The 144,179-nt window shown below is 41.4% G+C and overlaps 4 protein-coding genes and 1 pseudogene across 13 annotated transcripts; 4 read left to right on the plus strand and 1 right to left on the minus strand.

The window, feature by feature from the left end:
* The first annotated feature begins 17,368 nt into the window (after nucleotides 1-17,368).
* Nucleotides 17,369-19,975, plus strand: adipoqb (adiponectin, C1Q and collagen domain containing, b). 2 transcript variants are annotated; one of them, XM_021611257.3, is made up of 3 exons: nucleotides 17,369-17,538; nucleotides 18,543-18,909; nucleotides 19,060-19,975. In XM_021611257.3, exons 2-3 carry the CDS (start codon nucleotides 18,585-18,587, stop codon nucleotides 19,623-19,625), a joined length of 891 nt encoding a protein of 296 aa, XP_021466932.1. In that variant the 5' UTR covers nucleotides 17,369-17,538; nucleotides 18,543-18,584; the 3' UTR covers nucleotides 19,626-19,975.
* A 1,745-nt stretch (nucleotides 19,976-21,720) lies between these two features.
* On the minus strand, nucleotides 21,721-40,287 carry LOC110529994 (WW domain-containing adapter protein with coiled-coil). 4 transcript variants are annotated; one of them, XM_021612741.3, is made up of 13 exons: nucleotides 39,978-40,287; nucleotides 39,275-39,308; nucleotides 37,180-37,366; nucleotides 34,660-34,733; nucleotides 31,039-31,154; nucleotides 29,990-30,084; nucleotides 29,347-29,604; nucleotides 28,498-28,623; nucleotides 27,620-27,771; nucleotides 27,267-27,352; nucleotides 26,903-27,083; nucleotides 23,516-23,643; nucleotides 21,721-23,401 (listed from the first exon to the last, which is right to left on the minus strand). In XM_021612741.3, exons 3-13 carry the CDS (start codon nucleotides 37,310-37,312, stop codon nucleotides 23,332-23,334), a joined length of 1,419 nt encoding a protein of 472 aa, XP_021468416.1. In that variant the 5' UTR covers nucleotides 37,313-37,366; nucleotides 39,275-39,308; nucleotides 39,978-40,287; the 3' UTR covers nucleotides 21,721-23,331. The 4 variants fall into 4 exon arrangements, with proteins under 4 accessions (XP_021468416.1, XP_090037966.1, XP_021468415.1 ...); XM_090181840.1 differs by having other exon boundaries at nucleotides 26,903-27,080; nucleotides 39,978-40,277; XM_021612740.3 differs by lacking the exon at nucleotides 39,978-40,287 and adding an exon at nucleotides 39,522-39,829 and having other exon boundaries at nucleotides 26,903-27,080.
* Nucleotides 40,288-44,604: 4,317 nt separating this feature from the next.
* Nucleotides 44,605-92,457, plus strand: LOC110529995 (MAGUK p55 subfamily member 7). The gene is made up of 16 exons (XM_021612742.3): nucleotides 44,605-47,699; nucleotides 48,377-48,454; nucleotides 52,936-53,016; nucleotides 55,639-55,773; nucleotides 62,302-62,383; nucleotides 62,731-62,816; nucleotides 64,259-64,339; nucleotides 64,707-64,903; nucleotides 65,414-65,478; nucleotides 67,967-68,011; nucleotides 71,658-71,828; nucleotides 81,509-81,589; nucleotides 84,006-84,099; nucleotides 88,693-88,801; nucleotides 89,031-89,174; nucleotides 90,826-92,457. Exons 1-16 carry the CDS (start codon nucleotides 47,595-47,597, stop codon nucleotides 91,033-91,035), a joined length of 1,764 nt encoding a protein of 587 aa, XP_021468417.3. The 5' UTR covers nucleotides 44,605-47,594; the 3' UTR covers nucleotides 91,036-92,457.
* A 5,566-nt stretch (nucleotides 92,458-98,023) lies between these two features.
* On the plus strand, nucleotides 98,024-109,178 carry LOC110530924 (homeobox protein Mohawk-like). Of its 6 annotated transcripts, none has more exons than XM_090181844.1 (6): nucleotides 98,024-98,561; nucleotides 99,942-100,101; nucleotides 100,273-100,426; nucleotides 101,421-101,735; nucleotides 107,698-107,731; nucleotides 108,079-109,178. In XM_090181844.1, the coding sequence occupies exons 1-6, from the start codon at nucleotides 98,407-98,409 to the stop codon at nucleotides 108,272-108,274; spliced, it is 1,014 nt and encodes a 337-aa protein (XP_090037970.1). In that variant the 5' UTR covers nucleotides 98,024-98,406; the 3' UTR covers nucleotides 108,275-109,178. The 6 variants fall into 6 exon arrangements, with proteins under 6 accessions (XP_090037970.1, XP_090037969.1, XP_036841431.2 ...); XM_090181843.1 differs by having other exon boundaries at nucleotides 98,172-98,567; XM_090181841.1 differs by having other exon boundaries at nucleotides 98,275-98,567; nucleotides 99,942-100,137.
* A 26,742-nt stretch (nucleotides 109,179-135,920) lies between these two features.
* On the plus strand, nucleotides 135,921-136,939 carry LOC149981678 (ubiquinol-cytochrome-c reductase complex assembly factor 3 pseudogene; annotated as a pseudogene).
* Nucleotides 136,940-144,179: the final 7,240 nt, after the last annotated feature.

The raw sequence follows: 144,179 nt of genomic DNA on the forward strand, positions 1-144,179 counted from the left end.
TGATTGTTGGGAGTAGGCTACAGGATTGGAGGATTCTAAATTGTTTGCCTTCATTAGACAACTTTGTTCCAATATTTCTGTAAATCAGTGATATTTATTCCCATAGTAATTCATTATGGATCCATAACTAAATTAACATCTGCATTTTGAAAGAGTATTTTTTTATCTTTATTTTATTAACGAAATGTGGTTATTTGTTTATTAGGCTACTGTGCTCTGGTACTCTGCGCTCTGGTACACTCAGACGAGAGTACTCTGAAATCCGTGTAGATAGTGGGCTGGACACATGACATTTTTAACAACGTTCTTTTCTGATAAAAACTAGTTCATTTCATCCGCTGTGGAGCCCAGTTTCATAATATGACCATATTTCCCAGCTGCTTGTCGTCGTTTTGAAGCAATTGTGAAAAAACAGGCCTTATTTTAGTGCATTTTTCACCCTGCCAACTCCTATTAGTTCTATTGGGCACCGTGGCACCAACTTGCCATCCGAACGTTCTATTCCCAGCCTTTTGTTCAACGTCTCAATGCCTGCTTCACTATTGTCGGTAATAAGACCTGCTCACGTTGTTTTATAGTTAAAATGTAAACAACAAAAATAATATTGAAACTCTGTGGTCTTCCGATTGTTTCCTTTGGGGAAAATATAGGCATATCTGTCTATTTCTCCAAATATCTCGCAATCTATATATTTAGATTTTTTTCAAGTCGGACGCCATTTTAATCATGAGAATCTCCTCTTTCTAATTATGCAAGCCGGGGCAGCTAGCTCGGTTGTCATCAAATGCTAGCCCCAAAATACTTTTTGCCCTTGGAACACTGAGCTCCTGTTAGAGGAATTTAGTTCCTATGTGTTCATTAACCAATTCAATTAAAACACTCCTTCCATTTATAAGAATTTGCAAGGTTCTTATTTACATAAAATAGACAGAGACCAGTGATTAACATTAACTAATAGCATTTATTCTCGAGATCTCTGGTCATAATACCATGTACATTGGTTTATATGCCTCACATTTCATCATAAATGTCCCTCCTCCTCTCAGATACAATGGCAATATAGTTCACAAGCCTTCTCACATTGTCTGCCACCTGTTAAACAATCTACTTCAAGCCCAAGGTCTCTCCCCTCCCTGGGTGGGGACAGAATGTCCTGTAAGGAACACAGTATTCCAGCCGGTCTGACGATAGCTCCATTAGTTTCTAACAAGGAACAGAAAGTCCTTGTTCTAATTCAGAACTAAAACTACACACATTATATTCAGTGTTATGATTATAATAAGATTCATACATTCATACAGTGACACGGTAGTATTCGGTTTAGTTGAAGTTCCACGTTAAATGTATACATCATTTAGTCGTTATTCATATAAATCCCATAACAGCTCCCCCCATTGTTTTTCTATGGAGAGGCATGCCGGTCTATTTCGCCAAATATCTCACTGTGTATATTTTGTTTTTTTTAACAGTTTTGCTTCCTTCCCTCTCCTTGTCCCTGCCTGAGCTCAAACCTGGGACCGTCTGCACACATCGACAAGAGCCACCCTCGAAGCATCGTTACCATCGCTCCACAAAAGAGCAAGGTCTCAGAGTGAGTGACGTCATTGATTGAAACATTATTAGCACGCACCTCGCTAACTAGCGGTTACACCTGACTTGAAAATAAAATGCAAATTAATTACTTAAAAATCATACAATGTGATTTTCTGGATTTTTGTTTTAGATTCCGTCTCTCACAGTTGAAGTGTACCTATGATAAAAATGACAGCCCTCTACATGCTTTGTAAGTAGGAAAACCTGCAAAATCGGCAGTGTATCAAATACTTGTTCTCCCCACTGTACATGCAGACACAGCATCATTCAAATAAGGGCTGAAAAATAATGTCTCAGAGATTCATACTTGAACTGCACCTTTATTTGCCAAGGAAGAGTACATAGTCAGTGAATATATTCAATGTGGGAATCTCATGTGTGGTAATAACTACAGTACATGTATATAGGACTTGCATCCTTGGCACAATAAAGTTATTATATTCTACTTTATCCATATGCAACAGTATAGCTTCCGTCCCTTTCCTTGCCCCTACCTGGGCTCAAACCAGGGACTCTCTGCACAAATCGACAGCCACCCACGAAGCACGAAGCATCGTTACCCATTGCTCCACAAAAGCCACAGCCCTTGCAGAGCAAGGGGAACAAGGGGTCTCAGAGCGAGTGACGGCACCAATTGAAATGCTATTAGCACGCACCCCGCTAGCCATTTCACACCGGTTACACTCACCCCCCTTTTGACCTCCTTTTCCACAGCAACTAGTGATCCGGGTCAATAGCATCAATGAAACAGTTTAGTTTCTGTCCCTCTCCTCACCCCTAGCTGGGTTCGAACCAGGGACCGTCTACACACATCGACGACAGCCACCCTTGAAGCATCGTTACCGATGACTCTACAAAAGCCGCGGCTTCATTAATGCCATTTAGACTAGAAGTTGATACAACAACTATGATAGCTGATGTTCATAGATAGGTTCTGAACTAATATTCATCCATATACAGATAAGCTACATACTGTAGCTAGCTACACATCCATAGGCATACAGTTATTTTTATCCTCCACTACACAACAAGCAAGTAAATAGTTAGCCATGTTACTTCAGCTGCATTGCAAGGCAAGCTTACAAATTGTACGTTCAATTAGCAGTAAATGCTTTAGCTAGCTAGATTCTTTACATCCACTGTTTCACAAGATGACAGCCTGGTTTGCTGGTTTTCTCAGGAGTCCCTAAAACATGAAACAACACAAATTACAAATTAATTCTCCCAACACTAGCTAGCTAATGTTAGCTAGTCAGATAACTTGCTAAATAGCGATTTTTGTGAATTAACTTTATGACAAAAATATATGCACAAACGTCTACATTAACACATTCTTCTCAATTGTACATTTTGTCAGCCATCTTCGCCCAGGGATGAGTGGCTCGCATCAAAATTCGTCATTGGAACCACTCGATATGATTGGTCATATAAAAACCTTGGGACCCAAATGCATAATGAGTGCTCTAACTTCCCCTTGTGGTGGTCTGGAGCAATGAAGCCGTGACGCTCGGTACCTCTAAGTCCCGCGGTGCAAGCTCGCAACTTTTAAAGGAGGAACCATTGTAGGCTACTTCATTTTTCTTGGAATGGAAACACCATCATATTAATCAACTTAATTAAGCTACGTTTCTCCAAAAAAACAAACATTTTTTTTAGCCTCTAGTACTGCCAATATTAAAAACAGTCAAATGCATTCGTGAATTCAATTGCTTTAGCCGACATGTTGCGGTTTATTCATTGTTGAATTATTCAAGGATCATTGTTTTATAACTAAAATGTTTGACTGTATTTAAAGACATGGATGACTTGAATGCTGTATGACGTCATGCACAAATGAATGAAAAATGTAATAACTTAAGTTTCTCAAAGATGCCCACTGGTGGGCTAACTAGCACTAACTACCATTCATGTCAACAATGGCTGACACCTAAATAACGTGCCATAGAATTATGCGTCACCACACAAGCTGTGCTGCAGTACGCGACAACTTTTAAAGGAAGAACCACTGAATCACTGAGGTCGGGAAAACATCAATCCATTTGGAGTAACTGTCAACCTTTACCAACATATATATTTTCCTTTTACAGGCAAATATGTTGCATTGTCCCCCCCCCCCCCCCCCCCCCCCCCACACCCACATTTTTACGCTGCTGCTAATCTCTGTTTATTATCCATGCATAGTCACTTTCCCTCTACCTACATGTACAGTTGAAGTCAGAAGTTTACATACACTTAGGTTGGAGGCATTAAAACTCATTTTTCAACCACCCCACAAATTTCGTGTTAACAAACTATAGTCTTGGCAAGTCGGTTAGGACATCTACTTTGTGCATGACACAAGTCATTTTTCCAACAATTGTTTACAGACAGATTATTTCACATATAATTCACTGTATCACAATTCCAGTGGGTCAGAAGTTTACATACACTAATTTGACTGTGCCTTTCAACAGCTTGGAAAAATCCAGAAAATAATGTCATGGCTTTAGAAGCTTCTGATTGACATCATTTGAGGCTAATTGACATCATTTGAGTCAATTGGAGGTGCACCTGTGGATGTATTTCAAGGCCTACCATCAAACTCAGTGCCTCTTTGCTTGACATCATGGGAAAATTGAAAGAAATCAGCCAAGAACTCAGAAAGAATATTGTAAACCTCCACAAGCCTTGGGAGGGGAGCAATTTCCAAATGCCTGAAGGTACCACATTCATCTGTACAAACAACACTACACAAGTATAAACACCATGGGACCACGCAGCCGTCATAACGCTCAGGAAGGAGACGCATTCTGTCTCCTAGAGATGAACATACTTTGGGGCGAAAAGTGCAAATCAATCCCAGAACAACAGCAAAGGACCTTGTGAAGATGCGGAGGAAACAGGTACAAAAGTATCTATATCCACAGTAAAACGAGTCCTATATCTTCGTAACCTGAAAGACCGCTCAGAAAGGAAGAAGCCACTGCTCCAAAGCCACCATAAAAAAGCCAGACTACGGTTTGCAACTGCCATTGGGGACAAAGATCGTACTTGAAATGTCCTCTGGTCTAATGAAACAAAAATATAACTTTTTAGCCATAATGACCATTGCTATGTTTGGAGGAAAAAGGGGGAGCCTTGCAAGCTGAAGAACACCATCCCAACCATGAAGCACCGGGGTGGCAGCACCATGTTGTGGGGGTGCTTTGCTGCAGGAGTGACTGGTGCACTTCACAAAATAGATGGCATCATGAGGTAGGAAAATTTTGTGGATATATTGAAGCAACATCTCAAGACATCAGTCAGGAAGTTAAAGCTTGGTCGCAAATGGGTCTTCCAAATGAACAATGACCCCAAGCATACTTCCAAAGTTGTGGCAAAATGACTTAAGGACAACAAAGTCAAGGTGTTGGAGTGGCCATCACAAAGCCCTGACCTCAATCCCATAGAAAAGTTGTGGGCAGAACTGAAAAGGCGTGTGCGAGCCTCTTGAACCTCTTGATACTACCCATCCCGGGTCCGGGAGCGTAATCATCAACTGACACTAATTAGCATAACGCAACGGACATAAATATTACTAGAAAATATTCCTATTCATGAAATCACAAGTGAAATTTATTGAAACACAGCTTAGCCTTTTGTTAATCACCCTGTCATCTCAGATTTTGAAAATATGCTTTACAGCCAAAGCAAGACAAGCATTTGTGTAAGTTTATCAATAGCCTAGCATAGCATTATGTCCAGGTACTTGGTCACGAAAATCAGAAAAGCAATCAAATTAAATAGTTTACCTTTGATGAGCTTCGGATGTTTTCACTCAAAAGATTCCCAGTTAGATAGCAAATGTTCCTTTTTTCCAAAAATATTATTTTTTTAGGCAAAATAGCTCCGTTTGTTCTTCACATTTGGCTGAGAAATAGACCGCAAATTGTGGTCACTACAACGGCGAAAAATATTCAAAATTACCTCCATAATATTGACAGAAACATGGCAAACGTTGTTTATAATCAATTCTTAAGGTGTTTTTCAAATATCTATTCGATAATATATCAACCGGGACTGGTAGGAGCGAGAGAAACAATGGCCGCATTTGTCCTTTACGCACAAAACACTCTGAGAGACTTCAGCTGACCACTGACGCAATGTTGACGTTCAGGCTCATTTTTCAAAATAAAAGCCTGAAACTATGTATTGTGACACTAGACACATTAGGGAAGCCATAGAAAAAGGAATCTGGTTGATATCTCATTCACTGCTCAATAGGGACGCATAAGAACGCAGAGCTTTCTAAATAAGAGTCCCTTCCTGATTGGATTTTTCTCAGGCTTTCGCCTGCAATATCAGTTCTGTTATACTCACATACAATATTTTTACAGTTTTGGAAACTTTAGAGTGTTTTCTATCCTAAGCTGTCAATTATATGCATATTCTATTATCTTGTCCTGACAAAATAGCCCGTTTACTTTGGGAACGTTATTTTTCCAAAAATGAAAATAGTGCCCCTTAGTTTCAAAAGGATATATATATGCATGACAATATCTCATGGCTCAAAGTGGAGGAGAGATTGATTTCATCACTACTTGTTTTTAGCTGTTGACAAGCTGAATGCACTTAAACTACTAGCACACTGCCACCAGAAGACATGCCACCAGAGGTCTCTTCACAATCCCCAAGTCCAGAACAGACTATGGGAGGCAACCAGGCAAGTCAGTTAAGAACACATTCTTATTTTCAATGACGGCCTGGGAACAGTGGGTTAACTGCCTGTTCAGGGGCAGAACGACAGATTTTGTAACTTGTCAGCTCGGGGGTTTGAACTCGCAACCTTCCAGTTACTAGTCCAACGCTCTAACGCTGCCGCCCCTGGAACTGTACATCAGGTAACTGATGCAAGCAGTAGAATCAGTAGAATCAGAAAAAAATAGATAAAATACACCTTATGGAACAGTGGGGACTGTGAAGAGACACACACAAGTACAGACACATGCATACGAGCGCTAGCACACACAATCTACACACTTTACACATACATTGTAATATTGTTGCATAGTGGTATCATGCATTTTGTGTTGTGGATATGTGGTGGTGTGACAGTGTTATAATGATGTACTCTTTAATATTTTGTTGTATGTGTAATATAATTGCCTTAATGTGCTTGGACCCCAAGAAGAGTAATGGAGTTCCATAATTAAATAAATACACATACTCTGGGCCGTGTTGATTTACCTGCCCAGGGTTCCCTGGCCCTGCCCTCGTGAGATAAGTACGAAATGAAATCTCACCTCAAGTGGCCTGGGGCCATAAATACGACATAATTTACGCTAACTGCCTTTACAAGTGAAGGGAACATTGATGTTTGGCCATGTCATCAAAATAGATTATCGAGAAAATTACACCGGAAAGAAATTCCTATTCAGCTGTTTTCTGAGCTGCGGAGCATCATTCCTGCTGCTCAGTTTCTATCAGGAGGGTGTTGAAGTGGATTGGAGCGGTTCAGATACAGAGGGAAATAAGGGAAAACAGGAGAAGTGAGAGCACCAGGGACAGCCGCATCCTCTCACTCTCCTACCTTGCACTTTCTCTTCTTCATCTCTCAGAGTCTAAGGGAGATCAATACTTAATTAAGTCTAGCATTGAAACAACTTTTAAGAGTACAAACTACATTTCAATTCCTTGAGTAACGTGGGCCTCATTTGCAATCGCTGCTTTGGTTTCTGCAGTTGTACGTTGCTTGATTGCCTCTTCATTTCGATATGTTACTGGTGTCTTATGCTCCTCATTCGCAAAAGTAAAGGGAGTAAAGCGACATTTAGGTGATCCATAAAAATAAAAAACTTGGGCCAGAAGTGCACTACGACGATGTGTTGCATATCAATCTTTTAATGAGATAAAAAAAAATATATGATTTGTCTCTATATCAAAGGTCCAGTGCAGTCAAAAACATTTTCCTGTGTTTTATATACACTGCTCAAAAAATAAAGGGAACACTTAAACAACACAATGTAACTCCAAGTCAATCACACTGTCCACTTAGGGGCGGTAGGGTAGCCTAGTGGTTAGAGCGTTGGACTAGTAACTGGAAGGTTGCAAGTTCAAACCCCCGAGCTGACAAAGTACAAATCTGTCATTCTGCCCCTGAACAGGCAGTTAACCCACTGTTCCTAGGCTGTCATTGAAAATAAGAATTTGTTCTTAACTGACTTGCCTAGTTGAAAAAATGAAGCAAATTCAATCCATAAGAGAAATTCCAAATATTTCCTAATAATGACAGTGAAAACATGTTTATAGAAATGTTAGCAAATGTATTAAATTAAATACACAAATGTTATTTCTGTAATTATTCACCTTTTGCGATTACAGCGTTGAGTCACCTCAAAGAGGTATGTCTGTATCAGCTTTGCACGTCTAGATTTGGGGGATTTTCTCAAGATGGGGAGCGGCAGTGAACAGCAATTTTCATGTCTTTCCACAGATTTTCAATGGGATTCAAGCCTGCGCTTTGGCTGGACCACTCAAGGACTTTCACATTCTTGTTCTGAAGCCATTCCAGCGTTGCTTTGGCTGTATGCATAGGCTCATTGTCCTGTTGGAATGTAAGTCTTCGCCCAAGTCTAAGGATGTTTGCACTCTGAAGCAGGTTCTCATCAAAGACTTGCTTGTATTTGGCTCCATTCATTGCTCCATCAACCATTACCCATCTTCCAGCCCCTGCCACTGAAATGCATCCCCATAGTATGATGCATTCATCACAGTAGGGATGGTGTTAAGACAGGTGATGAGCTGTGACTGATTTTCTCCAGACAAAGCACTTTGCATTCAGGCCAAATAGTTACATTTTTGTCTCATCAGACCACAGAATCGGTCATATGTCTTTTTGCAAATTCCAGGTGTGCTGTCATGTGCCTTTTTCTCAGGAATGGCATCCATCTGGCCACTCTCCTATAAAGCTCAGATTAGTGAAGTGCTGTAGAGACCGTTGTCCTTCTGGCACGTTCTCCTATCTCAGCCAAGGAACACTGTAGTTCTGTCAGTGGTCATTGGTCACCTCCCTGACCAAGGTCCTTTTTAACCGGTTGCTCAGCTTGGTCGGACGGCCAGTTATAGGCAGTCTTGGTAGTTCCATATTTTTTCAATTTCCTAATGATGAAGACCTATGCTCTTGGAAACTTTCAATACTCTAGCAATTGTTTTATACCCTTCCCCAGATACATGCCTCACAACAATTCTATCTCAGAGATCTACAGACAGTTTCTTGAACTTCATGGTATAGATTCTGCTCTGCTCTGTCAACTGTGGGACCTTAGATAGACAGGTGTGTTTCTTTCAAAATCATGTCCAAACAATTGAATTGGCCACAGGTGGACTCCAATCGAGTTGTAGTGACAAGGATGATCAAAGGAAGTTGGATGCACCTGAGCTCAATTTGGAGTGTCATAGCAAAAGGGTGTGAATTCTTATGTATAGTACATTTCTAAAAACATGTTTTCACTTTGTCATTATTGGGTATTGTGCATAGATGGGTGAGAAAAATATATATTTAATACATTTTCAATTCAGGCTGTAACATAACAAAATGTGGAAAAAGTGAAGGGGTGTGAACATTTTCTGAAGGCACTGTAAGTTCAGACTGTAGGCCGCAACGTCATGGCATTTTCAATTTCATTAAAACACCTCTTTTGAATGTTGTCAGCTCAGGGTTTTCTAAATGACTCACACACACTCCTGCCCAAGGCAAGAAGTGTAATTCCACCACGGTTTTACACCAGAAGTTAATGAAAACAGACATTGCTTCACCCCTTCTAATGTTATGCCAATATATATTTGCAAGTCTCAGTTAAGATATTTAATCTCTTGGGACTTCCCGGTTAACGAAGATCACCATAATAGTTCAGGTGTATTTGTGGTCATATAAGATGAGGACTTACAATCAGGGATGCAAACTGCTGATGGCACTGAAACATGCAAAAAAATCCCTGCTAGGGGGAAATGCAGGTTTTAACTAATTAAACAACAAAGAATATGATCTACATGATCAGTCTATGTGTGTAAAATAACAAGTGGTTAATGTGAACCTAACTCACAGCTAAAAAATGTAAAGAAAGCAATCCAATGTTATTTGCTGCCTAGACTTTACTGCAAATGACACTCAAGGCTTGAGAAAAAGTCAAGTTCAACACAACAAAAACAATATATTTGGGCTACACTGCACATTATTACATTGTACACTTTCTGCCTGTGGACATGTGTTCTACAATGTGCCAAGCAAAAGTGAGAAAGAGGGAAAGTGTGTGGTGTTCCATTCACCTCTATAGTGGCATCCAGCTAAAGCCAGGCCCAGCTCCAACTACACTTGATCCCTGAATCCACTTGCTTAACAAGCAACACCTCATTTTCACTTAATCCTCTCATTCTAAAAATTAACCACATACTGTAGAGGGAAACATTGCTTAACAGATAGTGGTTAGTTTGTTATCTAATGAACTAGTTAACATTTCACACAGATTGCCAGGGTCCAGTAAGCACCTAACGCGTTATAACTTGAGGAACGGCAAGGAGTCGAATACTAGTTATAGCGAATTGGTTAGGTTACTAATGTCAGCTCATCTGATGTTGTAACGTTAATGTTAGCTGTCTGACTTTATTAGCAAGCTGATTTTCACACCATAAACTCGATTATTTGATCAGATAAGTTGGCTAAAGTTGCTCAACATTTCTCTGGCTAGCTAACTGTGAATTCAATCCAGCTAGCAAGACACTTAGCAATGCTAATACTTGTTCCACCCCCCCCCCCCCCAAAAAAAAAACGTTTCTCATCGGATCTACACGAATCACGTAGGTCCCCTAATTTGGATTCAAAACGGCACATTTCGTCGAATGGTGACTAGTTTACATCCCTGTTAAAGTTCAATTTGTTTTTGTAATTGCATAGTAATGGGACAAGGGTTTTGGAACAACATTACCTATTTCTCTTGTGTAATTACACAAATCGCTCAACTCCTATGCTATGCAATTACTATAATATGTAACTAACATGTTAATACAAATCGCTGAATCAATGACACAAGGAAAGCCTACGTCTCATGTGTTGAGCTTGTCATATAGAGAGGGTCACCCCAGTTCATTGGCACTTGGGGAACCTTGGCCACAAGCCAATAAATCGCCTTATGTTTTACATAAACTATGTGGCCTCTAATGACCCCCTTGGAAATGTTATAAAAATGCCACATATTTCACCTTCGATTAATCACATTCGTCATATTGTCTGAAAGTTTTCACAGGTGACCTTTATTAGAAGAGGGCAGAACAATCTTGCAGACTCCCCGGGTCAGTAAATGTTTCTGGGTGCCTGTGTTATTTACTTGCCCATATTCACTTTCTGTACACAACCTCGCCTTAATAAATGTAATTACAGACAAACAGGTTTTATAAAAGCTTCGCTACTCTTTAATCTTGGCCTTTTGTTGATAACGTATGCAAATAGCATTTCTCAGAACTGCCCCCTATGTGGAAATGCCAAGGCCTCCATCCACCTGTTGGTCGGGACTGAGAATTTATTTATTTAGAATTTTACCCCTTTTTCTCCCCAATTTCGTGTTTGTTGTACTATCTTGTCTCACCGCTACAACTCCCGTTGTCATGCGTCCTCCGATACACAACCCAACCAAGCCGCACTGCTTCGCATCCAACCCGGAAGCCAGCCGCACCAATGCGCCGGAGGAAACTGCCATGCACCTGCCCACCTTGGTTAGCACACACTGCGCCCAACCCCCCACAGGAGTCGCTGGTGCACGATGAGACAAGGACACCCCTACCGACCAAGCCCTCCCTAACCCGGGCGACGCTAGGCCAATTGTGCATCGCCCCACGGACCTCCCGGTCGCGGCCGGTTACGACAGAGCCTGGGCGCGAACCCAGGGACTCTGATGGCACAGCTGGCCAGCGCCCTTAACCACTGCGCCACCCGGGAGGCTAGAGACTGAGAATTTAAAAGAGTGCAACAAGTGTGCAAGGGGTATTTATTTCTGCAGATTCTTTGCTATCTTTGAAGTGGCATCACATTTACAAGTGATGTGTGTATACCGTCTTTATCCACCTTATTAATTCTTCTTTGAGTAATTGTTTCATTGTAACATGATGGGAGACTTGGGTATGTCTAACTTGTCAATTTGGGATTAGAATAAAAAGGTCTCCAACAATTTACCAAAAAGTCTTATGATCTGCAAGCATTCGAGTATTCTCTACAATAAAACATTTCATTTGCTTTGGAAAAAATGACTTTGATCCTGTGCTTTATCTTTAGGAACTAGTTATTTTATTCCTTTGAACTGTAGACCTGAATAAAACTATTTATTTGGGAGTTTTCCAGGTTATGAAATCATGACTCTCACGTTAGCGGAGAGCATACCCCTGTGGTAATTTTGTGTTAGTGCAATTTTACTATGGTTAGCATATATATACTGAACAAAAATATACATGTAACATGCAACAGTTTCAAAGATTTTACTGAGTTACAGTTCACAGAAGGAATCAGTCAATTTAAATAAATAAATTAGGCACTAATATATGGAATTTCACATGACTGGGCAGGAGCACAGCCCTTGGAGGGCATAGGCCCACCCACTTGGGAGTCAGGTCCACCTACTGGGGAGCCAGGCTCAGCGAATCAGAATGAGTTTTTCTCCATAAAAATGCTTTATTACAGACAGAAATACTCCTCAGCACGCCCCTCCTCCTCTACATCAGTAAATTGCTTATTGTATTATTTAAATTCACTTACATTGCCTACTTGGGGGAAATGAAATAGGAATCAATCCCACCCATCTCTGTACCCAGGGAATTGTCAATTGGTTTTCAAACTTTCCGGTATATAAACCATGATGGTGATGTTTTAGATGAATGATTAAGATAAAACTTTGAGTGAAACTTGTTCTTCACCAATTCTTTAGCGCTCCTCAGTGAATTGTGCTGAGCTATTATTTTTAGCGAGTCAGAATTTAGAGGAAAGTAAAAGTTTTGCTTATTTCAGTTAGAAAAGGAGCAATCAACATGTTCATAGATTACTTTTCTACTGAGGCTAAGGTTGGTTTGAGAAATTAATATAAATAAATGAACGATTCAGACAGTGAGGGTGCATTTATTTGCAATTGGAGCAGCTCCTTACCCACAGAGGAGAGGTTGTGATTTGAATGGTGTATCAGAGAATATTTGCGTTGGATGAATAGCAAATATGAGAGTTCTCTGATTATAATTGTCAGATAAGGTTTATGACGGTGCCTCATAGTCTTTGTCCTGGACGGCCATCTACACTTCCCTATGTATTTATTTGGACAGTGAAGCTAAACATTTTATTTAGCTCTATAGTCAAGCATTTTGGATTTGAGATCAAGGGCTCTATTTTAACAAACCTAACCGAATGGTAGATCTAAGCACTGGCTCTATAGGTCCGGAAATATTGTTGCTATTTTCACAGCCGGAATTATAAGTGCAGTAGCTGGCAGTGCCGCGAAAGGACTGGGTTTTGATGAATAAACAAGTTGTAGGTCTGATGAAGGCTTGGCCATTCACTGGCCAATTAATGAGCTCCATGGCTTAATACTGAATGTGTTTGTCTCAAGTTGTGGTGGTTATTGACGGTCTTTGTGTTGTCATAAACTCTTATTCGGCTGGGTTAGTGCAACACCCGGATCTTTGGGACGTCCCTACCCTAAACCCTAACCATTTTAAATACAGTGCCTTGCGAAAGTATTCGGCCCCCTTGAACTTTGCGACCTTTTGCCACATTTCAGGCTTCAAACATAAAGATATAAAACTGTATTTTTTTGTGAAGAATCAACAACAAGTGGGACACAATCATGAAGTGGAACGACATTTATTGGATATTTCAAACTTTTTTAACAAATCAAAAACTGAAAAATTGGGCGTGCAAAATTATTCAGCCCCTTTACTTTCAGTGCAGCAAACTCTCTCCAGAAGTTCAGTGAGGATCTCTGAATGATCCAATGTTGACCTAAATGACTAATGATGATAAATACAATCCACCTGTGTGTAATCAAGTCTCCGTATAAATGCACCTGCACTGTGATAGTCTCAGAGGTCCATTAAAAGCGCAGAGAGCATCATGAAGAACAAGGTCCGAGATACTGTTGTGAAGAAGTTTAAAGCCGGATTTGGATACAAAAAGATTTCCCAAGCTTTAAACATCCCAAGGAGCACTGTGCAAGCGATAATATTGAAATGGAAGGAGTATCAGACCACTGCAAATCTACCAAGACCTGGCCGTCCCTCTAAATTTTCAGCTCATACAAGGAGAAGACTGATCAGAGATGCAACCAAGAGGCCCATGATCACTCTGGATGAACTGCAGATATCTACAGCTGAGGTGGGAGACTCTGTCCATAGGACAACAATCGTCAACAGTCGTATATTGCACAAATCTGGCCTTTATGGAAGAGTGGCAAGAAGAAAGCCATTTCTTAAAGATATCCATAAAAAGTGTAGTTTAAAGTTTGCCACAAGCCACCTGGGAGACACACCAAACATGTGGAAGAAGGTGCTCTGGTCAGATGAAACGAAAATTGAACTTTTTGGCAACAATGCAAAACGTTATGTTTGGCGTAAAAGCAACACAGCTGAACACACCATCCCCACTGTCAAACATGGTGGTGGCAGCATCATGGTTTGGGCCTGCTTTTCTTCAGCAGGGACAGGGAAGATGGTTAAAATTAATGGGAAGATGGATGGAGCCAAATACAGGACCATTCTGGAAGAAAACCTGATGGAGTCTGCAAAAGACCTGAGACTGGGACGGAGATTTGTCTTCCAACAAGACAATGATCCAAAACATAAAGCAAAATCTACAATGGAATGGTTCAAAAATAAACATATCCAGGTGTTAGAATGGCCAAGTCAAAGTCCAGACCTGAATCCAATCGAGAATCTGTAGAAAGAACTGAAAACTGCTGTTCACAAATGCTCTCCATCCAACCTCACTGAGCTCGAGCTGTTTTGCAAGGAGGAATGGGAAAAAATTTCAGTCTCTCGATGTGAAAAACTGATAGAGACATACCCCAAGCGACTTACAGCTGTAATTGCAGCAAAAGGTGGCGCTACAAAGTATTAACTTAAGGGGGCTGAATAATTTTGCACGCCCAATTTTTCAGTTTTTGATTTGTTAAAAAGGTTTGAAATATCCAATAAATGTCGTTCCACTTCATGATTGTGTCCCATTTGTTGTTGATTCTTCACAAAAAAATACAGTTTTATATCTTTATGTTTGAAGCCTGAAATGTGGCAAAAGTTTGCAAAGTTCAAGGGGGCCGAATACTTTCGCAAGGCACTGTATCAACTTCAAATGAGGTAAGGACGTCCCAAGGAACCCGGATACTAGGCTTCTGTCAATTGTATTGTTGCCTGTGCGAGGCAGATTATTTAAAAAATCTGCAGTTGATATGCCATTAGAGGGAGGACTGAATAGTTTGGAGGAGCCTTTGGTAATCGGACAAGGGGCGCTCTTTGAAAACGGGGACGGATAGCAGTTATGTGAATAACGAAAACGCATGAATGCAAAAAACTCAAATATTTCAAGGCACTAAGTAGACCATTTAAAACGCCTTTATTCATAGGCTACTCGGCTAATGGCCAGGGTAAAAATAAGCACCTTATGCGATACTACTAAACCAGCCTTGATTAAGGGGAGGGTAGGCTATGCTTGGTTTTTAATCAAATTAAACGGAATGGGGGGGAACCAATACATTTCTAAATATGAGATGCAATGGCATAGAAGGCACATCTGTCTTCCATGGGCACTGTGCGTCATGGCAGGATAGGCTGTGCTTCCGCTCTCAAAATCCATGCCATTACCTTGGCGCAAGTGAGCTGATGATACAGGTAAATTGCCGAACCTGCCGTTAAAGGGCTGGAAAATACCAGTGTGTCAGTTTTTACATTACGAAATTGCAAACTAACTTGCGTTTCACACCTGCGCCTCCTTAGCGCCAGCCAAAAATAGAGCCCCAAATGTTTTATAAGGCGACAGTACAGAAGGTGAAGGGTAAATAATGTAGTGTGTCATAATGTATTGTGTCATTTTGGAGTGACTTTTATTGTAAATTATGAATTTAAATGTTTCAGATAGTCCTGAATTAATCGGGAATAACGATGAGTGAGAAAGTTAGACGCATAAATATCATACCCCCCAAGAAATGCCATCCTCTAGTGTTATTTGTAATGGTGAGAGGTTAGCATGTTCTTTGTGCATCTGTAACTTTCTCACTCATTATTAACAATCCATTCATGTTTATCCGTAACCATAGTAGCATCCACATTAATGTATAAGTGTTTAGAAACATATTACATTCTTATTTACAATAGAGGGGACTCCAAAATGACACCATACGTTATTTAGCATTTATTTATATTGGGCACATCCGAAACACAACCAAAACAAACTGCAAATGCATCCAACAAGTTTGTAGAGTCACAAGCTTGATGTAGATATTGCTTGCTACTGTAGGAACATGGCAGAAAATAGTTGACTAAATGTAATACACCAAGTGAATTTGTCCAAATACTTAATTAAGGCACCTTGAAATAGAGCACCACAGTGGTGGTGTCATAATTCCCATAAAACCTAGTGGTCAAACAAGGAAATGGTTCCAATCGTTTTCCCATCATTCATTTTTCCCCATTGTGAATTTTAGAAACACTTAAAATTAGCAACTAATTAGCATTTCATTTCGGAGGGGTAAATACAAGCAAATATATTGATAAAAGTGACCCTGTCCTAGAGAGATTTACACAGTCATCAAAACGTCCCACCAGGCCTACACAAAACACAGCCCTTATTTTAAGTGTTTTTAAAATCCTCTATGGGAAAAATGAATGGTGGAAAAACAATTGCAATTATTTCCTTGTTTGACCGCTAGGTTTTATGGGCATTATGATTCATACCGTGGCACTCTATGGGGGGACTCGACTCATAGTGCATTAATTTCTAAATGTTAAAACAGATATGGGAATAACCTCAAATAAAAGGTGACATTCTGCACAAATTATAGAGCCAAATTAAAAGTTTTAGCTTCACTGTTCAAATACATTTGTAGGGGAGTGTATCTGATACGGTGGCTGTAAGGGGCAAAGTAACATTTCTCTAACTTGTATTAGTTGAGGCTTCTTCTTCCAGGTGTGAATCAGATGACTGAGTAATCAGGTCTAAGGTCCTCATCACTGTCATAAATTTGAGATTTGTATCCACATTATTATAAAGCCCTATAGACTCGGTTTACACTTACTAATACACTGATGTCACAGAGAATAAATAAACAGACATTTCAGGTTTTTCAAATAACTGGCGTTAACATGTCCAGTTGATAGCGGACAATGATACAAATGTTTTCAGATGAACATTTCCACCACAAATGTGTTAAGTGTGTCTGACAACACCATGTCTACATGACAAGGCAAACAAGTAAAGATAGCTTTGTGGATCGGTTGTCTTGGGAACGAGATGATTCACGTCAGGGAGTTTTGTGCCACACATATTTGGAACGGCAAAAAAAACATTAGCCCTCGTTGCTCAAAGGTTTCACCAGGTTAAAAAAAAAGAGATTATGCTGTTTCTGGAGAGAAATCGGTCACCTTAAGCCCCCCCCCCCCCCCCCCCCCCCCCCTCTAAGTGACACTGTGACCAGGCTGGCAGAGAGTCAGAGTGGACAGCCAGGGTTAGGGGGAGGGAAGGGGGGGGCACTCTAATCCCCACTGCCCTTTTGGATCAGCAGGCCCATAAATAAAGTAGGACAGAGATAAATATAGTGTGACAGGCAATCAGTAATAAGTTACACATGTCCCCCAAGGACACTGGCCACAGGACAACTGGACTGTGACACACTGCAGCCTCTGAGTGAGGGTGGTTTTCTTAGGGGACGCCACTGAACACTCGCCTCTCCGAGGGAGAAAAACATAGACAAGGTAAGGGACTGTAACCTCTGACCTTTGTGGCAGGTTTACAGGTATTGGCAAAGCATGTGATCAGATGATGTTATCGCGGTCAACCGTCCAGGGGAACACTGTTTACCTATTCCCTGTAAACATTTTGGATCCAAATTGATATGAACCTATTTTGTAATTGAATCCTATTTCATACAACTTTTGAGGTATTTTCTTTGAAGTTGTATTGTATCTTTGCTGGTAAGATGGCAATGATTTTGGCCGCCAAGAGCATTATTTGTCTAGCTTTTTGTTCATTCGCCTGTTAACTGCAATAGCGTCTTTCATTTAGACGTTAAGTACCTAGCACAAAACCAGTCATGGCTGTACAGCGTGTGCCTTACAATCAATAGCTGCCGGGGCGCTCTGGAATTATATGTTTCACAGCATTTAGCACATGTCCAGACCCCCCAAAAAATGTATTTCTAGGGTACATGTAGCAGGCATAAAAAAAGTATTGGGGTCTTACCATGCCTTAGAAGTATTCCATGTTGTCATAATAATGCCTGTCAAAAAATGGTCAGAGGTCAAATATGGGTCAGATTACAGTAATATTGCCAAAAAAAGATCCAGTAAAGCTTCAACACTATACATGTCCTTTGCTCAAAGCAAGCACTTTGCAGATGGACTCACCACCAAGTGACCTCAATATGTCATGCAGTTTTAACTAACTACTAAAAGGTGGAACTTGTCAGAGGTTTCTCCTTATCCAATATCCATTTGCAAACCCTCACTCTCAGGGACATTGCATGCCTTGGGCATGGGGCCTAGCCTTGACCCAAAGTGAGAGAACGCTTGCTTTATTTAACTAGGCAAGTCAGTTATGAACAAATTCTTATTTACAATGACGGTCTACACCGGCCAAACCTGGACGACGCTGGACCAATTGTGTGCCTCCCTATGGGACTCCCAATCATGGGCGGTTGTGATACAGCCTTGATAGCACTAACCTGTGTGATACTGATGTGTGTTTATTGTTCCATCAGTGTCAAAGGTTATACAGGTTGTGGGGTTATATAGAAAGTGCCATGAAGCTAATGTGGAGCCTGCTGCTGCTGGGCCTGATGCTGGCTGGGAGCTTTAGCGTGGCTCAGGAGGAAGATGGAGAAGAGGCAGAGGAACCAGCCGAGGATGCAGCTGTAGAAGATGAAGAGGCAGCTGCAGACAATGAAGAGGCGGCGGTGGAGGTGGAAGAGCCCGAGGGTCCTGGGACAGAAGCCGGCATGACTGACAACCGGCAGCCTTGTGCCATGTGGATGGGAGGAGTGCCAGGCACTCCAGGGCACAGTGGGCACCTAGGGAGAGACGGTAGAGACGGGCACGACGGCCCTCGAGGTGAGAAAGGAGATACAGGTAAGAAGACCAACTCTTCTTTGCTGTTGCTACATCATCCAAAGTTCACAGTAAATCTAATCACAGTAACCCGCATGAGGCACAGTCAAACGAACACCAGTACAGGCCTCTAAGTTCTTCCCGACTCTGGCGATGTCTTTGTGTGTACAGGTGAACCAGGTGAGAAGGGAGAGCCTGGCGAAAAGGGCGGCAACGGCGCTCCGGGACCACGCGGTTTCCCGGGCAACCCCGGTCTGAAGGGGGCACAGGGCGAGAGCGCCCTGTTGTATCATTCCTCCTTCAGCGTGGGCCTGACAGATCCCGTCCCCGCCACCAACGTGCCCATCCGTTTCAATAAATTCTTCCACAACGAGCAGCACCACTATGATGACGTGAGCGGAAAGTTCCACTGCCTCCTCCCCGGGGTCTACTTCTTCACATACCACCTCACAGTCTACACCAAAGATGCTCGGGTGAGCCTGTTCAAGAACGACAAGCCCGTCATGTTCACCTACGACCAGTACCACGAGGGCAACGTGGACCAGGCCTCGGGGGCCCTCATACTGAGGCTGCAGTCTGGGGACGAGGTTTGGCTGCAGATCTACGGAGATGAGGATTTTGGGGGGGTGTATGCTGACAACACCAACGACTCCACCTTCTCCGGGTTTCTTTTGTATCCCGACATGGGAGAGTTGGAGGAAAGGAGACGTCGCTCTGTTGGAGTTAGTAGACACTGAGGTTGTGCAGGACCTGAAGGGTGATATTTAGAGCTGGGTGGGCTGTAGTGAATTTTTCCTGACTGCTCTATATGCATACATTGCCCTCTGACTGGGGACAGGGGTAATAAGTAGCTTCTTAAATTAGTATGTTTTAAAAGAATGCACCAAATGTTTAACACTAAATGTGTTAGTTGTATGATCTATAACATTTTCAATTGTTAGGTGGATTCTAGCATTAGAGACATTTAGTATTCAATGTAATAAGTTGTGCACTAACAAAAAGCGTATTGCCTGGATGGCTTTATGGCAGTGTCACATATTTGGGCAATGTCTGTGAAATAATAAAATGTGTTATAGCAAATGTAAAATGTCATCAGATATGCTTTCTTTGTCAGATAGCCATTTCACATAGCAGTGGTTTGTAAACAAGATCAGCAAGTGAGTTTTGCTTTGCTGCTACGATAGGGGCGTGGGTAGGTTTGAGCAAATGTGTCCAAAACACTTCAGGAGTGTGGCAGGCAGGCCCCCTTTGGACATTTGCTGGCTCCCATTTAGCCAAACAGTCAGTTAGGGTGTCAGTAGTATAGCCTACTTATGGTTTGATGACTAAGGCTTTTATCTTTATCATTGGACAAAGTTACTTGTGGTGGGATGCAATCCCCTAACTGAATAAATCTGTATTCTAGTAAAAACTTGCTGAAAGAAGTTTCACTGTGCTTGTCTTTATATGCCAACATTGAGGCTTAAATAAAAACTGGAGATCAGTGCAAATTGTTGTAATGTGAGCAGTGGCTTCTAGATGTGACTCAGGGAACCGACCACCAGAGCCAATGGGTGACCTCCATGTACATTGCGTCACTTGCTCATGAACCAATTATAACTAAGCTCTTCATTCTGGAGGGTCTATATTGCTAAGACTAAATAGTAATGAAATTGTATCATGCTGCTCTTGGCCACTGAAATGGTCAGGGAACCACAAGAGACTAGTCAGGGCCACATGAGTACTGTCAATAGTACCAATAGATGTCTACTCTAGAAATTCCTCAGCACACAAGTGCCTTGTTCAGGGACTTGATACAATAAGTGTTTACATGATCGGCATGAGGGTTGCATACGTGTTGGTTTTCTAGTCAAGACACTTATTGGTTGAGAAGAAGAGAAAAAAAAGACCAAGTCAATGACAGAATGCTGGCCATAAAACCTGCCTATGAAGGACCCAATGGAAACTTAATACCTACCCATCTCCTGTTCAATGTTAAGACCCACTTATGACGAGACAGAAATGTAAATATGTATTTTATACCTCAACCTTCAAATCACGGTGCTCTAAAAATAGCTCCATACCATAAATAGTAAAAAAAAAAAATTTAAAAACACAATCGCTAGTGAAGAATGTAAATGCTAATGAAAGATACTCTGATTCATTGCTTTAGGCACCATCAAATCAATAATAAGGGCCACTATTCATGCATGTATCCAGTGGCTAAGGTCCGCTGATTGGATTCATATTTCCTGATTGAAACATAGGTTGAAGATATCTTCAACCTAGATTAAAACCACCCATCAAAATTCGGAGGAATATCACAATGCAAAACTTGATGAGATCAGACAGCATGAACAGATAGCAATCAGCAGTGAAAGAGAGGTAATGACAGGAAAGTATTCAGTAACCATTGTTGAGAAATATGCCAAATGTTAATTAAATGCCTACAAGGGAATCGAGGAGACAAATGTAAAAGACGAGCCACAGAACAGAATGATCATTGCCATTTCCAGCTGTATATTGCCATCTAGTGTCGCATGAAGGGAGCAACTGAGCATTATGTTTGAATTAGCACAACTGTACTTTTATGTTTGCAGGTTAGGTACGACCAACATTTCTGAATTCATGCAGCAATCATTAAATGACGAGCATGTTTACAACAGACAGAAAGAAGAAAGATTCTGATTTGTCATGGAGGGTTTAATGGATTGGGGATTTTTGTGTTATCTTTGGCAGGTTTTGCAGTTGGAGGCAAGATACCATTTTGTTTTGAACCACTCTGGAATAATGCATTTGCCTTCTTGCAAACATCAGTATAACGGTGATAAATAAAATGAGAATATCAAGAGATTTGTGGTAGAATAATTTATTTTATTCTGATATACTTTTAAAGAAATAATATACAAAGCTATTTTCGCCCCATCCTCACAAAAACCTCTGGTCCCCCACTATCTGATAAGTGTGTACGTCACTCCTGTTCTACAGACCAACACTTTGGCCGGTGCCTTCCCAAATTTCAGCACGCCACTGATAGATCAGAGGGGTCTTAGGAGAAGGAAGGCGAAGCTAAGTTTGTGGATGTGGAAGAGTGAGACAGCATTGTCATGTGAACGTTTCATTGTAAAATAGTTACTTTATTTAGTGAGGCCTAAAAAAAAGTTTAACTTCGGTAAAACTAAATGTTGCAAACATTAACTACGGAATCCATTTAACTACTGCTGTACTGGCTTAGCTAGTATAGTCAAGACAAAGGTGAGTCCCATGAAAAAATGATCCCATCTTGTTCACAAGGACAAAATGAATAATGTGCAATAATTTAGGTTTACATAACCACATAAAACTAAAGACCCTTTCACAATTTTGCAAGAAACTGCACATGATAAGGAATGAATTATTCTGCAGACTCAAGCTAGACAAAACAGACAAGCTTACAAAACATCAAAGTTCAGGATAAACTGGGAAAATAATCAAGTACAGATCAAATGGGGGTATAGATGGAGGTGCGCGTAGGAGGATATTCAGAGGGTGTGGAGGATGAGAACGTTGCCCTTTATTGTAGGATTCTGTTGAGGGTTTAGTGATATGGACTGGGAGGTTACCAGAAGGTTACTCCATGGGGCAGCATGTTCTGAGTCACCTGGCCCAACGTTAGAGGGGGGTCATAGTCATGTTGGGGTGGGAAGTTAGGAAGTCTACAGACTATTTCCATCCAGCAGGAAAGTGGGGTGAGAGAATGGACAGACAGACAACTTCCATCAAGCAGCTATGCATCTTTGTCAGATCACATTTAAAAAAAAGTACTCCGCTAATAATGAACCCATGATCCTGGGACTGCTAAATTCATGATTCCTAACTATATGAGTCTGGAAGGAATCAAAGTTGGCTCATTCAAGAATCTTCTTTGCACTCCTTCAAGTCTATGCTTTAGACGTGTTCATGAATCAGTTGATTCATACATCTCAAGCCAATCTGAGTTCACGCTAGAAACTTCAGTTAATGCATTATGCATAATGTATGCATTCCCAACCGAAACTGGCTATTCCAGAGGAAAAGCCAGTAATTCTCAGTTTCTCCAGTGCAACAAACAGTCCACGATTCCAAAAGGCGGCAGCTGTTTCTCAGGTAAGAAAAAGTTATGACCTGTAGGTTCCTCAGAATCGACCGGTTTGGGTGTCCATGAAATGCTCAACTAGGCTTCGTATTCTTTCAGCCTGCAATTTCATAGAAAATTTTAATCTTGGACGCCTAATAAAATCTACACTTTCAGGGGCTTCGGCAATGGTACGCTTCATTGCTTGGCCCATGATGTCTTCAACAGGCCCAGACTCTTTTCCGTATTCCTCATTTGCCCTTTGGTTCATGACGTTTCAGAAGTGTTCAGACCAGGGCACAGAGGACCTCGTTGAGGGCTTTGACTGCAGTCTTAAGCAGTTCACCGTCCTTCGTCTCCCACACAGGTTCTCAGACCATGTAAGAGTTCTGGTTCTTCAGCTTGTCCAGTTCTTTGCTCTGCTGTCTAAGGAACAGTATTCTGGGAGAAAGAAAAGGACAGTTTTAAGAAAATAAGCAATTTATCGTGTGACATATAGACACAATCACTGCACAAGACAATTATGATGTGTGTGCTCGCTTGTCCTGTTCTCACCTCTGTTCCCTCAGCGTGGCCTGGATCTCACACACTCTGACTAATGATCTGAGGTTTTTGAGTTCAGTGCAGATCTCAGACATGTAGAGACTGCCCATGTTGTGGGCATCTTCCCGTAACCGTGCTGCCTGAAAGAGAAAGGCGGAGCTGGTTGAGAGAGTGCACCAAAACACAAATGAACCTTTAGCATGGAGAGCAAATATCAGAAAGAAAAAAATAAGCTTCTTCAGAAGGAAATCCCAAATCAGAAATGTGTTTCAGTACCGGTTAGTCAGACTACCGAAAAGCCGACACTCACTATGTATAGGGTTGTAGGCCTGCCTATTGGTTCCATAACCTGCTATCAATGTGTGCAAAAGAAGTGAAAGCAAGTGAACCCTTGTTGTCTGAGTACCCGAAGGCAGGCAGCTTATCTGCTGCTTCTGACTAGCCAGCCCCAGCTTTTTTTGGTAGTTCAGCTCTTTGTAGTTGAAGTGATGGCTAAATACACTGCTCAAAAAAATAAAAGGGACCACTAAAATAACATATCCTAGATCTGAATGAAATATTCTTATTAAATACTTTTCTTTACATAGTTGAATGTGCCGACAACAAAATCACACAAAAATGATCAATGGAAATCAAATGTATCAACCCATGGAGGTCTGGATTTGGAGTCACACTCAAAATTAAAGTGGAAAACCATACTACAGGCTGATCCAACTTTGATGTAATGTCCTTAAAACAAGTCAAAATGAAGCTCAGTAGTGTGTGTGGCCTCCAAGTGCCTGTATGACCTCCCTACAACGCCTGGGCATGCTCCTGATGAGGTGGCGGATGGTCTCCTGAGGGATCTCCTCCCAGACCTGGACTAAAGCATCCGCCAACTCCTGGACAGTCTGTGGTGCAACGTGGCATTGGTGGATGGAGCGAGACATGATGTCCCAGATGTGCTCAATTGGATTCAGGTCTGGGGAACGGGCAGGCCAGTGCATAGCATCAATGCCTTCCTCTTGCAGGAACTGCTGACACACTCCCAGCCACATGAGGTCGAGCATTGTCTTGCATTAGGAGGAACCCAGGGCCAACCGCACCAGCATATGGTCTCACAAGGGGTCTGAGGATCTCATCTCGGTCCCTAATGGCAGTCAGGCTACCTCTGGCTGTGTGGCCCCCCAAAGAAATGCCACCCCACACCATGACTGACCCACCACCAAACCGGTCATGCTGGAGGATGTTGCAGGCAGCAGAACATTCTCCACGGCGTCTCCAGACTGTCACATGTGCTCAGTGTGAACCTGCTTTCATCTGTGAAGAGCACAGGGCGCCAGTGGCGAATTGGCCAATCTTGTTGTTCTCTGGCAAATGCCAAACGTCCTGCACGGTGTTGGGCTGTAAGCACAACCCCCACCTGTGGACGTCGGGCCCTCATACCACCCTCATGGAGTCTGTTTCTGACCGTTTGAGCAGACACATGCATTTTGCAGGGCTCTGGCAGTGCTCCTCCTACCTCCTTGCACAAAGGTAGTTTACATACACCTTAGCTAAATACATGTAAACTCAGTTTCACAATTCCTGACATTTAAACTCAGTAAAAATTCCCTGTTTTAGGTCAGTTAGGATCACCACTTTATTTTAAGAATGTGAAATGTCAGAATAATAGTAGAGAATGATTTACTTGAGCTTTTATTGCTTTCATCACATTCCCAGTGGGTCAGAAGTCTACATACAATCAATTAGTATTTGGTAGCATTGCCTTTAAATTGTTGAACTTGGGTCAAATGTTTTGGGTAACCTTAAACAAGCTTCCCAGAATAAGGTGGGTAAATTTTGGCCCATTCTTCCTGGCAGAGCTGGTGCAACTGAGGCAGGTTTGTGTATGCCTTCCTCCTTGCACACGCTTTTTCAGTTCTGCCCACAATTTTTCTGTGGGATTGAGGTCAGGGCTTTGTGATGGCCACTCCAATACCTTGACTTTGTCCTTAAGCCATTTTGCCACAACTTTGGAAGTATGCTTGGGGTCATTGTCCATTTGGAAGACCCATTTGTGATCAACTTCCTGACTGATGTCTTGAGATGTTACTTCAATATATCCACATAATTTTCCTACCTCATGAAGCCATCTATTTTGTGAAGTGCACCAGTCCCTCCTGCAGAAAAGCACCCTCACAACATGATGCTGCCACACTCGTGCTTCACAGTTGGGATGGTGTTCTTTGGCTTGCAAGCCTCCAAACATATGGCCAAACAGTTCTATTTTTGTTTCATCAGACCAGAGGACATTTCTCCAAAAAGTAAGATCTTTGTCCCATATGCAGTTATATTTTTTGGCAAACCGTAGTCTTTTTTTTAATGGCGGTTTTGGAGCAGTGGCTTCTTCCTTGCTGAGCGGCCTTTCAGGTTATTACTGTGGATATAGATACTTTTGTACCCGTTTCCTCCAGCATCTTCACAAGGTCCTTTGCTGTTGTTCTGGGATTGATATGCACTTTACGCACCAAAGTACATTCATCTCTAGGAGACAGAACGAGTCTCCTTCTTGAGCGGAATGACAGCTGTGTGGTCCCATGGTGTTTATACTTGTGTACAATTGTTTGTACAGATGAATGTGGTACCTTCAGGCATTTGGAAATTGCTCCCAAGGATGAACCAGACTTGTGGAAGTCTACAATTTTTCTGAGGTCTTGGCTGATTTCTTTGATTTTCCCATGATGTCAAGCAAAGAGGCACTGAGTTCAAAGGTAGCCCTTGAAATACATCCACAGGTACACCTCCAATTGACTCAAATGATGTCAATCAGAAGCTTCTAAAGCCATGACATCATTTTCTGGAATTTTCCAAGCTGTTTAAAGGCACAGTCAACTTAGTGTATGTAAACTTCTGACCGACAGGAATTGTGATAGTGAATTATGAAATAATCTGTCTGTAAACTATTGTTGGGAAAATGACTTATGTCATGCAAAGTAGACGTCCTAACCAACTTGCAAAAACTATAGTTTGTTAACAAGACATTTGTGGAGTGGTTGAAAAACTAGTTTTAATGACTCCAACTTAAGTGTATGTAAACTTCCGACTTCAACTGTAGGTACGAAATGTGATTGTATGGTAGTGCTATTTAAAACTGCCGTTACGTAATAATATATACACACACAACTCAATGACATGCATATATCCTACTAACATCAATGCATGACTACTAAATTGCTATCACAAATCTTAATTTAACAACTAACATGACCTTCTGTGTATTCCTGTTATATCCACACAGTATGGTATTATTTTCATGATGAATATTGAACCCATTAAAATCGTAGTCATACAGTTGACAGATATTAACATACAAACTACTAACTCGGTGTTCTCATATGTTGATCATCCCGTTATCGCACTTAACAGTGGAGCTCCTACCTGCTTCTCGATGTGCTCGGCGGGCCAGTTCTGGACGTGCCTGATGAGGTTCTCATCAAAGTGAGAGGCCAGCGAGGGAGTGAAGGAGCCGGGAGTGCTGGACTGGGCTGAGGCGACGTTGAGAACCGAATGGCCGCCGGTGGCGTTGCCGTTAGGTCCTGATGGCGGACTCCCCTGACTGCTGGACAAGAGAGAAAGCAGAGTCGTTATAAGGAGAGTAAAGGCTCCATCCAGAAACAACCTCCAGTCTACCACCTACACACTTGTGTTGATTGGAAAGGTTTGGATAGGTGGCTACTACAAAAGCACTTTTATGCATTCAAGCCTTCCAGATATACACAAGTGCCTCTACATTTCAAACTACCTCCGCTGTCGGAGAGTTCGGGGGTCCTCTGGATGTTTCTCTGCTGAAGCCTGTTGGGAAACTGGTCCTGGTTTCACTGGGGTAACCTACAGAGGCACAGAGGGGAGAGGGAGGGATGGAGAGAGTAAGCCATTAAAAAGGGAGTGTGTAAGATAAGGAAACAATTAAGAAAATTAAAGCAAGAAACGGGGAAGGAGAGAAGAGAGCAGAGGTGAATGGAGATAAAAGAATGGTGACGTGGGGAGAAAGAAACAGGTCACAGGGTTGAAATGAAAAAAAAAATGAAAAAAAAACAATACACCCCCAATCATAATATTATTTGACAAGTTTAGAGTTTCCGCGAAGGTGCTGACCTTTGGTTGGGAGGAGGCAGGAGGCATGCTGAGTGGGGGTTTCTGGTTATGGAGGTTGGTCTGGGGCGTGCCGTTCCTGGGTGACACATATGAGCGGGGTGAGGAGGTGTCCGACATTAGCGATATGGGTGACTGACTCGCCTGCTGGGCCGCTATTGGTTCATGTCCAGGAGGGGAATATGACAAAGGAGGAAATATTTTTAATGAAAGCAACCTTAATCTCAAATACAAAGGTTATTACTATACGGAACAAAAATATAAACCCAACATGCAACAATTTCAAAGATTTTACAGTTCATATAAGGAAATCATTTAATTTCAATAAAAGCTATGGACTTCACATGAGTGGGCAGGGGTGCCCACTCAATTTGTAGGATATTTTATTTCTGATCATGAAACATGAGACCAACACTTTACATGTTGCGTTTATATTTTTGTTCAGTATATAAATTATACATTTGCCTATAAGGACCATAATTTTAAAGGTTTTATTTTTCTTATGCATCCAAAACTTTGTGAAACTCCGTGGCTATTGTTGCTTTGAGGACTACCCTGGTTAAATACGTCAATAGCAACATTTTCTAAATTATTCAACAGAAAACCAAATCAGATGTTGCCCTGAACTGAAGGACGCCCATACACCTTCTTGAGAGATAAGTAACATTTCCAGTTACAGATTTTAACAACAACAGCTTCCTTGAAAACATTTAATAGGAAAATGCTTACAATGTATTTCTTTCTGAATAACATGTCAGAGTGCAATGTAAGCATAGCTCTATTTACCAACCACAAGACACTGAAAAATCTGTAAAACCAGTCTAACAAAAAAGAAAGGCATCAAAAAGATCACCAGAAAGGTGACATAACAGCAGCCATACCTTGGTTGGAGGATTGTTGAGCAGCTTGGGAAAGCAGAGAAGTGATGTTGAAAGCAGACGGTCCAGCAGTGAGGAGTTTATGAAGCATAGACTGCAAGGAAGCTTGGGTGACAGCAGCCGCGAGGACTGGAGGAGGGAAAAAACACACAGGACAATGAGAAAAATACAGATACGTACACACAAGCAAACAGGCAACAAACTTGTGTATGTATGCATGATTGTAACACATACACAGATGGGTCCATATCCATACACATACATTAACAAAGAGCAAGAGAGGAGAGGGGTTGTTGAGTGACAGTGAAACAGAGGTGAGCAGACATGATATAGGCTATACAAAACTGTCATTGAATGGGTGGTTTAATTTGATGATTTTATATTTACAACCCAGTTGGTAGGCAAGAATCCCTTTTCTCAGGATCACTCATCCACAACAATAGAACCCACCAACCCTTCGCCTCGATTAAGCTACTCCCTATTTGGTGAATTAAGCCGATTCAATATCTGGTCGGAGTAAGATAAACTAGAAACCAAATGGGATCAGACTGAAGATCAAATCCACGTTGGTTTTGTGGTCATATAATAACTCCAGATATCAGAAAATCCAAATGTGTTTCACATTTCAGTACAGCGGGTGGGGGGTGGGGGGCTGTAACTCCCATGTTTTACAATACTTATGCTCCATGAACATTTACATAGAAAACATGTCACTCAGATTTGCCCTTTGAGCTTAAAGTCCTATTTTGCGACTTGGGGCTCGTGCCAATTAAGCCCTTTTCAACCAGTGAGCCATTTGAACTCAGGTACGCTAAAGATCAAGCAGGAGAAATGTGGAATTGGCCAACTCACCCTCATTGATCTTGGCCATGTCCATGCTGCCGTTGTTCATCTGCAGAGTGGCTTGCAGCGCTGGGAGGAGCTGCCGCAGGAGGGCGGGGTCTTGGAGCAGGCCCGAGGCCTGGGTTTGGACAGAGGGGGACACCGGGACCGTGGAGGAGGAAGATGAAGGGGTGGGGTTAGAGCCAGATGCTTGGTTCAGGCCCGGATTGGTGGAGGAAGAGGACTGAGAAGGTGCAGATTTGGAGGACTTGTCCCCTGAAGTGCTCTCTGTGGGGCAAAAAGAACAACAAGTTAGGGCTGCGGACACTGGCTTGACACATAGGATACACCTCTATAGTTCATAGTGACTTCCTTTCCACCTCAACTTTTTTCACACATTGAAAAGGTGATCGCCATAATGCATAGTTGTCAAGTCTTTTCAGATCAGTGCAGAGGAAGGAGAGGACACAAGGAAAATAAGTCACGTCTCACTATTGACACATTGGCCATATTGTAAGACTGTAGATGATTTCATATACAAGTATAGTCATAATATCACAACAAAAAGGTACTCTTTAAATAGGCAGGCAAGTAAAAATCCAGATGTTACTGCTGCATCTGAAACCTAGACTACACCTCCCATACGCTCTACCTCTGTAGTTTTTATACTCACTTGTGGTGGCTGTGTCGACAGACTCTCGTCTGTAGTCCCGGTCTTTGGGGAAAGTGTTGGACTCCCTCTTAGATGGGTCTTTCTGCCTCTGCTCTCTGGACACAATGAAACACAAACGCAAGGTCACTGTCAGGTTTAAGTTAAATTAAGAGGAGTGTAATTGCTGGTTGAATAAAGATTGGGAATGTAATTTCATGTCCAGACTTCTGTCAGAATGCGTAATCTACCAATCTCTGTTTTGGGACATTTTAGCATGCTATATATAGTAGGGCCCAAAAACTCAGTTTTATTTGTTGCCTGTTTGGTTTTTCCCATTTAGAATTGTTCTGTTTTTTTTCTCTTCAGGTTTTCGCTCCCAAAATCACTTTAATAGAAAAACAAAATCCAAGTCCACAACAATGCTTAAACCACATCAGGACACCACTTTTGAGATCTGGAAAAACCCTTTAAATCAAGTTCGCAGAGACTTAGGTTAGCGGTGTTTCTGTAGCACACATGTGATTGCATAGTTTGCTAAACAAATTGCCACTGGATTGATTACAATAATCATGATATCATTCTGCCAGGTAGGCATAGGATACTTTGTAGTGAAAATGTAATTAAAAAGGGTTTTGAGAAAGCCTTTCCATCGTTGACCGTTGTCATTACCATCATCGCTAACAGCTAGGCATACACAAAGTAGACAGATGCACGCACAAATACAGGGGAATTCCCACGTTGCTCTACAGAAGGTTGAAAGAAAATATTAATAACTGATGCATTTTGATTCTTGCAAATTGAATACATTTAAAATTGTTGAATTCCGTTTTAATGTCTGGATTCAGAGATTCCATCTGCGTTTTCCGCATCAGGGATGTTATAGGGCCCTACAATAATTCAATCAATGAAATTAGGCTCATAAATATGTTAGAATGGGCAGTCGGACTACGGCAGCCACGCGGCTATGGATTCTGTATTGGGTTTTAGGGTAGAAACGGAAGAGTTGAGGGAAAAGAGGAGAAGAGTATGGCGCTTAGGAGTGACACTTTTTCCATGATTCAAGTCCTTACCTCTCCAGCCAGTCTTTGGGCTTCTCCCATTGAGAGACCTCAGTCCTGCAGTTGTAGTAGTACTTCTTGCCGGAGGAGCTGATGTGCTCGGACCAGTCGTCTGCAGGCTCATGAGGCTGAGGGAAGAAGGCACGACAAATAGGTTAACTAACACTCTAGGGTAGGTTTTGCAGAGTGCAAACCAAGTTTGAATCTGCATGTGGGGAAACAGCACTACTGTACTCCCTAGCACTTTTCCAATTGTTTTTATTTTGTTGATGAAACTGAGGAGAGGGGTGTCAGGCAGTGGGAATGTTTTGTTTTTTTGCAGTAAAGATCTAACGTGCATGCAATGGAATAAAATCAGTGTTCATTGTTTGCAGTAACTTTATTGTTGTTGTAATATCCCAAACGGACATGGCAGTATCACCAACTAAGGATTCTAGCTTTAAGATCAAGTAGGCCTACATTTGGGGATGTGATCAGCACTACATGTAAAATCAGGGGAAAGGCTGGTGGCTAGTGATCAGATTCACATGTAAAATCCTGTGTGGGGATCCTTGCTTAAGTATTGGGCCTAACCGATTCAAATGTAAGAAACAATGTGCTTTATCTTGAAAACACATTTAGGGAATTTGGAAAATGGTCAATACATTTTTCTTTTACAACATACAAAAAGCAATGTTAGAAGGCATCAAGTAAATACAATACAATAAATAAATACAGGATGTGAGCATAGGCCTAGACTAGACAGTGTTGAAAGACTTGAAATGCATGCGGAGCTAACCCTTCGGTTCGAGAGGCTGATATCTCGATGCAAAAGTAAATCTACCCCATTGTTTCTCTGCAGAAGTGTATGTATGTATGTATGTATGTATGTATGTATGTATGTGGTGAGCTGTGGAAAGAATCTCCTCTTGAAAGACTGATTACCATCACCATCAACATCTTGATGGAGATGAACACCAGAGAACAACCAACCAAAATCTCATCATTTGATTTGATTTTTTCATTTGATTTGACATAGACATTTGAATGTGTAGTCCAGTTTCGTGTGACAAATGACCTCAATTGTCTCTGTCATCCGGACAGAGCCAATTGGTCATTTGTCAAACGAAACTGGACTACACATTCAAATGTCTACGTCAAATCAAATTTTATTTGTGACTTTGTAAACAGGTGTAGACTAACAGTGAAATGCCTACATATGGGCCCTTCCCAACAATGCAGAGAGAGAAAAAACTAGAAAGATAACAAGGAATAAATACACAATGAGTTACGATAACTTGTCTATATCCATGGGGTACCAGTACCGAGTCGATGTGCATACTGGAAGGGGTAAAATGAATAGGCAACAGGATAGATAATAAGCAGTAGCTCAACATTTAACACCATAGTACCCTCCAAACTCGCCACTAAGCTTGAGACATTGGGTCTCGACCCAGCCCTGTGCAACTGGGTCCTGGACTTTCTGACGGGACGCCCCCAGGCGGCGAGGGTAAGAAACAGAATAGCCACCCCGCTGGGGCCCCACAAGGGTGCGTTCTCAGCACTCTCCTGTACTCCCTGTTCACCCACGACTGTGTGGCCATGCACACTTCCAACTCAATCATCAAGTTTGCAGACGACACTACAGTGGTAGGCTTGATTACCAACAACGACGAGAATGCCTACAGGGAGGAGGTGAGGGCCCTCGGAGTGTGGTGTAAGTAAAATAACCTCACAGTCAACTTCAACAAAAGGAGATGATCAAGGATTTCAGGAAACAGCAGAGGGAGCACCCCCCTATCCACATCGACGGGACAGCAGTGGAAAATGTGGAAAGTTAAGTTCCTCTGCGTACACATCACGGACAAACTGAATTGGTCCACCCACACAGACAGTGTGGTGAAGGCGGCGCAACAGCACCTCTTCAACCTCAGGAGACTGAAGGACTACCTGACATGATGACTCCTTGCTGTCCCCAGTCCACCTGGCCGTGCTGCTGCTCCAGTTTCAACTGACCTGAGCCCTAGGACCATGCCCCAGGACTACCTGACATGATGACTCCTGGCTGTCCCCAGTCCACCTGACCATGCTGCTGCTCCAGTTTCAACTGTTCTGCCTTATTATTATTCGACCATGCTGGTCATTTATGAACATTTGAACATCTTGGCCATGTTCTGTTATAATCTCCACCCGGCACAGCCAGAAGAGGACTGGCCACCCCACATAGCCTGGTACCTCTCTAGGTTTCTTCCTAGGTTTTGGCCTTTCTAGGGAGTTTTTCCTAGCCACCGTGCTTCTACACCTGCATTGCTTGCTGTTTGGGGTTTTAGGCTGGGTTTCTGTACAGCACTTTGAGATATCAGCTGATGTACGAAGGGCCATATAAATAAATTTGATTTGATTTTTGATTTGATTTGAAGAAATGTGGCTTGTCACCAAAAACACTCAAACTTTTACAGATACACAATCGAGAGCATCCTGTCGGGCTGTATCACCGCCTGGTACAGCAACTGCTCCGCCCACAACTGTAAGGCTCTCCAGAGGGTAGTAAGGTCTGCACAACACATCACCGGGGGCAAACTACCTGCCCTCCAGGACACCTACATCACCCGATGTCACAGGAAGGCCAAAAAGATCATCAAGGACAACAACCACCCGAGCCACTGCCTGTTCACCCCGCTATCATCCAGACAGCGAGTTCAGTTCAGGTGCATCAAAACTGGGACCTAGAGACTGAAAAACAGCTTCTATCTCAAGGCCAGCCGACTGTTAAACAGCCATCACTAACATTGAGTGGCTGCTGCCAAAATACAGACTCAAATCTCTAGCCACTTTAATAATTGATGTAATAAATGTATCACTAGCCACATCAAACAATGCCACTCACTGTTTACATTCCTTACATTACTCATCTCATATGTATATACTGTACTCTATACCATCTGCTGCATCTTGCCTATGCCTCATGGCCATCGCTCATCCATATGTACATATTCTTATTCATCTCTTTAGACTTGTGTGTGTATAAGGTAGCTGTTGTGAAATTGTTAGATTACTTGTTAGACATTACTGCACTGTCGGAACTAGAAGCACAAGCATTTTGCTACACTCGCATTAACATCTGCTAACCATGTGTATGTGACCAATAAAATTTGATTTGATGTCGAGTCAAAAGAGTTGTAGTACAAAAAGGGGGGTGGCCTCAATGCAGATAGCCCAGGTAGCTTTTTGGTTAAATATTTAGCAGTGTTATGGCTTGGGGGGGTAGCTGTTCAGGGTCCTGTTGGTTTCAGACTTGGTGCACTGGTATCGCTTGCCGTGCAGTAGCAGAGTACACTATGACTTGGGTGGCTGGAGTCTGACAATTTTTAGGGCCTTCCTCTGACACCGCCTGGTATAGAGGTCCTTGGTGGCAGGCTGCGTGTCCGCACTATCCTCTGTAGCGCCTTGCTGTCAGATGCCAAGCAGTTGCCATACGAAACACTGATGCAGCCAGTGAAGATGCTCTCATTAGCGCAGCTATAGAACTTGCCTATGACTTGTATATGAGTTTGTCCTGTGGCTCAGGGGCGGGCCCATGATGTATTATTATAGCCATAGCCTGGTGAATGCCTACTTTCAGAAATAATTTGTTCAAGAAGAAAGAAGTCTTACTGTGTCTGACGCCTTGCTTTGATTTGAGTGGGAGCTGTGGTTGTGCACATTCTCTTGCGGAGAGCAGCTGGTACCTATAAAATAAACAACGAGAACACTTATGAGAAATAAAACAGAATTAGCAATGATAGACATGACAAGTGAGGCTACCCATTCATTGAACAAAATATTTGTGCAGTAACATGGAATTTACAGTGGCTATCCATTTTATGAAGTACCCGGGTACAGTATGTCAAAAATGTATACTTTAGTGCACAAGAGAATACTAATATCGCCTAGGTGCATGTCAGTTTTAGCATTCTACAGCGCTTGCTCATTTGACAAGACAGTAACAAGTTAACTAGCTATAAACTAGTGCCCAGGCTACCATATACTAGCACTTGTGGAACACCAGCTACATAACTTCTTATGTTAATGTTGCATTGATGTCTGTGTATAGACTTGACCAACAGTTGTGTGTATATCTTCAGTCAGGAATTGGGCCTTAGGCTAGACTATAGTAATTTAAATATTTCCAGTGGTCAATGTCTTGTTGTACGCGAGTATCTATGCATGTTTTGAGCAGGTGACGTGTGCAGAAGAAGTCCAAGTGATTTTAATAGCCCAATCAACAGTTTATACAGTGCCTTGCGAAAGTATTCGGCCCCCTTGAACTTTGCGACCTTTTGCCACATTTCAGGCTTCAAACATAAAGATATAAAACTGTATTTTTTTGTGGACAATCAACAACAAGTGGGACACAATCATGAAGTGGAACGACATTTATTGGATATTTCAAACTTATTTAACAAATCAAAAACTGAAAAATTGGGCGTGCAAAATTATTCAGCCCCCTTAAGTTAATACTTTGTAGCGCCACCTTTTGCTGCGATTACAGCTGTAAGTCGCTTGGGGTATGTCTCTATCAGTTTTGCACATCGAGAGACTGAATTTTTTCCCCATTACTCCTTGCAAAACAGCTCGAGCTCAGTGAGGTTCGATGGAGAGCATTTGTGAACAGCAGTTTTCAGTTCTTTCCACAGATTCTCGATTGGATTCAGGTCTGGACTTTGACTTGGCCATTCTAACACCTGGATATGTTTATTTTTGAACCATTCCATTGTAGATTTTGCTTTATGTTTTGGATCATTGTCTTGTTGGAAGACAAATCTCCATCCCAGTCTCAGGTCTTTTGCAGACTCCATCAGGTTTTCTTCCAGAATGGTCCTGTATTTGGCTCCATCCATCTTCCCATCAATTTTAACCATCTTCCCTGTCCCCGCTGAAGAAAAGCAGGCCCAAACCATGATGCTGACACCACCATGTTTGACAGTGGGGATGGTGTGTTCAGGGTGGTGAGCTGTGTTGCTTTTACGGCAAACATAACGTCTTGCATTGTTGCCAAAAAGTTCAATTTTGGTTTCATCTGACCAGAGCACCTTCTTCCACATGTTTGGTGTGTCTCCCAGGTGGCTTGTGGCAAACTTTAAACGACACTTTTTATGGATATCTTTAAGAAATGGCTTTCTTCTTGCCACTCTTCCATAAAGGCCAGATTTGTGCAATATACGACTGATTGTTGGCCTATGGACAGAGTCTCCCACCTCAGCTGTAGATCTCTGCAGTTCATCCAGAGTGATCATGGGCCTCTTGGCTGCATCTCTGATCAGTCTTCTCCTTGTATGAGCTGAAAGTTTAGAGGGACGGCCAGGTCTTGGTAGATTTGCAGTGGTCTGATACTCCTTCCATTTCAATATTATCGCTTGCACAGTGCTCCTTGGGATGTTTAAAGCTTGGGAAATCTTTTTGTATCCAAATCCGGCTTTAAACTTCTTCACAACAGTATCTCGGACCTGCCTGGTGTGTTCCTTGTTCTTCATGATGCTCTCTGCGCTTTTAACGGACCTCTGAGACTATCACAGTGCAGGTGCATTTATACGGAGACTTGATTACACACAGGTGGATTGTATTTATCATCATTAGTCATTTAGGTCAACATTGGATCATTCAGAGATCCTCACTGAACTTCTGGAGAGTTTGCTGCACTGAAAGTAAAGGGTCTGAATTTTGCACGCCCAATTTTTCAGTTTTTGATTTGTTAAAAAGTTTGAAATATCCAATAAATGTCGTTCCACTTCATGATTGTGTCCCGCTTGTTGTTGATTCTTCACAAAAAAATACAGTTTTATATCTTTATGTTTGAAGCCTGAAATGTGGCAAAAGGTCGCTAAGTTCAAGGGGGCCGAATACTTTCGCAAGGCACTGTATATATTTTAAGCAGCAGAACAAGATAACAGATTATTTTTAATTTGATGTAGTATCTCGCTAGCCTAGTCCCAGATAAAGCCAACTCCAAAAGGTTGCTTGGCATAACGAAAACCACAGGAATTGGCTAAACAGCACAAACATACTTAGGACCAGGTTAAGCTCTCATCTGGCTGAACAAACGTGCAAGCTTCTCTGTGCACACAGTACTGTTGACAAGCATACAGAGAAGGGAACATCTGCATTTGTGTGTAGCTCGGTTCTCTTTGGGCTTACCACCATCTTTGCCTCGGAGTGTGTGAAATGTTTTTGTTTTGCTGTGCCCGTCGCTGTACTTATTGACCGGACTTTCATCAGAGCGCCGGAGCATTTTGTAGGGCGGTGTAGGATCTGATAACCCATCTCGCATTTTATCGTGACCGTGAAGGGTGGTAGATTGACTCTTTGGCTGGGATTTGTGAGTCTGCAATACAAATAGACTTGTGTTAGTCAACATATCAATAGAAAGCCACCTCTTCTGTTTGATAAACACCTGACATTATACTGTAGGCCTATTTCCCACTCTTGACATTGTGCTGTAATTCTCATTCCTGCCTATGTATGCACAACCTTTTTTATTCCCTAACCTTAACCCAATTATTTTTGCCTGCATTTGTCATTACGGTTCTGTAATTGTTGCACTTTTATAAAGCATCTTAAGGTGGGTTAATCCTTGTGCAGTATTCAGACTAGCAAGCTATGTAGTTGGCTAGCTAACTTTCGGTATAGGTCATTATCAATAAAACGCCACAACATGATGAAGAGCGTTCGATTTGGCTGCTGGGGGGGAAGGAGACCCCGAGCTCTGCAAAAACCCGTTGACAGCTACGGTTTTAATATCATCACCACTTGAAGAGCATAGTCAGGACTACACATTTAGCTCTGTAATAGTTATATTGCAAGTAACAATGCTTTTTTTATGGTCAGTAGCTAAACATCAATGCATAATGTATTTTCAAATTCGTGAGTGTAGCCTATCCATTTGTCACGTCGCTAGCTAAACAACCGACGTGTAATTTCGCTTGCTTCATCAGCGATTGGGATTTTGGAAAGAGTTTGACATCTGCAACTCCTCATCCTTGTAAAAAGTTGTCAGTCGGACTACTGTCATCACCACCATAGATTAAACAGTATTTGGATATCGCCATCTTGTTTATCCCCTCAAAGTTAGCTTGTTAAACTAGCCATATTGACGTGATATGTGATTTGTTAGCCAATTTGATGTGGTCCATCATGTCTGTCAGCAATTGCGATTAAACACTCTTTAAAGCAATGTTGAAAATGGGATAGCGTTATCTAACTTCGCTAGGTAACATAGCTACGTTGGTTGGAGAGAGAAAAAAGTACACTCACGTTACTAGGTCTACTTACCAAACTGTTTAGCCAACTGTACAACGTTTCTACCCGTAGCTCGCACAATAAACATTATCAGCCAACAGTAGGGCCTACATCGGCAAATGCGCCCTTCTGCTGCTTGACAGGCAAAGCGCAAAGGCTTGTCAGGTAGCTATCGTTCACATATATCAAATTAATGGTGGCCAATATGCGATATCGTGAGGCTACCCTCACGTATCTAAAAGTACATGATCAATTGATATTTGCTGATCGTTTAAAGCATGCGGTTACTTGCTGTATAACTTGGATTCGCGCTAAATGGGCGCAATCGGAAATGTGTATTTCTGACTACGCTCTTCAAAGGGTTATTACAACCAAATAGTTAATATTTATTTAACAATCTCTTGAAAACGTCATGTAGTTGTCAATGGTTTCAGCGCTCTCCACCTTGTGAGGTTTTATTGATAAAGACCTAGCTATAGTTAGCTCTTACTAACGTTAGCCAGATAACGTTACCGATCAGAAGATAATTATCCAGCTACACTAGCTAGAAAATTGGCTATTTAGTAGGTTATATACGATATGGTAATGCTACATTCGTTATCCTGCTGGGTATCAAGGCCTGCAATTTCAAGCTCTCTCGTAAAGGTAAACATGGTTAGCGTTGGCTAGCTACGTCACGGGAAAACAGTCAGCAGTTAGTTAAGTTACCTGGCTAGTTAACCATCAGTTGTTTCTAAACACATTACGTAGTTCGCTAGTGTAAATAGCTAACGTTAGATGTAGGCCAACGTATCTTCAGTAACGTAATTTTGCACAAAACTGAGCCATGGCTTGGGAGTTGCAAAGCCAGGCTGAGGCCTGCCTAGCTTACGAGTTAAGTTAGCTAACGTTAGTTAGGTTGCTATTTTAACCAGTTATAGTAGCTAACTAAGTTAGCTAGATAACATACTTGTTAACCAGGCAGCTAGCTAATTAGCCTATATTCACCATTTACCTGATAGGGTTGGGAATCCCTTCGGTCGTTGCACCTGAAATATAGGAAAATAAAGTTAGCCAAGTTATAGGGCACGCATCTAAAATGTTGATGCCGTCTCTGCTCGCGCTGCAAAATATGCTACAAGTAGCTAGCTAGCGAAAATCGAGTTAGCTGTAACTAGCTAGACATGATAGTTGGCAGCATTGTTTTAAAGGAGTGGTGGAGCCGTCAATGAGAAGTGGCAGTAAAACGTATTGTCGTTTACCCATCGCTGAGTCTCGGTTGTTTCCTTGCATGCATTACCATCAATGCCGTGTTGATGTGTGTGTGCGCGCGAGGGGGTGAACTATGGACAACAAAATAGTATTCTCGTCTTTGGTAACTTAATCTTGGCGACGTCTCTGTATTTAGTTAGCCAGCTAGGGACGCTAGCAACTAAATTTTTACAGTGGCTAGCTACGCTATGTTGAAAACGGCCTTTGGTACATTTTTTGCTCGCCTAAACTGCACAATCTCTCCAGTGCAGTGCAAGGAAACAGACGAAGCAATGCGAACTGCCCCGCCTCCAATGTCTTAGCTATTTCCGGGATACTCCCATGTCGGAAAAGAGTCGCAAATCATAATTTATAAAGGGTTTGCAACGCAGTCTTACAAATAACTTTCTCACCAAGAAAGGTGGACACAGAGGAAATACAATGGTTGAAATAACAACACAGCTCACCTAACTGCTAATGCACATGGCTAAGAAAAGGAGATGATGAGAGCAAGGTTCACAAAAGTAATTATAAAAGTGGTAGGCATATGCGCTTTCCCCTACCCCAGTAGCCTATTTCGATAGTCTAAAAAAAACTCACAGTGCCCAATGCAACATTAAATTATAAATCAATCACTATCCCCTTCCCCTAGTGTTCTTAGTTCATCCATGGGCTTTGCAAAGCAATGCCCAATCTAATCAAAGTGATAGTTTGTTGAATTTCACAGCACTAGGCTGAGACAAAAGCCTAAATAGACGGTGGCCCATCTGGGCCAGTTAGAACACTTCCCATATTTTGCAGGGATTGACCCTGATCTGGACAGCCTACCAATCAGGACCAATGCTGTTTTTATGTATCGCTGTCTGTCTAGTATGTCTGTCTGTTCATCTATATAATGGCAAGGAGACATCAGACCATGCCTTTGTTTGGCCTCTGCTTTCCAATGCCTGTTCTGGTCCACTCAGATCCAAATGAACCGACCTCGTGATATAGAACTGATGGGGAAACGTGTAGGGCGAGGGGGACATTTGCACCAAAGTTTTATTGAACCTTTACGCTTGCCTGGTAAATTTGGGTCAGAGCTGGTGACAGGTCACATGGACCAATACTGTCTGGATCAGACTGGCTCTTACTGCTTTTACTCTATGTTTGTCTCTTATTTTGTTCACGTGTGGATGTTCAAATGGACCCAACATCTCACGTTTTAGAAGGAGAAACATCCATGGAGTAATTTTCTCTCTGGTGAGTGTTACCTAATTTGTACTGTGCTGAGCTTGCTGAATTGCATATTGACACCATCACTATTTACATTATTTACTTTATTTTGATCCAATAGCTGTAGAGGATGGTTTGTAAAACAAATAAACAAACTTGTTAGGGAGGGAAAAGCCATCTGTTCTTTTTGGTCACAAACAGTGTGCAGATTCAACAGTGTGCAGATTCAACACAGTTCATCTGATTTATCAAGCACCATTTTTAGTTGTTTCCGTTCTCTTTAAAGTATTGAGTCATTTTCCACTCACACAGTACAATATTCATATTTTTATTGTCAACAAAAGTCACAAACTGACTCAGTTGCTTGCTAGTCAACTGCTTAGGAATATAAATCGCAGCCATATACTTGCTTTCACGTATCCCACAGATGCATTTGCTTGATCGGTTTCAGTGTACTTTCAATCTGTGTACATCAATCAATGATGTCACATGAAGGACAGAAAAGCTATGATTCTGTGGTGAGAGAGCATATACTTGTATAATTGGTTGGGAGAACTTACACTTCAATAACATGGCACTAGGTAGGGTGTAGAAAGAATGTGGACTATTGAAAGATTTGGTTTCAATGAGAGTCACAGATCTATAACTCACATTTCTATCTGAAATCAGTCAGGTCTTACACTGAACTACATAATAGATCTTCAAAAAAAGGACATGTCAAATCTGCTAAATTGCAAACATTTGACCTATCTTATCCACTTGGTGGCAGTAATACCATATAGCAGAACATGTTTTCGGACCATAGCGGTTTTCTTTTCTTTTTCTACTCCATTAAAGGCCCAATGCAGCCATTTTTTATCTCAATATCAAATCATTTCTGGGCACCTTACTGTGATTGGTTTCAATCAAAAAAGTTTGAATTAAAAAAGAAACAAAATAGCTTCTTAGCAAGAGCAATTTCTCAAACAATATTTTTTTTAGGACTGTCTGGGAGTGGTCTGAGTGGGGAGGGGAAACTGAAAACTAGCTGGTTTGGAGCTGTCTTTTTTGTTGGTCCATTAGCTAATTTACTGCCTGGTGATGTCATAAGTCAGGCCAAAACTCCTTCCCACCAAAACAGACTGAAGTTTCAGGCGGTCTTTTCAAACAACACTTACACCAAAAGGGCATTATCGTCAATTTCACAGTATTATTTCAACCTCATAGTGTGGAAATATATATAAAATACAGGAAATAACGTTTTTGACTGCACTGGGCCTTTAAGATTGTTGGACACTAGAATGAAATACTGAGAACAAGAAATACAGAACTGTTTCAGTGTATGCTCCAGTAATTTTAGTCTCTTATACTAGGTGAGATCATAATTCTGTTGTCCTTTGTTTAGGATGTCGTGCCAGCCACTGCAACAGTCCAAGTTGGCAAACCAGTACATATTTAATATGTTTGTGAGGCAGCCAATTGATAATTAAAAAAAGGGCCTGCCTTGATAGAGAATGAATGGATGAGTGAATACAGGCCAATCTCACAACAGTATGCAGATATATACATTCTCACATTGCAGTGCTATTTCCCAATTATGGAAAAGATCTAGAATAATTTAACAAAATTCTACCTGGAACTTGCAAATAATAAATATGTCAGAAAATACACTTACAAGATTCATAGAAGACTCTTGTAATATCTTACTTACATGGGTGGTTACCATTTAGACATAACAGAAATGTTGAATGTATTTTATATGCCTTCTAAGGTCTCACATACATGAGACATACACATTTCAAGCACTTGGATCATAGTAATAGCAAGCTCTTGCATGTATTGTATGAAAAACATACAAGTAAGCTAAGCCATCTAAGGCAGAGGCGGCTCCAGGCACAGTATGGGTCTCAACTTACTGTTGAGAGTCAGAATAGTAGAATACACAGTGTGCATGTCAAAATACTGGGCTTGGTTAAAACCCTGGATGGAAGATCAAAGGCATAGCTGTAGATAAATCAACTGTCCAGTAGGAGGTGCTGCCCAGCCTTAACCATGGAAACTCATACCTAAAAATCTAAATGTATATGCAAATAATTTATTTTTCTTCGAGATATTGTCATGTTTCTTTTTATGTGTTGATTTATAAAAAACAATGTGAAACATATAAGGAATACATTCCCAGAACATACTCAGTACATCAACTTTTCTTATAATATAGCCTTGGTGCCCTATGCGAGATTTGGTTGGGGGGCCACCCACCTTGTGACAAAACATTTTTGTGGCTGCCCTCTTGATGGTGGAGAGAAACATTTTAAGGTTAATATCCTGCAATTCCACACATTTTGCCATGGGGCGGAGAGAACATTTAGCAATATTATAACACATTTCATGCAATTATACTAATTTTCCATGGGGTAGAGATAATGTTTTGCACTTTTAAAGCAAAACCTGTTTTGATTTTTGGGGGTAGATCAGCCTTAATATTGCAGAGAGATTGTAGCTTCCATCAAAGTAATTGTCTGCATCATTTCTAATCCCCCATATACAGTAAATTTTTTGTAAATATATGTCAGATAACAACACAAAACATTGTTACCTGAAATGGCTAATTGAGTGACTGTGTCAACAGAGAGAAACAGCTGATGAACAACCAAATTTCGCTGGTGTATTCTACTATTCCTACTCTCAATAGTAAGTTGTGAGTCCCCCCACCTTCTTATAATATTCATAAATTACTCATTTAATTAATAAATTTTGTCTCAAATATGTCATATCATATCTTTGTAGGAATTGCACCACAATCATTCAGTAGTGTATGTCATATAAGGTATACCTTTACATTTAAACACGTATACAGTGTACGTACTGAAAATGGCAGATTTGGGCACTTATAAGCTCCTATGTAGTGGCTGTACAGTATACTATACATGACGTCAGAGCCCTGGCTCTGCGCTTCACAGCACTGTGTGGGTTTTGACTGACAGCTGATCTGAACTTGAGCACTGAGCGACAAGAAGTTGCCCCGATCCCTCCCGGTAATAAGGCAACTTTTGCAAATGTTTTGTTGTCTGAGTGAGGGAAATGCTGTAAATTAAGATGGCTCAATATATTTTGAAAGATAATATGCGGAGGATTATAATAAATACCGCTTGGATGTCATAAAAGAAAGCCAAACACCCATGAGTCCAAATATGCTCTTCACATTTCCAAATCATAAAACTTGTGTCATATACAGTGTCAACATTTCTGACACTATGTTTGATGTACAGTTACAAGATTACATGTCGTCATATAGGTTGTTCTGAACAGAATGAGCATATGTTTGTTTATTGTGTCGAAAATTTGCTGCAGCACACACACTTGAATGCACTCATGACTCATTTCTATGCGATCCCCAATTATGATCTGTTTCTCTGAATTGCCTTGTGAAAGCCTAACACTGTAATGTCGTATTTTGCAGAGATCTGTGGCCACTTGGAGACACCAGTTAGTCCTCTTACTCAAACCCTTGTAAAATATATATATATATGTTTTGACTACCCCTCATTTTCCAGGAATAGTCATCATGTTACTGAATGTATGCAGAGTATATTTTTCAGATTTCGTTATCAACAAATACGTCAAAGTACAGTAAATATAAAATGTACATAAATCAACAGTGTAATGTTTGGATTCAGTCTTGTCAGGTGAACTGCTGTGTACTCACCTTTGGTCTAATATTTTTTCCCATTGTCTCCAAACCGTTCCCTTTCAATTGCTACCATGGTTGCGCATATGGTTTTCATATTTCTTCAGTAAGAATATATTTAATTTAGCCCTAAACATATACAGTGCATTCGGAAAGAATTCAGACCCCTAAACTTTTGCCACATTTTGTTACATTACAGCCTTATTAAAAACTTTTTTTTACACACAATACTCTAAAATGACAAAGCCAAAACAGGTTTCTATACATTTTTGCAAACTAAAAAAAAAAAAAAAAAAATATTTACATAAGTTTTCAGAGCCTTTGCTATGAGACTCAAAATTGAGCTCAGGTGCATCCTGTTTCCATTGATCATCATTGAGATGTTTCTACAACTTGATTGGAGTCCACCTGTGGTAAATTCAATTTATTGGATATCATTTGGAAGGCCTGTCTATATAGGTTCCCACAATTGACAGTGCATGTCAGAGTGAAAACCAAGACATGAGGTCGAAGGAATTGTCCGTAGAGCTCCGAGACAGGATTGTGACGAGGCACAGATCTGGGGAAGGGTGCCAAAGAATTTCTGCAGCATTGAAGGTCTCTAAGAACACAGTGGCCTACATAATTCCTAAATGGAAGATGTTTGAAACCACCAAGACCCTTCCTAGAGCTGGCCGCCTGGCCAAACTGAGCAATCGGGGGAAAAGGACCTTGGTCAGGGAGGTGACCAAGAACCCTGTGGTCACTCTGACAGGGCTCTCTAGTTCCTCTGTGGAGATCGGAGAACCTTCCAGAAGGACAACCATCTCTGCAGCATTCCACCAATCAGGCCTTTATGGTAGAGTGGCCAGCCTGAATACCAAGATACACTTCTGGAGGAGACCTGTCACCATCCCTACAATGAAGCACGGGGGTGGCAGCAAAATGCTGTGAGGATAGCAGCAGCAGGGACTGGGACACTAGTCAGGATCGAAGGAAATATGAACGGAGCAAAGTACAGAGAGATCCTTAATGGAAAAACCTGCTCCAGAGCACACAGTACCTCAGACTGGGGTGAAGGTTCATCTTCCAACAGGACAACGACCCTAAGCACACAGCCTAGACAATACAAGTCTCTGAATGTCCTTAAGTGGCCCAGCCAGAGCCCGGACTTGAACCCGATCGAGCATCTCTGGAGAAAGCTGAAAATAGCTGTGCAGCGACGTTCCCCATCAACCTGACAGAGCTTGAGAGGATCTGCAGAGCAGAATGGGAGAAACCCCCCCAAATACAGGTGTGCCAAGCTTGTAGTGTCATACCCAGGAAGACTTGAGGCTGTGATCACTGCCAAAGGTGCTTCAACAAAGTACTGAGTAAAGGGCCTGAATACTTATGAAAATGTGATATTTCAGTTTTAAACAAATTTTGTGTTTGCTTTCTCATTATGGGGTATTAGGTGTAGATTGATTAAGGTAAAACAAACTATTACATAATTTCATAAGAAGGCTGTAACGTAACAATATGTGGAAAAAGTCAAGGGGTCTGAATACTTTCTGAATGCTCTGTAGGGCAATTCAGTGTATAGGGATAACACAAATATATACACATACACAACTGAGATATAAGGAAAAACATACCAGATCCTTATTAGATTACTTCAACAAAAAAAATCATGATTCTTTTCGATATGGGTTTCCACAGACAAGGAGTATGCTGAGTCTTTCTTTTGGACCAGGAGGTAAGTTTGAAGGTGTGTGTTTGTCTGATGGAGCGACCTGCACATTATGAGTATTCTCCCAAAAAGTCAGGCCAGATCAGTGTTTGTGAAGGAAATGGAATAAAGGAAAGGAAGACATTGAAGACTATTTGGGCATACTGAAATGTAGATGTGGGAGAGTCTGTTTGGGAATACCTTATATGGGCTCCCCTATTTGATGTTTTCACCACACCCTTGACCTTTGACACCTCTGACTCATCCCACATGACCCCTGACTTTGCCCTCTGACTGGCAATTTATGACCCTCTTGTAAATGGAGGGAGAGGAGTAGGTGGACTGCGTCTGTGTGTGTGTATCACGTCTACTCCCCTCCGGCGATCGACGTCGCCGGTATACTAACCATTGGTCCTGGATTCATCATTACCCACACCTGGCATCAATCATTACACGCACCTGCACGTCATCATGATACTCACCTGGACTCCATCACATTCCTGATTACCTCCCCTATACTGTATCTCACTCCCTTTTGGTTCTTTCCGCAGTCAGTATTGTTTCTGTGTTTATGCTTAGACGCTACTGTTACGTTGTCTCGGTTTGTTGTTTTATTAAACGTTTCCCCTGCACCTGCTTCTCGACTCGCAGCATCTCCGTTACAGAATACTGACTCACAACATAAGCAGCAGGAAAACAGAACATCTCCCAGACGGTCGACGAGCAGGGAAACCTAAGTCAACACCATGACCAGCTAGTACAACTGGGGACAGCTATGGAAGAGTTTCTTCGCAGTGTGCAACATCGCAAAGAACACACTGGGTCGACTGGTTGTAGTGTCAGCACAACAGCCCATTCAGCAACCCGCTCAGGTCGGCGACGCCTGCTTGTTCGTCCCGGATAAATATGATGGCACCCCATCTAAATGCTGGGGCTTTCTACTTCAGTGCTCCTTTACGTACAAGATGGGAGCTCCCACCACCGAGAGGTCCAAGGTTGCCACAGTTATTTCTCTGCTGACTGGGCGGGCGTTGGAATGAGTTTGACAAAGAAAGAGCGTGATGGAGTGCTGCGTCAGATGACCTGGCCTTCACAATCACCTGACCTCAACCCATTTCAGATGGTTTGGGATGAGTTGGATCACAGAGTGAAGGAAAAGCAGCCAACAAGTGCTCAGCATATGTGGGAACTCCTTCAAGGCTGTTGAAAAAGCATTCCTCATGAAGCTGGTTGAGAGAATGCCAAGAGTGTGCAAAGCTGGCATCAAGGCAAAGGGTGGCTACTTTGAATAATCTAAAATATTACATATATTTTGATTTGTTTAACTTTTTTGGTTACTGTATGATTCCATATGTGTTATTTCATAGTTTTGATGTCTTCACTATTATTCTACAATGTAAAAAATAAAAACCTTGAATGAGTTGGTGTGTCAACTTTTGATTGGTACAGTCTGTGTGTGCGTGCACATGTTTGTTAACTCCTTTCTCCTCTACTTCAGGTGTGTTTGAACTGATGTCCTTGGTGATCTCTGGGATGAAATCTATAATGGACAGAAATGAGGACTTTACATTTCTTAAAAGCATGATCATGGAAAGGAGATTCCATCTACTGGTCAAGGTGAAACTGGCTTTAACTACTGTGATGTAATGGCAATGCTACAGTTCTGTTATAGTAATGATATCTGAGAGTTTATCATGTACAATTACAGTATGTCATAGTGTGTAGCTATGGAAATGTACTGGGTAGTATTCACTAGGAACTAACCGGAAGCAAACAGTCCGAAACAGGGAGGGACTACCTGAACTTTTCAAAATCAAATTTTATTTGTCACATACACATGCAGATGTTATTGCGGGTGTAGCAAAATGTGTTTGTCTCTAATTCCAACAGTGCAGTAATATCTAACAATGCACACAACCTAAAAGTAAAATAATGGAATTAAGGATGATAAAAATTAGGATGAGCAATGTCAGAGTGGCATAGACTAGAATACAGTATATACAAATGAGATGAGTAAAGCAGTATGTAAACATGATTAAAGTGACTAGTGTGCCATTCAAGTGGCCAGTGATTTCAAGTCTATGTATATGGGGCAGCAGCCTCTAAGGTGCAGGGTTACGTAATCGGGTGGAAGCCGCCTAGTGAATGTTCCTGAGTGGCCAAATTATAGTCGCCTTGTTTCCTCAGAACGTTTGGCTGTGGTGTGCACTAATGAATACAACAGATGTACATCACCGGTGATGCACTGTAATAGTAACCCCCAGTGTCATAGCCTGACTCGTTCTCTTTCTCAGATCCATGCGAGGTTGAGGCGGTTTGGATCAAGGAATCCTGTCCCGGTCCGGGATAACGCAAAGAGTCTGGCCTGTAACGTAAGTCTTTCTCTTTGCACTCATCCTTAGGATGGATGGATGAATGGATGGCTGGATATAAATATAGATAAAGGAAGAGATATTTTGCACAAGTGTCCCTACATACAGTGCCTTGCTAAAGTATTCAGACCCCTTGGATTTCTTCACATTTTGTTGTGTTACAAAGTGTGATTTTAACATTGATTTAATTGTCAACTACACAAACTCTGCAATGTCAAATTGTATTTAAGGTTAATAACAAAGCAATTACTAAAACATAGTTGTGGCATACGTATTCAGCTCCTGGAGTCAATACATGTTAGACACCTTTTGGCATCAAATACAGTAAGTCTTCTTGGGTAGGTCACCTGGATTGTGCAATATCTGCCAAGATGTTGGGGATCATGGCTAGACAGAAATGTTCATTTCTTGCCATAGATTTTCAAGCAGATTTAGTTCAAAACTGTAATTTGGCCACTCAGGAACATTCACTGTCTTCTTGGTAAGCCATTCCAGTGTAGATTTGGCCTTGAGTTGTAGGTTATTGTCCTGCTGAATGGTAAATCCCTCTCCCAATCTCTGGTGTAAAGCAGGTTTTCCTCTAGGATTTTGCCTGTGCTTAGCTCCGTCCCGTTTCTTTTTATCCTGAAAACCTCGCCGGTATTTGCCGATGTAAAGCATACCCATACCATGATGCAGCCGCCACCATGCTTGAAAAAAAGGAGGCAGTTACTCAGTGACGTGTTGTGCTGCATTTTCCCCAAACATAAGGTTTAGCATTCATTCATTTATTTATTCATTAATTTAGCATTTTCTTGCAGTATTACTTTAATGCCTTGTATCATAAAAGATGCATGTTTTGGAATATTTTTTTATTCTGTAGATTTGTATTTTCACTCTGTCATTGTGGAGTTATGACAATGTTGTTGATCCATCCTCAGTTTTCTCCCAATACAACCATTGAACTCTTAAAATCACCAATGGCCTCATGGTAACATCCCTGAGCAGTTTATTTCCTGTCCTGGAGCCCTTTTCAGAACAAAGGGGCTGACACTATATTGTAGTTATGAATTTTGTGTTTTTTTCTGTGTATTGTTCTGGCACTTTGACGTTAGTGTTTTGTATAGATTCAAATTAAACTGTCTTTTTTTGGTCAACAATCACACTTTGTAATAGTAAAGGGAATATTATTCATGACATCCATGGACTATGCAACTGAGGCAAAGCCTTGTTTTACAGTAATATTATTTTATCTCCTTTATACAGAGTGACATCATGGGACAGTTTTCAGCATTAAGGTGTTAAAATAATTTCACCCCAAGTGGAATGTTTCAGCCTTGAGAACTACCATTAATGTCAACTCTATAAAGTGACACTGAGATTTCCCACTCTCCCATAATTCTCTACTTTACCCCTCCCCTTTAAGTACCTCTCCTTATCTCACTCCCCTACCCCACTGTTCTGTAGTATGTCCAATGTGGGCATCCTTACTTGTGTCTAACATGCAGAGTTCAGTAAACCGGTGGAAAAGATATAGTTGCGGTCAGTGACTCCTCATTTAATTTAACTTTAGTTCCAATAGCCCCTTTTCCTCTTTCCTTATGCCCTGTCCTTGTTCCACCTCCCAGTCCCCTTACTCAAGGTCCTGTCTGAAAGCCACTCCAGGCCTGGTTTAAATCATCAATGTCTACTGAAGGGGCCAAACCAAAGAGCTGTTTTTCTTCAAAATGGCTTCTGTTTGCTCACAGCGGAAAGTAATGACCTTCAGGCAGATTTATGGATTATTTGGTGTGTGTGCGTGCACATTACATCTTGAAGCACATTCTTAGAAAAGGGTTCCAAACCCAAAGGGTTCTTCGGTTGTCCCTATAGGACAGGCATTCCCTAACTGGGATACGCGCAATGCCTTCAGGGCTATGCCAACTTAAAAATGTGATTTGGAAAATCACATTTGGAAAAAAAAAAAAATTCTTCACATTTTCAAACAGTACATTTATATTTTCTAACTGGCTATACATTTGGGTGATTGGCTATACATTTGGGTTTTTCTCCTCACCTGAACTGCCTCGTTTCACTGCCAAAAATAAAATTAAACCACCTAGTGTTCAGTGAAATAACACAATGTCAAATAATGAACATCCAATCACATTAACCGTTACTCTCTCGCGGGAAACCTTCACTCATGCACAGACATTTAGAAACGAAACATGACAATTTCAAAAATAAGCCAAAGGAGTTTTTTGAGCGAGAATTAAGATGACTTTCGAGTAGTAAGACATGTATGAAAGCAACCGTTACCATTTAATAAGAAGGGGCTAGAAGCGTCTATCGTGAGATACTGAGTGGCTAGGACAGGCAAGCCCCATACTATTGTGGAGGACTTAATTGTTCCTGCGGCTGAGAATATGGCTGGGACAATGCTGGGGGAAAAGGCCCAAAAAACTATACAGACAATGTCTTCATCAAACAACACTGTTTCACGATGCATCAATGACATGACATGAAACAATTACTGCTTCGCATACAAGCAAGTGAATTCTATGCGTTACAGCTGGATGAGTCAACAGACATGGTGGGCCTGGCACAGCTCCTGGTATATGTCCGTTACGTTTATGGGGGGTCAACTAAGGAAGACATCCTCTGTTGAAAACCACTAGAAACCAGGACATGAGAGGATATTTATATAGTACTGGACAGCTTTGTGACATCAAATGGACTTTCCTGGTCAAGATGTGTTGGTATCTGTACAGATGGCGCAAAAGCCATGACAGGGAGACATAGTGGAGTGGTAACGCGCGTGCAAGCAGTTGCTCCCGATGCCACTTGGGTACACTGCAGCATCCACCGAGGGGCTCTTGCTGCCAAGGGGATGCCTGACAGCTTGAAAGATGTTTTGGACACAACAGTGAAAATGGTTAACTAAATGGTTAGCTTTGTTAAAGCAAGGCCCCTGCATTCTCGTATTTTCTGCACTATACGGCAGCAATCATTATGGGCAGCAATCATGTAACGCTTTTACAACGTACAGAAGTGCTGGTTATCAAGGGGCAAAGTATTGACACGTTTAAAAAAAAATAATAAGAGTCTAGCTTAGTTTTCTTTACTGACCATTTTCACTTGTCTGACCGCTTGCATGATGAAGAGTTTCTCACAAGACTGGCCTATCTCGTGATGTTTTTTCTCACCTGAATGTTCTGAATCTAGGATTACATGGACTCTCCGCAACTATATTCAATGTGCGGGACAAAATTGAGGCTATGATTAAGACGTTGGTGCTCTTTTCTGTCTGCATTAACAAGGACAACACACAGGTCTTTCCATCATTGTATGATTTTTTTTGTGTGCAACTGAACACAAGCTAACGGACATGTCAAGTGATATAGCGAAGCACCTGAGTGAGCTGGGTGCGCAATTACTCAGGTACTTTGCTGAAATGGACGACACAAACATTTGGATTCGTTATCCCTTTCATGCCCTGCCTCCATTCCACTTGATCCACTGATCAAGAGAGCCTCATCGAAATTGCAACAAGCGATTCTGTAAAAATGTTATTTAATCAGAAGCACTGCCAGATTTCTGGATAGGGCTGCGCTCAGAGTTTCTTGCCTTGGAAAATCGCGCTGTTTAGACACTGATGCCCTTTGCAACCATGTACCTGTGTGGGAGTGGGTTCTCGGCCCTCACTAGCATGACATCTAAGTATAGGCACAGACTGTGTGTGGAAAATGATTGAGGCTCTTTCCAATACAACCCGACATTGTAGAGTTATGTGCATCCTTTCAAGCACACCCTTATCATTAACCTGTGGTGAGTTATTCACCATTTTTTATGAACAAATAAGCTTTTATATGAACGATGGCTGAATAACGAGCAAAATTATTTATATTATTATTATTTGTGCCCTGGTCCTATAAGAGCTCTTTGTCACAACCCGGCTCGTGGGAAGTGACAAACTCACACTCATTCTTATGTTTAATAAATGTATCATATAGCAGGCTTACAATGAGGACAATGATGGCAATGATGGCAAAAAACAACATTTGAGAGTGCGCTGACCCTGGTGCTAGAGGGGGTACGCAGCTGGAGGTTGAATGTTTGAAGGGGTACGGGACTATAAAAAGTTTAGGAACCACTGCTATAGGAGAACCCTTTTTGGTTCCAGGTAGAACCCTTTTTGGTTCCAGGTAGAACCCTCTGTGTAAAGGGTTCAACATGGAACTCAAAAGGGTTCTACTTGGAACCTAAACGGTTTCTACCTGGAGCCAAAAAGGGTTCTTCAAAGGGTTATCCTATGGGGACAGCCGAAGAACCCTTTTAGGTTCTAGATACACCCCCCCCCGGAGGCTGTTCTTATCTGCCTTGGATGCATCTATGGGGAAACATTGCAGCTGTCTTGAAGCAATAAGTTACAACAGTATCCCCCTAAACATCTAACCACAACACGCCATCCTCATTGTTATATCAGAGGCTGCATACTGTGTGCGTGTGTCTGTGTGTCATAGTTGGCTGAGGAGCTGTGGACTCAAGTGGCTAGTGCTGAATGTTCAGAGTTGATCAGCCTGCTCTCCAACCCGCACATCAAGGTGAGTCTCCCATAAAGGATATGAAAGTAAATAATGTCAGACCGTCTCAATCAGTCAAACACACGCCTCATTCCGTTTCTTTTAGAGACACACATTAAGGCCAGGCACCACACCCTAATAAGGTATTTTTTCCCACCTTAATCATTTCAAAATCAACTTTTACCAGAATGTGGACACAAATATAATCATTTTGGGGATTGCAATTCTTCTGAAATGTTGTATTTGGTGATATCTGTATATACGGTATTTGCATATTACGCAAATACCTTTTTCTGGACACTAGATGAAGTCAGCCTAAATTTGTGTTTCATGTTGTCAAGACACTCCAGGACTGAACTTACACATAGCCGATTGTGGATAAATAGGCCTACTTTTTTAAACTTTCTATCTGTCATTTTTTTTTAAGTATTATGATAACCACACAAATTGTGGGGAATGTAGATTCTTCTGAGGCTGAGAAAAATGAGTTGACATGAAAATTAGCTTTTAAATTATGTGTGATTCAATATAGCAAGCTTTGAAATGATGGATGTATGTCCATTTAAGTGGTTACAAGTCATGACATTTTGATTTAATATGATAAACTAACAAAAGTATTTAAAACATTTTTACTTTTTGAAAATACACATTTTAATGGTGCAAAATAGAAAGAAAAAGTAGATGCAAAATATGTAATTTTAGTCTGTGGTGCCTGGCCTTAAAGTAATCTGTTCCTCCTGCCAATGTTATTGCATGCATGTAAACACAAGCATGGACACACACACCCACCCACCCACACACGCACACACAACCTCTGCTGACTAATCAACAGGTGCTGTTGCAGTATAGCCTATAATTACTACTAACACAGCCCATTTAGTTTGCAAAAAATGTATCCAGGTGTGAAATGTAGTTTTGTTTCCCCCTCCCTTCATCTTCCCTTTACACACAGCTATTAACATCTTCAAATTAGCATCATTAGCAGCAAAGGTAACATAACCAATCATGCTCATTTTTGTCATTACAACTGCAGCCAGTCTGCATCGGGCAGAGAAAGAAACTGAGCGAATAAGGGGGCAATCTAGGATTGATGCAGCGATTTTTGGACTTAATTATATATATAACAATTGATTATTGAAAAATAACAACCTGTTTGAATCCCATATTGCCCTTTAATGCATGTGCTTCTATTCAATCCTATTGACAGTATCTCAGAAGCACTAATATTCTGGAACTGTTCAGTCTAATTAAAAAGCAGAGTGCCTGGTTTTCCAGGGCTGCAGTGGAGCTCCTTTATTAACGAGGGCTTGTTGGCAGCCCAGGAATGCGTCCCAAATAGCACCCTACTCCCTATGGGCCCTGATCAAAAGTAGTGCACTATATAGGGCAAAAGGTGTCATTTGGGACAACCGGATTTCACTGCAGATTTATTTGGATAGCTTTAACGACCTGTTTGTTCCTGGCTCTCACTTGGTGGCTCACACGTATGCTTGTTACTGTTAACGTTACTGGATGTTGTTTTTATAAAACCTGTTATGAGCTGACCAGTATTGTATTGGCCTTTTTTATTTTCATCACTATGGACAGACGTATCACAAAGAGACAGACAGAGGGATAGATAGATAGATAGATAGATAGGTGTATTATTTTCTTCCTACCTGGACCGACCGCCACTAATAGACACAGGGTGCAAAATGATTGACACCCTTGACAAAGATGTGCAAAAATGAAAAGTATAAAATAAATCATTCAAATAATTGATGTGTGCTTAGGGTTATTGTCTTACTGGAAGATTCACTTGCGGACAGGTTTCAGCCGTCTGGCAGAAGCAACCAGATTTTTGGCTAAAATGTCTTGATACTATGTAAAGTTCTAGCCATTGATGCCGTTGACCTTAACAAGGGCCCCAGGAACAGTGGAAGTGAAATAGCCCAATAACATCAAAGATCCATCACCATATTTTACAGTAGATATGGGGCTCTTTTCTGCTCATGCATTCTCATTTCCACACAAAATCCACCACTGGTGTGCGTGACTAAAGAGCTCTATTTTCATGCCATCCAACAAATGTAAACGCCTGAAGTTTGCTAAACGGCATTGGCACTTGGATTATAAAGGGAAAGGTAAAGAGGGATACCTCGTCAGTTGTACAACTGAATGCATTCAACTGAAATGTTTGTTCCGCATTTAACCCAACCCCTTCTGAATCAGAGAGGTGAAGAGGGCTGCTTTAATCGACATCCACGTCTTCGGCGCCCAACCGGTGCTTTGGTCAGATGACATGAAAATAGATGCACACCAGTGGTGGGTTTGACTTCGAAATAAGAATGCATTATAGAAAAAGGCTCAGTGCCGTTAACCTCGCATGGTGAGGTATTGAAAACAAGGGTGTCAATCATTTTGACCCCTACATTTTTGAGAAATACAAATATTACTTGTTAAACAAAATCTATTTATCTGAGCAACTGTATTAGTATAAAATAATATGAATTCACAATTTTTTTAACATGCATTATAGCTCAATATTTGACTTTTTTATTTTATACAGTTCTTTTTGCTCATCTTTATCAAGGGTGTCAATCAATTCAGACCTCGCTGTATATGAAAAGCTACTCTTGCTGTTTTCTAACGTTCTCTGTCCAGGGCCTTCTCTCTGTTCACGACATAGTAGCACAGAAAGGTTATGACCCTGAGCTGCCACCCCTACCTGATAACATTGAAGAAGAGGATGAGGACTCTGTGAAGATTATAAGCCTGTTCAAAAGCCAGGAGCCACTGGTGAGTGGATCATGGTCGTAGGGAAGAATCCTTAATTGAGATCTCTAGTTAGGATTGTACTCATGCAGCCTGAAATCAGTGCCATACGTTGGATATTTGTGCACCTCCATTTAGTATGATGTATAAAAAAATGTATTACGTTACAAATTAAATAAAAGGATGATGGTCAGGGATGATGAGTGAAGATTATAATGATGGATTGTCATTATAAGGATGACAGTCGAGTATAATGTGACTGTCTGGCAACACAAAGTTTGCGTGTTTGAATCTTGTCGGGGACAACTGTATGATTTGACCTAACCGTTTTCTAACCTTCCTTATTCTCCTAACCGATACGTGAATTCTCACTACATTATCTGCTAACATTAGCCACAAATGCTAACAGCTAGCGGGATATACGCTGCACGGGGGGGGGGGGGGGTCTATGCATATTTGTAAGCAACAGCTGGTGCACAAAATCTAAGGAAGTCTCTAGATTTTGCTCGCCTAAAGTAGAGTATATTGTGATAAATTGCACAATCTACTTGCCTAGAGAGTTTCTAGCTATACTTTTTGTGGCTGTTTATTTACCACCACAGACAGATGCTGGCACTAAGATGTTGGCACTAAGACCGCACTCAGTCAGCTGTATAAGCAAACGGGAAACCGCTCACCCAGAGGCGGCGCTCCTAGTGGCCAGAGACTTTAATGAAGGAAAACTTACCAAATTTTTATCAACATGTTAAATGTGCAACCAGAGGGAAAATAAATCTAGATCACCTGTACTCCACACAGAGACGCGAACAAAGCTCTCCCTCACCCTCCATTTGGTAAATCTGAACACAACTCTATCCTCATGATTCCTGCTTACAAGCAAAAATTAGCAGGAAACACCAGTGACTCGGTCTATAAAAAAAGTGGTCAGATGAACAGATGCCAAACTACAGGACTGTTTTGCTAACATAGACTGGAACATGTTCCGGGATTCTTCCGATGGCATTGAGGAGTACACCACATCAGTCACTGGCTTAATCAATAAGTGCATCGAGGACGTTGTCCCAACAGTGACTGTACGCACATACCCCAACCAGAAGCCATGGATTACAGGCAACATTCACACTGAGCTAAAGGGTAAAGCTGCCGCTTTCAAGGTGCGGGACTCTAACCCGGAAGCTTACAAGAAATCCTGCTATGCCCTGCGACGAACCATCAAACAGGCAAAGCGTCAATACAGGGCTAAGATCGAATCATACTACACAGGCGCCGACGCTCTTCTTATGTGGCAGGGCTTGCAAACTATTACAGACTACAAAGGGAAGCACAGCCGCGAGCTGCCCAGTGACACAAGCCTACCAGACGAGCTAAACCACTTCTATGCACGCTTTGAGGTAAGCAACACTGAGGCATGCATGAGAGCATCAGCTGTTCTGGACGACTGTGTGATCACGCTCTCCGAAGCCGACCTGAGAAAGACTTTAAAACAGGTCAACATACACAAGGCTGCGGGGCTAGACGGATTACCAGGACGTGTGCTCCGGGCATGTGCTGACCAACTGGCAGGTGTCATCACTGACATTTTCAACATGTCCCTGATTTAAGCCTGTAATCAAATTGATTTATATAGCCCTTCGAACATCAGCTGATATCTCAAAGTGCTGTACAGAAACCCAGCCTAAAACCCCAAACAGCAAGCAACCAACATGTTTCAAGCAGACCACCATAGTCGTTGTGCCCAAGAACACAAAGGCAACCTGCCTAAATGACTACAGACCCGTAGTCTGTAGTCTATGGACCCCATGTCCATAGCCATGAAGTGCTTTGAAAGGTTGGTAATGGCTCACATCAACACCATTAACCCAGAAACCCTAGACCCACTCCAATTTGCATTCGGCCCAAACAGATCCACAGATGATGCCATCTCTATTGCACTCCACACTGCTCTTTCTCACCTGAACAAAAGGAACACTCATGTGAGAATGCTATTCACTGCTCAGCGTTCAAGCTCATCACTTAGGTAAGGATCCTGGGACTAAACACCTCCCTCTGCAACTGGATCCTGGACTTCCTGACGGGCCGCCCCCAGGTGGTAAGGGTAGGTAACAACACATCTGCCACGCTGATCCTCAACACTGGAGCTCCCCAAGGGTGCGTGCTCACTCCCCTCCTGTACTCCCTGTTCACCCACAACTGCATGGCCAGGCACGACTCCAACACCATCATTGAGTTTGCAGACGACACAACAGTGGTAGGCCTGATCACCGACAACGATGAAACAGCCTATAGGGAGGAGGTCAGAGACCTGGCCGGGTGGTGCCAGGATAACAACCTATCCCTCAACATAACCAAGACTAAGGAGATGATTGTGGACTACAGGAAATGGACCGAGCACGCCCCCATTCTCCTCAACGGGGCTGCAGTGGAGCAGGTTGAGAGCTTCAAATTCCTTGGTGTCCACATCAACAACAAACTAGAATGGTCCAAACACACCAAGACAGTCGTGAAGAGGGCACGACAAAGCTATTCCCCCTCAGGAAACTAAAAAGATTTGGCATGGGTCCTGAGATCCTCAAAAGGTTCTACAGCTGCAACATCAAGAGCATCCTGACTGGTTGCATCACTGCCTGGTACGGCAATTACTCGGCCTCTGACCGCAAGGCACAACAGAGGGTAGTGCGTGTGGCCCACTATGCTGCCTGCCATCCAGGACCTCTACACCGGGCGGTGTAGACCCCAGCCACCCCAGTCATAGACTGTTCTCTCTACTACCGCATGGCAAGCGGTACCCCCCCCCCCCCCCCAACCCCTCTTTTTCATGCTGCTGCTACTCTTTGTTTATCATACAGTGCCTTGCGAAAGTATTCGGCCCCCTTGAACTTTGCGACCTTTTGCCACATTTCAGGCTTCAAACATAAAGATATAAAACTGTATTTTTTTGTGAAGAATCAACAACAAGTGGGACACAATCATGAAGTGGAACGACATTTATTGGATATTTCAAACTTTTTTAACAAATAAAAAACTGAAAAATTGGGCGTGCAAAATTATTCAGCCCCCTTAAGTTAATACTTTGTAGCACCACCTTTTGCTGCGATTACAGCTGTAAGTCGCTTGGGGTATGTCTCTATCAGTTTTGCACATCGAGAGACTGACATTTTTTCCCATTCCTCCTTGCAAAACAGCTCGAGCTCAGTGAGGTTGGATGGAGAGCATTTGTGAACAGCAGTTTTCAATTCTTTCCACAGATTCTCGATTGGATTCAGTTTTGGACTTTGACTTGGCCATTCTAACACCTGGATATGTTTATTTTTGAACCATTCCATTGTAGATTTTGCTTTATGTTTTGGATCATTGTCTTGTTGGAAGACAAATCTCTGTCCCAGTCTCAGGTCTTTTGCAGACTACATCAGGTTTTCTTCCAGAATGGTCCTGTATTTGGCTGCATCCATCTTCCCATGAATTTTAACCATCTTCCCTGTCCCTGCTGAAGAAAAGCAGGCCCAAACCATGATGCTGCCACCATCATGTTTGACAGTGGGGATGGTGTGTTCAGCTGTGTTGCTTTTACGCCAAACATAACGTTTTGCATTGTTGCCAAAAAGTTCAATTTTGGTTTCATCTGACCAGAGCACCTTCTTCCACATGTTTGGTGTGTCTCCCAGGTGGCTTGTGGCAAACTTTAAACATCACTTTTTATGGATATCTTTAAGAAATGGCTTTCTTCTTGCCACTCTTCCATAAAGGCCAGATTTGTGCAATATAAGACTGATTGTTGTCCTATGGACAGAGTCTCCCACCTCAGCTGTAGATCTCTGCAGTTCATCCAGAGTGATCATGGGCCTCTTGGCTGCATCTCTGATCAATCTTCTCCTTGTATGAGCTGAAAGTTTAGAGGGACGGCCAGGTCTTGGTAGATTTGCAGTGGTCTGATACTCCTTCCATTTCAATATTATCGCTTGCACAGTGCTCCTTGGGATGTTTAAAGCTTGGGAAATATTTTTGTATCCAAATCCGGCTTTAAACTTCTTCACAACAGTATCTCGGACCTGCCTGGTGTGTTCCTTGTTCTTCATGATGCTCTCTGCACTTTTAACGGACCTCTGAGACTATCACAGTGCAGGTGCATTTATACGGAGACTTGATTACACACAGGTGGATTGTATTTATCATCATTAGTCATTTAGGTCAACATTGGATCATTCAGAGATCCTCACTGAACTTCTGGAGAGAGTTTGCTGCACTGAAAGTAAAGGGGCTGAATAATTTTGCACGCCCAATTTTTCAGTTTTTGATTTGTTAAAAAAGTTTGAAATATCCAATAAATGTCGTTCCACTTCATGATTGTGTCCCACTTGTTGTTGATTGTTCACAAAAAAAATGCAGTTTTATATCTTTATGTTTGAAGCCTGAAATGTGGCAAAAGGTCGCAAAGTTCAAGGGGGCCGAATACTTTCGCAAGGCACTGTATATGCATAGTCACTTTAACAATACATACTACCTCAATTGGGCTGACCAACCAGTGCTCCCGCACATTGGCTAACCGGAATATCTGCATTGTGTCCCGCCACCCACCACCTGCCACCCCTCTTTTACGCTACTGCTGCTCTCTGTTCATCATATATGCATAGTCACTTTAACCATATCTACCATATACATACTACCTCAATCAGTCTGACTAACCAGTGTCTGTATGTAGCCTCGCTACTGTATATAGCCTCACTACTGTATATAGCCTGTCTTTTTACTGTTGTTTTATGTCTTTACTTACCTATTGTTCACCTAATACCTGTTTTTGCACTATTGGTTAGAGCCTGTAAGTAAGCATTTCACTGTAAATGTTGTATTTGGCGCACGTTACAAATACACTTTGATTTGATTTGAAGCAACAAGCAGCCTGGTCTCCAATTCAAGTGCTTATTGTGTAAATGTATATATGTTTTCAATAAATCTTTGGCGACGAAATATAGTTCACGTTGTCAATAATCCTTTGGAGTTGACAGTTTTTTTGCCTCAAAGTTGCGCATGCATCGGTTTTGTTGCACCCATCTATACGTCTCCAATTTGTATGCTATTGTACGACCGCTAGTCCATTCGTATGCTATTGTATGACCGCTAGTCCATTCGTAATGTTATCTAAAGTAACCTATCATATCATACTTAATGGAAGGACACAAATACCTACAGTATTTCAGACAGAATTCACAGTATGTTACCTGTAAAAAAAATCTGCCAATGTTTATATGACCCCGTTTCAAACAGTCCCATTTTTACCACTTTCTTGCCAGTATACCCCCTTATACACATCCCTGTGTGTAACCGGCACTGAGGAGGGTGGGAGGGGTTGGAAACATGGGCAGGAATGGTACACCCAAGTGATCATTGTGCGTCAGGACGTCGGAGTCGCAGCGCATAAGAGCCTAGTGTGTGCCAATGCTACTTCTCGATTATCGCTTTCAAGAATATACTGCAATCATGTCTACGTCCCTTGGCGTGTTTTACTGTACCGCGACTCTTACCCCCTACACCTTTCAGATATAAAGAAAAGGCGGTATAAAGAAGTTTGTATGGTAAAGATTGCAGGTTTTGTCTACATATAAAAGGGGTCAAATAAGCAAACCAAATCATACGAATTGCCCTGAGGCCAGGTTGGCTCATGCGGCAACAATATGGGACATTTGCTGAGGGTTAAAGTAGAAAATAGCTTTTAAGAATATTCCTATTGTCTATTGTAGTCTATTTATAGCCTAAGTAGCTGAAAGTTTCTGGGTGCTAAGGTAAATTGTAGTCACACAACCTAGTCCATGGAAGCCACACATGTAAAGGTGTAACCAGGACAAAAGCCTCAAGTTGGAAAGACAGCATAAGGAACAGGGTTACAGATAAACTTGGGGGCTGCAAAGTCTTTCCATACTTAAGCTTTGGAGAGTCAATTCTTCCATATCTTTGCTGCCATATATCTATAGTGACACATTGCAGAGTTTGAGCATTGTTGTGTGTGGGTCTCTCTCTCTGTGTGTGTGTGTGTGTGAACAATCGTGGTTGGTTGGTATTTCCGGCCAATAATAGAAAACATACCGTTATACCAAACTTACACGTATGGATGTTTCGGGATCTGTTTTATTGATGCAATATGCCGCCATTTGTCTGAGCCGTAATGCAAAGTTCTCCATCTTGACGTGACCTGGTTGTTGGCAATGGCATGAAATGCTGTGTTTCCAATGTGTTTTTCCTCCCATTGATAACATCTGGTAAAAAAAAAAAGAAGTCTGATAACCTCTCCAGTTATGTGATTATGTCCAAATTACAGTTGCAAATTAAGTGACATTTAAGGCCTGGGGTAACAGCATCAATGTTCATGGCTTTATTAGAAAATTGCTAATTGGGAGCAGCAAACGGTGAGCAGACATGATTGTTTTCTCTGTTATTAACATCATTGAAGACCTTGTTGTACCATCCGTCTATCTTTTTGGCCCTCACTCACTTTCTCATCCCTCCTTTTTTTCTTCATGCTCCCTTTTGTTTATCCAGCTGTTTTCTCTCTCTCTCTTTCAGGGGGCCACCATAAAGAGAGATGAATCCACTGGAGCTATAGTTGTAGCAAGGATCATGAGAGGGGGTGCTGCAGACAGAAGTGGTAAAAATAATTAAAAAATGAATTGATGAACAATTAAATTATATCGATACTATATTACATTGGGATGTGTGAAGCTTACTCCCCAGCCTGAAGTGTCCCCACTTGCGGCAGCAAATAGCTAGCTTTTTGAGTGGCGCCAATTGGTAAGACACTTCAGGAGGGTGGTCACGTGTGCTTGCAAGTCAGAGGTCCCGAGTTCTTGCCAGGTATGGGCCGAATCAGGAGGAAATGGTACTAAGCAAGCAGAGTGATGTCCTTTACATATACACCATGTAATAGCAGTGTAATCATAAATTTAGAAAACGTTTCAGAGAATTTAGTGCTCTTTAATCAAAGATATTTTGCAGGTCTGATTCATGAGGGCGATGAGCTAAGGGAAGTCAATGGAGTCCAAATGGAGGATAAGACACCGGAGGAAATCATTCCTATTATGGTGTGAGTGTGTGTGTGTGGTCTGTTTTAAGTCTGTAAGTCTGGCCAAGTGAGGCTAGTGTCTAGCTTAGATGTAATGTCAAAATGTAGATTTCCGCCTAAATAGACATACCCAAAAGTAACTGCTATTCATGTGTAATACATGATTCTGACATGCCCAAACTTGGTATATTTGGAAAGAAGACATCTCGGAGATTTTGAGGAAATGATCAGAAGATAGATAAGAGTTACATAGTTCAGAATACACAAGATCATGCACACACAAAATAACAGTTTTTTTTAAAAGTAATCTTTCATTGACAAGCTATAAGTGAATTATTGATGCCCAGAGCTGGAAATACATCAGATGGCTTCCACAACATGTGAACAATATCAGAAAAAAACTGGGATTGATAGAAACGGGCAGATGTTTAAGTGGTGTCAGTGTTATTAATTCCAGTGCTATTACACATTTACAGCCACTAAATGCTATTTGTTCAGTATAAAAACACAATTTCTACCATATCAACCTCACTCAAACATTGTGGTGGTGTAATGGGGTATATGGGGTACATTCAAGTGTCCTTTCAACCGCTCCAAAGTGTCTGCATGTGATAATTGCACTGTTTTTGCACAATGGATGTGCCTAAAAGTTATTGTTCACTATAAAAACAAAATTTCTACAACACCAACCTCTCTCAAACATTGTGGTGATGTCGGGGGACATACAGGAGATATCCAAGTGTTTTCATCAAAATTTTCATGCGCAAAAATATAGTCACTCAGTGGACATTCGATTTTGACATGAAGTCATACATCATCAGATAACATTGGCAATAGGCTAGAATTGTTCTGACCAACCATACCCCCCATGTAGCTCCAACACAGACCAAATTGAAGCTTACCTTGTAAGATATTTGCTGTTTGGTGAAAACGTTGTGTAAAATGAACATTTGGACTCTCAGGGCTTGTGATCAATAACAGTAGGTCACAGGCAGACAAATGAGACCCTCATGATCTGTGGAGTCCCGGCTTTCGGTGTGAATCAAACTATTCTGTATTTATTTTGTTTATGCTTTACAACGCTAACCGGAATGTAGGTAGCAGCCATCTTGAAATGAAGTCAGCGGCTTGGCTTGCCCTTATACATTCATATGCCCATATATGGTAGTAAGACACCAAATATTTTAAGGCACAGATCAATAGCCAAGATACTCAGCTTTCCGCAGATACCCTGCTTTTGCAGATGGGAGCTACCGTTCTCACACCAGACTGAATTGAATAAAATAAATCAAATAGGGTCCCCAAATATGGGAACTTTACATTTAAGAGGCTAGCTGCTTGTAAGCTTGGATCATTGTATGTATTTGCTTGCATCACACATCCCTGCTGTGTTTGTGTGGTCTAATGTGTACCTGTCTGTGTGTCAGTCAAGTCTACATTCTGTGATTATCTTTGTGCCAGGCTCAATCGCAGGGAGAGGTGACGTTTAAAGTGATACCGGTACCTGGCATCAAGGAAGAGCTGTCAGCCAATGAGACTATGGTAAAGCTATTGTGCTCTGCTTATATTGGTTCTTTGGCATTTCAGACAAATAACAGCATCTGAGTATGAGATAGCAAAATGAAACCCATACACCACCTTCACAGCACTTTCTCCTAGGATGTTCAAGACGCTATTGTTGAATCATTGGTGGCAGGTAGCCTTGCAGTTAGAGCATTGGGCCAGTAACCAAACATTGCTGGTTCCAATACCTGAGCCCGAGACAAGGTGAAAGGGCTACCTAACCCTAATTTGATCCAGGGGTGCCATACTATTATTGCTGACCATGTAAATGAACATATTTCATTGCACATATCTGGTAAAAAAATGTATGAAGTAAAGCTCTTGTGTTTTTTGTTGTGGTTCTCAGTTATTTGTACGGTCGCTCTTTGACTACAATCCCGAGGAGGACCCTGCCATCCCCTGCAGACAGGCAGGGCTGGGCTTCAAGAGGGGGGACATCCTTCAGATCGTTAACCAGGAGGACGACACCTGGTGGCAAGCCTGTCGTCATGGTGACAGCAACTCCCGAGCAGGACTCATCCCCTCCAGGCAACTTCAGGAGAGGTGGGCCTCCATGTCCATGGGCAATCTATGCACAGACATTCATAACTACCCTCACATCAGCTTTGTGTTAGTTTGTCTTATTATGTAGTTTTCTCAACTCCAATCTTAACCATTTTCTTAACTCGAGAAAAGTTATTTGACAGCAAAACAAACCGCTATTGTACGTCTATATCACTTTGAGATGACATCTCAAACACGAGAACAGTACATGAATGTTCAATTAGAAGATGAGAACACAGTAAAGTCCCCAGTTTCTTTGGTCTTTTAAATTTGTATATTTTCAGTCGAGCATGATGCTCCAGAAAGGTTTTAACAACAGTAAAAATAAAATAAAAATCAGTGAAAGGGGGTCAACCTGGAGTTCTGAACCCTTTGATAAATTGAAACTAGACAAATTGAGGTTTGAGGAACATTATTCCTAGTCTGATCCATTATGGCACCAAAATTGTTCACTCAGGTAAATTGTACTCTTATACAATGGCATAACTGTTCTCTCTTTCTTTCCTTTAGGAGAGTCGCTCTCCAGCGGCCCAAAGCCTTATTTAAACCTCAGAGAGTCCCAAACAAAGTGACAGGTGATGATCTCTCCAATAAACCCCCACCTGCAGGGAATAAACAGTCATTTAACACTCTCCCAGGACAAAGGCCGAAGGTCTAAGGTCATACATGAAGGTCAAGGTGAAAGTCACACGTCAGGGACATGCCACATGTGGAAGGGAATCCCTTAGGATCGCACCAAGGTCAATCCATAAAGCATCTCAGAAAAGGTCCTAGGAATCCTGTTAAAACCTGTTTTAAAACATAGCTTTTATTTTTAACCATAAGAGTATTCTCAGCACTTACAACCAATGTTCTATTCTGTTTGGATACAGGTCCAGATCTGGATTAAATAAACAATACTTTCAAATACTATACTGCAATACCATATTACTTATTACATTTTCACAAGGAGTAGCTCAGTTAATCAGTTAACATACTCAAGCACTATGTACTACGTCAGTGTTTCCCAAATGGTAGCAACTGATGGGTCTTGAATAGTTAATCTAGAGCAGTGGTGCCCAAAGTTTTCTGAGCCGAGATCACTTTCTGAGTCAAAAAGAAGGCTGAGATCTGACACTCAGATTTTTTTTTAACATGACTTAAAAACAGTTCTGTAGCAGTGATGTTTGTAGTAGGCTATATGCCCAGTACATTATCACTGCATATTGGATATGCTTGAATTGCCCTGACAATGTTGTTCTTCTTATACCATTTAAAAATTATATTTCAAAACTTGAGGTATATGATCACACCGGTAATAAGTAGATCATCATTTGTTGTGTTACTTGTGAGGCAAAGCTGAGTAAGCATACATTTAAATGATGTGCTTTCTTTATTTTACTGGACTGATTGTGTCTGCATCTGATTGCCAGTCTCAGCGGAGAGGGAGAGCATCAGAGGGTCCGCCTCTCACCGTTGGACCGTCCCTCAGCTCTCTCCTCTCCATTAATAGTGAAAGTGGCTAGGCGAACCGAACAAATGAGCTTGCATACTCCCTTAAGAGCTACACTTGAAAAAAGTGGCAATAGTACTGTTTGTCCATCTTGAGATGCCATAGCCAGTATACACTTCCTCAAAGTAGTCAGACTTATTCTAAGATAACTCAAGAAATCTGTCATTAATTTTGATGCATCTAACTAAGATGTTTGGTGCAGTATTTCTCAAGTGAGAAAATGTGTATGGAAACAAGTCTTCTATCGTTGAATGACAACAAATACTTAATTGAAGAATCCTTACTGTTGACCAATGACCGATGAAGGGGCGTAGACTTCAGCTCCTGAACTTCGGCTTGCCTCGAGAAAATATTTTGTGTGCACGAACAACCAAAAAAAATCCCTTGCCAAAGACTAAAACGAACAAACATGTGATCACAATATAGTTCGCATGAACTGTTCCGAACTGTTTCGGATGGGAAGCATGCGGGCGCTTGCACAAATGTATGTTACTGATTTGACCAGAGAAAGTAAAATAACACTTGATATTACAAACACATGGCCGTTAATAATAATAATGCAAGCCTATCGATACACTTTGCTGCTCATTCATTGAAGCTGCAATGCTGGATGCAGCATGAGTGGAGGAGCACATTTCATGGCTTATAAAAGTGTTGAATAAAAAGTGTTGACAGTGAATAAAAACTTAAACATGAACTCACTCACAAAAACAGCAGCTTTTTGCTGTATTCCTTGACAGTCTGTCTCTAGTCAAGGTTTTAAGACGTTTGTAAATCACATTATCAATTTATTTTGACACTGTGATCTAAGCAATCTGATTGGTTAGTGCTAGGTCTATAGGTGCACTTGATTTGCTCTCCGGGCAAGCTGAGTAGGCAGAGTTTGTACCTTCAGACGCATGAATTAAATGGTTCAAAATGCCAGAGCGAATGGTTGGGTGCCGGGAAAGTAAATATAATAATTTCATCACCGCAAATTGAACATAACTAAGCCCAAATGAGATTGTATTTGAAAATAAAAATGTTATAGCTTGATTGAGACACGATCACATCTTTTTTTATTTTGTGGAAATACTTGGGAATAGGTTTCCTAAATTAAACACATTTTAAGCTGAATTCCTGGTGATTTTACAGTCTTTTTTTTGTTTTACCCAAAACATTTGTATTATGTTTTTTACTAAAAACTTTGGGCCCCCCCCAAAAATCACTCGTGGGCTGATTTTGGCCTGCGGACTGCCTGATGCCAACCCTTGCTTTATGGGCCTATTTATGAACCACTGTTTTATAAGTATTCCTTCCTTCATCTGTGTAGAGACATAACTAACTACTGTCTCCATGATTCACTTGTCTTGTTTTGTATCCATGCTTCTCAGAAAAGGAGGAAGGTACTGCTTGCTTGTCATAGTTGGTCTTCTTTCACTTTATTGTTCTATCGAACAATGTAAAAAAAACTATTTAAACCCTCTGTTCAAAATAATAATATAAAAAAGTAATGTACTGTACTGATTTGATTAGGAATTAAAACTATGTTCTGTTCCTTGATCCATCCTTTTCTCTCCCTCTCTCTACAGTGGTGGAGGATGCAGACTATGGAGCTATTACAGGAATCCACATCGGTGAGATGTTACCTTTTCCAGGGATAGGGATGAGGGAAATGTATCATCACCTTACTACCAATAAGATCCAGACACGGAATGAAAAACCAAGCAGGGGTTGAACTTGCGACGGACTAGAACCATAAATCGACCCGGGCATTTCTAACATACCTGCCCGTTTTTAGAAAGACACATCAGGTTAAAGATGGACCAGCCCATCTGGCATTTTCCCGAACTGCCATATGGTCAGTCCGTTTCTGGTTTGAAAAAAAGCTCTATTTACAAACCAGATTATTCAATCAGTATTCAATGTGCTCCCCAGAGCTATAGGGGAAGCCAAGGAAAGAGCATGAGTTTTAAACAGCCAGATCATTTTCCCCATTTCTTCAGATCCCTTGGATGTGTTTGATGCCGGTGTAGCAATAGTGTGTGTGTCAGTTTGTTTGTGTGTGTGTGAGAGAGAATGTGTGTGTGTTTTGCTTTATCGAAGCTTAAAATGCATTTCCCAGACAGAATAATAGAAACAATGGGTAGCTGTCTGATCCTTGTTCAAGGTCACCGGTGCATTATTAGGTTTCAAGCAGCAAGATCATGAGAATAATAGATACCTGCATATTTGAATAGCTACCCGCATATTTGATGTCAATGGAATCCTCGTATATCATTTTGCACTCCTGCTTCAGGTTTGACTGAGTAAAGTGTCAGGTGTTGTGTATTATTGGCTACTGAAGTTACAGCATGTCATAAATTTGTGCTGCGCATGTGTAGTGTCTGTCCAGATTCCAGAACAGGATGTGGTAACGCTCTGTACTTTTTCTGAGTCTCAGTTCCAAAGTGATATTGATTGTTTAATGGATGCCACACGACTGACAGCACGCTAGCTATCAATCAAATTGATTTATAAAGCCCTTTTTATATCAGCAGATGTCACAAAGTGCTATAAAGAAACCCAGCCTAAAACCCCAAACAGCAAGCAATGCAGATGTAGAATCACGGTGGCAAGGGAAAACTCCCTAGAAAGGCAGGAACCTAGGAAGAAACCTAGAGAGGAACCAGGCTCTGAGGGGTGGCCTGTCCTCTTCTGGCTGTGTCGTGTGGAGATTACAAGAGTATGTGGCCATTTAAGATTATTCTTCAAGATGTTCAAATGTTCATAGATGACCAGCAGGGTCAAATAATAATCACAGCGGTTGTAGAGGGTGCAACAGGTCAGTACCCCAGGAGTAAATGTCAGTTGGCTTTTCATAGCTGAGCATTCAGAGGTCGAGACAGCAGGTACGGTTAGAGAGAGAGCGAGGGAGAGAGAGAGCGAAAAACAGCAAAATTTGGAAGAGGAGATACGGGAGAGGAGCAACTGGTGTGGTATGACATGCATGTGCGCTACATGTGAAGTGCACTGAAGTACTCTAGATTATTTAGAGGGAAAAGGACATAGGTAAACTTCTGAGTGAAGGAGGATGTAGTGTGCACTTCATAGTAGTTTAGTGCTGTAGGAGGAAGTTTGAATTTGAAAGTGAAGCAAAATAATACACGCACTGACTGCAGGTTTTAGTATGTTCAGAACAGTACAGTACTATATGGAGGGTGTTTGGCAGTGCAGCTAGGAGAGAAACACATAATTATTTTTACTATTTTAGATTCTGTCGATAATTTCAGACTGACTCTTGGTGACAGCGTCTTGGAGATTGTTTTCAGCATACTCAATATCCTATTTCCTTAAACTACATGAATATGCTGTTGTCAATGTAATCAAATGAATCAAATCTGATATTGGTTTAATTCAATCTCTGCCACCCTCTTCCAACTGTGCTGATTGATAAAGTCGGTAAAACTCATTCTTTAAAAGTGAAGTCAACACAGACAAAATGACAGTAATTGTAGCATGCAACAAGGAAAACAGGCCCAAAATTCCTGTTATGCTAACTGATTTAAACTGCAACTGATGTCATAGCAATGTAAGACCCACATCTGTAGCAGGCAGTTACACCATGGAGGACATGCCAATCCGGGCCAGACCACATACACATGGCATAGGCTCTGTTTTCATTCAAGCGAATGCATGAGAGAACATTCAATCGTATGTTGTCCTCTCCTTAGTCTCCTCAGAGTGGTGGAGTTGAGCTGTTGAGATGGTCGACAGTGCTTGTCAACAGCTTTGGTGGTGAGACTGGTGACAGTTCTGTGTGATGCTCTTTTAAATCTCATACACATTTGCCTGTCTGCAGTTCTTCCTCCTCCTCATCGTCATTACTGTATGTCATCATACCCAGCACTCGAGACGCGTTTATTTTGCTCCCTGTTTGTGTAATTGCAGACATCCATTAGTCTGCTCATCTTACATTAAATATGGTGACTATATGCAGTAGGGTTCATGTAAGACATGTACAGTACCAGTCAAAAGTTTGGACAAACCTACTCATTCAAGGATTTTTATTTTTATTTATTATTTTATACATTGTAGAATAATAGTAAAGACATCAAAACTATGAAATAACACATATGGAATCATGTAGTAACCAAAAAAGTGCTAAACAAACCAAAATATATTTGAGATTCTTCAAAGTAGCCACCCTTTGCCTTGATGACAGCTTTGCACACTCTTGGCATTCTCTCAACCAGCTTCATGATGAATGCTTTTCCAACAATCTTGAATGAGTTCCCACATATGCTTAGCACTTGTTGGCTGTTTTTCCTTCACTCTGCGGCCCAACTCACCCAAACCATCTCAAATGGGTTGAGGTTGGGTGATTGTGGAGGCCAGGTCATCTGATGCAGCACTCCATCACTCTCCGTCTTGGTCAAATAGTGTTACTTGAACTCTGTAGCATTTATTTGGGCTGCAATTTCTGAAGCTGGTAACTCTAATGAACGTATCCTCTGCAGCAGAGGTTACTCCGGGTCTTCCTTTCCTGTGTCAGTCCTCATGAGAGCCAGTTTCATCCTAGAGCTTGATGGGTTTTGCGACTGCACTTGAAGAAATGTTCAAAGTTCTTGAAACGTTCTGGATTGACTGACCTTCATGTCTTAAGGTAATGATGGGCTGTCGTTTCTCTTTGCTTATTTGAGCTGTTCTTGCCATAATATGAACTTAGTATTTTACAGAATAGGTCTGTCTTCTGTATACCACCCTTACCTTGTCAAAACACAAATGATTGGCTCAAACACATTAAGAAGTAAAGAAAATTCACAAACTTTTAACAAGGCATACCTGTAAATTTAAATACATTCCAGGTGACTACCTCATGAAGCTGGTTGAGAGGATGCCAAGCGTGTGCAAAGCTGTCATCAAGGCAAAGGGGGGCTACTGAAGAATCTAAAATGTAGAATATATATTTTTTTGTTTAACACACTTTTTGGGTAACTACATGATTCCATATGTTATTTCATAGTTTTGATGTCTTCACTATTATTCTACAATGTAGAAAATAGTAAAAATAAAGAAAAACTCTTAAATGAGTATGTGTGTCAACTTTTGACTGGTACTGTAGCTGCCAACTGCGTAACATCTAATACTGTGTTATTTTGCTCTGTTGCATGTGCTGCCTCTGGTGAGACATTTGATTTGACTGTTAGAACACACAGACATTGAAATTAACATTCACACACACCCACCCCCACACACATGCACACAGTGACAGGTGTGTGACAGGTATCTCTTTCCCTGCAGCTGGTCTGAGAAGGAGTTTCCGGCTGGGCAGGAGGGGCGGTAGGAGTGGGAATGTTGAGTCTAAAAGGAAGAGCCAGGAGATGGGAGGAGCCACACAGACACCCACCTACCTGGAAGTGGCACCGTACTGCAGGGACCATAAAGAGGGACGTCGGCTGGTCCTGCTGGTTGGTGAGTAGGAGACAAGCATATACCAAGAAATAGAGCCATCTAAAGACCAGTACAGCCATCTAAAGACCAGTACAGCCATATGAAGACCACCACAGCCATATGAAGACCACCACAGCCATATGAAGACCACCACAGCCATATAAAGACCACCACAGCCATATAAAGCTTGTTCATGCTTGGGTATACAGTGCATTCAGAAAATATTCAGACCCCTTCTGTTTTTCCACATTTTGTTACATTACAGCCTTCTTCTAGAATGGATTAAATTAACTGTGTTCCTCATCAATCTACACACAATAGCCCATAATGAAAAAACAAAACAGGTTTCTAGAAACCTTCCATTGATACGGGAAACAAATAATTGAATCCACTTTAGAACAAGGCTTAATGTACCAAAATGTGGAGAAAGTCAAGGGGTCTGAACATTTTCCAAATGCGAACTTTCCTGACTGCTTTTAGCAACGCCGAGTGGCACAGCGGTCTAAGCGGTTCGAATCCAGGCTGTATCACAACCGGCCATGAATGGGAGTCCCATAGGGTGGTGCAAAATTGCCCCAGCGTTGTCCGGGTTTGGCTGGTGTAGGCCGTCATTGTAAATAAGAATTTGTTCTTAACTGACTTGCCTAGATAAATAAAAGGTTAAAATAAAAATACAGTAGTGTTGCTCCCTATTGGGTTGAAAAAAAAATGAACAGTCCGGGTAAGACAGAAGTTAAATTAAATTTCAACTTACTGTGCCGGTGGGCAGGACTGTTTTTCTTAAAACAGTGCGAATTTGAGACAAAAGATCTAAAGGTCATTCTTATTTCCAAAGGTGGGTTTGTTGAAGACCAACTTACTCTTTGCTTACCTCATGTCAAAATAAAAGTCCCCTCGAAGTTATTAATTTTTTTTGTGCACATATGGCACACCTGCAGGATTTTTTAATTTAACATGAGGTAAGCAGAGAGGACCATGTTTTGGAAAGCCTGTTTTTAATAATACGTTCCTTTTAGATATTTTGACTCAAATTTCCGCCGTTTTAAGCACCAACCTTCCTGCCCACCAACAGAATTTTATTGAACTTTTGGCTTCCCATGGACAGTTTGTATTTAACCCAATAGGGAGCAACGCTAGAGTAAATACACCAACGTTGCTAAAAGCAGCTATGGTATAGCAGGCATCAAATGGCGTGAGCGGTTACAGTGGAATTGGAATGATATTGTAACATGCTCACTCCAAAATAGTTATATGGTGTCAAACAAATGTTTCCCTGAGAGCCACATTCGCTCTTCAACGAGGTCCAGAGGGCTGCACTGAAAATTTGTTACGAAAAAAATAGTCCTCTATCCATCAGTTTTGCCATTTTTTTTTGGAATGCTTCCTGGTCATCTCTAGCTTTCATTTCGGTGATTATAAGCGAGCGGAACATAGTCAAGAAACTATGAATGTAGGTCAATTATAATTTCTACACGTTTCGATTTGGTTGTAGTAGTTTTGAAGTATACTGAGTTTGTCTCCCCCCCCAAACCAATTATATATTTCTAATAATAAAAACTGGATAAAAAAACATGAGCTGACACACACCCAGAATAATAGTTTGTGTGGAGGTGCTGACTAACAGCAAATGAACTATTGAAATAAAGAAGTTGCACACTCCACGTATAATCTCCCAGCAATTTAATAAGTATTTACCAACGTTTCGGCATTACTGTGCCTTCCTCAGGGTAATGTCATAAATACTTGAACCAGGTTATGTAGACACACAGTGCAATTAGTGTAACTAATGACTGTAGTGAGGGGTGTGTCATAATGATTAAGTGAATTAAAATCAATTAGTGAAACTGTTAAAAAATAGTATATGGCATATGAAATATATTACGCTATTTTTATCATATAAAAACATAATGGAATATTGTACATAATATTAGCATCAACATACATAATTGTTTCATTCAATTTCACATAATAATTACATTTTTATTACATGTAATCTTTTGGTTCAACCTTAATATATAATGAGCATCATCAACAGGGGGAACATACAGTGGGGCAAAAAAGTAATTAGTCAGCCACCAATTGTGCAAGTTCTCCCACTTAAAAAGATGAGAGAGGCCTGTAATTTTCATCATAGGTACACGTCAACTATGACAGACAAAATGAGAGAAAAAATCCAGAAAATCACATTGTAGGATTTTTTATGAATTCATTTGGCCATAATCTATGGATTTCACATGACTTGGCAGGGGCACATCCATGGGTCAGCCTTGGAGGTCATAGGCCCACCCACTTGGAAGCCAGGCCCAAACACTGGGGAGCCAGGCCCAGCCAATGGTTACATGTGGTCTGTGGTTGTGAGGCTGGTTGGACGTACTGACAAATTCTCTAAAACAATGTTGGAGGCCACTTGTGGTAGAGAAATTAACATTAAATTATCTGGCAACAGCTCTGGTGGACATTCCTGCAGTCAGCATGCCAATTGCACGGCCCCTCAACTTGAGACATCTGTGGCATTGTGTTGGAGAGAAATACGCTTTTTGAGCGTATGGACAATTTCTGGGATCTTTTATTTCGAAACATGAGACCAATACTTTGCATGTTGCGTTTATATTTTTGTTTAGTGTGTGTGTGTGTGTATTTGTTTGTATGTATACAGTGCCTTGCGAAAGTACTCGGCCCCCTGGAACTGTATTTTTTTGTGAAGAATCAACAACAAGTGGGACACAATAATGAAGTGGAACGACATTTATTGGATATTTCAAACTTTTTTAACAAATCAAAAACTGAAAAATTGGGCGTGCAAAATTATTCAGCCCCTTTACTTTCAGTGCAGCAAACTCTCTCCAGAAGTTCAGTGAGAATCTCTGAATGAACCAATGTTGACCTAAATGACTAATGATGATCAATACAATCCACCTGTGTGTAATCAAGTCTCCGTATAAATGCACCTGCACTGTGATAGTCTCAGAGGTCCGTTAAAAGCGCAGAGAGCATCATGAAGAACAAGGAACACACCAGGCAGGTCTGAGATACTGTTGTGAAGAAGTTTAAAGCCGGATTTGGATACAAAAAGATTTCCCAAGTTAATAAACAATCACTGGTAAAAGGTGGGCCATTGAAATAGTGGAGGAGTACAAATACCTTGGGATAGACATTGACAACAAGCTGTCCTGGGATCAGTGTACTGACGCTATTTTTAAGAAAGGCCAACAGAGATTGTATTTCCTAAAAAGGAACTGCACTTTTATAACATTTATCTAACCATCATGGTTCTCTTTTATAAATCATTCATTGGGGGCATTATGTCAAGCAGTAGCTTGACCTGCTGGTTTGGGAATATCAAGTTTGCACAGAAATATTGGTTGGGAAAGATAGTCAGGACAGCAGCAAGAACTGTCATCTCTCTACCTGGGGAGAGCCAATAAAATAGAGGTTGACTCTTCCCATCCACTCCACCCTGAATTCCATCTCCTTCCCTCTGGATGCAGGTATATACTACCTAAGGTTAAAAAAATAGGGCCAAGTACTCTGTTATTCCGAATGCAATTCTGCAACTGAACAAATGTTGGACTAATTGCACTTGAACTATGAAATTGCACTTACCCTGCCTATTTGTTTGTAAATATCCTTTGCTAATTATTTTTAATTTTTAGATGTTATATGTTTTATGACTGCTGCAAGATGAATTGCCTCTTTGAGGACATTAAAGTTTTCTGAATCTGAAAACCTTGAATGGCCCCACAAACCGGGGGCTCAGCTTCTTGCAGGGCAGGCAGAGGTTGGGAGGTTGGGAGGTTCCTGGTAGAGAGCCAGACATGATCCCCAGTGTGGTACATGTGTGGTATCCTTTTGACGGTGGATGGCACACTGGAGTCACACGTGAGTGTCACTCCACACTTCTTCTGCACGCCTGAACCAACCGGTCTGGTCCGGGGTCCACGGAGCCAGGACCGGCTGAAGACCCTCTTCCAGTGTGTTGTGGGTTAACCCAGTAGATGAGTGACGAAGCGAGTTCTGGGAATACTCCCCCGCCCATGGAAGGAATCGAGCCCACGCTCCCTGCTGGTCCTGACAATGACTCCTCAGGAACCTCTCAGCTCCTGGTCCCTCCTCTCCACCTATACCCGGATGTGAGGCTAACCTTAACACCGAGCTTCTCCATAAAGGCTCTTCAGACCCGTGATGTGAATTGGGGGACACGGTCAGAGACGATGTCCTCCAGAAGGCCATAATGCTGGAATAGTGCCCCAGCGACCTGGAGAGCTGTAGGGAGACCAGAAAGAGGGATTAAACGACAGAATTTTGAAAATGTATCCACAACCACCAAAATGATGGTAAAACTGTCAGAGGGGAGATCAGTACCAAAGTCAATGGATAGATGGGACCAGGGACGCTGAGGCACAGGAAGGGGAAAGAGTTTCCCTGCTGGAGCGTTCCGGGCGGATTTGGTTTGGGCACATACAGAACAGGACTTGACGTCGTGAGTGACGTCCTGCGCCAAGGTGGACCACCAGTACCTCTAAGAGATGGATTGGTTAGTGCGAGAATACCTGGATGTCCAGCGACGACCGCTGTGTGTGCCCAGGTAAGCAGCCGATCCCTTATCCCCGTGGGAACGTAGATGCATTCCGGAAGATAGTTAGTGGGTGTGGGCTCCATCTCCAGAGCCTGGTGAATGTCCACATCTACGTCCCAGACCACAGGTGCTACGACTCGGGAGGATGGGATTATAGGTGTGTTCCGGACAGGACCCTCTCTAGAATCGTAGAGACGGTACAGGGCATCGGCCTTCATGTTTTTTTTAAAACCTGGGCGATACGTCGTGTGAAGTCGAAACTTGTGAAGGAAAGGGCCCACCTTGCTTGGTGCAGATTCAGCCTCCTCGCTGTCCGTATGTACTCCAGGTTCCGGTGGTTGGTGCGGATGACAAATGGTTCCTTGGCGCCCTCCAGCCAGTGTCTTCACTTCTCTAATGCCAACTTCACCACCAGGAGCTCTCGATCACCTTGAGCACAATACAGACAGAGCCCCAGCTGACTCCATCTGCGTTGCTCCACTGCGGGGAGGCGTATGATCCCTACCTCCATGGGTTCAGGCTCTGATCCAGAGTGTTCACTGAGGGAGAGATGCGATGAGAATACCGATGCTCCCGAAGTAGGTTATCCAAAATGATGGCCATCACAATGAGTGCATTCAAGGAGAGGTTGTCATCTTGACTGGCCAGTTCCCTCTGGACCTCCTCGTGCAGACCTCTCGTTCCATCCACTGGATTTTGCTACTGTCCGGAAGGTGAGTGCGTACTCGGCAGCTGTCTAGTCCGAGCCATAATTGGAGTAGGTGCTCACCACCCTCTCTGCCCTCTGGGGGATGATCGAATATGCATTTGAACAGAGTCATGAACTCCTCATATGATTCTAGCTCCTCCTCTCCTCTCTCCCAGACGGCCGTGGCCCATTCCAATTGGACCTCTCATGGTGGGGGCTCCCATCTGGTGCGTAAAGAAGAGGGAGCACTGAAGTAGGAAGCCACAGCATTTAGATGGGGTGCCGTCATATTTATCCGGGAGAGACAAACAGGCATTGCTCACCTGAGAGGGTTGCTGAATAGGCTTTTGTGCTGGTTCGACTGAGTATCCTCCGCTAGTTGACGGCAACGCCTCCCGGGTATGTTTGAGACATTGCACACTACGAAGAACCTCTTCCATAGCCGTCCCCAGTTGTGCCAGCAGGTCATGTTGTTGACTTAGAAGGTATCTCTGCTCGTCGACCGTCTGGTAGATATTCTGTTTTCCTGCTGCTTCCATTGTTGGAGTCAGTATTCTGTAACGGAGACGCTGAGAGTCGAGAAGCGGGTGCAACGTTTAATAAAACAACAAACATGGAATGAGACAACATAACAGTATCGTCATCACATAAACACAGGAACAATACTGACTGGGGAAAGAACCTAAGGGAGTGCCAGATATAGGGGAGTTAATAAGTGAGGTAATGGATGGTGTGCAGGTGTGCTGATTGATTGATTGCCAGGTGTGCGTAATGGAGTAGACGTAACACTCTTGGAGCGTTCAGAGCGCACACTGAATGCTCTGACCAAGGAGTAGAGTTGATCCGAGCATTCTGACCTAACAACAGCAGTTACCCAAGCTAACTGGCTAAGGTTGGATAGCTTGTTAGCTATTTCCAGGCACAAATGAGAGAACAGCTCACTCTAACCATTTTCTGACCAAATTAGAAATGTATAATATCTGAAAATGTAGCTAGCTAGACTATCTTACCTGTATACATGGATGGACGCTTCTCCCTCTCTGTCACAGATGCCATGGTTGCCCATAGTTTGAATATGTAATCCGTAAACAGGCGTTTTATACAACAGCCTTCTGTGTGTTCTCTTTTCGACTCCATCTGCATATTTGCAATCAAACAGCATAATTTTCTCCATCTCCTAGCTATCATACTCTAATTCCATTGATTTAAAAACTTGTTCCTCCAGAAAGTGGAGAGCAACACTTATGCAGTTTTACTATGTGATATCTTTAAGAAAATCAGCGCTAGAAAGGATTACCTGCGCATACTGACCAGCTCATGTTGTAGCTCATGGCTAGGGGTAATGTTTCTTCCTTTTTCTGTGGCTAAACCAACTAGGCCCGTAATTTAAGAATTGTATTTGTATTTACAGATGGCATACAAGTTTGTTAATACGACACAGGAAAGCTCACGTGTTCCAGAAGGCATTTCTGCCAAAAACATTTAGTCACATATATAGATATTTTTTTGTTAAAAACTTGCGGGCCGGGCTGTATGTTTGAAAACCCTGGTCTAAAGAATGGGTTGCTGGTTCTGTGTAACAATAGGGCAACTCTCCAAATTTGGAGAGTGCTAGGTTTGCTAAATGTGTTGGTGTAGCTAAGCAATCCAGACCAAGTACCAATAAGTTAAAACATTTTTAAATATATATTTTTTTACATAATGTAAAATATAAACCTTAAGGAAATGTTGAGGAACGTTACTTAATGTTTTCACTTATTTAGAATGCCTTTATGGTCATCCTTGGTTTTTAGTCTCGCATTGGCCTTGCCATAATCTTGGTGTGGATAACTGTTTCCTGTCTGATCTATGGCTGTCATCATTCTTAAATTACACTCATATATATGTATATATATATATATATATATATATATATATATATATATATACACTTCTGGCTCTGATCAGATGTTTATTTAATGTCTATTTAATGACTCAATCAATAAAATCTAGGCAACCAAATGCATGGTCTTTGTCAGAAAGCACTCCAATTCTCTCCTTTCATACTAATGTAAATATTCTCAGACAGATTATATTTGGAACTCACCTTCAGGACTTTCCTACGGCCAAGGAATCTAGTCTGGTGTATGTATCTTTTACTATGTCTCTCTCTATGGGGTTCAGACCTAGGCTTTGCTGAGAGCTCTTTGTAATGTAATCTCTATTGGCAACCTCTGGTTGTAACTGAAGAGGGAATATTATTTTGCGTCACCTACAGAATAATTTACTTTGAGCCTGTCTGGAGCGCCACTTTTGGGACTATTCCATTGGTTCCATTGTGCCAGACAAGCTCAATCGAGCTCAGTTTCTGTAAGAAAACAAATGCTATTTGAACCCAGGTCTGGGCTGGACTGTGAATAGGATCACAGATAATGACAGGCAAGCTCATCATCCAGACATACAGTAAGGGATGTAAAGAAAATCAAAAAATGTTAATCCAATTTCACCCTGTAATTGAGTTGGACCAACTCCACCGCCGGTTTCTGTTTGATGTCATGTAGTCTCCATCCACCATTACCAGAAGTCATCATTGGGGAGGGAGATATATGAGCCATATATATCTCTTACGAGTGGGGAGACCTTGCCTGGGCACTAATCCACAAGTGACACATTTACGGATGGATCAGATTTGCTAATTAGGTGGACGTTTTGCCATTTGTTTCATTTAGATATTTATGAGCAGATACATGCACACGTGCATACACAAGCATGCTCTCACTTTTTCAATCTTTCTAGCTTCCAAAATAAATGGCAGCGTTCGATTAAGCTGAACCGCGATGCTCCGGTCTATGGCCCATGATGTGAACGGGCAAAAGTGTTGAGGGAGGAGCGCCCTTTGAAAATGAATGCACCTGGTACAAACTCCTCCCACCCGGGGAACCTGGGCCAAATAATCTAGTTCCCTCATTGCTTGGTGCTATAGTTTTTCATAACAGACAAGATCATGTTACTATGAATCAGATATGTGAGGGAGGAGTAAAGTATATTTTCCATGCTCGTGGTTCCACCACCTTTTTAAGCGGTTGTGAAAAGTATAATAAAAACCTTAAACTGATCTGCAAACTTAAGACTGCGTGTGCTGAAGTCATGCAACGGGTGATCGAGATGGCATGTATTTCTGGAATCTTACTTTGAGACACCACTCGGTGACTTTGACCTGGGTAGCATTCAGTAGGGCACAGTGTTGTAGAGAGCTGAGATATAAATATTTACATAGAACAGACATGCCTCTCAAACATGTACAGTAAGAAATCATGTCAGCTTTATTCATGGTTTTTCTATCTGCAATGTTCAGTAGAGCACAGCGTTGTGGAACTATCAGATAGAAATACGTTACATAAAACAGTCATGCCTCTCTGATATTGTTGAGGTAGGTTATCATGGCAGCTACTGTAAATTCATGGCATTTCTATCTGAAATTGTCACACTGGTATAAAGGATTTGGAGACAGGCGCAGGAATACATCTGGGTTTTTAATACACCCAAAACAAACACATATACAAAATACTGGGATGTACCCAAACAAAAGAGCTAAGGTAAACCTCATAGAACAACACAGGACTAGACCCGTAATTCACAATGCAAAGGTACTCACACGACAAACAGACATGGGAACAATAATCGACAGCCCTATGCGGGAACAAAGGGCACATTTACACAAACACAATCCGTGAGGAATTGGAACCAGCTGGTGATGTCGACCTCTGGAACTGGTGAACAGAATGAGCAGCAGTACCCGGGGGATATGTGACAGAAATGCTCAGTACGTTGCACTCTACTACTTTCCTGAGCGCAACCCAGATCCCTAAAGATGTTCCCAGATGCTGCATGTGCGTGTATGTAATCCTGTCCAAAGACGTGCCATGACATTGATATTATGTGGAGTCATTGAAGGAATCGCATCAGTTCATCTAGATGGGGCGATATTGCTTTTCCAGAGCATCTGTGGACAGATACTGAACCACCTGGATAGAGAGGCAGGGTCTTTGGAGCAGTATAGTCACACTCTAAAATCAAAATAGCATCAACCTCTCTCTTGCACGCACACACACACACACACACACACACACACACACACACACACACACACACACACACTTATCATCTCAATGATTTGAATCACAGCTGTATCACTAGGATAAGGGACTTATTTCATCTGGAGGGTTCATTCTGATGTTTTTATGTGAATGAAAGATCACTTTGCAATTTAAGAGGGTGGTATTGTGGAGGAAAAGTGCAGGTTGACAATATGAAAGGTAGAGACTTGAGAGCGTTTTTGTACAGATTATGCTGACTGTTGTTGTTAAGTGCTGTTGATATAATGTGTTGTGGTAATTAACACTTTATTATGGCCCAATGACGCTGCTCACCTTTAATGTGTTGTGGTTAACCCTTTAGGTCCCAGTGGAGTTGGGCTGAGTGAGATGAAGAGGAGACTCCTGCTCTCTGACCCTGACCACTATGGTGTCACTGTTCCACGTGAGTTAAAACACCTAAAAATCTGAGCCTTTTGGATTTGGGGGGAGGGGTTATACTAAGCTAACATATGGAATTATTTTAAGATGATCATATCGTGCATCATTTTGCTATTTGATTTAGAATTTTTGGACCTCTGTAGGCAAAAAGAAATATCACATTTTAATTTTATTGAACTTGACTTTATTGCTATTAGCCCATAGAAACACATTGAATAACATTCATACATGGCAAAACAGATAGTCAAAAGGAAGTTTGTTTTGAAGTGTCTGTCCAACTCTATATCTGAGCGAAATAAGAAAGAGCAGGAAATTATTATGTTTTTTTACCCACATTTAACACCTTTTTCTGGAACTAAACTATTTCCATATACTGTACTTCCATTAATTTCCATTAACTAGTACTGGGCTACCTTCAGACGAGTCTTGTGAGTCATGTTGGCGGCCTAGAGCAAAACAGCTGACATGTACAGTACCAGTCAAAAGATTGCACACACCTACTCATTCAAGGGTTTTTCTTTATTTTTACTATTTTCTACATTGTAGAATTCTAGTGAAGACATCAAAACTATGAAATAACAGATGGAATCATGTTGTAACCAAAAAAGTGTTAAACAAATCAAAATATATTTTATATTTGAGATTCTTCAAAGTAGCAACCCTTTGCCTTGATGACAGCTTTGCACACTTTTGGCATTCTCTCAACCAGCTACACCAGGTAGTTAGTTACCTGGAATGTATTTCAATGAACAGGTGTGCCTTGTTAAAAGTTAATTAGAGGAATTGATTTCCTTCTTAATGCGTTTGAGCCAATCAGTTGTGTTGTGACAAGGTAGGGGTGGTATACAGAAGATATCCCTATTTGGTAAAAGACCAAGTGCATATTATGGCAAGAACATCTCAAATCAGCAAAGAGAAATGACAGTCCATCATTACTTTAAGACATGAAGTTCCGTCAATCTGGTTCTTCAAGTGCAGTCGCAAAACCCATCAAGCGCTATGATGAAACTGTCTCTCATGAGAGTTACATCATACCCAGAGTTACCTCTGCTGCAGAGGATAGGTTCATTAGAATTAACTGCAACTCCGATTGCAGTCCAAATAAATGCTTCACAGAGTTCAAGTAACAGACACATGCCAACATCAACTGTTCAGAGGAAACTGCATGAATCAGGCCTTCATGGTTGAATTTCTGCAAACAAACCACTACTAAAGGACACCAATAAGAAGAGACTTGCTAGGGCCAAGGAACACGAGCAATGGACATTAGACCGGTGGATATCTGTCCTTTGGTGAGACGCAGAGTAGGCGAACAGATGATCTCAGTGTAGTTCCCACTGTGAAGCATGGAGGAGGAGGTGTGACGGTGTGGGGGTGCTATGCTGGTGACACTGTCAGTGATTTATTTTGAATTCCAGGCACATTTAACCAGCATGGCTACCACAGCATTCTGCAGCGATACACCATCCCATCTGGTTTGTGCTTAGTCCCACTACCGTTTGTTTTTCAACAGGACAATGACGCAAAACACACCTCCAGGCTGTGTAAGGGCTATTTGACCAACAAGACTGTTGGAAATCATTGCAGGTGAAGCTGGTTGAGACATGCCAGGAGTGTGCAAAGCTGTCCTGAAACAAAGGGTGGCTACTTTGAAGAATCTGAAATCTAAAATGCACTTTTTTGCTTAGTACATTATTCCATATGTGTAATTTCATAGTTTTAATGTCTTCACTATTATTCTAAAATGTAGTAAATAGTAAAAATAAAGAAAAACCCTTGAATTAATAGGTTAGTGCAAACTTTAGACTGGTACTGTACGTGTTCGTGAGAGTCTCACCTTTTGCTGGTGGGGTCATATTACTGTGTAGCCCAAACTTTTCGTACGCTACAGACAGAAGTTGGTAGACCGGCAGTACCGACTTCAGATGAGTCCAAATCCAAATCAAATCAAATGATGCTTGTGGGGCTCGTAGAGCAAAACAGAGAAGACCATCGAGTTCGTGAGAGTCCCATAGAGGGATCATATGAGTTTGTAGCCCAAACGGTTCGGACTCTACAGACGTTTTTGTGAAAAGACAGATTTTTGAGATGTCTCCTGGTCTCCCACTTTCCACTGCAGGCGCGGACATCAACTCTAGGGGGGATTTATTAAACCACGTTAGGGCCCAGAAGTTTTCCTGACCTTTTTGATCTGTAAAAACTCTGGATCCTAAACCATGTTTCCCTCTACTGCTTCTAATTCAGGATCCAGGGTCAGGGTTGTTTTTGCTCTCCTAATGGTCACGGTGAATTGGGGTATGGCGAGCTGATTCTAGAACTGTAATTAGGGTATTTTAAATTCCGCTCTATTTCTTCCCCACGGTGATGCTTTTTTCACAACATTACTCCACAATGTAAATGACAAAGTACTCCCTTTTTAGACACCACCAGAGAGAAGAGGAAGCAGGAGAACGATGGGGTAGAGTACCACTTTGTCTCAAGGCAGACGTTTGAAATGGACATCGTCAACCACAAGTACGTATTTCTTGATGGGAGTGCCAGTGAAGATGCCAGTGATCTTTACTGATTATGCTGTTCATTAGGCAGTGATCACCATATGGTTAAAGGCAGTTACTACATTAGTATATTGTTAATGAGTCATACCCTTTTTCAACACAAAATGGTGGTACTTTTTACCCCTTTTTTTCTCCCCAAACCTAAGTCTTATCACTGAAACTCCCATATGGACATGGGAGAGGCAAAGGTCGTGAGCGATACGTCCTCTGAAAACACGACTCCGTAAGCCGCGCTGCTTCTTGACACACTGCTCGCTTAACCCGGAAGCCAGCCGCACCAATGTGTCGGAGGAAACACTGTACAGCTGTGAATGTGCCCGGCTGCCACAAGGAGTCGCTAGAGCATCCCAGCTGGCCAAATCCTTCCCTAACCCAGACAACGCTGGGCCCAGGATTGAACCCGGATCTGTAGGGATGCCTCTAGCACTGTGATGCAGTGCCCGAGACCGATGCGCCACTCGGGAGGCCCCAGTTATACCCTTTTGAGTAAGGTGTTAACCAACGATGCATATTTGCATGTTGAGTGCAATGCTACCATACAAGCATTTCATTTGTTGGCATTCCATTTCACTAGAGCCTTGGATAAGACACATCCAGGCATCTAGTCATTGAACAAATAAACAAGCAGGTGGTTCCTATTTAATATGCAAACATATTGAATATGAAACGCAAACATTCTAAGATATTTGGAACAGTCAGGACTCTTAAACGAAAAAACTCACCAGAAGCAGGTTGGCAGAGCAAGCAGAGTGAGGTGGATTGGACAGGCAGAGCAGTGACAGTATGCTAGCAGGATAGTCAAAATCTCCAATCATCTTGGCAGGTAGCAATGTTGTGTTTCCTCAAGTGGATGAATTGTTCTAATTTAGCATTTATGGTAAGCCTCAATGTCACGCCCTGACCTTAGATCCTTTTTATGTCTCTGTTTTGGTTTGGTCAGGGCGTGAGTTGGGGTGGGCATTCTATGTTTTGTGTTCTATGTTTTCTATTTCTTTGTGTTTGGCCAGGTATGGTTCTCAATCAGGGACAGCTGTCTATCGTTGTCTCTGATTGGGAACCATGCTTAGGTACCCTTTTCCCACCTGTGTGTGGGGGAGGTTGTCTCTGTTTAGAGCACTTTGCTTGTGAGCTTCACAGTTTGTTTTTGTAGTGTTTATTGTTTTGTTTGGCGTCATTTTGCTTAAAATAAAGAAATTGTACGCTCACCACGCTGCACCTTGGTCCTCAACCTTCAACAGCCGTGACACTCAACCCTTACCTACCTTCATCATTTGTATAGCGATAAAAATGCAAAAATAGAGACACGTTCTAATTGAGGGATGCGTCAAAGCGGACATCCCGCCCACCTTATTTCGGTTAGGTCATTATAATTCAAAACAACGCATTCTAAAATAAATCGCACACATGCCTTGCATGCTCGCCTTTGGTGAGTTTAGGCCATTGCTCAAAGACAATTAGTGAGCCTGATATTCCGATGTTTTCATGGCATTTACTATCTCTAATGCTGAACCAGGACAGGAGATGAAGAAAGGAGGTAAGACGTGGCATTCCAGTAATGCCCTGGGATGGATTCCCGTTTTCTCATCCTTCTTTTATGTGTATTTTAATGCAAAGACATCAATGTAGGCAAGTATAAGGCATGTATAAGGATTGATAGTTCATTACAACCAAAACTGGTAGCAAGCGACAAGGAACGAGAATTTGGGATTTTTTCTTAATTGGGAATGACATGTTATTAAAGAAAATTCCAATAGTTAAAGGGATAGCTCAGCGATTTTACATATTTGGTTTATTTTGAAAGCTGTCTATGAACAAAGAAGGACATTAGCATTTTGGATCAATTCCCCATGTAAGTGTCCTCTGTTTAGCATGTACATTTGAAGTCAGAAGTTTACATACACTTAGGTTGGAGTCATTAAAACTCATTTTTCAACCACTCCACACATTTCTTGTTTACAAACTATAGTTTTGGCAAGTCTTTTAGGACATCTACTTTGTGCATGACACAAGTCATTTTTCCAACAATTGTTAACTTCTTACCGACGTGGTTCCTGCACAGGAACACCTCAGCGGAAATTTCAGAGCGCCACCTATAGTACTATAGTATAGTACTCGATAAATCTCAAACTTTCATTAAAACACACATGCAAGGTACTGAATTAAAGCTACACTCGTTGTGAATCTAGCCACCAAGTCAGATTTGTAAAATGCTTTTCGGCGAAAGCATGAGAAGCTATTATCTGATAGCATGCACCCCCCCCCAAAATACCAAAACGTCACCTAAACAACAGATTTTGCGGTAGCCGGCGCTACACAAAACGCAGAAATAAATATAAAACATTCATTACCTTTGACGAGCTTCTGTTGGCACTACTATATGTCCCATAAACATCACAATTGGGTCTTTTTCCCGATTAAATCCGTCAAAGTATGCCAAAAATGTCCATCTATAAAGGCCGTCTGATCCAAGGAAAATGCAGCTTTACACGACGTAACGTCACTTTTAAAATGAACAAAGTTGCCTATAAACTTTTACAAATCACTTCAAACGACTTTTGTAAACCAACTTTAGGTATTAATAAACGTTAATAATCGATCAAATTGATCACGGGGCGATCTGTATTCGATAGCAGCAAGTCTTGAAATCATCGTCCATTTTTTTTACTTTCATAATTTCCTGGGTGCACCTCAAGACAGGAAGTGCCTATGCGTCATCCCACCAAGGATAAATGTGCAAAGAAATGCCAGTATTGGCGACATCGTGTGGAAGCTGTAGGCGTTGTAATCGCCTTAGACAATTCAAAGACTGGCGGATAAAAAAATTTTGTGTGTTTTTGGTGAACAGTTTTCCCTGGGATTTTTACTCCTAAACACGCTCTGTTATAGCCACAGACACGATTTTACCAGTTTTAGAGACTTCAGAGTGTTTTCTATACACACATACTCATATGCATATACTATATTCCTGGCATGAGTAGCAGGACTTTTAAATGTTGCGCGATTTTTAACAAAAAGCTGGGAAAATTCGCAGCATCCTTAACAGGTTTTGACAGACAGATTATTTCACTTATAATTCACTGTATCACAATTCCAGTGGGTCAGAAGTTTACATACACGAAGTTGACTGTGCCTTTAAACAGCTTGGAATATTCCAGAAAATGTCAATGCTTTAGAAGATTCTGATAGGCTAATTGACATAATTTGAGTCAATTGGAGGTGTATCTGGGGATGTATTTCAAGGCCTACTACCTTCAAACTCAGTGCCTCTTTGCTTGACATCATGGGAAAATCAAAAGAAATCAGCCAAAACCTCATATTTTTTTTGTAGACCTTCACAAGTCTGGTTCATCCTTGGGAGCAATTTCCAAATGCCTGAAGGTACCATGTTCATCTGTACAAACAATAGTACGCAAGTATAAACACAGGGACGACACAGCTTCCAACCACTCAGGAAGGAGACCCGTTCTGTCTCCTAGGGATGAACGTACTTTGGTGCGTAAAGTGCAAATCAATCCCAGAACAACAGCAAAGGACCTTGTGAAGATGCTGGAGGAAACAGGTACAAAAGCATCTATATCCACAGTAAAACGAGTCCTATATCGACATTACCTGAAAGGCCGCTCAGCAAGGAAGAAGCCACTGCTCCAAAACCGCCATATAACAGCCAGATTACGGTTTGCAACTGCACATGGAGACAAATATCTTACTTTTTGGAGAAACAAAAATATAACTGTTTGGCCATAATGACCATTGTTATGCTTGGAGGAAAAAGGGGGAGGCTTGCAATCCGAAGAACACCATCCCAACTGTGAAACAAGGGGGTGGCAGCATCATGTTGTGGAAGTGCTTTGCTGCAGGAGGGACTGGTGCCCTTCACAAAATAGATGGCATCATGAGGACGGAAAATTATGTTGATATATTGAAGCAACATCTCAAGACATCAGTCAGGAAGTTAAAGCTTGGTTGCAAATGGACAATGACCCCAAGCATACTTCCAAAATTGTGGCAAAATGGCTTAAGGACAACAAAGTCCAGGTATTGGAGTAGCCATCACAAAGCCCTGACCTCAATCATATAGAAAGTTTGTAGGCAGAACTGAAAAAGTGTGTCCAAGCAAGGAAGCCTACAAACGTGACTCAGTTACACCAGCTCTGTCAGGAGGAATGAGCCAAAATTCACCCAAGTTATTGTGGGAAGCTTGTGGAAGGCTACCCAAAACGTTTGACCCAAGTTGACCCAAGGCAATGCTACCAAATACTAATTGAGTGTATGTAAACTTCTGACCCACTGGGAATGTGATGAAAGAAATAAAAGCTGAAATGAATAATTCTCTCTATTATTATTCTGACATTTCACATTCTTAAAATAAAGTGGTGATCCTAACTGACCTAAGACAGGGCATTTTTACTAGGATAAAATGTCAGGAATTGTATTAAATATATTTGGCTAAGGTGTATGTAATCTTCCGACTTCAACTGTATGAAAGTATTCCATTAAGTTCATATTTGTTTGGCTCAATTTTAACTAGTGTTTCTGTACGGTTTTGTCTCAGGTTTTTAGAGTATGGGGAGCACAGAGGGAACTACTACGGGACCAGTCTGGAGTCAGTGCACAAGGTCATAGGGGAGGACAAGGTGTGCCTACTGGATGTGCAGCCTAATGTGAGTGACGGGCCAGCAGGCCAATCACAGTCCCAGATCAGTAAATGACAGGTCAAGGAGCCAATGATTTGATTTATTAGATTTATTGGTCTTCTAATGATCACATCATGGAAATGGTGACATGGGGCCTAATTTGTGTGCTTAACTCTAATTGAATTTACATCTCTCTTTGTCTCTCTCTCTCTCTCTCCCTCTGCCTGGCTCTTTCTCCCTCTTTTCGATAGCACAGACTGTACAGCGCTTACACACAACCGAGTTCAAACCATGTGTTGTTTTTGTGAAGCCACCATCGATTCAGGAGCTACGTTTTAGCCGGAGGAAAGCTACATTAATTTCCACCCAAGATATGACGAAACTGACAAAGACATTTTCGGTAATGTCAAGGCTGGGTGAAACTGTTTTTGGTAACAGTTTATAACAACTTTCATTAACAAACCATTTATAAGACATTTATAAATAATTTACATCATTTATTAATCATTACTCCTACATTTGTAAATGTACGGGTTTCCCTTTACTTTGAAAGCTAGTTATTCACACATGCATTAATAATTCCTAAGATCAATCATAAGATGTTAAATATAGATCCTTCTAAAAAAAATCCTAATCGTTAGGTTAGTCGTTGTAAATAACTTGCTTACTAACATTTACAATGATTAATAAATGGTGCTCAAATTGTTTAAATGCATAATAAATGTTTCACCCAGTTTTATTTTATTTTTTGATTACGTATGTTTGAATGGAAACAGTTCTTTGTTTTTGCTGCAATGTAGTTTTCCTACACATCATCATTGAGGTGGAAGGGAATACTGGAAAAAATGTATCTGTTCTCACTTGTTGCATACACACACATGATCAAACGTGTTTGTGTCCCAGGTCTTGTAACATGGCAGCATCAGGTGGTGTGAGGTTACACATAACTCAGTTTAAACATGGTTGACCCTCTGACTTACAAGTGTAGCCAGTGGCCAAAAGGTCACAAATAAAATGGCTGCGGGGTGGGCTGCATATACAGTGGAGTCCAAAATGATTGGAATCCTTGATAAAGATGAGCAAAAAAGACTGTATATTGTAGGACATTTTACATTTTTCTGCCAGGACGCTGACACTTGGCCGCAAGACAATAACCCCAAGGACACATCATAATCCACAAAGAAATGGTTAATTGACCACAAAATCAACATTTTGCATTGGCCATCTCAGTCTCCTGACTTGAACCCCATTAAATACCTGTGGTTTGAATTGAAAAAGACAGTCCGTAAGCACAGACGAAGGATATCAAGGATCTGGAATGATTCTGTATGGGGGAATGGTCTAAGGTCCCTCAAAATGTGTTCTCCAATCTCATAAAACTGTTTAGAAAAAGGCTATTTTGTCATCCTCACAAGGGGAGGGTGCTGGAGTATTGAAAACAAGGGTGCATAATTAATATACAACTTAGATGTCATTTAAAAATGTGGTTGTTCATCAGCAGTCAGTCAATTATCCCATGTCAGCTAATTTTCTTTTGATTTGTAAGTCAGTCTAGCGGCCAGTTATCTAAACTTGTAGTAAGCATGGTTGAATTATCGACTGAGATAGGGCCCATTTGATCATAAGTTATCATATTAAAAACGGCAAACATTTGTCTCAATCCTATGGCAGAATGTGTTGCAGGCAGGAAATTAACTGCAAGACTGCTCATTTTTCTCTCCGCCCCAAGGCAAAATGAGTAGAATTGCATGAAATGTGGGTACACATGATGGGTTATGTTTTATGTGGCCCGCACCGCCATCAAAGTTGCCCATCCCTGCCTTATGTGATGCTGGTCTTTATTGGCCACGTGATGTGATGTTTTCAACATAAACCCCTTTGCAGCTTAAGGCAGATTCCCCTGACAATGAGTGATAAAGGTCATGTTTTTGGATGGAAATACCCGTACTACCATCTTTCCAAAGCATGACCTACAATTGGCCTACAGGTGAGAATTCAGCTGTTGGATGTATGAACTCAGAATTCACACATGTACTTCCTGTTTCTCACAGGAAGAGGACTTTGAAGATATGATTAGCTCAGCAGAAGCCATGGATAGCCAGTACGGCCACCTGTTTGAGATGGTCGTCGTCAATGGCGATTTCGCCATGGCATTCAACAAACTGAGGGCGGAGCTGGAAAAGCTTGAGACGGAGGCGCCTCAGTGGATTCCTGTGGAGTGGACCAGTCATACCAAACAGAACACAGAGAGTGTGTGCTGAACACACTAGGAGGCTGGTTATGCATGTCTAATTCACACTCACAGGAGGCTGCTGAGGGGAGGATGGCTACTAATAATGGCTGGAATGGAATTAATGGAATGATATCAAATACATGGAAACCATGTGTTTGATGTGTTCGATACCATTCCATTTATTCCGTTCCAGCCATTACTATGAGCCGGTCCTCCCCAATTAAGGTGCCACCGGCCACCTGTGTTCACACTATAGTGTCAAACCGTACTGTGTGGGGTCAGATATTTTGTTTTCACATTTTCCTTTACAGCACAGTTCCAGCCACTTTGATGGATGCATAACCAGGCCAACCTAGTATAGCTATGCTTGGCCCTATAGTGTGATTCAGGCAACAGCGACTGAAGAAATGTAGGGAGAGAGAATTGCACATCCATTTTTTCCTCCATAAGTTCAACTTACTTCATCTTTTGACGCACATAAAAAAAAACTGATAGATTACACATGGCCGTCAACTGTTTTTAGTCAAAATTGAGAGTGGTTACATTTCTCAAGTCCCATCCCTTAACTGTGGGGTGACCACTTCGTTGTTGTTTGAATCCTAGATTTCCTCTTTTAAACTGGAAAAGGACTCTTCTGCCAAAACAGAGGAAATGTCAAGGAACATGGTCACACCCCTAAAGGAATACAGAAGTGTAAGGGGAACCACTCAAGGCAGAGAAAATAATGTACAAACTTTGACTAGATCCAAAATACTATAATCATTATTTATATGTGTAATATGTAGACAGAGTCTAGACAGCCTTCATGAGAAATAACTAGTCCCAACTTCAAGTTAGTCACAGAGCACGGCTCTTAAAGAACTATAGGAATCCAAGTCCCTACGCCTGCTGTCTGACCATAGTACTTACATGTCCAAAACAGTGTTATTGGTCCCTGCCGACTACGTGCCAGCTTTTCTTTTCTTCGAGTTCACATTTCTACATTGGCAATTAGGGTCGAAACATAAAAAACCTCCAAAAGCTTGTGGTCACACAGACCTTCCCCCTGCCAAGTTACAAACACGAGCATGTAATTACTTTGACAGCTGCAATACCTCAATTAACGGTAATGTATCCCAGAGCAAATATTACCCAGCCCAGACACTCACCAACACTAACAGCATGCTGCATTTAGAACAAGGAAACAGTGCACACAAGCATAGTCAACACTTAACAAAATATATGAAAAAAGTGTTGGTGAAACTAAACGAATTGAAGATATTTTGACAGGGAAAGGTTAACAAGGGAACATGGACAAGATGAAGCAGATTCATTGCTTTTGTTGCTGAAATGGTAATAAAGTACAGACATTGTGGGAGGAGTGGTTGAATGTGAAAGGATTACGTTGTAAGATAACTCATTCGAATTTGTTTCTATTCATGTGTAAAGTTAATAAGTATGATTTCAAAGTTGTAAAGTGTGCACTTGTCAACAGTTCATAATTACAGACAATGTCAGAAAATTGTCATAAGTGACATCATTGACAAACATTTCCATTCAACAATTCCATATTTCACGGTTAATGAGGAGAATGACATACAGCACACAACATGCCCAGTAAATCTTTAAGTGATTCCATTTACCGGATGCATTCCGGTGAGTACAGGGGGATTTCCTTCCTCTTTTGGATGATGCTGTCAATTGGGTGTGAAAGAGTGTAAATGTGTCCATCATGTCTTAAAGACGAAACCACCGTCATGTGTAGTCAGTTTTGTCATTTAGGCTCTCGAGCCACCTAACATGCTGACCACACCACTCGAGCGCACTTGTGTCTGCATGCGCCATCGCGAGCATTTTGATTTTGTCCACCCACACCAGACGTGATCAGGACACGCTGGTTGAAATATCAAAGTAATATTAGTTTGGGGACAGGTCGAAAAGCATTAAACATTTATGGCAATTTAGCTAGCTAGCTTGCTGTTGCTAGCTAATTTGTCCACCCACACCAGACGTGATCAGGACACGCTGGTTGAAATATCAAAGTAATATTAGTTTGGGGACAGGTCGAAAAGCATTAAACATTTATGGCAATTTAGCTAGCTAGCTTGCTGTTGCTAGCTAATTTGTCCTGGCATATGAACATTGGGTTGTTATTTTACCAGAAATGGTCCTGTACTCCGACAATTAATCCACAGATAAAAGGGTAAACCGAGTTTGTTTCAACTGAGACATAAGCTGAACAAGTTCCACAGATGTGACTAACAGAAATGGAATAATGTGTCCTTGAACAAAGGGGGGGGGGGGGGGGGTCAAAATCAGAAGTAACAGTCAGTATCTGGTGTGGCCACCAGCTGCATTAAGTACTGCAGTGCATCTCCTCCTCATGGACTGCACCAGATTTGGCAGTTATTTCTCTGAGATGTTACCCCACTCTTCCACCAAGGCAGCTGCAAGTTCCAGGACATTTCTGGGGGGAATGGCCCTAGCCCTCACCCTCCGATCCAACAGGTCCCAGACGTACTCAATGGGATTGAGATCCGGGCTCTTCGCTGGCCATGGCAGAACACTGACATTCCTCTCTTGCAGGAAATCACGCACAGAACGAGCAGTATGGCTGGTGGCATTGTCATGCTAGAGGGTCATGTCAGGATGAGCCTGCAGGAAGGGTACCACATGAGGGAGGAGGATGTCTGCCCTGTAACTCACAGCGTTGAGATTGTCTGCAATGACAACCAGCTCAGTCCGATGATGCTGTGACACACCGCCCCAGACCATGACGGACCCTCCACCATGACGGACCCTCCACGCTCCAGAGTGCAGGCCTCAGTGTAACGCTCATTCCTTCAACGATAAATGCGAATCCAACCATCACCCCTGGTGAGACAAAACCGCGACTCGTCAGTGAAGAGCACTTTTTGCCAGTCCTGTCTGGTCCAGCGACGGTGGGTGTGTGCCCATTGTTGCCGGTGATGTCTGGTGAGAACCTGCCTTACAACAGGCCTAAAAGCCTTCAGTCCAGCCTCTTTCAGCCTACAGTCTGAGCACTGATGGAGGGATTGCGCGTTCCTGGTGTAACTCGGGCAGTTGTTGTTGCCATTCTGTACCTGTCCCGCAGGTGTGATGTTCGGATGTACCGATCCTGTGTTGTTACACATGGTCTGCCACTGCGAGGACGATCAGCTGTCCATCCTGTCTCCCTGTAGTGCTGTCTTAGGCGTCTCACTGGCCACATCTGCAGTCCTTATGCCTCCTGGTAGCATGCCTAAGGCAAAATCACACAGAGCACATTGAGCAGGGACCCTGGGCATATTTCTTTTGGTGTTTTTCAGAGTCAGTAGAAAGGCTTCTTTTTTGTCCTAAGTTTTCACAACTGTGAACTTAATTGCCTTCTGTCTGTAAGCTGTTAGTGTCTTAACGACCGTTCCACAGGTGCATGTTCATTAATTGTTTATGGTTCACTGAAGAAGCATGGGAAACAGTGTTTAAACCTTTACAATGAAGATTTGTGAAGTTATTTGGATTTTTTTATGAATTATCTTTGAAAGACAGTATCCTGAAAAAGGGTTGTTTCTTTTTTTTGCTGAGTTTAGTAATCTCTCCTCCTTCAGGCTTCTTCTTCTTTGGACTTTATATGATGGTTGGCAACCAACTTTAAGGTGCATTACAACCACCAACTGGGCTGGAGTGTGGACTTCAGTTCATCTTTCAATCACCCAGGTGGATATATGCTCCTAAAAACCAATGAGGAGATTGGAGAGGTGGGACTCGTATCGCGCCAAGAGTCACAAATATAACCAAGTTCTATTTTAGCACCTGACTACGCAGACACTTATTGACTTGCACGAGCAGTGTTGGTGCAATGATTTAATAGCATGTATTTTGCAAAGCTAGCTGTGTGGTCAGCATGTAAGAGTTTTTAGGAACATAAAAAGCCATACTTTATTGGATGTGGAGTCTCGACAAGTAGAATTAGACGGAGATTACCAAATCACGGACCTTACTGTAATTGGTCCTGCTCACTTAGGAGTTAGGAATTTAGTAATTGTATGAGATTGTTGATTGTTTGATGAAAATATGTCTGAATCGTCCAGAAGCATTGAAATAAAAATATTAAGAGAAAATTTGTTGTCTTGCCATCAAGTCAACTATTACAATGGAAATCATGTGATTTCATGTGAATATTGCTAAGTTAAAGATACAGGCTTACTGTTGGATGTTTTCAACGGCGAAATTATTTGATGAGGAAATAGTGGTTTATGGTTCCTAATCTTGCAGACCGTCTAATACCAGACTTTTGGACACTGTCCGTGGCAGCCTTGCTGCTAGACACTAGCCATGGATCCATCTGAGCGTGGCAATATAATTTTATAACCACATTGAGCATCCACAGGCACCCTCTGACATCATAACAATCCCATTAAAAAGAGTGTAATGATCCAATGAAAATCCTTCTATTCTTTGTTTACAGTGGCTTGCAGTTCACTTATGATCTATTTTAGAGGACAAAGGAATGTCCAGGGCAATACTTTACTTTAAGCATCCAGGTATAATGCTTTATAACTTGTTGTAAGGGTGTATGAGCCTTTATAATGCCTCTATAAAGTAGACTGGTCATTAGAACCATTGATTTCAGTACAGTTAAATATACACAGTGATATGATCGATTCCTATTTTGTAAACGTGCAATATTTTACAAGCTAAAAGTATACGATGCTTCTTTGAGGATCCTAACTAAGAATAGAGGGCACTTGGACACGTTACTGTTGAATTTATTATGGGTAAATGAATAAACAATATCCCATTTGAAATAGAATTGTAACTAAGTAAACTTATACTCTGTTTTACAAGTGATTAACAATATGAGTTCATAAGAAGGGATTGTGTGACACGGACAAGGAGTAATAAAAAGTTAATGAACACCATTCCAACTAGGAATAAAACTAATGGGTTGTGGACTGTGAAAACAGATAAGGTCGTTAGTCTATGGTTGACCCTACAGAAACTTAGCTCTGGGGTTTTTAGATAAGGCAGTGAGTGCATTCCTAGGTTTTCTGTTAATTAAAACTGTCAGTTCAGTGGTGATCGATAATGTTGAGGGGTCAAAAGTTATCTGGGAGTGTGTTAGTAAGTTAGAATGAACTTTTCACCTTACTTTGTCCCGGTCGAGAGGAGGGGATTCTGTTAAAGCAATGAAATGACGTCATGATCTGTATATAAACTCCTGCACGTGATTAAGTGGGAGCGCGCTCCGAGAATAAATTCTATTTCCTATTATTGAAAGACTGGTCTGCGTCTATTTTATGCAAACAAGAAATCTTACAAATTCTCATAAAATAGATTAAGGGCTTTCAATTGATGAAAGCACATTGGCATAATTAAATTACAATAACAGTTACATTTAGTTACATTTTCAGAATTGAACGAGTTGAAATGGAATTGACTCTGACCCTTGTAGACTCAATAATGTAACCATGTCCAGGCAGGATAGGTCCTTAACGCTCTCAAAGCATACAGACAGTTTAAAAAATTAAGGTAACCAATCTGCTTCGTTTTATTGTGGAACATAACAGCTCCAAGCTACCTAAAAGAGACAAAGTCAATTCCCAATGTGTTTATTCCTCAGGTCTCCAAGCTACTGAATGAAGAAAGAGCAGTCTAATGTATCGCTAAGGGACAGGACTTTATGAGCTGTTATGCCATGTAATATTCTCGGACTACCGCTAAGGAATGCATGTGTGAAATGTATGGTACCATGATGGGAGATGCAGCATGTGTTTTTCAGCTTTGAGATGTTTAAACCGAACCTTCCCTGTTGTTGCTGAATTATGGGTGTCATGAGAAGTCTACCTGTACTTTGGTACAAGCTGCCCTATCATTCCAAGTGTGTGTGACAAGTAGCCTAGTGCAGAGACAGGGACCGTATAGTGTTTTGGTAATCTGGTCTTCAATAGGGTACAAAACTTTATTTTAGCGTCAAACTGCAGTGGAAGGTATGCGCTGTCTGCAATACAGATTGAGATTGAGAAAAACAAATTTTTTGCTTGTGTTGGGAGTATTTGGAAGCCTTTATTTGACTCTTTTTCATTTGAGGGATTACTGTAAAAGTTAAGTGCCCAACATGTTGCTGGGCACAGAGCCTGAAGGTTGTCATAAAGTAACTTATGAACAGTGAAATCTCTGTTAGAGTGAGTTTTCATCACCACACAGCTGACTATCAATTATAGTGCTGCTTCCTTTTTTTTTTTTTTTTACACATAAGTGTGCTCACCACTATATTTACACTCACTCTTCTCTATCTCACTCACTCTCACTAATGCACACACACTGTTGCTTGGGGTGGGGTCGGTGCACCGATGTTGTAAAATAAAGTATATATATTTTTCAAATGTCTGGTAACACTACATTAAGTTACTTTTACCCCTGTGTAGTAATGCTGATATTACAGTAACACTGATCTTACATGGTACTTTAGTTACATTTGAAATTAGGAACCATCCCCTATTACTCTTACAACAACCGCTCAACTCTATTACTATGTAACTACTTTGGTACCATCTAACAACATGTTACAAATTGTTTCTAGTGCAATTACAGTGTTAATGCACAGGTGTAAGGGCAACTTAATGTAAAGTGTCCCATAAAACGGTTCCTTTTCTACTGTCTTCATCGTGAGCGCCTAACAACTCTCACTCTTATGATGATTTATGTTGATCTCCAGTTATAGACCCAGTTGAGCTCATACAAAACAGAGCTGAGGGGTTTCAGTGGACATTAGAAACCGTGTCATTACACCTATACATTTCCAGAATCCCTTCGTAAAAAGTGTATTATCTGTAGACATGGCAGTTGAGGAAAAACACAAGGTTTCGTGATCCTTGTGAAGTAAATATCGGGAGCATGTGTCAGACGACTTAAGAATGTATGATAGCCTACATTCTTAATGCTTACAAACGCCAAAAAAGCTCGGTAAAGTGCTCAAGATGTGCGCAATCCATACACCCTAGTTCATCTATTGGCGTTCTTGTGGCATGGTATTCATCCCAAGTCTTGGTACTACATACAGTGAACAGCTACCTCCACAGAGCAGAGAAATCGGTTGACTTTAATTGGATGTTGAAAGAGCCATAGCCATTCAGTTAGACACAGGAGAGCAGGTTACTTGAACTACCCAGACAGCACTCTCTCATTGGTAAAGGCAAGACTGGCATCAGTGTCTGGTTTGTAAAGGTCTGGTTCCAAGGGGCTCCTCCAGATGAGCTGTCTTTTGGACAGGTGGCCTGAGTCCTGAGCGCACCGAGACCTCTGGGTTACTTCTCTGCTTGTATATGTCACAGTGAGGATGGAAAGCTACTACATGTATTCGGATTTGAACTTCTGCAGTTGCGTCTGATGTTGTTTGGATAAAACGAGCAATCAAAAGATGAACAACATTGTTGTGAAGAGGTCAAATCAACAAAATATTTTGGAGGAGCGCAGGAGAAACGGTGTGGACTGTTTGGTAACAGATAGACAGCATACAGACTCACAACCATGCCAACAGGCAATAGAAGACAACCCTGTTGTTAAGTATAGGAGGTATGGGTAAGCACAATTTCCATTTTTTTGGTGATATACATCGCAATTTACAAAGGGCAAAATAAAATAAAAATGTACTTAGGTTTCCGTCCAATTATGCACATTTTCCTACCAGTGGTGGGTTTCCACTAAATGTAGTGCCCACAAAATGTACTTTTTCGCTTAAGTTTTCATGTACCGAATAAAAATATAAAGTTCACCATGTTTCCTGTGCATGTTCAACTCTAACGAAAGTTCTGTCACAAAAACTGTTCGAGTTAAATGGCAAATGGCCAAGACTGGTCTTGGCACGTACACTCTAGCCAACAGCTCGCGGATACAGATACTGATGAGAATATTATGGTTAAGAGCGAGAATATTTCTATTTGTCAAATGGTAGTCAAGTATCGACCGTCCTGTCACCAGAATAAGACCCTCAAAATTTTTTGTAAAGGAGCATCAAGCTCCATCACCATAATTGATTTAATCTGTAGCCTAATAAACTGCACGGTTTCCTGAGTCGTAGTGGAACACACACCACATCATCGAGTGACTCCAAGTTTACTTCTTGTTATTATATCAATATGGGCGCATAAATTCCACCACCATTTCTCACATGAACTAATTTTACAGACACAAAAAGATCCCATCATGTCGAACAAACAAATTCTCTGTCAGCATTTCTAAAACTGTACCGACATCTCCTGTTTCCATCACAGCTGTTGTGATTTGTTATATACCATATGACTATACTCTCATAAAAACTGTGGATGGAAACGTGATAATTGATCAGATGTATTTTTGCACAGCTTAAATATCTCCAGTGCAGCCCCATATTTGCATTTATATGTTTTTTTTCCACACAAAAAAACAACACTTTATATTTTATGAAATATATTGAACATTGTCTGTAATTCTGCAAAAATGTTGTCATATGGAAAATAAATTGTAAGTGTTGTGTATGTTAGACATTACTTATTCAAATTGCAAGGAGATGACGGATATGATCATGATCAAAAAGCGTGTTCAAAATAATTGGGTATGTGCAAACTTTAGATTGCTTACACAGCCCAACAGTGACATCTATGGATTCCCACCAAAAATACATTTACATAACCTTTACATTTTAGTAATTTAGCAGACACTTTTATCCAGAGTGACTTACAGTTAGTGCATGAATCTTAATAGACAACTAAGAGACAACTTCATATCACATTCGTAGAAAGTACATTTTTCAATTCAGCAAAGTTAGTGCTATGCGTGGGCTGATTTTTGGTCCTAGTCTATTCCTGAAATATCAGGTATAGCAACCCTATCCTTGTAATAAACCAGGAAATGATGGCAACTCCTCTCCCATCAGAAGATTAAGCATAGTTCTATCATATTTCACCTTACACACAGGTCTTGTCTGGGCGGGGTCAAAGTTTGCCACAAGCGCCAGGCGCTTCAGGACATGGCGAGGCCTCTTAAGCAGTGGCTGTACAAACACAAGGAAAACCCCTACCCCACCAAGACAGAGAAGGTCCTGCTCGCCCTGGGGTCCCACATGACTTTAGTACAGGTGAGCGGAGGCAAACCACACACCCCTCAAAGCAAGGTATGGGTTTGGTCACATGGATACCTCCATGGACGAAAAAAGCAGAAGCTAGTCAGACATTTTGTTAGCTGACAAGTTGAAGTTCAAAATCAAATTAATGTTCCTTTTTTCCTTTTTTTTATGCTTATGTTGCAGGTCTCAAACTGGTTTGCCAATGCCCGGCGGAGGTTGAAGAACACAGTGAGTCAGCCAGACTTAAGTTGGGCTCTACGGATCAAACTCTACAATAAATACATCCAGGGCAACGCTGAGAGAATGAGTGTCAGCAGTGAAGACACCAACTCTGAGGGTAAGAGAGACTGAGGCTAGGCTAAGCAGGGTTATAGCTGGGGATGTAACCTCAAACATTCTAAGTGTTCGTTTTAACACTCCCCAAGTGTCTATAGTGTCCCATACCACACAGAGTTAATGTTACACTTTTTTCATTTCTGTAACTCTGAAAAAGTAGAAAATGAACACCAGCCATTCAACAAAAAATTCACTCTACAATAACACTGAAGGGTGTGAATTTATGCAGTGGTGGAAAAAGTACTAAGTTGTCATACTTGAGTAAAAGTAAAGATACCTTAATAGAAAATGACTCAAGTAAAAGTAAAACTCACCCAGTAAAATACTAATTGAGTAAAAGTCTAAAAGTATTTGGTTTTAAAAATTCTTAAGTATCAAAAGTAAATGGAATTGCTAAAATGTACTTAAGTATCAAAAGTAAAAGTATAAATTATTTCAAATTCCTTATATTAAGCAAACCAGACAGCACAATGTTCTTTATTTTATTGATGGATAGCCAGGGTCACACTCACTCAGACATATTTTACAAACGAAGCATTTGTGTTTAGTGAGTCTGCCAGATCAGATGCAGTAGGGATGACCAGGGACATTCTCTTGATAAGTGTGTGAATTTAACAATTTTCCTTTCAAAATGTAACGAGTACTTGAGTGTCAGGGAAAATATTTGGATTAAAAAGTACATTATTTTATTTCAGAATGGAGTGAAGTAAAAGTAAAAGTTGCCAGAAATATAAATAGTAAAGTAAAGTACAGATACCCCCAAAAATACGTAAGTAGTACTTTAAAGTATTTTTACTTAAGTACTTTACACCACTGAATTTATGTTATGCGAAATGAACTCTCTGCGTATTTTTTTTACTAATAGAGTTGCTGACCTTTTAACACTGCAGTTGAAACTTAAAAATGTATGTTTGAGATGTTCAGCCTCTTTTGGAGACCAAAGGCAGTTGACGGAGGACCAACATTATTATTATATATTTTTTTGTTTGTTTCAGATGATGAGCGTCACTTACAAACTCCAGCTAGCCAACCAGAGCTCTCCAGGCCCTCACTTAAGAGTGTCATCAAACAGGAGAACAGGACTGATCCTGCCTTCAGTGACGACTATGTCGCTCCACCCCCCAAGTACAAGAGCAGCTTGCTGAACCGGTACATTAACGACACCCTACGACACGTGATGGCAACCCCTGATGACGACACAAAGTCCCACCTGAGAAACCACTCAGGGTCGTTCAGCTCCAACGAGTGTGACGACGAACTCGTATCGCCTTCTTCTTCTGAGGCAGAGACAAACTCTCTCTACCATATGGGTAAGGGATTTCTTATTCTTTGGAGACACTTTACTTGAAATGCTGAACAAAGTCTACAGAACGCTGCCATATGCAGGATATAAGAGATGTCATATGCAGACATACTAGCTAACGTACTGTAGCTTTACAACGACTGGACTCGGTTGTGGATCAGTGACATGGCACTAGCTTACTTCAAGGGTTAACGGTAGAATATGCAGATATAGCTCCACCATTTCCTGGTTGCTAAAATTCGAATAGTTTGCCTAATTTTAGTTTACGTGACAAAACAAGCAGTCATTATGTAGAGAATCATTGTATCGTCTAAACCAGGGATGGGCAACATCAGTTAATTTTGTACAATTCTGCACAATTTGCCATGGAGTTTAGAGAACATTTAGCTATTTTACAGCAAGTTTGCTGCATTTCTACACATTTTGCTATGGGGCGGAGAGAAGATTTTCCAATTTTATAACAAATTTCATGCAATTTTGCACATTTTGAGGCGGAGGCATAGCCATGGGAAGATATTGTGCATAGGAGGGTGCTCTGAGGAGTAGCCTAAGCATAGGAAACGATTTGGTAACAGTATCACTGCAGCCTAGAGTAAATGGAATTACATTTGCCAAAAATATATAATTACTCCTGCCTACTGTATACAGAAATAAAATTATTAAAAATACTTCACCAGAGAGCATGACTTCATTAGCTTATTTTAAAGCTTTATTGTTTCAAACCTCAAGCGTGTAGGCCTATGCCTAGAGGACCTCAATTTGGGCAGCGCGAGTGGCAATAGGTCTAGCTGATTATTGAGATGCGGCTGTCAGTGAAACACAATGCATCTAAAATATGTGAAGATAATGTGTCTTCAGTATAATTAGAAATGTTGAGACAAGAAGAAGGGGAGGGGTGTGTGTGGCAAAGATATAGGCAAGTGTCTCTCCAGAATGGCTCAGCTGTCTCCTGACAGTTCTTGCACAATATTGTTTTTTGCTAATTGTTTTCCCTTTGAATGTTTATTTTCATAAATTCCCCATTACACGTCACCAGTAGTAAATGTATCGTTAATCCCCGTCATTTGTTACATTAATTTCTGTTAATGCATGGATTAAACCTCTCTAGGATAGGGGGACAGTCGCATCTCACTTGGCCAAAAGCCAGGGAAAATGCAGAGCGCCAGATTCAAATAAAATTATATAAAAATCGAACTTTCATTAAATCACATATATAAGATACTAAATTAAAGCTACACTCGTTGTGAATCCAGCCAACATGTTAGATTTTTAAAAGGCTTTTCGGCGAAAGCATAAGATGCTACTATCTGATGATAGCACAACAGTAAACAAAGAGAGAAGCATATTTCAACCCTGCAGGTGCTGCACAAAACGCAGAAATAAAATAGAATTCATGCCTTACCTTTGACGAGCTTCTTTTGTTGGCACTCCAATATGTCCCATAAACATCACAAATGGTCCTTTTGTTCGATTAATTCCATCCATATATATCCAAAATGTCCATTTATTTGGCGCTTTTGATCCAGAAAAAAACAGCTTCCAATTTGCACAAAGTCACTACAAAATATCTCAAAAGTTACCTGTAAACTTTGCCAAAACATTTCAAAATACTTTTGTAATACAACTTTAGGTATTTTTAAAAGTTAATAATCGATCAAATTGAAGACGGGTCTATCTGTTTTCAATAGAGGACGAGAGGAAACTAACGCTACTTTTCAAGTCTTGCCCAACTCTCAACAGCGTTACCCTTTTCCAAGATGGCCGTATTTCTTCATTGCACAAAGGAATAACCTCAACCAAATTCCAAAGACTGGTGACATCCAGTGGAAGCAGTAGGAACTGCAAACAAATGCCTAAGAAATATCGTTTCCCCATGCGAACCCAATGAACAGACAGTGACCTCAAAAATAAATAATTCTGAATGGTTAGTCCTCTGGGTTTTGCCTGCTACATAAGTTCTGTTATACTCACAGACATGATTTAAACAGTTTTAGAAAGTTCAGTGTTTTCTATCCAAATCTACTAATAATATGCATATCTTATATTCTTGGCATGAGTAGCAGGAAGTTGTAATTGGGCACTCTATTCATCCAAAAGTGAAAATGCTGCCCCCTATCCCAAAGAGGTTTTATTTAGGCGTACAGTCATTTACTGTGAAGTTGGAGTGAAAGCGGCACAACCTGCTACACTTCTGAGAAACAAGTTTTGTTTTATTTCATTCCATCATTTACGAGTTTTGTCAATGTTTTCATTGCATTTTGTTTGAAACGCTCCATGTGAGCAATGAGCACATATCTGTTTTTTCTATCCTCTTAATGTTGATGGAGCGTGCGAGCATTAGCACACATAGGCTAACTGGATGTCTGATTTCTGATTGTCTTAACTCACCACCGCTAAAAAGCTGAGCTTCTCAGTAATTTTTTAAATAAAGTTAGTTTTTAAAAAATGCGTCCATTGTGAACAATATTTCCTCACAGTATTTGAAAAATCTTTCCAACACTCTCCCCCTCAATAATCACCAGGCTTCGCTTTGAAAGACCAAAACGTCATGCTCTGAGTATCCCATATATCCAGTGGAAACCTCATAAATTAGCCTACCTGAACACGTTTCCTTTTGCGCAAAAACAGCTGTGTCTGTCCGGATCTCACTGGTGTGGAAACTCTTAGGGTCCAGAATAGGCTAGTTGATATAAAGTTTGCAAGCTTAGGGCTGGACCTTCATATACAGTCATTGGGCTGGATCCAGTAAGACAGATAGAAAGGTGACAGACAGGCGGAGTATAGAGAGATAAATGTACCTGCATTTTCATCCGGATATTTTACGTTTTTATTTGTCAGATTTATGCATTTTTACTTAGTTAACAATATAAGTTATAGGCCTACTGCTACATTGGCCTAGGCTGTCTCATTTATTTAGCTGCCAATGGCTCATGGTGAACCAATGTGTCCATATTGCAGAGGTTGGTGCTCTCGCATTGGTGGCATTTTAACTTTTAGATGTTTATCATTTTTATTCCGATTTGTATTATTAACCAAGTGAAAATGATTTTGAGAAACAAAAAGCACAGATATAGCATACATAGAACAGATATACCGCTTCATAGACTTGCTTTCAATGAGAATGACAGATCTATAACTCACATTTCTACGTAAATATGGTTTTGTCGCCCAAAAAGTTATATTGCAGCTTTTAAGATTTGCCGCTTTAGGTTTGCAGAACTTCTGTTCATTCAGTTGGTCTTATCGGTCAATGTTGAAAGCTTTGACAAGACACAACTAGGTTAGAGGGAGATATGTTTGACACTTGGGTGCACTTCAGGACCCGAAGTTAGGAGCACTGCCCTAAATCAGGTTGACAACTCTAAACTCCAGAAAGGTCCTGGAACCAAAGCAACAGCTAATAAGAACTTGTGCTGACATCTAAATCCATTGCTTATAAAATCCTTGATCTTGTTTAGCCAAAGACAAAGTATTAGACTACTTCATTGGTCCTATGATTTCCATGATCCATATTCTAGTGTGTTGTTTCCTTGCCATGGTGGAAAATAGCAGATCTCAGGGTCAATTACAGAATGTCTGAGATTTTATTGTCCCCAAGGTGAGACATGAGGACCTTTGCCAAAGTTTCTGGTACAAATGGCGTTTCAATGTGGATTTTTGCTTAGACCCTGTTACTAAAGCACCACAGACTTGCTTCTGGAAGTTCAAATAATTATATCCACACTCAAAGTTGCAAGTACAGTTTCTCAAATTGGTTTATAAAAACATTACAGTATATATCACATACATTTCTTACCTCATTAGCCTATGTCACAAAATACCTAGTTTTAGGGTAGGCTACCAACAGAACATTGGTAGAACTGAACATGACATTCAGATATCAAGAAACATTTCAGATTTATATACAGGCACACAGCAGATTTTTTTGGTGTGTCCCTGGAGTATTTAGAGGGTGCTTAGAGCTTCTCTGGAATGGGAGTGGAGAGCAGTGCTGAACCTTGATGCAGTCTCGAAAGAATTCAGTACGTTAACACTTTTACACTGCACTGGGGAGGGGTAAGAGTCACTACGCCTATCTGGGACATGCTAATTATTGTTGTTTCTTGGATGTCCAATATAACGACAGGTCATCAAACACTAAATCTGCCTGCCAAGTGAAAGTCTTCAGAAAGCGTCTACACACTGGGGATCTTGACGTTGAAATATGCTGTTAAACTATAACAAGTGGTCTTTCCCTTCAAGGAGCCAGAGACTAATAAATCTTACTGGATTCATGTTTTATATGGAGTGAGGACACTGCACACTTTTTTTTTACCTAGTTTGTTGCAAAATGAAAACATTCATGGTGAGACACAAGTTCCTCGTTTTCTGATACCCTAGATGAACAGTTATACTTTTTGGTAGCTTGGTTTCAATCTTTCTCAATTAGCAACTGATTTCGATCTGTAGTGCCAATCCAGCTCTGACTAACTTTTGAGGGCAAGTGAAAACTCTCTGCCCTGCATCCCCTTGAAGTCCAGGGTTGTGCAACACTACTTTATGAGTTCATGACTTCTATGATCAGAATGGTAATGTTATTTTCAGAGTAAGCCAAGGAATTTAATATTTGTTGTAGTTGATGTCCCAGGTCAGACTTGGTCTGAGAGATGCTAACATGATTTTTAAGGTCTTGTACAAAACACTATTTCAGTCAAATGAATGGGTAATTCTTGTAAAACATAAATGACGCAGAGACAAACACAGCAGAGTACAATTTCCCCATAATGATTTACATGTGCATTTTTATTTAGTAATAGGTTTCCAGAAAGTACTGTTGTTTTTTAAAACATAAATGTCAGAACCACCAAAAAAGAGTAGAGACATTCAGTAGCAAAATGTGAGCGGCGTCAAATGATTTATTGTCTGCCTATAATTGCTCTTGGCCTGGGCCTTGTTATAGAAATAGGAGTCTGAGATGTTTCAGGCATTTTGAAAGCGGCATTTTGTATGCTCGCAATTGGCCTCTAATTTTCCTGCTCATAGCTCCCTGAAGAGAAATATATTTTGGTCCGTCTGACTTGTCTCAACAAAACAGATAGCCCTACTGCTGTGTTCACATGAAAAACGTGTGAGCAAACATGCAAACCAACACACTATTTCTTACTCATTTATAAACCGAATCATAAAAAATGATGATAACACCCAAACTATAAACAAAGTGAATTTTGTAGATTGATAAACCAACATTTGAGCTCAAATCAATATGTTTAGTGGAACCAAAAACACCCAGAAGGTGAGACACTGCCACTAAAGATCCATAGAGGGAGTATTACAGTACTTGTCGCTCATTCACACAATACTCCTATACACATTTCTATGATGTATGATGATCTGCAGTCCTCAGCCAAACATAAAGGGAGAGGGCAGAGGGTTGATTGAAAAACAGTGAAATACTTTATGGATGCAAACGAGCTCTGGAGACCTGGAAACAGAGTGTCTGTGTTCATGACACTGCACAGATATTGTATTTTTCCATCTGAAAAGGCACAGGAGAAACATAATTGCATTTGTTTTGGCCGGAGTGCTTATGAGCAGCCAGACTGGAGTACTTCATTGAGTTAAGGCCCTCTGGCGCAGTTAAAGTGCACATGTGCACACACACAAACACACACACACACATGCAAATACTGTAATGCACACAGAAACTGAAAAATATGAATAGAGAACACAATGCCAAAAAACACTCATACATAGTACCAGTCAAAAGTTTGGACACACCTACTCATTGGTTACTACATCATTCCATATGTGTTATTTCATAGTTATGATGTCTTCACTATTATTCTACAATGTGTGCAAACTTTTGACTGGTACTGTATGTAAATAAATATTTGCGAAGTATAGGTTCCAGAAAACTCCATACTTTATCATTAATTGGCCTTTACTGTACGATAAATGTAAGTCTGGCTTTTTTCTATCCATGTTTTCAGACACAGGAAACTATGCATCAACTAGATGTGACAGGTAAGAGTATGTTTGTTTGTTTGTTTATGGACCCCTTCTATCCAGTGTACCATTCTTTATAGCGAGTATAAGCGCTCTAGATGCATAAGAAAGAAGACATATTCACTTCACAGTCCAGCATAAAGATTTAGTATTATTCTTAAACATGTAATAATGCAACCTTTCGTTGTGGCACACCCACATTGGGATGAGCAAATAATGGCAATCTAGGCAGATGCATTTCTATGGCTATTGTCTGTTAGTAGGAAGTCTCCCTGTTGTGAATGATGATTTCATCTTGGGTAGTGTGCATTAATGATACGATCTAGGCTCTAAATCTCTAAATCTCTCCTTTATGTCATTCGCAGTGAGGGGAAGAGTGAGAGAGGCCAGAGGAGGGAGGAGGCAGAGTGGAGAGAGATCCACGCTGCCATGGCTCTGACTAACTTGGCCCAGGGGCAGTGCTGCGCCACAGGGACTACCACCACCAGCTGCATCATCCAAAAGTCCTCCCACATCTCAGAAATAAAGACTGTCAAAGTGTCCCTGCCAAACAATGTCTAGACCACTCCGAGGTGAAGTTTCTCTTGATCTAGCCTTCCCCTCCGCCAATCATAACCTTAACCATTAGTGGGGAAAACTCAAAACTGACCCAAGATCAGCATCTAGGGACAATTTTACCCTTCATCGTCTGGACCAGGGCCGCTCTGGTCCCTTGAATTACATATAATTTATATAAGAAGTGTTTACACCCTCATGTTAAATGGTAGTAAGGAAAAAATATATAAAATACTAAGATGGAATCGATTTAACACTTAACACCAATGTAGAGTGAAGGCAATAATAACCAGTGTTGGCCAGAGTTACATAAACTCTGAAAATGTTAAAAGTGCACTAAAACTTCACCTAATTTCAGTTTGTGACAAAACAAGCAATTATAGTGTAGAGAATCATTGTACCATCTAAACCGCTGTGAAATATATTTTCCATATCCAAAAGTATTGTATTTTCAAATGTTTGAAGTTTGTACAACACTGAAAGTAAAAGATGCAAAAGCTAAACTTAACCGGAAGCATAGAAATAGTGCACATACAACAGATATACTGCTTCTTAGACTTGTTTTCAATGAAATTACAGATACAGTAACTCAGTAACATTTTTATGTGAATTTGGTTGAGTAGCCCAAAAAGTTACATATTGCCATTTTAAAAAGCTTACACTTTCGAAGGTATAAACATGTATTGTGGGGCAATAGACAGTGTTAATTTAAATAATTTAGGAGTTGTGAAAGAGAAATCTTGTTGTGAAAGAGAAATCTGAAAGGACAAATGGTTACCATGATGTAAATGTAATTATTAGATCAATAGTTCTGTAGCAGTAATGCATAATAATGTGCTGTTGAAATCATGAAAGAATATAGCAGCATATTTCAGAGTAAAAACAGAACTGAGGATTTTATAACACTAAATACCCGTTTTGGAAACGTTTCCTTTGGTAGTCTCACCTCATGGTCTGGGTAACACTGTTTTGCTTAGTTTCTCGCAGTTAACATTGCCCAAGTAACCACATAGCTTTACATTTGCTTAAAAGTGCAGTAGACACAGTGGTGATTCTTGTTTCTTTAGAATGCTGCTGGCTAGGGGTTCTTCATCCAGAAACCAAAAACCAACAAGATAACCTACATTAAGCCAGAAGCCTACAAGAAAACATATGTCGAACCTGCCGAAAAGATCATAGTTCTTTCCATTAACCACGCTATGCCTTACAGTATTCTTCTGAGTCACTATTTCTATCGGCTGGTAGATGGTGACATGTTTTGGGTCAATGTGTGTATTTTTCTATTTGTAACCATGATATTTGTTTGATTACATGAGAACTATATTTTTCACTATATACTGTATATACTGTATAACCATTTTCTATTTTTCTCAATGACTTAATTTATATTAACTTTAAGAGACTGGATTTGTATCCTAGGTAAAAACTATTATCACAACGTAGAGGTGGAAATACTTTGAATGAACTGCAGCTATTTGGATAAATACTTAACTTAACTTTTGTTAATCCTATCCTACTACAGTGCCTTGCGAAAGTATTCGGCCCCCTTGAACTTTGCGACCTTTTGCCACATTTCAGGCTTCAAACATAAAGATATAAAACTGTATTTTTTTGTGAAGAATCAACAACAAGTGGGACACAATCATGAAGTGTAACGATATTTCAAACTTTTTTAACAAATCACAAACTGAAAAATTGGGCGTGCAAAATTATTCAGCCCCCTTAAGTTAATACTTTGTAGCGCCACTTTTTGCTGCGATTACAGCTGTAAGTCGCTTGGGGTATGTCTCTATCAGTTTTGCACATCGAGAGACTGAAATGTTTTCCCATTCCTCCTTGCAAAACAGCTCGAGCTCAGCGAGGTTGGATGGAGAGCATTTGTGAACAGCAGTTTTCAGTTCTTTCCACAGATTCTCGATTGTATTCAGGTCTGGACTTTGACTTGGCCATTCTAACACCTGGATATGTTAATTTTTGAACCATTCCATTGTAGATTTTGCTTTATGTTTTGGATCATTGTCGGAAGACAAATCTCCGTCCCAGTCTCAGGTCTTTTGCAGACTCCATCAGGTTTTCTTCCAGAATGGTCCTGTATTTGGCTCCATCCATCTTCCCATCAATTTTAACCATCTTCCCTGTCCCTGCTGAAGAAAAGCAGGCCCAAACCATGATGCTGCCACCACCATGTTTGACAGTGGGGATGGTGTGTTCAGCTGTGTTGCTTTTACGCCAAACATAACGTTTTGCATTGTTGCCAAAAAGTTCAATTTTGGTTTCATCTGACCAGAGCACCTTCTTCCACATGTTTGGTGTGTCTCCCAGGTGGCTTGTGGCAAACTTTAAACGGCACTTTTTATGGATATCTTTAAGAAATGGCTTTCTTCTTGCCACTCTTCCATAAAGGCCAGATTTGTGCAATATACGACTGATTGTTGTCCTATGGACAGAGTCTCCCACCTCAGCTGTAGATCTCTGCAGTTCATCCAGAGTGATCATGGGCCTCTTGGCTGCATCTCTGATCAGTCTTCTCCTTGTATGAGCTGAAAGTTTAGAGGGACGGCCAGGTCTTGGTAGATTTGCAGTGGTCTGATACTCCTTCCATCTCAATATTATCGCTTGCACAGTGCTCCTTGGGATGTTTAAAGCTTGGGAAATCTTTTTGTATCCAAATCCGGCTTTAAACTTCTTCACAACAGTATCTCGGACCTGCCTGGTATGTTCCTTGTTCTTCATGATGCTCTCTGCGCTTTTAACGGACCTCTGAGACTATCACAGTGCAGGTGCATTTATACGGAGACTTGATTACACACAGGTGGATTGTATTTATAATCATTAGTCATTTAGGTCAACATTGGATCATGCAGAGATCCTGACTGAACTTCTGGAGAGAGTTTGCTGCACTGAAAGTAAATGGGCTGAATAATTTTGCACGCCCAATTTTTCAGTTTTTGATTTGTTAAAAAAGTTTGAAATATCCAATAAATGTCGTTCCACTTCATGATTGTGTCCCACTTGTTGTTGATTCTTCACAAAAAAATACAGTTTTATATCTTTATGTTTGAAGCCTGAAATGTGGCAAAAGGTCGCAAAGTTCAAGGGGGCCGAATACTTTCGCAAGGCACTGTATGTCACAAAAAATGATGAAACATGCATTTTGTTCTTTGCTCAAAAACCACTTGTGTCTTGGTCTTATAGAATGAGTTTTAATGCTGCACAACCATATAACATCTGCTAGTATTGGCTGGATGAAGGACATGGGAAGCCTTTGACATCTGACAGAGCGGACTTATCGTGTTCTATTTGGGAAAATTCTCCTGACACTGTACATAAGCACATAATCATACACTGGGCTCTGAGACGATTCCCTAAAACATAGCTCAGTAGTATTTTCCACTGGTCCCTTTCTCAATCAATCAATCAATCAATCAATCAATCAAATGTATTTATAAAGCCCTTTTTACCATCAGCCGGTGTTACAAAGTGCTATACAGAAACCCAGCCTAAAACCCCAAACAGCAAGCAATGCAGATGTAGAATGACGGTGGCTATGAAAAACTCCCTAGAAAGGCTGGAACCTGCTTTGGTGACATCTTGAGAAGTGTGTTCTCAGTCTTGAATGTTGAGGTAGGCTTGTGGACATACACTACCGGTCAAAAATTTTAGAACACCTACTAATTCAAGGGTATTTCTTTATTTTTACTATTTTCTACATTGTAGAATAATAGTGAAGACATCAAAACTATGAATTAACACATATGGAATCATGTAGTAACCAAAAAAGTGTTAAACAAATAAAAATATGTTATATTTGAGATTCTTCAATTAGAAAACCCTTTATATTGATGACAGCTTTGCACACTCTTGGCATTCTCTCAACCAGCTTCACCAGGAATGTTTTTCCAACAGTCTTGTATGAGTTCCCACATATGCTGAGTACTTGTTGGCTGCTTTTCCTCTGCAGTCTGACTCATCCCAAACCATCTTAATTTGGTTGAGGTCGGGGGATTGTGGAGGCCAAGTCATCTGATGCAGCACTCTATCACTCTTGATGATTTCAATAGCACATTATTAAACAATACTGCTACAGCACTATCGATCAACAATTTCATGTCTTCTTCAAGTTCTGTCAAGTTGGTTGTTGATCATTGCTAGACAGCCATTTTCAAGTCTTGCCATAGATTTTCAAGCCAATTTATGTCAAAACCTATAACTAGACCACTCAGGAACATTCAATGTCGTCTTGGTAAGTAATTCCAGTCAATATTTGGCCTTGTGTTTTAGGTTATTGTCCTGCTGAAAGGTGAATTTGTCTCCTAGTGTCTGTTGGAAAGTAGACAGCCAGGTTTTCCTCTAGGATTTTGCCTGTACTTAGCTATATTCTTATTCTTTTAATCCTATAAAACTCCCTAGTCCTTGTCGATGACAAGCATACCCATAACATGATGCAACCACCACCATGATTGAAAATACGAGGAGTGGTACTCAGTGATGTTTTTTTGTTGGAATTGCCCCAAACATAACACTTTGTATTGAGTACATAAAGTTTTACTTTAGTGCCTTGTTGCAAACAGGATGCATGTTTTGGAATATTTTCATTCTAAAGGCTTCCTTCTTTTCACTCTTTCATTTAGGTTAGTAATGTGGAGTAACAACAATGTTGTTGATCCATCCTCAGATTTTTCCTATAACACCCATTAAACTCTAACTGTTTGAAAGTCACCATTGGTCTCATGGTGAAATCCATGAAATCCATGAAAACCAAGTGATAATGCCCTCGAAGCCAATGTCTGGAGGGTATAGTGGCACGGTCGACTATTAACTTTGTCTCAGGCCTAACATACCTGAAGGGCACTTTTCTGCATTTGCTGTATGATCGATGAGAATCTCCAAATTGCAAATGTACTGTCCCTTACTAGACGTCCGCGAATGTGTTTAACATTCGCTGACGGTGTCGGGCCGTGCACCGGGGCCAGATCTTCCGGGAAGTCATCGAACAAAGTCTCTCAGACATTCGGTTTCCATTTTATAAAATGTTCAAATTTTGGTCATGTTTCCGCTGTCCCAGTAAATTCCACCAGATGGCGAATGGATTCTTATTGCAAATGTACAAAACATCACCAATCACGACATGGCCATTTCTCCTAAACGGAAAAGTCTTCAAAGACGAAACTTGGTGAGCATAGGTTTGGCCTAATGGGCTGTTAGCCCAGAAACAAAATGCGTCGAGGCCTCAACGCTTTTTGAGTTAAGGCCATTTTTCTGGGATTAACCTCTAGTGTCGCGCAAACCCGTCGCAAATGAAATGAAATAAATATATTGACTCACAAGCTTAGCCTTTTGTTAACAACACTGTCATCTCAGATTTTCAAAATATGCTTTTCAACCATAGCTACACAAGCATTTGTGTAAGAGTATTGATAGCTAGCATAGCATTAAGCCTAGCATTCAGCAGGCAACATTTTCACAAAAACAAGAAAAGCATTCAAATAAAATACCTTTGAAGAACTTCGGATGTTTTCAATGAGGAGACTCTCAGTTAGATAGCAAATGATCATTTTTTTCCAAAAAGATGATTTGTGTAGGAGAAATCGCTCCGTTTTGTTCATCACGTTTGGCTAAGAAAAAACCCAGAAAATTCAGTCATTACAACGCCAAACTTTTTTCCAAATTAACTCCATAATATTGACAGAAACATGGCAAACGTTGTTTAGAATCAATCCTCAAGGTGTTTTCACATATCTATTCGATGATAAATCATTTGTGGCAGTTGGGTTTCTCCTCGGAAGCAAACAGAAAAATACATGCAGCTGGAGATTACGCAATAATTGCGAGGAATAATTGCGGCCACACTATATGTAGTGTAAAATGGTCAATCTTCCAATGATATGCCTACAAATACGTCACAATGCTGTCGACACTATGGGGAAACGACAGAAAGTTTAAGCTCATTCGTGACCCATACACAGCCATATAAGGACTCATTGAAACACAGCGTCTTCAAAATCTGGGTGCACTTCCTATTTGAAATTGTATCTTGATTTTGCCTGTAGCATCAGTTCTGGGGCACTCACAGACAATATATTTGCAGATTTGGAAACGTCAGTGTTTTCTTTCCAAATCTGTCAATTATATGCATAGTCAAGCATCTTTTCGTGACAAAATATCGCGCTTAAAACGGGAACGTTTTTTTTATCCAATAATGAAATAGCGCCCCCAGAGTTCCAAGAAGTTAAAGGTCAAAAATTAAAATAGAGCGCTAATTTGACCGCCTTACGTCAAAGTACATGAACCTTCAGTGTCAGGAAAAAAGGACCAGCCATTTATCTATCCTAATTTTTGAGAAATCTGTTAAGGTGGGTGTTGAAACTACGTGATTTCCGTGATTTTCTGAAATAACACTCACTCATTCAACCCTCTGTAAATAAGTCAGTTCTTAACCTAAAGACTTAAAACTCAAATTTGTGTATGTGTTCCCTTTCAGCTTCCTGTGTCAACCGGAAGTACCTTAAATTGGGGTCATAGGGGCTGTTTAGAAGGGTTAAAAAGGTCAGATCGTTCCAAAACTTCATACTTCATACTTCTAATGTGTGATTAGGCAACCCTCATGAACTGTAAATCAGTCATTTCTCCCAACAGATGTCAAAGAAAAAACTTACACATACACACACATAAAGGATGGAGTGACACAGTGCGGGGCTTAACTTCTTGGCGCTCTTTTAAATTTTGGATAAAAAAACATTCCCGTTTTAAACAAGATATTTTGTTTAAAAGATGCTTGACTATGCATGGTAATGAGCTTGAGGCTATGATTACGCTCCCGGATACGGGTTTGCTCGACGCAACAAGTTAAAGACACACAGATCCTGCAATGGCATTACCATAATCTCTAGGCTGTGCCGAGTTCAACGAGATGCCCCACTTGACCGTAGCTCATTCGGTCTGAGCGCAGTGACCGTGAAAAGAAGTAGGCCCAAAATGAAGCCTGGCCCTAAATTTCAGGTGCTTTTGGGTGACAGCGGGAGAACCGTTAGGGTTAGAAGCACAATTTGACCTCAGGAACATTCCTGAGGTCCTCCCGATCTGTGCAAACCTTGACCGTGTGGCATTAACACTTAACAGTGAAAATAATGTGTTTACATCAAACAGTTTGCAATGACTTCTATCCCCATAGAAATACATTGCCTTTTCCCCTAAATTTAACCTGAATCATATGTGGGTTATGAAGGCCTTATGAACCTGTCTTCGATGACAATCCATCGGGCCACTATGAGGTCTACCTGTGTTGATTCTAAACTTCCTGGAGCAACCGGTAGTGGTTAAATTCACCCTAAAGGTGTTTTGATAAACCAAAACTGCAGTTTGTGAAAATCACTGCATTCAACCCTGTGTAAATCAGTAACTTCTTAAATTAAGACTTTAAACTCAGGATTCTGTAAAAGCCTACCCCAATGAGGATATGTGTTTACTTTAAGCTTCCTGTGCCAACCGGACGTGCCTTAAATTGGGGTCACAGGGGCTGTTTCGAAGGGTTAAAAAAGTCACATCTTTCCAAAACTTCATATGTGTGACAAGGTAACCCTCATGAACTGTAAATCAGTCATTCCTCCCATCAGATTTCCAAGAAAAGCTCTCTCACATACACAGCAAGGACGGAGTGACATCGTGTGGGGCTAACAGACACACAGAGCCTGCAATAGTTACCATTGTTCAAACTATCAAAGAACCATCAGACCTAGAGCTCTGAAACTTTAGAAACCTGTTCTAGAGCTCAAGTCGATAGTGCACGGTGAGTTATGTGGCTCTAGAAGGTTCTCAGACCGAGAAACAGCCTCTTACATTTGCAATAACTTAAATTCATTTTAACCTTAATGAAAATTATCACATTTAGAAAAGTCCCGGAGTCGCAAGACTGGGTGCTTTGAAACCGCCTTGGCCCATAGAGGCGGACCCTAACGTTTCTGTCCGATAGCTTACTCAAGGACCCTGTAGCAACGCACGGAAAATGTGGATTTTCAGCCCCAATTAAGGTAGCTTCTCGGGCTCCAAATGACCTATTGAGCCGAAACTTGGGATTCAGGGTCGCCTCAGCTAGGCCTACACATAATGTCAGAACTGGACCCGCAGCTAGAACGTAACTATGTGTTTTACGTTTTTATTATGGTTTAAACAGAAGGCGCTGTGAATTATGGGCCTGCTCTGAAATATGTGATCGTTGGCTTCTAAACGAGTGGGAAAAAGTGGTTGTGGTGTCAGTTTGGTGTCAGAATGATATCTAATTAACTGATGGACGGTGACTTGCTGGCTGACTTTGTCCAATTGCAATATGTTTAAGCAGTGATAGACCATTACCAAATTTACATTCTAAAATCAACACCAACGAGCGATGCAGAGGAACCACTATCAGTGCCCGGCCATCCCAAGCTCATCGGGCCAGTCAATTTTGCATTTCTGCAGTATTTTTTGAGTGTGTCAAATTCGTGATGGTAAATGCCCATTGAAACATATTGCAAATGGAAAGCCGTGGACCTGGTGATTGGAATGGGTTACCAGAAGCACATTGGGAAGGGAGCAACGGTTGGGAAGGGAGCACCCACCACCCGTGCCCATCCAATAGAGGGTGCCCCTGGTCATTTTGGATGTTTTTCAAAAAATAATTAAAAAGACAACAGAGTCCCACTTCTCCCTCATGATACATGACAAATAGACCATCTAGGTTGATTCATGGCTTAACATAGTGCTATATATCATTTGGGCAGTATAAATGCCATTTGGACATGGTTCACTGACTTTTGGGTTTGGAAACCGAATTCCTATGATCGTACATGGCAAATGGACATAACATCCTGATTTGGCACTTTCAATACTTTCATATTACATTTGGACACTTCTTATGGCATTTGGAAATGGTTCACTGACTTTTGACTTCGACTTTAGACTTCCTATGAAATCATATTGTAAATGGACAAAACATATGCCTTATGGACAAGAAAGAAATGTGACAATAAAATATGACAAAGGTATGTTCATACAGTTCTTAAATTGAAAGAATTTCGAAAAACGGTCCAGCGAAAAACGGTTTTCTTCTTTTTTTGCACATTTATAAAAATTGACTCATGGGTCTTGACTAGATGTGCATTTGCAATATGAAAATCTACTGTGGAGCACTCTCCATCTTTTGGATTTTTGCTGTTTGACACTTGACACTGACACTTTTTTTATATTGGATAAAAGTAGAGATTCAGAGCTACAAAATTGTATATCGTACACTGCATTTTTTAGGAACAACGGGAAAGTAATTCTGCTTTGAAAGTTGATAAACTTTTAATCTCACTTTTGAGAAAAGGGCCTTTGAAAGTTTTGGTACCCACTGGAGAGCTCTCCTTTGTCTACACCCATTCAATCAATCAATCAATCAAATGTATTTATAAAGCCCTTCTTACATCAGCTGATGTCAAAGTGTTGTACAGAAACCCAGCCTAAAACCCCAAACAGCAAGCAATGCAGGTGTAGATGCACGGTGGCTAGGAAAGACTCCCTAGAAAGGCCGTAAACCCAGGAAGAAACCTAGAGAGGAACCAGGCTATGAAGGGTGGCCAGTCCTCTTCTGGCTGCGCCGGTTGGAGACTATAACAGAACATGGCCAAGATGTTCAAATGTTCATAGATGACCAGCAAAGAAAGAAAGAACAAGAGAGAGAAAGAAAGAGAGAAAGAGAGCAAGAAAGAAAGATAGAAAAAGAGAGATAATTAGAGCATACTTAAATTCACACAGGACACCGGATAAGACAGGAGAAATACTCCAAATGTAACAGACTGACCCTAGCCCCCGAGACATAAACCATTGCAGCATAAACACTGGAGGCTGAGACAGGAGGGGTCGGGAGACACTGTCCGACAATACCCCCGGACAGGGCCAAACAGGCAGGATATAACCCCAGCCACTTTTCCAAAGCACATTCCCCCCCACCACTAGATGGTAATATCTTCAACCACCAACTTACCATCCTGAGACATGGCCGAGTAAAGCCCACGAAGATCTCCCCCACAGCACAAACCCAAGGGGGTTGTCAACCCGGACAGGAAGATCACGTCAGCGACTCAAAAGAAGAGTCGGAAGAGCATCAGTAAAGTGCTCTTAAGAGCACCAGTAAAGAGTCGGAAGAGCACCAGTAAGCCAGTGACTCAGCCCCTGTAATAGGGTTTGAGGCAGAGAATCCCAGTCCCCTGCCTCCAGCTGTTTGCTTTGAAATTCTAGGGACAGTAAGGAGGTACGGCAGGACTAAATCGGAACGATATGTAGGAGAAAGCCCATGTAATGCTTTGTAGGTTAGCAGGAAAACCTTGAAATCAGCCCTTGTCTTAACAGGAAGCCAGTGTAGAGAAGCTAGCACTGGAGTAATATGATACAGTTTTTTTTGTTCTAGTCAAGATTCTAGCAGCTGTATTTAGCACTAACTGAAGTTTATTTAGTGCTTTATCCTGTTAGCCGGAAAGTAGAGCATTTTGGATAGAACATTTCTGATTTTTGCAATGATACGTAGATGGAAAAAAGCTGTCCTTGAAACAGTCTTGATATGTTCGTCAAAAGAGAGATCAGGATCCAGGGTAACGCCGAGGTCCTTCACAGTTTTCTTTGAGACAACCATCAAGACTAATTGTAAGATTCATCAGAATATCTCTTTGTTTCTTGGGACCTAGAATTAGCATCTGTTTTGTCCGAATTTAAAAGTAGAACATTTGCCGCCATCCACTTCCTTATGTCTGAAACACAGGCTTCCAAGGGGGGCAATTTTGGGGCTTCACCATGTTTCATCGCAATTTACAGCTGTGTGTCGTCCGCATAGCAGTGAAAGTTAACATTATGTTTCCTAATGACATCACCAAGAGTTAAAATATATAGTGAAAACAATAGTGGTCCTAAAACGGAGCCTTGAGGAACACCGGCATTTACAGTTGATTTGTCAGAGGACAAACCATCTACAGAGACACACTGATATCTTTCTGACAGATAAGACCTAAACAATGCAAGAACTTGCCCGTGTAGACCAATTTGGGTTTCCAATCTTTCCAAAAGAATGTGGTGATCGATGGTATCAAAAACAGCTTTTTCAAACATTTGTGAGAGGAATGGGAGATTCGATATAGACCGATAGGTTTTTTTAATTTTCTGGGTCAAGGTTTGGCTTTTTCAAGGAAGGCTTTATTACTGCCACATTTAGTGAGTTTGTTACACATCTGATGGATAGAGAGCCATTTATTATGTTCAATATAGGAGGTCCAAGCACAGGAAGCAGCTCTTTCAGTAGTTTAGTTGGAATAGGGTCCAGTATGCAGCTTGAAGGTTCGGAGGCCATGATTATTTTCATCAATGTGTCAAGAGATATAATATATAAAAACTTGAGTGCCTCCCTTGATCCTAGGTCCGGACAGAGTTGAGCAGACTCAGGACAACTGAGCTTTGGAGGAATTTGCAGATTTAAAGAGGAGTCCATCATTTGCTTTCTAATGATCATTATCTTTTCATCAAAGAAGTTCATGAATTCATCACTGCTGAAGTGAAAGCCATCCTCTCTTGGGGAATTTTGCTTTTTAGTTAGCTTTGCGAAAGATTGTTCTTATTTTCCTCAATTTAAGTTGGAAAAATAGGATAGTCGATCAGCAGTGAGGGCTCTTCTATACTGTACTGTCGTTCCAAGCTAGTCGGAAGATTTCCAGTTTGATGTACCGCCATTTTCGTTCCAATTTTCTGGAAGCTTTCTTCAAAGTTCAGGTATTTTCTGTATACCAGGGAGCTAGTTTCTTATGACAAATGTTTTTTGTTTATAGGGGTGCGACTTTATCTAGGTTATTACGCAAGGTTAAATTGAGTTCCTCAGTTAGGTGGTTAACTGATTTTTGTACTCTGATGTCCTTGGGTAGGTGGAAGGAGTCTGGAAGGGCATCTAGGAATCTTTGGGTTGTCTGAGAATTTATAGCACAGCTTTTGATGATCCTTGGTTTAGGGTCAGATGTGTTCTACTGATTGATGCTGATCCTTGGTTGGGGTCTGAGCAGATTATTTGTTGCGATTGCAAATGTAATAAAGTGGTGGTCCGATAGTCCAGGATTAGGAGGAAAAACATTCAGCATTGCTCATACCCTCTAAGGATTCACATGTGAGGACACGTGCTAAACTGTGAGTAGTGTAGTAAAGATTAAGACTAAAAGTTTAGATAAGAGTAACTTGTTCTTGTTTTGGCCACTGCAGTTATCACAATTCAGGTCCACATGTGTTTTCCCAACTCCGTAGTTGGTAAAAAAATGGTGCATGACTGCGCTGCTGCCTTTGCTTGCCAGGGCCAGCTCTCTTTTTGATGACTGTATTACTGGTGGATTAGAGTCAGATGTGTTCTACTGATTGATGCTGAAAGACAAAAAATTCCAGATATAAATATTTTAGCATTATTATACATTAGATGCGAAAGGCATTCTGAGATAACGTCACTACAAACAGTTCATACAGGTAATGTTAGCTACTGTAGCTAGCCAGCCATCTAACTTCAGCTGGCTAGCTAACAGCAAGCTTTAACTAGCAATACAAACTGATTGTCATAGCTTGCTAAAGTTAACCAATAGGTTCAATGTTAGCTAGTTAGCTAACATTGGTGTCCTACCACCTGGTGTCCTACCTGGGCGCATACCTGGTTGACCGCGGTACCGGCGTTGGAAATCAGTGATGAGGCCTGGGTCCAGGATGTCCCTGGCGGGAACCCAGCACCTCTCCTCCGGGCCATAACCCTCCCAGTCAACCAGGTACTGGAATCCCCTGCCCCGAGGCCAACCCTTCAGATGACGCCTCACAGTGTACGCTGGTTGGCCGTTGATGAGACGGGGGAGAGGGGGAAAAGGGAGACAAAGGGCTGTGATATGGGCTGGATCCTAGACACATGAAAAGTGGGATGTATACGGAGGGTACGGGGCAACAGAAGACGAACAGCAGATGGGCTAATGATCTTGGAGATGGGGAAAGGGCCGATAAACAGGGGGGAAAGATTGGGGACTCCACCCAAAGGGGCAGATCTCAAGTGGACAGCCATAACCTCTGCCCGAGACGATACGGGGGAGCTGGGTGTTGCGGGCATATTTGGCCCACACTAGTTGCTGGCTCCAGGTGGTGGGGTTGGCGGAAACCAGGCAGCAAGCATTGTCTCTAGGTCTTGGTTGGCTTTCTCCGACTGGCCGCTGGACTGGGGGTGGAACCCGGAGGACAGGCTGGCCGACGACCCAGTGAGTGTGCAGAATGCCTTCCGGAACTGTGACGAGAACTGAGGAGCCCAGTCGGAGACCATGTCCACTGGGAGTCCATGGATCCGGAAGATGTGCTGCACCATGAGCTGGGCCTTCTCTTTGGCGGAGGGTAGCTCGGGGAGAGGAATGAAGTGGGGATGGCAGTGTTGCCATTAGACGGGGGGAGATCTATGACAAAGTCCAGATGTGAGACCAGGGACGGTGAGGAACAGGCAGAGGTTGAAGGAGATTAGCCAGAGCTTGCCGGGGAGTTTTGTTTTGGGTACAGATCGTGCATGCGGCGATGAACATGGAGACGTTAGGAACCATGGCAGGCCACCAAAAGCTTTGTCGCACAAAGATCAGGGTCCGATAGAGCCCGAGTGGCAGGCAAGCTTGTAGGCCCCCCTCCCGGGGTTGGGCTGGTAACACTGCTTCCCTATTCCCCAGCTGAGAGCGTCACGAGGTACGAGGTGGGAAGATGGTCTCGGGTACCAGGGGTTTAGCCGTGGGGCTATAGCGGCGTGACAGCGCCTCCGGCTTGACATTCTTGGATCCCGGTCGGTATGAGAGGGAGAAGTTGAACTAGGTGAAATGCAGGGACCACCTAGCATGCCTGAAATTAAGATGCTTAGTGGTGCGGATATATTCTAGGTTCTTGTGGTCTGTCCACACAATTAATGGATGTTCCGCCCCCTCCAGCAAGTGCCTCCACTCATCCAACACCATCTTCACAGAGAGAAGCTCATGATTCCCCACATTTTTTTCCCTCCTAGTGGCATTGAGGCGATAGGAGAAGAAGGCGCAGGGATGTATCCAGGGCAGAACGCTGGGACAGGACAGCCCCATCTCCGACATCCGAAGCATTGGTCTCCACTACGAACTGGCCGGACGGATCACGATGAACCAAGATGGGAGCTATGGTGAAACAGTTTGAGATCCCGGAACGCCCAGTCAGCAGCTGGGGACCGCGTGAACGGCACCTTGGGAGAGGTGAATGCAGACAGGCGGGAAGCCAGGGTGCTGTAACCCCGGATAAAGCATCAATAGAAGTTGTCGAATCCCAGGAAATGTTACAGTTGCACTCTGGACGTAGGCTGGGGCCAATCCACCACTTATCTCACCTTCCTGGGATCCATCTGTACACTCCCTGCAGTGATGATGTAACCCAAGAAGGGGATGGTGGAGTGATGGAATTTGCACTTCTCTGCTTTCACAAAAAGCTGGTTCTCCACGAGGCGTTGGAGAACCTATTGGACATGGAGCACATGTTCTTGGGCTGAGCAGGAGAAAACAAGGAAGTCGTCGAGGTAGACAAAGACGAACCAGTTCACCATGTCGCGGAGAACATCATTCACCAGAGCCTGGAACACAACAGGGGTGTTGGTAAGGCTAAATGGCATGACCAGATACTCGTAGTGACCGCTGACCATGTTGAAGGCAGTCTTTCACTCGTCCCCTTCCCGTATCCACACCAGGTGGTATACGTTCTGTTAAGTCCAGCTTGGAGAACGCGGTGGCCCCCTGGAGCGACTCGAAGGCTGAGGAGATGAGTAGTAGCGGGTAGCGGTTCTTCACCGTGATGTCGTTGAGACCCTGGTAGTCGATGCACGGGCGCAGGGTTTTGTTGACAACGTTATTGTCCAGTTGAAATATTATAGATCATGTAGGCTAAAAAACAACCTGAGGATTGAATATAAACATCGTTTGACATGTTTCTGTGAACTTTACGGATACATTGTTTTGACTGAGTTTGAGCCTGTGGATTACTGAAGAAAACGCGCTAACAAAACTGAGGTTTTTGTATATAAAGAGACTTCATCGAACAAAAGGAACATTTATTGAGTAAAGGTAAGGGATTAATTTTATCTCTATTTCTGAGTTTTGTAACGCTTCTGCTTGGCTGGTTACTGTTTGTAATAATTTGTCAACTGGGCTATATTCTGGGCTAGGTATGTTCTGGGCTAGGTATGCTTTCGCCGAAAAGCATTTTATAAATATGACACTGTGGTTGGTTTAACAAGAAGTTAATCTTTAAACCTATGTAAAATATGTTTTGTTTTCTGAATTTTTATGAGCATTTTTGTAATTGAATTTGGCGCTCTGCAACCTCACTGGATGTTGGCCAGATGGGACGCTAGCGTCCCACATACCCTAGAGAGGTTAAGCGGCGCAGCCAGAGCCCGGACTTGAACCTGATCAAGCATCTCTGGAGAAACGTAAAAATAGCTGTGCACCATGCAACTTGGCCAGTTAAGGACATTCAGAGACTTGTCCCGAAGCCACTCCTGCGTTTTCTTGGCTGTGTGCTTAGGGGCTTTGTCCTGTTGGACGGTGAAACCCAGTCTGAGGTCCTGAGCGGTCTGGATCAGGTTTTCATCTAGGATCTCTCTGTAATTTGCTCAGTTGATCTTTCCCTCGATCCTGACTAGTCAAGAGTGCTCAGGACCTCAGACTAGGGTTCACCAGTACGACTCCTTGTGCACCGTGCTAGTAGCTGAGCGTCAGGGTCCTGAACCTCTCCTTTCCTGCTGTGTCCTGACAGGTCCAAGATAGTCAACAATAACGATCAATGAGAGAAAGCAGTGGGCTAACCTTCAGCATTTAACACAGGTATGTAAGCCAGGCTAGCATGAAGAGGATTTCAATTTGCATAAAGTGTCAATAAGCTGCATTATGGAGTTATAACATGACCATTTCAATGAGTTCATCCAGGGTTGTGTTCAGGAGGCACAAAACAAACAATGTTTTAAATCTGAATTTACCTGTACAATAACACGAACCCATGGTAGTCAATAATTTCATCCTGCATGTGCGCATCACCAAGCATCTAACTAAGATTCCCATTTCATCTGTGGTTAAATCATTAGAGAAACAATACATTTAATAATATTTAGAAAATGACCATATGCATTTCAAGTAAAATAACAACCCTAATGTTCATCCCCCAGGTCAAACTAGCTAACAACAGCTAGTTAACTAAATGTCCATGAATGTTTATGTGTTTCGGCCTGGCCCCAAATGTCCTGATCGCATCTGATGTAAATAGGCAAAATCAAAATTCACACGTCGACTCGTAAGAGAGCTAATTTTCTTCTTTGCCTGCTTTGAGGATAATACAGTGTCACCGACGCAGCCCCCTACCAAGGTCTGTGAGCTCTCCTTCTCCGTGGCCGACTTGAGAAAGACATTTGATATGTTAACCCTCATAAGGCTGCTGGCCCAGACGGCATCCATAGTCACGTCCTCAGAGCATGCACAGACCAGTTGGCTGGTGTGTTTACGGATATATTCAGTCTCTCCCTATCCCAGTCTGCTGTCCCCACATGCTTCAAGATGGCCACCATTGTTCCTGTACCCAAGAATGCAAAGGTAACTGAACTAAATGACTATCGCCCCGTAGCATTCACTTCGGTCATCATGAAATGCTTTGAGAGACTAGTCAAGGATCATATCACCTCCACCTTACCTGTCACCCTAGACCCACTTCAATTTGCTTACTGCCCCAATAGGTCCACAGACAATGCAATCGCCATCACACTGCACACTGCCCTATCCCATCTGGACAAGAGGAATACCCATGTAAGAATGCTGTTCATTGACTATAACTCAGCATTCAACACCATAGTACCCTCCAAGCTCATATTTAAGCTTGAGGACCTGGGTCTCAACCCCCCCTGTAAAACTGGGTACTGGCCGCCCCCCAGGTGGTAAAGGTGAGAAACAACATCTTCACTTCGCTGATCCTCAAAACTATACTGAATCCACCAAGCGAAAGCTGTTATCTTTTATTGATGTCACTTGTTAAATCCACTTCAAATCAGTGTAAATAAACGGGAAGAGACAGGTTAAAAACTTCTTAGGGCTGAAATCCCATTAACGGGATCGATATGACAACAGCCAGTGAAATTGCAGGGCGCCAAATTCAAAACAACAGAAATCTCATAATTTAAATTCCTCAAACATACAAATATCTTGTAACATTTTAAAGGTAATCTTGTTGTTAATCCCACCACAGTGTCTGATTTCAAATAGGCTTTACAGAGAAAGCACCTCAAATGATTATGTTAGGTCAGAGCCAAGTCACAGAAAAACAGCCATTTTTCCAGCCAAAGAGTGGAGTCACAAAAATCTGAAATAGAGAGAGAATTAATCACTACCCTTTGATGATCTTCATCAGATGACACTCATAGGACTTCATGTTACACAATACATGTATGTTTTGTTCGATAAAGTTCATAGTTATATAAAAAAAATCGCAGTAATCATTGGTGCGTTATGTTCAGTAGTTCCAAAAACATCCAGTGATATTGCAGAGAGCCACATCAATTTACAGAAATACTCATCATAAATGTTTATGAAAATACAAGTGTTATACATGGAAGTATAGATAATCTTCTCCTTAATGCAACCGCTGTGTCAGATTTCAAGAAGCTTTAAGGAAAAAGCAAACCATGCAATAATCTGAGTACGGTGCTCAGAGACCCAACAAGCCAAAAAGATATCCGCCATATTGTGCAGTCAACAGAAGTCAGAAATAACATTATAAATATTAACTTACCTTTGATGATCTTCATCAGAATGCACTCCCAGGAATCCCAGTTCCACAATTCAAAAGATTTGTTCGATAATATCCATCATTTATGTCCAAATAGCTACTTTTGTTAGCGAGTTTGGTGAACAAATCAAAACTCACGAAGCGCGTTCACTAGTTGCAGACGAATTGTCAAAAAGTTCAGTTACAGTCCGTAGAAACATGTCAAACGTTGTATAGAATCAATCTTTAGAAAGTTGTTAACATAAATCTTCAATAATGTTCCAACCGGAAAATTCCTTTGTCTTCAGAAAAGCAAATGGAACGGGAGATACCTCTCATGTGAATGCGCGTGACCAGCTCGTGACTGCTGGCAGACCTCTGACTCATTCCCCTCTCATTCAGCCCCCCTTTACAGTAGAAGCCTCAAACAAGTTTCTAAAGACGGTTGACATCTAGTGGAAGCCTTAGGAAGTGACACATGACCAATATCCCACTGTATCTTCAATAGGAGCTGAGTTGAAAATCAACCAACCTCAGATTTCCCACTTCCTGGTTGGATTTTTTCTCAGGTTTTTGCCTGCCATATGAGTTCTGTTATACTCACAGACATCATTCAAACAGTTTTAGAATCTTCAGAGTGTTTTCTACACAATACTAATAATAATTTGCATATATTAGCAACTGGGACTGATGAGCAGGCAGTTTACTCTGGGCACCTTATTCATCCAAGCTACTCAATACTGCCCCCAGCCATAAGAAGTTAAAAAGTCTTGAGACAATTGAGGCATGTCTTGTGTCTGTGGCCATTCAGAATGTGAATGGGCAAGATATCAGATTTAAGTGCCTTTGAACAGGGTATGATGGAAGGTGCCAGGCTCACTGGTTTGAGTGTGTCAATAACTGCAATGCTGCTGGGTTTTTCACACTCAACAGTTTCCTGTGTGTATCAAGAATGATCCACCACCCAAAAAGTTATCCAGCCAACTTCACAACTGTGGGAAGCATTGGAGTCAACATGGGCCAGCATCCCTGTGGAACGCTTGACACCTTGTAGGGTCAACGCTCCAACAAATTGAGGCTATTCTGATGGCAAAAAGGGGTGCAACTCACTATTAGGAAGGTGTTCTTAATATTTGTGCACTCAGTGTACATTTTGATAGACCAATGTTTAAACTATTAGACCATTTAAAAAAGAAGAACCTAATTTGTTTGATTTTCATAGAATGCACCAGGATTTATATAAACTCCGTCAGACACCATAAAATTAATTTAATTATTATGTTTAAAGGCAGTGTTTGTAATGCTAACATTAGATTTTTCAAATTCTACAAACTTCTTTTTGTTTAGAATTATAGCACTATTAAATACTCCAGGGAACGTTATTCTATTTGCAGTGCATCCAGAAAGTATTCATACTGGATTAAGTATGTTTTTTCCTCACCCAGCTACACACACATACACACACATGAGAAAGTGAAAATGTTTAGACATTTCTGCAAATGTATTGAAAATTAAATACAGAAATATCTAATTTACATATGTATTCACACCCCTGAGTCAATACATGTTAGAATCACCTTTGGCAGCCATTACAGCTGTGAGTCTTTCTGGGTGAGTCTCAAAGAGTGTAACGCTAACGGCACCCCCGCGGCTCCAGCCGCAGGAAGCCAACCAGAGGGACATTCCCGGGAATCAGGAGCGAACCGGTCGCCTCCGTAGAAGCACATGAACCTGATGAGCAGCCTGAAGCACAAGAGCCTAGCAAGCCAGCTGAGGCACAGGAGCCTGCCGAGCCTGCCGAGGCTTGAAAACCTGACAAGCTAGCTAAGGCATGAAAGCCTGAAGAGTCGGCTGAGGCATCCTCAGTTGCTCCGGCAGCGGAACCCAGACCCGACGTCACCTCCAAAACAAAACAAACAACATTTCCTTATGCTTCACTTTGGCAGGTGTGAAGCAAGTTCAGGGAGTGAATACATTTAATAAATGAACAGAGCAACAACATGAAACAAAAACAATTACGCCTGGGGAAGGAACCAAAAGGAAGTGACATAGATTTGGTAATCAAGGAGGTGATGGAGTCCAGGTGAGTGTCAATAAGCGCTGGTGCGCATGAAGATGGTGACAGGTGTGCTTAATAATCAGCAGTCTGGTGATCTAGAGGCCAGAGAGGGAGTATACATGACAAAGAGCTTTACACACCTGGATTGTGCAACGTTTGCCATAAGAAAGGGGTTGAATACTTGACGCAAGACATTTCAGTTTAAAAAAAAATCTTAATTTGAAAAATAATTCTTCAAACAAAATTCCACTTTAACATTATGGGGTATTGTGTGTGTGTGTGTGTAGATCAGTGACACAAAATCTCAAGCTAATCCCCCCTTTTGTAGGACGAATAATAATAATAATAATTGATTTTATTTTTAACCCAGTCGGGCTCTCAACATACTGTTGAGAGTTGGAAGAATAGAATACACAAGGTGCGATTTCAAAATTTGGTTAGCCCATGTCAGAGTTTTTTTTAGATTGGTAAATTATTCTAGCGGCCAGCTATTTAAACTTGTAGTAAGCATGTTTCAAATTACCAACCGGTGTGGGGCCCATTGATCATCAGTTATCATATCAACCCTTGTGTAATCTTAACATTCTGTATACTCCCCTTGGCCTAAGGGTAAAAGACCAGCTTTCTCTAAATCCCTAAAATAAAGCAGCTTAATTGAATTTTAAACCCCAAGTCTATTTTGGATGAAGAACCAACCTGTCATTCATCACAAACTTTGTGAATATCTGGGTTTTCCTTCTTCACAATGCAGAAAGACTGCATTTAATCAGTGGACAACACTTGTTTTTATTACAACACCTGTCATAATTATTTTCTTTACTAAAGTAGAGGTTGCTAAAGGTACTCCATAAGTGTAAACATACATTTTTTAGCAAGAGATAGCACTTGTATAGCCTAAGAAAGTAGCAGAAATGTTCAGAAAGTAGTTTTGAATGCATTTTATTGAAGGGAAACAACAGCAGTCTTGAATTTATTTGGCAACATAGTGATATATTCTTATATACTGTACAACAAGGAATTCAACTACAAAATATTAGTCTTCACCCATTTCTTTTACCGTTGCCCCCACCCACAAGGTGTGTAAACAACATCAATAAATAAGAATAAAATAAGATAATACAGATTCAAAACAAAAACTCTAATTAGCACATGTAGGACAGCACGCAAGTGTGTGCATGGACTTTGCAGATGTATTTCTCACATGTGCAGCACATAGTATTTGTTTTACAGTCCTTCTTTGGGGGGCTTAATTGGCATCTCCTCCTGCAGCTCAAAGATTCAGCCCCCTAAACAGCTTTCACAAGCGCTGCAGAGGCTTCTGTGCAGGGGAGGCGCTCCCTTCTTTGAATGTGTGGGGTTAAAAGTGCCTTTCCCAGCTGCTCCAGGAACACCCTCCTCTTGTTCCGCTTATCAGGTATCCAGGTAGGGTTGATCTTGTTCCTTATCATGAAGGCATTGACTGAGGACACATCAATGATGTAATTGAAGATGACCAGGGAACAGCGGGCAGTCATCCTCCTGCTGTAAGTTCCAATCACCTTGTTCAGGTTGTCCATGCCTTCTTTGTTGCGGTTGTAGTCCAGGATGATGACGATCACTGATCTCAGACGTTCTGTACAGTGTCCTCAGGAGGACCACATTCTTTGGGAGGTAAGAAACTAAAGTGGTGGTGGGGGTGAATGCAAACTTTGATGAGAAGGCCTATCTCCCCCTTGTTGCGAGGAGTGCAGGGGGAAGCTCAGGCTTGTTCTTTCTAACTGTGCCAACCATGGTGATCTTCCTCTTCAGGAGCTGCTGGCTGAGTTGTGCCCCCTCAGTCCATCTGTCACATCAAGCACAAACCGCATCCCCTGGTTCTTCTCTGGGCCTCCACTGGTCGGCTTCCCTTTGTAGACTTGCATCTTCCAAGTGTAGCTGGATTGTGTGTCACAGGCCACCCATATCTTGATGCCATACCTTGCTGGCTTGCTGGGCATATACGGCCAGAAAGGACAGCGATCTTTTGTCAAAAGAAATTAGTATCAGTAATTAGTATCAGTGTCACAGAAAACAATGACATAAATAAATGATGTTACAGCAATACATAATAAAATTAACAGTGAAAATCACTTACATTACAGATATGAAAATAAAAATGTACCTCTGAATGGAACCAGTTGCTAATCCACTGTTACTTCAGGCCCAGGGTTGTAGAACTATGGCAGACGCTCCACCCACTTCTCCGAGACCTCTCTTTTGGCTGCCAGTTTGTCTCTCACACGTCTTGCAGGTCTTGACTCATGGTTATCAAATAGTAGCATTATTGAGAAAGTGTTGAAAGACTTTCAGTGGCATCATGGCACGAAAAATTGCCCTTCCACTCTCTGCATCCCAGAGACTACATGTAACCTCGCCTCGGGACCTATACACACCCGCTAACATTAGCAGCCCTATGTAGGCACGCAGGTCAATCTCATATATCCTTTTCCAGTTGTCTCCATATTTACAGAAACCCTCCAAATTTGTAATCTCCAGGATTATATTTTTGATGGCTGGTGTGATGAACATGTAGAATGTTGAGGCGATGTCCTGGGCATGGGCAACTGCATGTCTTGTGGGCCATGGGGTCATCCTTATGACATTTTGTGCTGCCGTCCGACCTTGGTTGTCATATGGTGACAAGGGCCATGTTATTTTGCTGTTCTTTGACAAAAATGTCTCTCTTTCAGCTTGGGGGATTTCTTCTTCATCTGAAGATGATGCATCGTGCTCTGGGTTGTAATTCTTCCCCATCTTCTTCTTCAGATACCTCCTCCTCTTCTAAATCATTGTTCTCTTGTTCCTCCGGGACATCTGAAAAAATCAGATCCACGACCTGTCGGGCACTGAAACATGCACTCATGGCTTCAGCAAAGAGAGAACTGGGGGGGCTGTCATCTGCAGCACCTTTATAGCCTCTGACTGCATTCCCCATTAGTAAACAATGCTTTCAAGAAATGTTTATTTTGTCAGAAATGTTGTTTATTTTGCCAGAAATGTTGTTTATTTTGTCTGAAATGTTTTTACATTTTGTCTGTGAACTTGAGTCATGTGTGGAGTCATGGAGGCCAGATGCTGCACACGCACAAGAACATTTTAGTTTTGTCTGAGTTCAATCAGTAGCACATATAATCTGAATTTCTCATTGTGTGTGTGTGTGTGTGTGTGTGTGTGTGTGTGTGTGTGTGTGTGTGTGTATCTTTGTGGTTTTTGTGGCGTGTAAATTATTTTATAACTGCCAGATCAAGACAATCTTTGTACCCTGGTGGTGTACAGCTTTCATGGAAATATGAACAAAGTAAATGTTTCACTTTTTCTAATGTTGTGGTCACTCTAGGAAAAGTAATCATAATTTAGGGTCTTTTCTCTGTTGTTAAACATAGTGGCGGGTCTTTTTTGACCCTTAAGACAACACAATGGTTAAAAACTGCAAACATTTTTCTCCACCACATGGCAAAATGCGTAGAATTGCATGACATTTTTATAAAATTGCTAAATCTTCTCTGTCCCATGGCAAAATGTGCAGAATTGCTGTCAGGAGGGGGGCCTCAAACTGTTTTGCTCGCAAGGTGGGAAATGGGGCATGGATGTGGGTACACATACCCATGATCCACTGCAGCCCCTCATGACAAGTTCCTTTTTTTGTGGCCCTCATCCCTATCAAAGATGCCCATCTATGTCAAGCTAAGCAAATACTTAAATTGTTAAAGTATGTTCCAGAACAGTGAGTACAATATTTTTTTCCGAATATTTACTCCCCGCCCCCCATGTTTAAGGGGGTTAGCCATCAGTGCCATTTTTGCCCCTAACATATCAGGTCTTTCAGCAGTCTGACAGAGTTGACGTTAGACAAAAATCTGACGGAGTTCATGCTTTACGGAGTCAACAAAAAATAATAATTTTTCTTCCTTTCAAGTGGTATAAACAGTAGCAATTTACACTGAACAAAAATGTAAAACCCAACATGCAACAACTTCAAAGATTGTACTGAGTTACAGTTCATATAAGGAAATTATTCAATTTATCATTCAATTTGGGAATTAAGATATACATCTGTTGGTCCTTGGTACCTTAAAAAAAAGGTAGGGGCGTAGATCAGAAAACGAGTCAATATCTGGTGTGACCAACATTTGCCTCATGCATCCAACCCGGAAGCATCCAACCCGGAAGCATGAGGTAAATGTTGGTCACACCAGATATTGACTCGTTTTCTGATCTACGCCCCTACCTTTTTTTTAAGGTACCAAGGACCAACAGATGTATATCTTAATTCCCAAATTGAATGATAAATTGAATAATTTCCTTATATGAACTGTAACTCAATGTGTCGGAGGAAACACCGTGCACCTGGCGACACTACGCATGGCCCGCCACAGGAGTCGCTGGTGCGCGATGAGACAAGGACATCCCTACCGGCCAAACCCTGACGATGCTAGGCCAATTGTACAGACGGCTGCGACAGAGCCTGGGCGCGAACCCAGAGTCTCTGGTGGCACAGCTAGCGCTGCGATGCAGTGCCTTAGACCACTGCGCCACCTGGGAGGCAAAGATTTTTGAACCCCTACCTCTCTGTACCCCACACATACATACCTGTGTTTATACCTGTGTTTTCTGTTTGTCTGCCAGTTACTTTTGTTCGTCAAGCCTACCAGAGTTTTTCCCCTTGCTCCTGTCTGTTTCTACTTCCTGTTTTGTCCATTCTGCCTGCCCTAACCTTGAGCCTGCCTGCTGTCCTGTACCTTGCCCCACCACACTGGATTATTGACCTTTGCCTACCCTGAGACTGCCTGCCTTTCTGCACCTTTGGACTCTGATCTGGATTACTGACCTCTGCCTGCCCTTGACCTGTCGTTTTGCCTGCACCCTGTTCTAGTAAAAAACTTTTGTTACTTTGACACTGTCTGCATCTGGGTCTTCCCTAAAACATGATAGAAGCTGTGGCATTTTTTTAAAGTAGCAGACAGAGAGAACAGCTGCACATTACCATCAAACACAGTTGATAAACTATTCTTCCTAAATAGAACTATGTTACATGAACTATTTAACTTGTTCAATCAGTCATTCACATATACACAGGCTCAAAATACAATGTTTTGAGAGATAAAATAGAATGGGTATTGAAAAGATCCACAGAAACTGGAGGAGGAGATGAGGATGCGAGACAGAGGTGACGGGTGTGGTCTCCTGCTCCTATCCCATCCCACCAAATCCCCCTGTGGTTCTCCTCTCTCTCCCAGTGGTATAATTTCCAGCCCTAGCTCTCCTCCTCTTGAACGGTCTACTCTTCCATAGACACTCTATGTCCGCTTGCCTCCTTTGGTAAACACAGAACAGGGCATGATTCACCCATGGGTTATGCTTCTTCCATAGACAATGCACTCTTAGAAAAAAAGGTGATATCTAGAACCTACAGAAAAAAAACATGTTTTCACATGTGGAAAGTCACATAAAAAAAGGATTTCTGAACACTTCACGTGATCACGTTTTCACATGTGTAGTTTCATGTTATCACGTTGCTTTACATGTCACATGTTATCATATAAGGTCACATGTGATCGCATGAAAACGTGTTCATGTGGTTATTCTGTAAGGGCTAAAAGGGTTCTTTGGCTGTCCTCACAAGAGAACCCTTTGAAGAACCCTTTTTGGTTTCAGGTAGAATCCTTTTGGATCCATGTAGAACCCTTTTGGGTTCCATGTAGAACCCTTTCCACGGAGGGTTCTACACAGAACCCAAAGAGTTCTAGCTGGAACCAAAAAACAGTTATCCTATTTGGACAGCCACAAGCACGGTGGCCAGCACTGTTATTTACAATAACAGTAACAAGCACTGTTATTGGCACATTGTTCATGTGCCAATAACAGTATCTGAAGATGATGATTGAAAAAGTCAAGAAGATTCTGGGAGGGCCGTGGAGTTGTTATACAGGAATAAAGCTCAAGGACGGCTGCCAGAACCACTCTTTAAGGCTCACCAATCCAATGAGTAGGTTCTTCACCAGAGAAAAGAGAAAAATAATCATAATAATCTAAAAGATAAAATAAAAATCCCCTGGAACAATGTGCCAGAAAAATCTAGATCAAGCATGCCTTGAACTTCTTTCCACAGTCCACAGACTCATCAGATGTATCTTTTACATCATATGTGTCATATACTCTATGTACACTAAGTGTACAAAACATTAGGAACACCTTCCTAATATTGAGTTGCATCTTTTGTGCTCTGAACAGCTTCAATTCGTCAGGGCATGGACTCTACAAGGTGTTGAAAGCGTTCCACAGGGATACTAGCCCCAATGTTGATGCAAATGCTTCCCACAGCTGTGTCAAGTTGGCTGGATGTCCTTCGGGTGGTGGACCATGGAAATTGTTGAGCACGAAAAACCCTGCAGTGTTGCAGTTCTTGACACACTCAAACTGGTGCACCTGGCACATACTACCATACCCCGTTCAAAGGCACTTATATCGTTTGTCTTGCCTATTCACCCTTTGAATGGCACACATACACAATCCATGTCTCAATTGTCTCAAGGCTTAAAAATCCTTCTTTAACCTGTCTCCTCCCCTTCATCTACACTGATTGAAGTGGATTTAATGGGGATCAAAGCTTTCACCTGGTCAGTCTATGTCATGGAAAGAGCTGGTTTTGTACAGTCAGTGTACGTGTGGTGGGACGTTGCATTGTCAGTGATTATTGAACTAAAACATAATAACGTATAAGACCTTGCTTGCTCAGTGGAAAAGCAGGTTTAGGTGGCATATACTGTAGAATCTGCAGTGAATACAATACAATGTACATGGGCTGCTCTCACACATAAAGAATGGACATGAATATGGACATGCTTGAAAAGTAGCCTTGAAAAGCAGCCTTTCCTTTCAGTCTCTCTTTGCTTATCTGAAAGGCATTTGGAGAGGTCCGCCACACATTAATGGTACCCTGGTTACCGTGTTAAAAAGGGTTTTTGAGGCTCTTGAGTGAAATGTCAAACCTAATCACCATAAATTGTGTGCAAGATGGGTCCATTAAACCACCCGCTTTGGGCTGGATGTGTCAATGTGCAGTTCATATATGCATAATCTGTGAGCAGAATTATTGTATTACCTCAATTAGCCACGAAATCTCTATTTTGAAAGCAACTATTTTTCTGGACATTTCCCAACATTGTTCCCCACCTGGGCCAGCCCCCTAACAATTCGTGTTCATAGCCAATGAGCTTAGCTCCTCGACATTAGAGCGACAGCTAGCAAGATGCACACACAGCAGAGTGAGACAGAGAGACCAATGACGTGGTGCACATATCTGCATGTAACAGTACGCGATTTCGGGGACCACTTTTTGGCTTGTGAGCACTACTTTCAGAACTACTGGCTAAAAAGTATGCAAAAGTACTGAAGAATCTCTTTAATTACATTATCGGCATTCAACCTCTCTACAGATTGAAAAACATCTACATGGTTCAGATCCTCTTATGTTTATTTCTCACTGATATGCATATGGAACATGTAGAACCAATACCAAAATAATAATTGTAAAATGTATTAAATAATTACTTTGTTGATCATGTTTAAGAATATTCCAACTCTGTGAAGCATATGCCATTTACTACTACATCTTTGGTATGAATTTTGACAATTTGTAACATTTTGTACCAGTTTCATCTCAGGACTTTTATTTTGAAAGGGAATCACAGCGATCACATTCTTGTTCTTGCTAGTTCTTCTTACTCTTGCTTGGATCACACAGCTGACAGTCGATGCTTTTTGTGCCAGGCAGCTTCCGTTCTGTTCCCATCCCAGAATGCATTGTGACTGTCAACAGACCAAAATAAAGCCACTTACAAAACCTCTGGGTGGACATTGTGCACTGCTGAAGGAAAAACACAAGTGATTGATAACATAGAAAACAAATGTGCAAAACCGAACGGACCAAGTAATACTATGAGCAGAGTCACTATCCTGGCATCCAAAGCGCTGGTCGGTGCACTAGGTGTTGGATATAATGTTTTCAGTGATTTCCCCAGGAGAAGAAAGGAAGAAGGAATTAATTCAACATTTCCCTGAAGCTAACCCAGTGAGAATGGAGGATACAAAGAGGAGAAATGCCCTTGTGATGCAGTCGCTTAAAGATGCTGCTGAGGACAGTGACTTGGACAGAGCATTTGAGGTGGCCAGAAATGGACCATGGGTGTGCAGAAAAGGACACCAGAAATAGAGAAATGATCAACCTGCTGCCTTCTATTGAACGTCCAGATGAAGGGACAGATGACTTCAGCAGAGTGGAAGTGTAGGCCCTGCCTCAAACGTATGTGCTCTCTGTCACCTGGGGCTGCATGGGAATTTGCCCTAAAACAGCCCTTCCCCCTTTTGAGGGGCCAAAATGTATCTCTCCCTCTCTACAGTATCCAGCGGACTGACTATTGGAATGTGTGAGAATAACACTATAGCATCCATGTTTGTTATCTATTTGAAAGTTGTTCATTGAGAAGAACTACCTAATACCTTGGATTCTCTTCTCATTACCATTTCTTAATCTTATTGCACATGGTTTTACTATATTAAATGGAGTCAGATAGTAAAATGTATTAAATGTAGATTGTTAAATATTATTATCCCTACAGTAGTTACTGAGGCAAATCGTCTGCCATAGGCCTATAATCTTGATGTTCACTTCCTGTTAAAAGACACAAGATGTTTGCTCCGACTTTGGGTATGAATGTAAAGGAGTGCAAGTGCTTTGTTTCATCACATAAGATAGTGTTAAAAATAAAAACATCAGTTTGCAAAATCCATAATTACTTGACCAAATCCTGTGTTACAGGGAAACATGTATTATAAGAATATTGTTGTTGGGTGATTAGCCATTGTTGCTGTAGATACTTTATTGTATGATGAGAGATCGTAAGGCACCTATAGGGTCATTACAGATAAGATAGTACTTTATTAATCCCCCAGAAGGGAAATGTTGATTGCACCAGCCAATACAGAGAACGCCAATAAATACACAATAAAACACAACTAAAAACACACTAAAAGCAGCACATACAGTACCAGTCAAAAGTTTGGACACACCTACTCATTCAAGGGTTTTTCTTTATTTTTACTATTTTTCCAAACTACGAAATAACACATGGAATCATGTAGTAACAGAAAAAGTGTTATACAGTGGGGCAAAAAAAGTATTTAGTCAGCCACCAATTGTGCAAGTTTTCCCACTTAAAAAGATGAGAGGCCTGTAATTTATCATCATAGGTACACTTCAACTATGACAGATAAAATGAGAAAAAACACACATGGACCTTCATAGTGGAGACTGAACCACCACTAGAGAGCAGCAAATGCTTGGCTGTTACTCTACAGGTTGTGGAGGTATATGACACTGGCAAATCCTATTTAAACCTACAACATATGAGAGAGTGAGTGTGTATGTCTTTGTCTGTCTGTTTGTCTGTGTCTATTTGTGTGTTTTTGTGTGTGCAGGTGCTCTGTCACAGCTGTGGAAGGCGGGTGGGTTGTGCTGTTGTGTTAGCACTTCCAAGTTCTCAGGAGGCCTTTCTGTAGTTTTACACCTGCCTGTTCACACTTTAGTCGAGCCAGACTGCTCACGTCACTACCGCACCTCTCAACACTCCATCACACATTTCAGCCCATCTGTGGGAAGACGGGCCGCTATTTTTAACTGGCTGGTATTTTTCCTGTTATACTCCTCACAAAAGTAACACATTATTCAAGTAATTTGATTGACAGTGATATAGAAGGGCTTAATTAAGAAAGGTGTTCCTGGAACATGCGGACTGTGTGTGTCTGTGTGTCCAAATGGGTAAGTTTGTACGTACTGTGTGTTTGCATGCATATGTACTGTGTGTATGTTTTTACATTTGTTTGTACAGGGAGTAATTTAGTTTAACTGTACAGGGAGGAGGATCCGATGAAGGATTAAAAAGGGGAAGCCAAGCCTGGGAAAAAAGGCATATTACAAGCTACGTGTTGTGATAATTGCATTGTTTGCTCTATAACCAATTAGTTAATACACCACTGTGATATACAGTGCCTTCAGAAAAAATGCATACTTCTTGACTCATTCCACATTTTGTTGTGTTACAGCCTGAATTCATAGTTTATTAAATTGATTGTTTTTCTCACCCATCTACATGCAATACACCATAATGACAAATTGAAAACTTGTTGAACATGAAATACAGAAATATCTCATTTATATAAGTATTCACACCCCTGAGTCAATACATGTTAGAATCTTTCTGGGTAAGTCAGAGCTTTGCACACCTGGACGGTACAATTTTTGCCCATTATTCTTTTTTAAATTATTAAAGTTCTATCGAGTTGGAGAAGCAAGAGAGAGAGAGAGCTGGAGAGAGAAAGACATTGTCATTTTTTCCCCCAGTTTCACCTACATAGCTAGAAAATGCAGCTGGCTAGTTTAGTTACTCAACCACGGCTCAAACAGAAGGATGCTATCTTAGCTAGCTGGCACTCTTCCAAGTCAAGGTAAGCTTTTGGTTTTATTACCACCGGGGCCCGCTGGTGTAACTGCTTACTGACTATACACTGTAACGTTACTGCATGATTGTAGAGGGTTTACTAATGCATTAGTTATATTAGCTATGCTGACTAGGACGTTATTTTAGCTAATATGGGGACAATGATGTAGGCTGTGTGTAGCGGTTATGATATGGTTGGGCTTCGAAATGTTCTCTCGTCTGGTCACATACAGCTGATGTGTTGTTCAAGTCCACAAACGAAGGGAAGAGGAGGAGAGTGCATAGAGGATAGAATGAATACGTGGCTGCTATGAAAGTGAACTCTGTTCCGCTGATTCTGTTGAAAAATGTTTCTTAAACGGAAGCAAGTGAAACAGGGATAAAAAAATACCTGAAATTGTCCAATAGAAAACACTCGTTTGCACCCTAGATAAGCTAGATTCAGGAAAGAGTGTGCCAAGCGGTATTGAATGTGTCACTGTGTCATCTCAAATCTTTCTCTCGACCTGTGTGCACCTAAGTTGTAAACTTTAATTCATAGGCTAGGTTGTAGCAACCTCATGATGTGTATAGGGAAATGTAAGTATAATGTAGGGGCCTAAATCTATCGATATTACATTGAACTAGGTGAATGGAATATGAATGACAGTCATCCAACATGCTGTAATAGAAATAAGGCCATGCTTGTCCTCCGTCATCATAAATGGCACAGATCGCCACTGACACGTCTTGTGTTCAAGATGCTAAATGGCCTGGCTCCCCCTCCACTTAGTACTTTTACTAAAACAGAAAACCCAAACCCATGGCAGCAGATCCAAAACGTCTGCCATGAGAGATGACTGTATATTTCATTCTGCTTTCTCTGTGAGAGCTTCCCATGTCTGGAACACATTGCCATCAGACACACACAACTGCACCACCTATCACACCTTCACAAAAACATAAAGACATGGCTAAAGGCCAATCAGACTTCAACATAATCCCTAGCTGTGTATTGCTGCTCTCCATGTTATTGGGGCTCCCGAGTGATGCAGCAGTCTAAGGCACTGCATCTCAGTCCTAGAGGCATAGCTACAGACCCTGGTTCAATTCCAGGCTGTATCACAACTAGCCGTGATTGGGAGCCCCATAGGGCGGCACACAATTGGCCCAGCATCGTCAGGGTTTGGCCGGGACAGGCTGTCATTGTAAATAATAATTTGTTCTTTACTGGACTTGCCTAGTCCCAAGATAGTATTGCAAACTAGAGATGCATGTGGAACAGTGCCAAACAATGGAGAGAAATCCCACTCTGCCCTATGGGATGGGTGTTAAAATAATCTTGCTGTCACAGCAGATTTCCTCCTCTTCCTCTGAATGAAGAGGTGAAACAAGGATCGGACCAATATGCGACATGGTCCATTGTATTTAATATGAAAACTCAACATGAACACAAATACAAAACAACAAAGTGAACTGGCAACGAACCAGTCCCGTGTGGCACAAAAACTGACACAGGAAACAATACCCAAATACAAAATACCCAAAGAACATGGCTGCCTAAATATGGTTCCCAATCAGAGACAACAATAAGCACCTGCCTCTAATTGAGAACCAATCTAGGCAACCATAGACTTACATAAACACCTAGAAAGGAAACAGCCCCATAAACATACAAGACCCCTAGACAAGACAAAACACATGCATCACCCATGTCACACCCTGACCTAACCAAAATAACAAGGAAAACAAAGAACACTAAGGTCAGGGTGTGACACTTGCCTGCTAAATTCATTACAGTACTTTCATACAAGTGAGAATTTCAGTTGATATCATCAGCAATATGAGGTGAAATTGCTACTACAACACATGCAAAAATTAGAATTTAACCTCAAAAGAAATTGACATGAGAATTTAGAGCTTCAACTATGGTTATATGGAAATAAATAACAGGCCCTCTGCAGTAAAGTTACTTGAGGGTTCCAATGATTTGGGCTTAAATGCCATTCAGTCTTGGCGTCTACTATACAATCTACCACTTACCTTTGGTGAGTTGGTGTCTCCAAATGATCAACACTGGCATTTGCTGCTTCAAATAGTCAACATTGTATTTTCTCCAGTCGATTTGTCTACTTGAATTTGAGTTTATTTTTACAGGGCCAGAGCACATTAATCAACGTTTCAATAAACAGCAGTCCCTTTGCAGGTTATTAAAAGCCATTACAAAACAATACGAACAAACAATGAGCAGTGAACACATGCAGAGCAACATAGGACCAGCAACACGTAGCACGCAAACAGAGCAACACCACAAAATCCACCTCATAAGCTACAGCAACAGATTAAATTTTTATTTAACTAGGCAAGACATTTTCTTATAGAAAATGAAGGCCTACTCCGGCCAAACCCGGACGACGCTTGGCCAATTGTGCGCCACCCTAAGGGACTCCCAATCACGGCCGGTTGTGATACACCATGAATTTGGTGACCGTACAAGGGAACCTAACAGTAACTCACTTTACAGAATGTTTATATCTCGTACAATTGGGTCAAGTAGTGAGTGAGTGTTTTTATGTTTTGAGCATGAAATAGAGAAACCAGGTGAATATTGACCAGAGAAATTCCAAATTTGGAAACAGTTCTTAAAGTAAATTGAACCCAATTTATGCATGCCACGCGTCGATCCAAGAGGATTAGCGATTTCAAAGTATTTTTGTCAATAAACTCTAACAGATGTTACAAAATGGGGGTACATACATTAGTTTATCTGTAACAATAAACTGGGCATATGTTCCAGTGGTTCTATTGCATTGTGCCAAGAACATTCAACTGGATTTACAGTTCCCCACTTCTGAGAAATATTTCAACCTTTTGGTTTCAGAATTCAATACACTGAAAGAATTTTCAATTTGCCCAAAACACTGATTCTATTTTACACCCAATATAATTGTTGGCAGTTTCCTGTAAAGACTGACTATTTAGCTTGACTGTGGATATCATCAACTATCTCTTCCATGGAACTGACTAAAGTGTTCAGTTGTTTTACCAACTCCCGCTGATTTGAGTTGAGCTATTGTTGCGGCACAATTATCTGCAATACTCTTATTATACAGAGCTGAATCACAATGTGAGCTTGGGGCTAGCACATCACCAAAATAGTTTGCTGCAAGACTGTTAGCAGTGTTAGAGGGGCCTCTACCATAATTACCAGAAACTGCTACGGATCGCTCTTCATTTTCCTTGTTATGATACTTTCTAAATCCAGAAAAAAGTGACAAATACATGTGAACAACCAACCTGACCACACTATAAACAGATTTCCCTGGACAAAGACTGTGGATTAACTTCAGATGTTTTACAATGCTGTTGGCATTTGCCTGGCGGCATTTGCAAACAAAACAAAACATTTGTGTCTCAAACAGATCTGTTTAATGCAACATCCTGGCCCTCAGCTCTGCTACCCTGGGATTCGCCTTAGTTGTATCAACGTCAATGTCAGAAATTGTCATTTGGAGAAAAGTGTACATGTTTGCCAGACCCTGACTTGAGGTACCAAAGATAAAGTGAGCTTTGAAAAGCTCATCAAAACTGTCCAGTGAGCCAGATGCCTTACAAGGTACTGCATGTTTATCAATCACTACTTCCGGTGATGCCATCAAGATGCTGCTGGATGCTGGTCCCTGCCTATAATAAGACAACAATGTATTCTTTCCTCTGCAGGCTCCTTTTGCAGGCGCTTCAGTCTCCATGCCAAGTAGCCACTCCAGTCTTCTGCATTGTAATAGTAGGCCTTGATAAACAAAGAAATAAGAAACAAACCTTTTCTGGAAGAAAAGTTTAACAGTTGCAGTTTAACTGTTTAATATTTAACGCTCCTCAGTCACCTTGTCACGCTCTGACCTTAAAGAGCCTGTTAATTTCTCTATTTGGTTAGGTCAGGGTGTGATTTGGGTGGGCATTCTAGTTTTCTATTTCTTTGTTGGTCGGGTATGGTTCCCAATCAGAGGCAGCTGTCTATCGGTGTCTCTGATTGGGAATCATACTTAGGCAACCTGTTTTCCACCTGAGTTTGTGGGATCTTGTTTTTGCACAGTAGCTGTCTAGCCCTGCAGAACTTTACGTTCATTTATATTTTGTTGTTTTGTCGGCGTTTCATTATTAAATTTATCATGAACACTTTCCACGCTGCGCATTGGTCTCACTCATTCAATGACGCACGTAACACACCTTCACATACACAAAGCCTGATTTATGTGATCTTCAAATGCAAGTGACCGAGGAGGAGCATGTAAACTATGTAAACTAGCATGTAAACTTAGACAGCTTTGTAACTTGAAGAGACTAGAAAATGCTGTTTATCATTTGAACATCTGGTGATGTTGCAGTGGCAGTTTCACTATCGGCAGATTGAGCCTTTAAAACAGCAAAACCACTTTAAAAAAAATGGTCTACCTGATGGAGTCATTTGTGCTTGTATGAACGAATACATTGATCACATCTCTGTACTTTTGACAACTGTTACTCATTTCAGGAAACTAAGCGTATGTCTTGCGTCACTACTCTACAGGAGAGGCATTTGAATGTAAACACATATTTTTTTTTGCATAATGCATGTTCTTGGCAGAAATGCCTTCTGGAAAATGTGAACTTTCATGTGCCTCAAACTTATATGCCATCTGTAAATACTAATAAAATTGTTAAATTACGAGCCTAGTTGGTTTAGCCACTGAAAAGACAGGAAGACAGGAACCCATGTAGCACGCTTCTGTCTATAACATAAGCAGCTCAGGATGTGTAGGTAATCCTTTTTAACTATGCTATTTTGAAACAAATTACGAAGAACTGCATAAGTGTTGCTAACGCTCTCCACTTTCTGAAAGACAGAGTTTTACAATCAGTGGAATGCGCGGTGGAAGCAGAATATGACACTGCATTCGGAAAGTATTCAGACCCCTTGACTTTTCCCACATTGTTACGTTACAGCCTTATTCTAAAATTGATTAAATAAAACAAAATCCTCATAAATTTACACAATACTCCATAATGACAAAACGAAAACAGGTTTTCAGAAATGTTGGCAAAAAAAAAAACCTTGTTCAGACCCTTTGCTATGAGACTCGAAATTGAGCTCAGGTACACAATGTTTCCATTGGTCATCCTTGAGATGTTTCAACAACTTGATTGGAGTTCACCTGTGGTAAATTCAATTGATAGAACAGGATTTGGAAAGGCACACACTTGTCTACATAAGGTCCCACAGTTGTCAGAGCAAAAACCAAGCAGTGAGATCAACGGAATTGTATGTAGAGCTCCAAGACAGGATTGTGGCAAGGCACAGATCTGGGGAAGGGTACAAAAACATTTCTGCAGGGTTGAAAGTCCCCAAGAACAGTGGTCAGACCACCATAACTCTTCCTAGAGCTGGCCGCCCAGCCAAACTGAGCAATTGGGGGTGAAGGGCCTTGGTCATGGAGGTGACAAGAACACGATGGTCACTCTGACAGAGCTCTAGAGTTCCTCTGTGGAGATGGGAGAACCTTCCATAAGGACCATCATC

This window comes from Oncorhynchus mykiss, chromosome 8 (genome assembly GCF_057628025.1).
Source record: "Oncorhynchus mykiss isolate SJ-2025 chromosome 8, ASM5762802v1, whole genome shotgun sequence".
Lineage (NCBI taxonomy): Eukaryota > Metazoa > Chordata > Actinopteri > Salmoniformes > Salmonidae > Oncorhynchus > Oncorhynchus mykiss.

Coding starts and splice junctions, on each gene's coding strand:
- adipoqb (XM_021611257.3), top strand. CDS start 18,585: ATGAAGCTAATGTGGAGCCTGCTGCTGCTGGGCCTGATGCTGGCTGGG. Junction 18,910..19,059: donor AGGTGAGAAAGGAGATACAG/GTAAGAAGACCA, acceptor TTGTGTGTACAG/GTGAACCAGGTGAGAAGGGA.
- LOC110529994 (XM_021612739.3), bottom strand. CDS start 39,562: ATGGTAATGCATGCAAGGAAACAACCGAGACTCAGCGATGG. Junction 27,772..28,497: donor TCAACAATCCTCCAACCAAG/GTATGGCTGCTG, acceptor ATGAACCAATAG/CGGCCCAGCAGGCGAGTCAG. Junction 27,084..27,266: donor CGAACTCTCCGACAGCGGAG/GTAGTTTGAAAT, acceptor TCTCTTGTCCAG/CAGTCAGGGGAGTCCGCCAT.
- LOC110529995 (XM_021612742.3), top strand. CDS start 47,595: ATGTCCTTGGTGATCTCTGGGATGAAATCTATAATGGACAGAAATGAG. Junction 68,012..71,657: donor TATTACAGGAATCCACATCG/GTGAGATGTTAC, acceptor CTTTCCCTGCAG/CTGGTCTGAGAAGGAGTTTC. Junction 71,829..81,508: donor TCGGCTGGTCCTGCTGGTTG/GTGAGTAGGAGA, acceptor TTAACCCTTTAG/GTCCCAGTGGAGTTGGGCTG.
- LOC110530924 (XM_090181841.1), top strand. CDS start 98,407: ATGAACAACATTGTTGTGAAGAGGTCAAATCAACAAAATATTTTGGAG. Junction 100,138..100,272: donor CACACACCCCTCAAAGCAAG/GTATGGGTTTGG, acceptor CTTATGTTGCAG/GTCTCAAACTGGTTTGCCAA. Junction 101,736..107,697: donor AAACTCTCTCTACCATATGG/GTAAGGGATTTC, acceptor CCATGTTTTCAG/ACACAGGAAACTATGCATCA.